The sequence below is a fragment of the Artemia sp. Qi Xiang Cuo genome, chromosome 2 (assembly GCF_049724085.1).
Source record: "Artemia sp. Qi Xiang Cuo chromosome 2, ASM4972408v1, whole genome shotgun sequence".
Taxonomy (NCBI): domain Eukaryota; kingdom Metazoa; phylum Arthropoda; class Branchiopoda; order Anostraca; family Artemiidae; genus Artemia; species Artemia sp. Qi Xiang Cuo.
The window spans coordinates 10,356,288-10,500,466 of record NC_142795.1 but is presented as its reverse complement, the minus strand read 5'-3'; the positions used below and the strand labels follow the sequence as shown (position 1 = coordinate 10,500,466).

Sequence of the window (144,179 nt, the reverse complement as noted above, 5' to 3'; positions counted from 1 at the left end):
AGCCATTTCATCCTAATATTGCTTATACTGATAACCATCATCATAAATCTTGTAATTGGAGACTATTTACCATTAGCTTAATTCGTTGGTCAGTTGGCCTATGAAATGATATTCTTGAGATCCAATAAATATTATATTTATACTAATTTTAGTTCAAACTCATTCAGTTCACAGAAAACTCATTCAATTCAAATAAAGATAATCTCAGTAACTTTCACGTGTTGTAAAAGAGTTTTTACACAAAGTTCACAAGTTTGTATTTGATAAAAATTTGTTCTTTCACCTTAAAGTTAGCAACCTAAATTAATTATAATATTTTAATTTATAATGGTGTCAGTTACGTGGAATTAAGCAAGTGTCGAAGAGGCCAATAATGTTCAGATATTGCTGGACATTTAATGTTTCTGTGCGGTACTGTGACTAGAACTTAAAATTAATTCATAAATAATTTCAATTATCAAAATAGTATGAAAAGTATACAAAATAATTCAAACAATAAGATTTTATATCCTGGATTGACAGAAATGCAACTAGACTTAAATAGTCGGGATTGTAGTGATACGGGTTGTGGTTTTCGGGACTAAAATTAAAATATTATCAAATTTAAAATTTGTTAGTCAATTTATAAGTTTGCTAATCTTTGTTTTAGACTTTGTAAATTGAATTTAAATCTGGGTTGATTTTTTTTTTTAACTGTCGAACACTATATACAACTGACTCTAATAATGTCAGAGTGTCAGTATGGCAGCAGTGCCAGGCACAAAATAATCTTGTGAAACCCACACAAGATCCGGGTCTAACACGGTATAGCCATGTGTTCAGATCCCACATTTGACAAAATTTTAATTTTTCTGTAGTGGCGTAGAGGGTTTGACGTTAGCTTGGCAATACGTGACCCAGAGATCGAATCTTGCTGTAACAAAACACTGCAGGTTCAATGCAGGGACCTTAGTAGTCAAAAAGCATCGTTAATCCGATTACTTACTTACTGAATATAATATATTTGTTTTGTTTTCTTCTTCCCAGCAGTCATTTAAACTATACATCCTGATGATTTCTAACTGGCATAAATCTAAGCTCTTACTGCCATGCTTCATTTTGAGTGTGATAGCGCCCGCACCTCGAAAATGCTGCGCTTGTGTGGGGACTGTTCATTCAGAAAACGGGCTACTTATATGGCGACATAGAATCTAGTCAGAAAAGATCAGCATCAACCCTAATGTGATGTACACAAGTAGATTATGTCTAAACAATGGAAAACCTGAGGCTTGAATCACTACAAGATAGACGTGACCACTTAATAATATCCTGGGACAACGTTACTTGCCACATCTTAGCAGAATAAAATCTTACTAAAAGATGCTGCAATGACGGTCCAAACCAGGTCATACTTGATATTCAAGACAATGAAGATGCTTAAAGATGCTGCAGTGAAGGTCCAAACCAATTCAAATATGAAATTCAAGAAAGTTAAGATGCTGCAGCGACTGTCAAAACCAGGTAAAATATAAAATTCAATACAGTTAAGATGATGAAGTATGCTGCAGTTATGGTACAGCAGCGTTAAACGATGAAAGTAAATACATTTACTATACTGTAATATGCTGCCCATAATAATTAAAAGAAAAAAAATGCGTTCTGAAAAAAACGTCCTCCATAGAAACATATTTACAATGGTTCAGGACTGGTAGATATTATTGACTTTCATATTAAGGTTAAAATCTTGTAAATAAAATAAATTTATTTTGATTTAAAAAAAATAGCCTGAAATCCATTAAACTGCCGTCAGACCGACACGAAAAGCAGATCATTGTTAATAGTATGGTCGAAAACCGTGAACTGTACATTACAGTCTCCCACCTGGAAGAACAAGGGGCTATTTAAGGGATCGCTTTAAAGGGTTTTGCTGCATTTCTTGAATTTTGTAATTAACAAAAACAATATTTAAGCACATTCATTTTTTAAGAATTTATTGTGTACAAAATACATGTGCATTTGGGTTTGCTCCATTCTCCAATAGATATCTAGTCAGCTCTGTTTGATTCCTAGCCACAGTGTAGGATAAGACTGTTCTATTCTCCAAATTTAAGCCATATATAGTGGCACATTTTGAAACTAGTTGTTGACAAATCTCTTAATTGCCTTTCCTAGCAGCACAATGTGAGAACTTTTAGTGGGCTAAATATTCTAATTAAATAAAAAAAAAAGTTTTTTCAACTAAAAGTAAAGAGAAACGTTAAAACTTAAAACTGACAGAAATTATTACATATATGAGTGAGTTAGCCCCCTCATTAATACCTCGCTCTTTACGCAAAAGTTTGAGTTTTATTATAATTCTTTAAAAATAACCCCTTAAACACACCGGCCTTTTAATTATAATAAATATCTATTTGTAAATTACTAAAAAAAAACTTTAGCGTAAAAAAAAACACGAGGAACGCGACTTTATCTATTTATTAATATAGTTGTATCGGGATCACCCTGAGTTATCCAAGGTTAAAAGTTAAAAGTAAAGACTGGTATAACCGATATAAAAAAAAGTGTGGCATTTGACAGAATATTGGGGGCGGTAAGTACATTGAAACCGGATTAAACAGTTTCCGAACTAAGAAATAAAGTTAATGTTTTAAGAACACATTTTAACTAGGAGTACAAGGCGATTGACAGAACCGCTTTGGTCGAGATTGAAGGGTTGATTGAAGCACACGTCTATCCATTGATGGAATTGCTTGATCAAAATGATTGACCGTCTAGGGCTTCCTTTAGGAGGGATATTGTAGGAAACTTTCTAAGAAGGAGGGTTAAGCATATTCTTTTAGGACACCGACATAGCTGTCATTATATAACATTTTTGAAGTGGCCATGTGGCAAAATTTGCCATGGAGTTTGTGAAGTGGAAATATTTGTTTATTTTTGATATTTATTTATTGTTGATATATTTTTTTTACATGTTATATTTTCTGATGTTTATTTATAAATGAAGTGAACCTACGTATATTATATCAACGTTGCTTTGCTTTTGTTCTAAGCCGTAATTGGAAATCTAGTTTTTTTTTAATTTAGTATATTCATAAAAGAAATTGTTAATATGTTTTTATGTACTTAGGATAGAATAGAAAAGAATTTATTGAAAAAAAAGCCGAAAGGGCCTTGGTCACAAAAACAAATACGCTTTCATACAAACGTACATTGGCGAAAAAGTATAATCCAGTCTAATGAACCATCACAGTCAGCCCTCATCTTCAAAAAAAATCTCTCTATGTGATATGAACACCGTCAGTACCCTTCCTAATCTCTTTATGACTCACCTATATGTAATTGCTCCTACATTTATTGTCGCATCTCTCCCCCTAACCTCAACCCCAAACACGTCTTTTCTTAAATCTATTAATTCACTACACTTCCACACAAAATGAACCAAATCTTCCTCTTTCCCTCACATGGGACAGAAGTAAGGACCATAAACATGCCTAACCCCTACCTGATACTTCCTTCTCTCACCTACTTGCAACCCATCTGACCTAACACAAATAATACAATTTAACTGCCTCTTTTGAAGCCCCGCCGTAAAATACTATTCCTTTCCCAACTGCTCCCTAGCCTTTGCATATAACTCCAGTGACCGGGTCTCATTCACTCGTGCATGCCACATCTGGATTTCATGGTCCCTTAACCTTTCCCTGACCCTACTTGCAACTTATCATTCCTTTAATCCAATCCCTAGCCCACCATTCCATAGCTCTGAAAATCCACAATCATCCAATATCATCTTTATTTCAGATGGTCACGTATCACTCTTTGGGATCCTCAGAGCTTCTAAATATGCTTTTTTTTTTATCATTAATCTGGACGTACTCAGTATTTTTTCACAGAATATTATAGTCACTATCACTCTCCTAAAACTTCTTAAAGAAATTAAACCTAGATCTCTTCTCAATACTAAACTATTTGTTGAAAAATGTAGACCTAAACTCTTTTAAAACACTGAAGCTGAATCTCCTCAGACCTCTCACCAGCTATGTATCCCCACACTTCAGATCCATGATGCATAGCTGATACAATCTTTACCTGAAATATCTGCTTATGCATCTTCAAGTTCAGTATGTTCGCCAGTTGGCTAGCAGTCACAGCATAGGCATAGGACTGTCTTTTAGCAAGAATTATCTTCAGTTGCTTTCCTAACTTAACATTTGACGAATTTTTACATCCTAAATAAGTAACTCCTTTCTACTTTCTAAATCGAGTCCCTCCCATTTTACTCTCTTCCTACTTGTAATCTTACAACCTTTTCTAAAAACGACCACGACCGACTAATGTACATTCTTGCTAAGTTTTTTAATATCTATATATTCCATAGTTCTATCCAACAATAACTGCAAATCCTCCCTAGAAACTTTGGATTTTTTTTTTTGGTCAATGCTTTAATTTTTATTTTGGTCTGTTAGGTCCTAAAAAGTGTTATTGAAAATCTATGCTGTTAATTTAACAATGCCATAGAACTGAGGTGTGTAAATTTTAATACATGACTAACTTGAGTGATTGAGCTGAGTTTTTATTATTAACATATGTGATTCGAGTGTTTATATCTTGAAAGTTACCTGTCTCTATTGTCTGACTTATATATTGAATATGTTCTAATAATTTCTTTGTGATAAGAGAAGCTTTTTTTTTTTAGAAATTTTTGTAGTTTTATATATTAAATAATATATTAATGTGAATAAATTTATTCATCTTTAATTTTATTATTAATTAATGGATAAACATAAAAAATCCTGTAGAGATATTAATAAAGCTTTTTGGCAGTATGAGCCGTGGGTACTTAACCACTCCGCTGGGCAATCTTCAGGTTAGGAGTCCCTCCTGCACACGGGTTTGACTAGAGGCAGTTATATTTATTAGATTGGCACCAACAGGGACAGAACCATTCCTCTGGAGAACTTTCTGTTTTGGGTCCTCGTCTCAAAACTCAACTTAAGAACAACCCTGGTCACAAGTGAGTTAAATTTCATCCAAAAGGACTGCTCATTCCTTCAGAAACGCAAAAATTCTTCCATTCAGTCATTTGCACTTAAAATATTTGACGCCAACACAGCTACGCACGCTCCTCCTCCACCCCACTCTATTCAAAACCTCCCTTTTTACACCCGCCCACGAAGTTCCCATGTCCTTTAAATCTTTCTTTATGACGTCCTCCCACCCCAGACGGGGACGACCTGCTGTCCGTTTAGCTCTAAATGGTTGGCCGAAAAGAACAATCTTCGGCAATCTGTCATCCTTCATCCGCACAACGTGCCCTAACCACCTCAACCTTTCTTTCATTATAGCCATAGAGAGCGGTATTGAACCACATTTTTCGTATAGCCTATTGTTTGAAATACGGTCAGTCAGCCGGGTACCCAGAACAATCCTTGAGCAATTTCTCTGGAAAACATCTAGAAAATAGTCATCAGCTTTTCGTAGCGTACATGCTTCAGATCAATATTTAAATTGGAGGTTTAAATTTGCAAAAAAATAGCTGGTATAAAATTATATTTCAATGTATGAATTAGGAGAGTATTCAGACAACTACCATATGGAAGTAAGATAGTTATGTCATGAGATTAAAATTATATATATCCATCTGAGGGGTATAGTCATATGGTACAATTCAGACTGGGGCAGTCCCCCACGCTGCAGGAAACCACGGAAATCCGCCCTGTGGAGAAGGGGGGGAGTGCGAAGGATTTGTTTAGCGGGGATGAAAAAAAAAACAATGGGCAACAGTATATTATTCCCCTAGCGACTCGATAGGGGCCCGTTAGACACGTCTAGGGGGGACGGGGAGGTGGCACAGTGGAATTTGTTGTTTATTAAAGAAAGGGTTTAAATAAGTAAAAAGTCTTCTGAAAACGTAGGGGGGTAAGCTGTAACGGACACAACCATTATAGTGGCTTGGGGTAAATACTGTTGAAGATCTGCATTATTTTTTATTCCGTCAATATCGTTGCCAAGTTTCTTCACCGAAGTCAAATAAGGAGGCGCTGCTGTGATGAGTGATTCCAATTCAGGGAATCTCTTTGCATACAGAACCCTACTGTAGAGGTTTCAAGCTCCTATCTACAAAAATGTGGAATTTTCAATTTTTTCCCAGAAGAAAGATCACGGATGAATGTTTATTTGTTTGTTGTTTGTTTTTTTTCCCCAGGGGTGATCGTATCGACCCAGTGGTCCTAGAATATCGTGGGAATGCTCATTGGAACGGAAATTAAAATGTGTTTGGGGGAATGATGGGCGGTGGGGGGGGGGGGGGGTTGTTGCCATCCAATCAAATTCGACTATTAAAAACACTAGCCCTTTGAATTTCCAACCGAATGAGCCTTTTTTTAAATTGTTTCTACGACAACGCCTTATATAAAAACATTAGATGCTCACAGGTCATAACTAAATACACTTGACCAGTCGGTTGTGGTGCAGAGTACACCTCAAAAATATATTTTCTACATGGAACTAAACACCGCTGAACAAAATGTATATATCAAAATTGTGAGGGAAGGTAGTTTGGGGAATGATGGGCGGAGGGGGGGTCTAGTTGCCCTACAAAAAATGTCTAATAGTACAAAGGGAACTAGTACTTTTAATTTCCAAACAAATTAGCCTTTTTTGAAGTTTCTACGACAACGCCTTCTATAAAAACCTTATATGCACTCAGGGCATAACTAAAAACCCTTGCCCTGTCAGTTGTGGGGGAGTGTCCTCCTCAGAAAGATATTTTCTATTTGGAAATCAACTGTGCTGAACAAAATGGCTATATCAAAATGGGGATTGACTGTCGGGCGGGACCTTATAGGCGGGGGGGGGGCTAGGGGTCCTCCAATCACTTTTGAATATTAAAAAGGGCCTTAGCCACTACAATGTCCAATCAATTGAGCCCGTTTTTAACTGTATACGACAACGCCGGCGATACGAAGGGCCCGGTGGTGGAGAAAAAAAAAACCAAAAACAACTTGTGCCCACAACGTTTTGGACTTAGGCTGGGCGCGCGCGATGCCTATGATAGATAGATCTTGTGAAAGTTATAATAAAACGTTAGTATAACGATTAAGGTCTTTACGGTCGAAGACGGATATGAGGGGGCAAACCCCCTCATGCCCGTAATTCGTTCTGTTCGAGTTCAGTGTAAATGTTGCTCCTTATTTTCAGTTGAAAAATCCTGCTTTTTATATTTAACTTCTGATCGTTTTTTAAATAATGCTGGGAAATCCGGCGACCCCTTCATGGACCTTTCCCTTCCTCCATGAAAACATAATAACCTAACCTAACCCAAACTTGATAACTTCAATTCAAAATCAAAGGACTCGGTCGAGGCCGTCGGCCACGCCCTCGGTACCTGGAAAGGTCCTCAAACCGAACCCGGATCAATCTTCTGGCAAAAAATACAAAATTCCACAATGTTTAAGATAGGACCTTGAAACCTCTACTGTAGGGTTTTCTAATACGCTGAATCTGATGGTGTTATTTTTTTCTAAAAATTAAAGAATACAATTATAAATAATTTTCTCAAGAGCTGCTCCCATAAAAGGATTCATCATTATATGTATCTAATAAGCAGTGGTGGAATACTGGGAGAGAGAGATGTTATAAAGACTAAGTTAAAGGACACTGAACTATATGGGAGGAGGTAAAGAGTGAATATTATAATAGATATGGGTGGAGGAAGAATTTGTGCAGGTGTTTTTGTCTCAGGCAGCGTGGTCTTACAGTGAGGTATTAGTATCAGTACCAGTAGAAACAAGATGATTGTCATTATCATTAGCAGCATCAACCATCATAGGTCCATGAGCTGCATTATGCATACCAGAGCTTTTAGCAGCACTTGCATTAAAATTTTGTAGAAGCAATAGTTAATCATATGGTACCACCAGAGGTGGTGGTAGGGGCAGGCACTAGTTCAACTCCTACTGTATCCTAGTCGTTGGTTTGGGATGGGGTCAGTGGCATGACTCTGTAAGCTCAGCCAGAGTTGACCCAGCTCTAAATGGGTACCTTGAGAAATATGAGGAAGGTAAGCAGAAAGAGTGTGTTAAAGCACAGGATGACTGGCCCCTATCCCCCCATTGCGCCTCCTAGCTGAAGGGCTGTGAGATGGAAATCAACACCAGTGGTTTGGACTTTAAGGGCCTAGTGCCATATCCTTTACATCCTTAGTACCTAAATTTAAAAATTTTTTATAAGTATAAAAATTGAATAATAATAATACATAAATAATCTAACTAACAGATGAAAAAAAATTATTGATTAATTACTAAAATTAAAATAATTTTGTTAATAAATGACTTTCTTTTACCACCCGATTTTTCTGGAGACAGTGGAGGGCTATAATCAAGATTTTTACTTGGGTGCCCGAGATGTTAGAACTGCCAATGGGTCCCACAGAGGCGAGCTTAGAGGACAGTAATGTTATAATTCATTGTTATTTTCATCTTTAGACTTGTTTGTCATAAGATATAAGGCAAGAGCCCGCTTCCCTCTTTCTATATTTATCATCGCCCTAAGAAGCAAAGGTGAGACAGGTAAGCTGTTGAGAACAAGGCCAACCTCTCCTCTTCTATGGGCTCTGCCAGAACAGAGTGGTGTCTGTCTTCCCCCCCGATAGTCGGACCTGCGTTCTATATTGGAACCGGCGGGTCTTTCTCCACGGTTCCCTTTATATATATTTTTTTTGTATTGTGATAAATTTAAATTTTAAAAAGGCTGGATCAGCATAAGTACAAGATATAAACATTGAGAAAAGATTGGTCATAAGTGTGCACAGGGGTCCCTCTTTAAGCAGACTTGGGTCCATAAATAATATTAGGTGGGATATCCATGTTTTTATTTCTTGTTCCACCTGTTGCAACAAGTTTCATGGGGGGGGGTAAGGCAGCAACCCCGAGCTCTTAGTCACTGGGGACCTGCTGGATACCTAGAGGTTCACGAAATCCAATATGCATGTTCTACAACATCATTGAAGCATAATTTAGACACACACAACGAATTATATCCTCAACGATTGTGATAGCTAGTTTTAAAAAAAAAGGATTTAAAATATTCTGGAGTCTAAGAGTTCGACAAAGAACATGACTTTGAAGATCCCAGGATGAAAAAGCGTGTGTGCAGCCCCAGCTCGGTCCATGCTGCATTGAGTTGCGAGTAATAAAAGTAGTAGGCTATAGTTACTTTGGCTAGTTTATTATATTTTCTTTAGTTATTATACTTCTAGATGGACATATAAATTCTATAAACAATATCTAGATTAATATCCAATGGTACTTGATTAATATCATATGACTGTATCTAATATCTAGGATAAACGATTTTTAGCTACAGTAATATTTATGTAGGTATTATTAGCATATTAGTGTGTTGTTAGTATTTATATTAATATCTAAATATAATATGAGGAGTATAGCTAAATGATTTTTTCTTACTTTTATGTTTATTTCAGGATTGACTTCTGCCACTGAGATTGCCAAAATTTATGGCTCACAGAGACTAAAAGGGATAATTGAAGATATTGAGCAATTCATTGGCAAGGACAGAAAAACTGAAGATATTTCTGGCCCTGTAGAAGCAGACCCTGAATATATGCTCATTGTGGATGCTAATGCACTCACTGTGGATATTGATAATGATCTTGGTTAGTTTTAACATTTTTTTTTATTGACATCAGTAATTTTTCTTTAAATAATGTTAGTTAAAAACAGAACAAATTAAGTCTACTATTAATATAAGTATTTCAACATAACATTAGCTTAAAAAACTGGTAAAATGATTTTTGACTGAATCCACGTCTTCAGGCCACTGTTTTTAATATGAAACTACGTATTTCTTTGTTCATTGATACCAATATTACACTTTCCTTTCAGCTTAAAGACAGTCAGTTGGTCTTAAGGACCACTGGACCGTGGCTGCTTATCTCTTCAGGCTGGAGTGGGCACGGGAGTGGCCTTTTTGTCTGATGGGACAGTAGATGCATATATATACAGGCAGGAGTTGGCAATTGAGTGTACTTTTGGTCTTGATTAAGTTTGGAAAGTGGATTCACATTTCTTAAGGAAGGAGTGTTGATGGGTGTGAACTAAAAAAATAGAGTTTTTACAAACAAATTTTAGATATATTATCATGTATGAATGCAAACATAATTTGTATTGAGGGAAGGAGAGGGCTCTAAACGTTCATGGTTTAATTTTTTTCTGGTGCTGTTTCTTATTTTGAAGTAATTTTTCTTACTTTTCTTTTCTTTTTTCTTTTTACTTCATTTTATATTTATTATTTTTATATAATGTTTCTTGATATATCATTCTTTTATACTTTTATCGAAAATAATTTATTTAATGATATATAATGATGACAGTCTATAACTGTCTGTTGTGTCTTCTATTGGATAAGATTCTATTTTTTTAAAATGTTTGTAGTTCTATTTATGCTTTGTGGTTTTAGTGACTACTATTAAAATTTAGAGAAAAAATTGAAACACCCTTCAGGAGTGTTTCAATATTGACAATTCATAACAATTTGGGATCGTCATCAGAACTAAGTAACATCATAGGAATTCAGGAACATCAGCAGAGAATTTGGACCAAAACGTGTGCTTATAGTGCGTGGTCGATACCATGAAATTTTGTCTCATGAGTCAGAACAGACATAAAGATCTTAAGAGTTGGTCGAGGGGGCATAGGCTCATCTGCAGCTTTAGATTTCTTGTCTCAGTTCTTTAATTAAGTACTATTTTGACCCTGCCTTTGGCTTGCATTATTAGTCTAACTCTAACAAGTTAGGTCTTCGTAGGTCCTCCTTATTCTCAGTTAACTTTAGTAGATGAGCCCGGGAGGCCTCGAAGCCTTCCACAACTTTATCCCAAAGAACTTCAATGCTATCTATAACTGTGTAGTCTTGAGAGTAAGCTCATAATGAGAAAGATGTCCAGGGAGAACCTGATACAATAAAAAGAAGGTCAGTAATTTTTGAGGTCATAAGAATGTTTTCCAAAAAATTGAAAAAAAAAGCTCTTTGATAAAGTCATTTTTATACTTTTATAAATATAAGTCTTCCTTTTTTTTATTTTCTTCAAAATTAAAAACTCAGCAAAGGTACTTCCTCTCATATAAAAATTCTATGAAGCTTTTGGAAATAAGTTATTTTTGCAATTGCTGTTGGATTAAAATATTCTTCTTAAATTAAAGATAGTTAATTTTTTAAAATTCAGTTTTTTGAAAATATTTTATAAGCAATAGTCGTAAACAAAAGTAAGTAGTGATTCGTGTCAATATTTGGCGTCTTAGCCACAATTTGGTAATCACAAAAGACACTAGATATTGCAGCTTCCTCTCGGTTTTTTTCCTTGGCCATTATTTTTTTTAAAAAAAAACAGAACGAAAAAAAAAACATTGGTAATTATTTTATAGAAAAACAACATGGGAAGTAATACTTTTATTGGACGTTTGTTTTCATTAGTTGCTTCAACCAAGTAAGAGACACACACGTCCATGGAACAAAAGTAACAGCCAATAACTCATAAAAATGGTGTAAGACAGCTATGTCGATGTTCTAAAAGAGAAAGTGTCCTACAATATTCCTCCTAAAGAGCCATTTCATCCTAATATTGCTTATACTGATAACCATCATCATAAATCTTGTAATTGGAGACTATTTACCATTAGCTTAATTCGTTGGTCAGTTGGCCTATGAAATAAGCTTCTTGGGATCCAAGAAATATTATGTTTATACGAATTTAAGTTCAAACTCATTCAGTTCACACAAAACTCATTCCATTCAAATAAAGGTAATCTCAGTAACTTTCAAGTGTTGCAAAAGAGTTTTGACACAAAGTTCACTAGTTTTTATTTGATAGAACTCTGTTCTTTCACCTTAAAATTAGCACCCTAAATTAATTAAAATATTTTAATTTGTCATGTTGTCAGTTACGTTGAATTAAGCAAGTGTCGAAGAGGCCAATGCTGTTCAGATATTGCTGGACATTTAATGGTTCTGTGAGGGCCTGTGACTAGAACTAAAAATTAATTCCGAAATAATTTCAAGTATCAAAATATTATGCCAAGTATACCAAATATTTCAAAAAATAAGATTTTATAAAATGGATGGACAGAAATGCAACGAGAATTAAATAGTCGGGAGGGTCGTGCTACGGGTGGTTGTTTTAGGGACTAAAAACCAAAGATTAACAAATTTAAAAGGTGTTATTCACCTTCTAAATTTGCTAATCTTTGTTTTAGACTTTGAATATTGAATTGAAATTTGTTTTGATTTTTTGTTTGAAATCTAGAACAATATTTACAACTGAATATAATAATGTCTGAGTGGCAGAATGGCAGCAGTGCCAGGCACAAAATAACCGTGTGAAACCCACACAATATCAGGGTCTAACAAGGTATAGCCATGTGTTCAGATCCCACATTTGACAAAATTTTAATTTTTCTGTAGTGGCGTAGAGGGTTTGACGTTAGCTTGGCAATACGTGACCCAGAGATCGAATCTTGCTGTAACAAAACACTGCAGGTTCAATGCAGGGACCTTAGTAGTCAAAAAGCATCGTTAATCAGATTACTTACTTACTGAATATAATATACTTGTTTTGTTTTCTTCTTCCCAGCAGTCATTTAAACTCTACATACTGATGATTTCTAACTGGCATCAATCTAAGCTCTTACTGCAATGCGTCAATTTGAGCGTGATAGCGCCCGCAACTCGAAAACGCTGTGCTTGTGTGGGGCCTGTTCATTCAGAAAACGGGCTACTTATATGGCGAAATAGAAGCTATTCAGAAAAGAGCAGCATCAACCATAATTGGAGGTAAAGAAGTAGATTATGTCTAAACAATTGAAAACCTGAGGCTTGAATCATTACAAGATAGACGTGACCACTTAATAATATCCTGGAAAAACGTTACTTGCCACATCTTAGCAGCATCAAATCTTACTAAAAGATGCTGCAATGTCTGTCCAAACCAGGTCAAATTTGAAATTCAAGAAACTTAATATGCTGAAAGATGCTGCAGTTAATTTCCAAACTAGGTCAAATATGAAATTCAAGACAGTTAAGATGATGCAGCGACTGTCCAAACCAAGTAAATTATAAAATTCAATAAAGTTAAGATTCTGAAGTATTCTGAAGTGAAGGTCCAAACTAGGTCAAAGCTGAAATTAAAGACATTGAAGATACTGTAATATGCTGGCCATAATAATTAAAAGAAAAAAAATGCGTTCTTAAAAAAACTGCCTCAAGAGAAAAAAATTGCCAGTTGACACTGGTTCAGGAATGGTATCTATTATTGCTGTTCATCTTAAGTTTAAAAGCTTATAACGAAACTAAATATATTGTGATTTAAAAAAATAGCCTGAAACCCATCAAAATGCCGTCAGACCGAAACGAAAAGCAGATCATTGGAAATATTATGGTCGAAAACCTTGAACAGGAAATTACAGTCTCCCAGCTTGAAGAACAAGGGGCTATTTAAGGTATCGCTTTATAGGGTTTTGCTTCATCTATTGCATTTTGTAATTAACAAAAACCATATTTAAGCACATTCATTTTTTACGAAAAGCTCCTTTTTTGTGTACAAAATACATTTGCATTCGGGTTTGCTCAATTCTCCACTATATATCTAGTCATCTCTGTTTGATTCCTAGCCACAGTGTAGGATAAGACTGTTCTATTCTCCAAATTTAAGCCATATATAGTGGCACATTTTGAAACTAGTTGTTGACAAATCTCTTAATTGCCTTTCCTAGCAGCACAATGTAAGACCTTTTAATGGTATAAATATTCTAATTAAATAAAAAAAACAGTTTTTTCAACTGAAATTGAAGAGAAACATTAGAAATTAAAACTTACAGAAATTATTACGTATATTAGTGGGTTATCACCCTCATTAATGCATCGCTATTTACTTAAATTTGTTATTTTTGTTATAATTAATTAAAAATAACACAATAAACAAACCGGCCTTTTATTTATAATAAATTTATATATGTAAAGTACTAAAAAAAACTTTAGCGTAAAAAAAAAACACTCGTACATCTACATTATATAATTATTAATATATTTGTCTAGTGATCAACCTTATTTATAAAAGTTTAAAATTTAAAATAAAATACTGGTATAACCGATATAAAAAAAAGTGTGTAATTTGACAGGATATTGGGGGGGGGGGGTAAGTACATTGAAACCGGATTAAACAGTTTCCGAACTAAGAAATAAAGTTAATGTTTTAAGAACACATTTTAACTAGGAGTACAAGGCGATTGACAGAACCGCGGTGGTCGAGATTGAAGGGTTGATTGAAGCACACCTCTATCCATACAGGGATATTGTAGGAAACTTTCTAAGAAGGAGGGTTAAACATATTCTTTTAGGACACCGAAATAGCTTTAATTATATAACATTTTTGAAGTGGCCATGTGGCAAAGTTTGCCATTGAGTTTGTGAAGTGTAAATATTTGTTTATTTTTGATATTTATTTATTGTTGATATTTTCTTTTTAAATTTTATATTTTCTGTTGTTTATTTATAAATGCAGTTAACCTACGTATATTATATCAACGTTGCTTAGCTTTTGTTCTAAGCTGTAATTGGAAATCTAGTTGTTTTTTTTAATTTAGTATATTCATACAATAAATTTGTAATATTTTTTAATTTAATTAGTATAGAATATAATATAATTTATTTACACAAAAGCCGAAAGGGCCGTGGTCACAAAAACAAAGACACTTTCATGCAAACGTAAATTGTCGAAAAAGTATAATCCAGTCTAACGAACCATCACAGTCAGCCCTAATCTTCAAAAAAAATCTCTCTATGTGCTATGAACACCGTCAGTACCCTTACTAATCTCTTTATGACTAACCTCTCTTTAATTGCTCCTACTTTTATTGAGGCATATCTCTCCCGCACCGCCCCCCCCAACACTTCGTTTCTTAAATCTATTAATTCACTACACTTCCACACAAACTGAACCAAATCGTAATCTTTCCCGCACATGGGACAGAAGTAATTACCATAAAATTGCCTAACCCCTACCTGATCGTTCCTTCTCTCACCTACTTGTAACCCATCTGACCTAACACAAATAATACACTTTAGCTGCCTCTTTTGAAGCCCCGCCTTAAAATACTATTCTTCTCCCCACTGCTCCTTAGCCTTTGCATATAACTCCAGTGACCGGGTCTCATTCACTCTCGCATGTCACATCTGGATCTCATGGTCACTTAACCTTTCCTGGACCCTACGTGCAACTTATCATTCCTTTAATCCAATCCCTAGCCCACCAGTCCATAGCTCTGAAAATCCTCCATCCTCCAATATCATATTTATTTCAAAGGATCACGTATCACTCTTTGGGATCCTCAGAGATTATAAATATTCTTTTTTTTTTATCCTTAATCTTGAATTAATCAGTATTTTTTCCCATAATATTATAGTACATATCACGATCCTATAAATTATTAAATAAATTAAATCTAGATATCATATAAATAATCATAAATTTTTTTAAAAATGTATACCTAAAATATTTTAAAAAACTAAAGCTGAATCTACGCAGACCTCTCACCAGCTATGTATCCCCACACTTCAGATCCATGATGCATAGCTAATACAATCTTTACCTGAAATTTCTGCTTATGCATCTTCAAGTTCAGTATGTTCGCCAGTTGGCTAGCAGTCACAGCATAGGCATAGGACTGTCTTTTAGCAAGACTTAGCTTCAGTTGCTTTCCTAACTTACCATTTGACGAATATTTACATCCTAAATACGTAACTCCTTTCTACTTTCTAAATCTATTCCCTCCCATTTTACTCTATTCCTACTTGTAATCTTACCCCCTTTTCTAAAAACTACAACTACCGACTTCTTTACATTCAGGCTAAGTTGTTTCATATCTATATATTCCATAGTTCTATCCAACAAGAACTGTAAATCCTCCCTAGAAACTTTGGATTTTTTTTTTTTTTGTTCTCAGTATATATATATATATATATATATATATATATATATATATATATATATATATATATATATATATATATATATATATATATATATATATATATATATATATATATATATATATATATATATATATATATATATATATATATATATATATATATATATATATATATATATATATATTATCGTGAATGTCCGGAAATTGACCAAAGTCGAAATTCACTCGGTGAATGTCCGAAACACCTTTTTTCTCCTTGGATTTAGTCAGCCTTGCCAGTCAGTTTTTTTTTTCAATTTATATATATATATATATATATATATATATATATATATATATATATATATATATATATATATATATATATATATATATATATATATATATATATATATATATTATCGTGAATGTCCGGAAATTGACTAAAGTCAAAATTCACCGGTGAATGTCCGAAACACCTTTTTTCTCCTTGGATTTAGTCAGCTCTTGCCAGTCATTTTTTTTTTCAATTTATTGCAAGGTTAGATGATGGCACATTAGGTTAGATTAAATTATGTTTGGTTAGCCAAGGTTAGGATGGTTTAGGTTAGCTTAAGTTAGGTTTGTAACCCATTTCTAATATTTAGAACCAAACTTAACCTAACTTAACATAATCTAACCTAACTTTAACTTTTACCATCATAGCTTGCATAAGACTAAAAAAGCTGACTCCCAAAGCTAATTACATCCAAGCAGAAAAAAAGGAATTTCGTACATTCACTAGATTTAGGACATTCACGGTAACATATATGTTACCCCTCATTGCACTTCCTGGCTGAGGGGCTTGCAACGAAGATCAGCACCGCCGTTTTGGACTTTGAGGGTCTAGCGCCGTATCCTTTACCTTTACCTACTTTATAAATCAGTTTTATCGCTCCTATAAACTTTGTGTTATTATAACGTCTCCTTCTTATTTTCAGATGCTAGTCTCACGGGATCCATTGACCCAGATAGACTTTTTTTGTCTTTTAAGAGACGCTTATGGCTGAACGATTGGAGAACACTTTTATACATAACATGAACACTAATTTCGCCGAGGGAATCAATGATTCCTCTGAATGTTCCTATATGAGTTATCGCAGCTAATGTCCTTCTAATGGGGTAATTAACAGTAGCAATGATGGGCTTGAGCCATTCACTATGTAACATATAGCTTCTAAGACAGTAGATAAAACATTGCAATAATTGATAATTGGGCGTGTCAGCCATTCAAATGACCTTTTCCAACAAAATATAGCAAAACAAATAAAAAAAATTAATTTCTGTTCAAAGACATAATTTCCAGAACTTTCTGATAGGCTGAACAATATGGCTGTATCAAAATTTTGATTGGAAGTGTTTGGGGAAATAGTAGGTGCGGGAGGGGGGACATTTGCCCTCTGATTACTTTCGAATAATAAAAAAGGCACTTGTGCTCCCCATTTCCAGTCGAATGAGCCCTTTTTGAAGCTTCTACGACAAAAATTTCAATAAAAGCGTTATACACTCCATCGACATGACTTAGGGCCCTCGTCTTGGGGGCTATTAAGGGAGGGTTTTCATCATTAAATACATTATTTCAGAACCTTTCAACTACGTTGAACAAAATTGCCATATCAAAATGTTGATCGGAAATGTTTGGAGAAATGATGGGCGGGGGGGGGGGGGCGATCCTCCCTCCAGTTACTTTTTACTATTAAAAAGGGCAATCGCCCTCACAGTTTCCAATCGAAAGAGCCCTTTATAAGTTTTTACGACAACACTTTCTATAAAAACATTATACACCCCCCCCCCCCCCGGGCATAACTTTTAACCTTCGCCCTGAGGGCTGTGAGGGGGTTGTCATACTCAAAAACATAACCCTTCAAAAACATTTCCGGACCCTTCAACTACGTTAAAAAAAATGGCTATCTCAAAATGTTGATCGGAAGTTTTCGGGGAAATGATGGGCGTGGGAGAGGGGGGTATTCAGCTTCCGATCGCTTTTGATTATTAATAAGGGCACTAGCCCTCTAAATTCCCAATTTAATGAGTGAACTTGAGTAAATATAATTAAAAAAAAAATAAAGAAGAGGATTAGTTGCTACAGTAGACAACTGGTAAGTTGGCTACTAGTTTCTGACTTGCTTGTACAATTTACAAGTAATATTTGACTGATCTTAACGAGAATAAGAGACTGCCGAAACCTCTAAAAAAAAGTACCAAGATCTCTACCTTTTGGATGGTATGGAAAAGAGGATTTTTAAACCTCTTGGGATAGCTATAAATATAGGCTATCTCAAAATTTTAATTGGATGTTTTTGAGGAAATGGTGGGCTCGAGAGGGAGGATTAGTTGCCCTCCAATCACTTTCGACTATTAAAAAGGGGCATTAAACCTTTCAATTTCGAATCGAATGAGCCCTTTTTGAAGTTTCTACGACAACAGTTTCTATAAAAACCTTATATGCCCCCAGGGTATAACTTACAACCCTTTCGCTTACGGCTGTACGGCTGTGCCAAACCAATAGGCGGTAGGTGACATTTTGTAAATTTTACAGGTGACGCAAAAAACGTTCTAAACAAATAACTCAATTTAAAACTAGGAAAATAAGTTGCTGGGAATCATTTCTGAACATGAACAGACGTAATTTTTCGTGCTGAATCCCGTGGTGCTTTCAAAAATCCAACTTTACATTTACTTTTGGCACTTTTGTCACTTATCTCCTTTTGTCGCGTTTTTCGGCAGACCAAAAGGAGGTATGTGCCATTTTGCCGTTTAAATTTAAATGCGAAAAAAATTGAACTTTTGACAATGTTTTCAGCTATTAAACTTTTTTACCGACATTTTTTTTCTTACTTGCTGAATAGATCATGTTCAAAACTACCCTCTCTGATGCCACCCACGCCTGTGAAACGCAGAAAGCAGGGGTCAAAATCGCGCAGAATGTATCGCATTCCCATGTATCGATACATCTTCTCCTATGTATCGCATTCTCAGAACCATAACTTCAACTATTTTAATGTAAAAGAACGTATAAACGGATTGTTCGGTTATTTGGAAACTGACCGGAAAACAGGAACAACATTCGACCTCAATTAAACTTTTAGGAACTCAAAAAAGCAAAGATCATTTATTATAGTCCATCTTGTTCTTCACATCCCTCAAAAGTGAGATCAGCTGATGCTTTGTCTTCCGTTGGTATCTTTTTCCAGAATTCTCTGGATCTCTAGTCTCTCATGTGTGGTACCAGCTTTGTCATGATCTCACCTTTTTTCGAGGCATTTATTCCCCTCGGTTGTTTCAGAAACTGTGGCAATCCTTTACCAAATTCTTTCTTCGCTGCAATTGTAAGGGAATCGTAAGAGACAAGCTCCTGATCAAAATTCCTCACGATAAAACATAGACGATTCACCTTTTTTGAACAGAACTTCAACTATTTTCTGTAGCAGCACTGCTTGTTTATCTTTCTTCTTTTTGGAGGACTTTTCGTTTTCCCACGAAAATCATAGTCTAGTTTTCTTCTTTTCTTCAGACAGTAAAGAAAGTGACGAAAAATCATGGCGTTGACGACCAAAAGTCGCTAAGTGACAACTTGTAAACTTGTTTTATTGGTATCCACGGCAGCCCAAAAGAAGATAAGTGCAGGACTTGCCTGTCGGTGAACTTAACTCCTATTGGCCTGCAAGACAGCCCAATAAATACAAATAACGCCTTTTTAACGGATCACAAAGCTTTGAATATCTTGGGAACGAAAGGAGATACGTATATTCTGAATAGATTCAATCGATCGAGCGTGTTCTGTTTGGTGGGGATAGGGATAAAACTCATTTTTCGAGAGCAAGTCACTTACCGCCTTCTGGTTTGCCACAGCCGTGTAGGGGGAGTGTCATCTTCAAAGACTTAATTTCCCGACTTTTCAACTACGTTGAACAAAATGGCTATCTCAAAATTTTAATTGAATGTGTTACGGGACATGGTGGGCGTGGGAGTGGTGTTAGTTTTCCACCGATCACTTTTAACTGTTAAAAATGGCATTAGCACTTTCAGTTTCCAATTGAAATGCCATAAGGGCATAAGTTACATTCCTTGCCCTGAGGGCTGTGGGGGTTTATCATCCTCAAAGACATAATATCCAGAACTTGAAGCTACGTTGAAAAAAATAGCTATCTCAAAATTGTGATTGGATGTGTTTGGGGAAATGGTGGGCGTGAGAGGGGGTTTAGTGCCCACAAATCAGTTACAACTAGCCTATTAAAAAGGGCACTAGTCCTTTCAATTTTCAATTGAATGAGTCCTTTTTGAACTTTCTACGTCAACATTTTCTATAAGAACCTTATATGCCCCCCAGGGCATAACCCAACCATTGCCTTGAAGGCTGTGGGGGAGGGGGTTGTCATCCTCAAATACCTGATTTCCAGAACTTTCAACTACGTTGAACAAAACGGCAATCTTAAAATTTTGATTGGATGTTTTTGGGGAAATGGTGGGCGTGAGAGGGGTTTAGTTGCCCTCCAATCACTTTCGACTATTATATAGGGCACTAGCCCTTTCATTTTCAAATCTAATGAGCCCTATTTAAAGTTTCTACAGAAAAGCTTTCTATAAAAACTTTATATATCCCCAGGACATAACTTACAACCCTTGCTCTGAGGGATTTGGGGGGTTTGTCATTCTTAAAGATATAATTTCCAGAACTTTCAACTACGTTGAAGAAAATGCCTATCTCAAAATTTTAATTGAATTTGTTTGGGGAACTGGTGGGCGTGAGAGGGGGGTTAGTTGCTCTCTAATCACTTTAGACTATTAAAAAGGGCACTAGCCCTTTCAATTTCCAGACAAATGAGCTTTTTTTGAAGTTTCTACGACAGAACTTTCTATAAAAATCGTATATGCCCCCAGGGCATAACTTACAACCCTTCCCCTAAGGGGGTTATCATCCTCAAAGACATCATTTCCAGAACTTTTAACGACGTTGAACAAAATAGATATCTCAAAATTTTTATTGCATGTGTTTGAAGAAATGTTGGGCGTGAGAAAGGGGTTAGTTGCCCTCCAATTACTTTCAACTATTAAAAAGGGCACTAGCCCTTTCAATTTCCAATCAATTTTGCCCTTTTTGTCGTTTCTGCGACAAAACCTTCGATAAAAGTTTCATATGCCCCCAGGGCTTTGTTAATTCTGTTTACCGAGGGATCTGTAGGGGGAGTGTTCTCCTCAATGACTCAATTTCGGGGGCTTTCAACTATGTTGAACAAAATGTCTATTTCAAAATTTTTATTGGATGTTTTCGGGGAAATGGTAGGCGTGAAAGGAGGTTAGTTGCCCTCCTATCACTTTTGACTATTAAAAAGGGCACTATCCCTTTCAATTTCAAATCGAATGAGCCCTATTTAAAGTTTCTACGAAAAACCTTTCTATAAAAACTTTAGATGCCCCCAGGGCATAACTTACAGCCCTTGCCCTGAGGGGTTTGGGGGATTTGTCATCCTCAAGGACATAATTTTCAGAACTTTCAACTACGTTGAAGAAAATGCCTATCTCAAAATTCTAATTGGATGTGTTTGGGGAAATGGTGGGTGTGAGAGGGGGGTTAGTTGCTCTCCAATCACTTTCGACTATTTAAAAGGGCTCTATCCCTTTCAATTTCCAAACAAATGAGCTTTTTTTGAAGTTTCTACGACATAACTTTCTATAAAAATCGTATATGCCCCTAGGGCATAACTTACGACCCTTGCCCTGAGGGGGTTATCATCCTCAAAGACCTCATTTCCAGAACTTTTAACGACGTTGAACAAAATGGATATCTCAAAATTTTTATTGCATGTGTTTGAAGAAATGTTGGGCGTGAGAGGAGGGTTAGTTGCCCTCCAATTACTTTCAACTATTAAAAAGGGCACTAGCCCTTTCAATGTCCAATCAAGTAAGCCCTTTTTGAAGTTTCTACGACAACGGTTTCTATAAAAACCTTATATGCCCCCAAGGCATACCTTATAACCCTTGCCCTGAGGGCTTTGGGGGAGTGTCATCCTCAAAGACATAATTTCCGGACCTTTCAACTACGTTGAACAAAATGTCTATTTCAAAATTTTGATTGGATGCGTTTGGGGAAATGGTGGGTGTTGAAGGAGGGTTAGTTGCCCTTCAATTGCTTTCACCTATTAAAAAGGCCACTAGCCTTTTGAATTTCCAATCGAATGAGCCCTTTTTGAAGTTTCTACGACAATGCTTTCTGTAAAAACCTTATTTGCCCCCAGGGCATAATTTATAACCCTTGCCCTGAGGACCGTGGGGGGGATGTCCTCCTCTAAAACATAATTTCCAGGTCTTTTAACTACGTTGAACCAAATGGCTATCTTAAAATTTTATTGGACGTGTTTGGGGAAATGGTGTGCGTGAGAGGGGGGTCAGTTGCCCTCCAATCAGTTTCGACACGGTACTAGCCATTTCAATTTCCAATGGAACGAGCCCTTTTTGAAGTTTCTACGACAACACTTCCTATGAAAACCTTTTATGACCCCAGGGCATAACTTATAACCCTTGCTTTGAGGGCTGTGGGGGGGGGGGGGTTTGTTATCCTCAAAGACCTAGTTTCCAGAATTACGTTGAACAAAATGGCTATCTTTATAGCATTTTGATTGGATGTGTTTGGGGAAATGGTGGGCGTGGAAGGGGTTTTAGTTGGCTTCCAATCACTTTCGACTATTAAAAAGGGCACTAGCCATTCCAATTTCCAATCGAATTAGCCCTTTTCGAAGTTTCTATGACAGCTCCTTCGATACGATGTGCCCTAGTATGGAAAAAAATAATACATTGTGCAAACATCGTTCTTTACTTAGGCAGCGCAATAGCGTTGCCTATGATATAACAAAACAAATCAAAAATGAAGTTCTGTTTTCTTTATTTTTCGTTACCGTGTCATCGTTTTTTCTGTCATCAAACAGTTCGTGGTAACGAACTGTAAGTAAGGAGCGACCCGGCTCAATAGTGACCGAAACTGTAAAACACGGAATTTTGATATCAATAGATACATCAAAAGAATTGGATTTTTATGTTGATTTCAAATATATAAGGTTTATCAAGTTTATTCTTATCCATCAAAGGTTACGAGTCTGAGAAAATTTGCCTTATTTTCAAAATAAGGGGGAAACATCCCTTAAAAGTCATAGAATCTTAACGAAAATCACACCATCAGATTCAGCGTATTAGAGAACTTTAATGTAGAAGTTGCAAGTTCCTATCTGCAAAAATGTGGAATTTTGTGTTTTTTGCCAGAAGAAAGATCATAGAAGAAAGGATGGGTGTTTATTTGTTTTTTTTTTTTCCTTTTCTCCAGGGGTGATCGTATCGACCCAGTGGTCATATAATATCGTGAAAGGGCTCATGCGAACGAAAATTAAAAGTTCTAGTGCCCTTTTAAGTGACCCAAAAAATATGGAGGGCAGCTAGGCCCCCTCCCACGCTCATTTTTCCCAAAGTCACCGATCGAAATTTTGAGATAGCCTTTTTGTTCAGCATAGTCAAAAAATCTAAAAACTATGTCTTTAAGGATGACTTAATCCACATTCCCCAGCGGAAGGGCTGCAAGTTTTGAACTTTGCCCAAATTGTTTAAATACAGTATAGGTATACAGACATTTATGGCGAAGTATACAGACATTTTCAGGGGGTTTTTGGCTGGGGGGAGGGGGGCTAGGGGAGATGTTTACATGGGATGATCTTTCCATGGAGGAATTTTTCATGGGGAAGGTAATTTTCCATGAATGGGGTGCCGGATTTCCCAGCATTATTTAAAAAACTATCAGAAATTAAATGTAAAAAAAAAAACAAATTTTTTCAACTGAAAGTAAGGAGCAACATTAAAACATAAAACGAACAGAAATTATTACGTATATTAGGGGGTTCGCCCTGTCGTCAATACCTCGCTCTTTACGCTAAAGTTTTTTTAGTACTTTTAAAAGAGCTTTTTATTCTAATTAAACAACCTTTATGACTTTAGCGTAAAGAGACGAGGGGGCAAACCCCCTCATATACGTATTAATTTCTGTTAATCACACCGAACAGAAATTATTCCGTCTATGAAGGGTTGCCTCCTTTTCAATACTTGGCTGTTTATGCTTTATTTTGACAGTTTTGCCCATTTTTTAAGAACGGCTACTGAAACACAACGGCTGTATAATTAGAATAGGAAGCCTGAATAAAAGTCCTAACAGCTATAGCTTAAAGAGTAAGGTATTGAGGAGAGGGCAACCCTTATTATACGGAATAATTTCCCCTCCTCAAAGTCAAGCTCTTTACGCTAATGTTTGTATTTTATCCCAATTTATTAAAAACAAATCCTAAAACACAAGGGTCATTAAATTACACTTTTAAGATTTTTTAAGTAATAAATAACAATTTAGAGTGAAAAGTGAGAGGAGGGGACAACACACTTCATAAACCAGAAAGGGCTATGAGTTTTGGAATTTGCCCGTATTGCTTACACGTAGCGTTAATATAATTAAGTATAATTACATTCTGTAACATTAGTATAAGTATATTCAGTACTTAAGTACTTTATTACGTATATGATTGGGTTCGGCCCCTAGTCATTACCTCACTCTTTACGCAAATTTTTCTTGTACTTTCATCAGAGCTATTTATTCTAATTAACGGCCTTTGTGATTAAGGGGTTTTTCTTACTGAATTAGAACACAATTTGAACTTTAGCTTAAAGAGCGAGGTATGACTAGGGGACGAATCCCCTAATATGCGTAATAAAAATTTACAAATATAGAAGTTCGTTACGTAAGTTAATTCGTAAGTTACGTCAGATCAAAATTTCGAGAAAGCCATTTAAAAAAAAGAAGGTAAAATTAATATGCAAGTTTCGTTTTAATTATTCATGTACGGTGAGCCAAAATCAAAGATGTATTAATTCAAAAAAGTTCAGAAATTAAATAAAAAAAAAACAAGTTTTTTTTTAACTGAAAGTAAGGAGCGACATTAAAACTTAAAATGACCGGAAATTATTCCGTATATGAAAGGGGCTGTCCCCTCCTCAACTCCTCGCTCTTTACGCTAAAGTTTCACTCTGTGTCACAACTTTATTTTTTAAAACAATAAAAAACTTTAGCGCAAAGAGCGATTCGTTGAGGAGGGGACGGCCCTTTTCATATACGGAATAATTTCTGTTCGTTTTAAGTTTTAGTGTCGCTCCTTACTTTCAGTTGAAAAAAAACTTGTTTTCTTTTTATTTAATCAGATAAAGCTTCCTTGTCTTTATTCATTATTGTCAAAAGTTCCGTCACTTTGATGTGTAATTGCCTTGTCGGTTGAGTTAAACTACACCCCCCTCCCCCCAGAAGATATGTAATTTAATATTGTCAATATTTAATTATAATCAGCGCTGTAATAACACGTGTGTTTAAAAAAAACCTAAGCCTAAAAAAACACTAAAAGGTAATAAAAAACAAAAAAACTGCGAAAAAACCTTAAATAGTTAATGTGCTTATAAATTTACAGCAAATAATTTCATTGTTAATTTATAATTTTGTTTTGAATAAAAGTAATTAATTGGTTTTAAAATGTATTTAAGGGTTTTCAGTTGTATAAATACATTTAACGGTAAGTTTTTACTCCTAGAACATAAAAAAGAACATTTTTTGCCCTCTTAACCCTTGTTAGGTCTATTCACATGGGAAAACCACAATTTTCCTTTCTGTTCTTGTAATACTACGAAGCTTTAGGGCAGTATCAGTGTTGCCAAGTTGAACTAAGGACATAAACAAGGAAAAATTTGATTAGCTAAATTCGAGAATGCATTTAGTCTGTAAAAATTCAAAGATTAATAATGTGTTAAAGTTGCCAAAAGGCAACTTTAAATGAAAAATATTTCTTCTTAAATTGTTCGGTACCATATGTTTTCAGCTTTCTTTTGCCGATTTCCGACACACATTTCCTTTCTTTTAATTTGGCACCCGCTACTATCAAAAATTTCATAACTGCGTATGAATTCTAGATGAATGATCAAAAAGCACAATCTTTGGCTATCTGTAATCCTTGATCCGTAAAACGTATAATATTATATTTATTTATATATTATTTTTTATTGTTATTAAAAAATAAAAAAAATATTGTTTTTATTAAAAACTATATGATTATTATTCATAATTATATAGCATTAATTATATATTACATTATTTTATTCAAAATTACATTTTTATTACTATTTTTATATTACATTTATTGTATTATTATTGTTTTTCATTAGGAATTGAATTCCCGATTTGCCCTGCTATAGTTAGATATGGCATTCTATTAGTGAGTCGACTTTTTTTTATGCACAGGAGAGATGAAAAAGAAAAAAAAATTCAAAAGGACTTCCAAGTCAGATCATGACAAAGTATGGATTTTAAGAACTATCTTTAGGCAAAATTTATCTGCTTTTTCAAGGAGTAAAGCCGTAATAATTAGGAATAGATGGGGCAGGAAGGATGGGGCATTGCCCTTTTTTAATGCACTTCTTCCTTACAAAGCTATTGCCATTTGTCCCTCGACAGAAAAGTATAGATTGAACAAAAAAAAGAAGAAAAATCCTGGTCAAAGTGTGAGTCTAGCTTAAAAAAGGAAATTATTAGGCATCCATTTTCTATTGCAAAATAATTTCAAATGTACAAAAGGTTAACTTTTTACACAGTTGTTTTCATGCACTTTTTACATCAGCCACCATACTATAAAATTAGTGTTTTCAAAGGCTTCCGGGGTAGAATTTTAAATATGTTTCTTGATTTTCTAGTGTAAAATAAAGTCAAATTTTGTGGCACCCATGTGGCACATAAATTTTTAATCATTTTGACAAGACTAAACTTTTACTTAAATCAATATAGATTTTGTTTGAAAGCTTGCATCAACAATTAAACGATGCTTTTTACGTTAATGTTGGTTGAAGTCGCAAGGCAGTTTGCCTCAAAAATATTTGATTTGGTTTTGACAGAAAAGTATTTCTTGTCATTAATTTTTCGGCCAACTCCAAAATAGAATTGCAAAAAAATGCCAGGCTTTTTTTCTGTCATTTCAAAGTGTCATCTTTTTCTTCTGTTCTCAAACAAAGCGCCATTGTCTTTATTATTACCTACCATAAAGAACACTCGTCATTTCATCGGATAGTTTTACTGCAAAAAGTGCCCTCTCTTGTATATGCAATCCTCTTGTCTGCTGAGGTCAAAACTAATGGTTTCAGGGAAAAGTGTAATAGTGGCGGGTTGGATGATTACAATCCTATAAAACTACAGAAACGCGAGGTTGCGCCTAAGAAAAATTACAGACTAAACAATTAAAGATAAAAACGACAACACCTCTTAATAATACATACAAAAAATAAAAATTTGTCTGAAAACCAAAAAATAGCCTTTTCTTTAGTGACAGAAGTTATAAGTCCTATCTATAATCAATCCCTGAATAATAATACCTAAGTTGACTTATATTATCCACAAGCCCCCCATCTCTGTTTCTTCTTGTTTTTCTTAGGAGTACCCCTTGTCATAATTATGTTCGGTGTTTTTCAGCTTTGATGAAGCTTAGTCCTAAATTCTGAAAATCCCTAATCCAAAAATTAGCTGAGATAAATAAGTTCCCCAAATCATTTATCCCTTTGAAATAACAGAATAAACAGGGATAGCAAAGAGTTGAGACACATTAATGCATCCAAATCCTTTCAAGGGGATCCCAAGGTGATTGAGAAAGGGTAAGATGCTGGGATAAGTTAAGTTCAATGCAGGAGAAATAAAGGAATCACACATCTTTCGATCAAAAGTCATGAACTCTCATTCCAACTTTAGATTAAAGAATAAAGCAAAGAAATTTGACGAACCTTGCCACCTGAGAATTTTAAATCTCAGTTGATTTTTCATGGAATCCCCGCCTCGTCCGGGTCTGATCCTTCTTTTTTCGAAGTTGGGAGCAATTCTTTTCTTGTGGTAGCCCACTTTACACTGGGCTTCCATATACTTGTCACGATTTCAAACGATACAGAATAGGGCAAGATCTAGCACTGCTAAGGAGCAACAGCAACCGGTTCCAGAAAATAAACTGTTTTTGGCTGGGAAAGCAAGGCCAACGGTATTTTAGGATAGTCATCTTGATCGACTATCTTTAAAGAGGAAAATCTCTAACATAGAATATACTAAGCATCATTACTTGATAAGCTTAAAGCAGAAATTGTAGAAAAACGGCTACGTTTGCAGACAAAAATTATATTTTACCAAGACGATCCACCGTCACACACACCTCAGCAGTTGCTTTGGCAGAGAATCCACAAATGAAACATTGAAATGACTGACACGCCCTCCCTAATCACAAGATTTAGCCTCAAGCAACTTATTTTCATTCCCTAATCAAAAATTGCGCTCAGAGGATAGATATGTTCGTCAAATGAGGCATCTGAGGTGTTTGGCCACACCATGCGGAGATCAGAAGAACATATTACCAAATAATGCCTCAAATGCCTTCCACTACCAGTATGGAAGAAGAAAGCTGGAAGACTGAAGGAAACATGGCTTACGAAAGTCGAGGCTAACTTAGAGCCTATTGTGGGTTGCCGAAAATTTGGGCGACACTTGGATCGTCACTGGCTTGAAATTATGGAGCCTATCACCCTCGAGCGAAATCTCTGGAAAGAAACTTGTCGTCGTCTACTGAGCGCCACGATGAGCCTGGATGCGGCTTGAACGTGCAACAAGTAAGTAGTAAGTAGCAATCAGGAGGACATCATCTTCGTAAATAATTATTTTGCAGAAAAAGAAGCCGCCTACTATTAGGAAGCGTTAGAGAGATGGGAGCCTTGCTCAAAGACCTAAAAGCAGATTTGTTAGAAAAATAGAAACAAATTTAAAGAAAAACACGTCTTGTTCTCTTTTTTAGCTAGGACATTTTCAGGCCATCCTCGTATTTTCAGGCCGGACTCTCAGACATATAAAATTTTCGCTTTGCTCTAGTATATATGCACTTAAACTGCGACGAAACCTCCCACCAACCTTGGCCATGTATGACTTCCGGGTACATTTTGTATATACCCGGGTAAATATTAGTCGATCATTCAAAAGATGTGGTTGGCCTTTTCCATTGCACTGAGCAACATAAAATCCTGCTTTCGAATCGACCGATATAATATTTCATTTTTAATTATACTGGTCACTTTCACAAACGTTGTAAATGCAAGAGCAAAACATTATAATTTTCTACAGTATATTGTGGAATCATTACAATTAAAAAATAGCAACATAAGTAAAAACAAATAAACTACTAATTTTAGCTTCATTCTTCCTTCATCTCCTCGGTTACCTCAGTTACGCCCTCGTGACTTCCTTGCGACTCTACGACCAAGTTAGAACTTGTCAATTCATCTGGTTCCATGCTCATTTCATGCTCAATCGGTTGATCTTGCGGAAGAATATTCTCCGGTTCAGGGATATTCTAAAAGTAAGCACTCTTTAAAAATAATAACAGATGGGTATATATTCACCTAAAAATGTAAGTTTTCCGAGAAATTTACTATACAACTTATTATGACTAAAATAATATAATTAAAAGGCTGGGAGTTCTAGAGGGAGCTTTAGAGCTAACAGTCATACAAAGAGACCCTGGCACTAAGTACATTTTCTGGTACAAAACTACAAGAGTAATTGCTACGAAAAAGCTATCTAATTAGTCGAAACCAAAAATGAATTAAAACAATTAAACTAATATCCACAACTATTTCAGAGGAGTCCAAGTTAGGGGTGGAAGAGATTAAAACCAACAACAAAACAACGATTATTTGCTTCTTAATTTGTATGAAAGGATATAAATTCTAGCACCAAAATGATATGACTCAATCAAGAAGTTGTACCAGAAAACTGGTATTTTATTTGAAGAATGACCAGGAAGGCCCAACCCCCTATGATTCAAATTCATAACATGCTTTCCTAAACAAGACACCTTTTCTAGGGAGGATACGAAATGGTTTTTTTTCCTCCGGCTACTACGAAAAATTGTCTCCGCGTGAGAAAGGGGGAAGGGAGGAATAGCAAAATAAGGTACATTATAAGAAGTGTGGAGAAAAACTCATCAATATTTTTAATAGAGGGCCCGAAGCCCCTAGAATTATCCGATAAAATTATCGCATTCAATATTTTTAATATCAAGTTCATTACACTGAATAACAATGGTTTCCTACAAAAAAAATCCACTTGATGATTACAACATTATACTCAAAACTAGATCTCTTTTTTGTAAATTTTCTCCGGTGTCTTATTTTTTTTTAAATACTATAGAAATACTATAGAAATCATCAGCTGCGAATCTGAGCCACTCATATACGAACATTTACAAGACGCCCTCTGTATACACAAACAGCCTAAAAAAACAAACTCATTTATCTAAGGGATCACTAACTCTAAACCAATTCCCTTGAAGACGCAACTACTTAACTCCTTGATATTTTCTTTTATATATTTACATCGATTGCATTCAATTAAAAACGGTGTTCTACCACCTGAAAAAAAACGACTAAAGCCATGGCAACGATCATTCATAATGGAAAACAAACATAGCAATGACACACAAGACTGCCTATTCCATTTAGTCTTAGGCGTAAAACATCGATGCAACAGATAAAGAGTAGTTCACTTTAAGAGCAAGACTAAAGCAATTCATTTATTCAAATGTCAAACACTAGTGAGGATTATTATAAAAAGCTAGTGTAAAGGTAAAAAGAAAAATGATAGAAGAAAGTCAATGGGACGGACACGAGGGAGATTTTAATAGCGTTTTAATATAGATTTACTTCTACTACTAATAGTTGTATTATTTGGTCAATCGTACTTCTGAAGTGACTGTATTCTGAATACGAGCGTGCTTTATACACATTTAAAAAAAAGTATTTAAAACAAGTTTGGTTTTACCAAATTTCTGCAAGCAATCTCCTAACTTTTTTTGAAATATATGAGCAGGAATGGGAATACGAAAGCTTTATCCAGTGATCTACAGACTCATGATTTAATCTCTCAGTAGAAATAATCATAGCAGAAATAAACAGGTCATTCTCTACCTTCAACTACTGACAGGTTCCTAATACCAGTCATTTCAAACAAACGTAAGACCATCTCCCTCCCCGCCCGTTTTTGTCACCATACATGTACTCAGAGATGGAGGCTTCAAATAATAACCCCTTCTTGGAATCTCGGGGTTTTAGAATTTCCATAATAACTTTCATACATTTCGTTTCAATTTTTAAGATTTTTCGGATTACATCAGTAACAGTTAAGTCGTTACTGAATCTTTGTATCAACAAATTATAGTATCACTGTCCCTTCTATTGCTGTTATAAAAAGGATACAAAAATTTAGACTTTGTTTGAATTTTTTATGACATTAAAATTATACAGTAAAACTGATTCATCTCATGGCCGGTAAAATACTATGGAAAGCTTTACTGAGAACTATAAATTAGTCTTTTATTTTCAGCAAGCTACTTAGGACTTTTATTGAATTGTGTTTATCTATTGCTTAAATATTCTATAACTATCTATCGTACCTTATATTTCGTCCCTTGCATACCTTATCGTCCCTTATATTTCGATAAATTGTTTTTCTATAGTATAAACATTCTATAATTATCTATTGTCCCTTATATACCCCTTATATACCTAATATCCCTTATATTTCGATAGTTTGTGTTTATCTATCGTATAATATTCTATAGTTATCTATCAACTCTTATATGCTTTATCGTCCATTCTATAATTATCAATCGTCCCTTATATTTCGTTCCTTACATACCCCGTATAACGTCTCTTATATACCTCATCGTCTCGTATATTTCGTCCTTTATCATCCCCTGTATACCTTATCGCCCCTCATATTTCGATAGATTGTGTTTATCCTATAAATATTCTATAATTTTCTAAAGTCGTTTATATATCCCTTATATCGTCCCTTAAATTTCGATAGGTTGTGAGTCCACAAATATTGATACCAACTGTGATACAACCACATATTGATAACACCTGTGCATAGTGAAGAACTTCTTTTTTTACTTCGATTGACGTTATACGCCGTCAAAAAGTATAAATATTGCAAGGCAAAATAAAGTAAATCCCGAGGCAATCTAAATTTAGAGCTCATAAATAACTGAACAAGCTACATCATAGGCTAAATCATGCTAATGCTGGGTGACTAAGGATACCTAATTCAGGACATTAATACTTATTGCATCAAATATACACACACACACACATATATATATATATATATATATATATATATATATATATATATATATATATATATATATATATATATATATATATATATATATATATATAAATAAAAATATATATATATATATGCAGTAGTCTGGCGTGTTGAACTTTACTTCAACTGATGCTACACTGGGCTTACTTGGGATGGTAAAAATCCAGCTTCGTATTTTTTATAGATCAATATTTCCAAGACGTCATGTTCTCGCTTCTTTAGACTTGGCAAGCATTATTTTGAAAAAAAAAACAACTTAGTACCCGATTTTTGGCTCTACTTTTAGAATTAGTGAAAAAAAACCTCCTCGTATTGCTGTATAGCCTGCTATAAGGTTAGACAATTTTGCTTTCTTTATAACCGCACATTCAGTTATCCTCGTAAACTTAGAGAGATCGCTATACACGTTCAAAAAGGAAGCCATAAATATATCATCAGCTATTTCACCCTATCAACAAAGTCGACTATTTTTTTGCTATGGATACACAAAACAAAAGATATGTGCATACGAATATTGCATGATACAAATCGATTCAGCAAGGAAATTGATATATGACAAAAATGCTCACTAATTGATACCTAAGGCATAAATATCGACACTATTAAATATCATCACACCAGTGAAAAAAGCCAAGTAAAGCATGAACGCAAAACGAAGAAAAAGAGAGAAATGAAGAATTAAGAGTACTAAGAGATGTCACTGATTATCCAACGGATTGCTGGAAAAAATCATGAACTCAAATATTTTACGATGCCTTGATCGATTTAAAGCATTTTAAGGTGCGCCATCATCTTTGATAAATTTTCTTAAATCATTTATATGCAAAGTACCGAGGACATCAAAACAATTTTTTTTTGTTCCTTAGGTCTAACTTAGGTCTATTGATACCAGAAAACCACAATATTCTTTAAATTGTATTGTCTTTACATTGTATGTCAGAAAACCGCAATATTCAAAAAATTGTCTTTATGTTGTGCCAAAATTATGACATTTTTAGGGCATAACCACGTTTTGTCAGTGTTGCCACGTTGAGCCGTGAAAGTAAGTAAAAAAAATGAATTATTTCAATTTGACAGCGCTTTCCGTCCGTAAAATTTCAAAAGTTGACATTCTATTGATTAAGAAAGACAAATACAACTTTAAACCAAAGCTACCTTCTTAAGCTATTTCGTGCCATACTTTTTTAGCTGTTTTCTTTTATTCCATATTTCTTTTTCTTTAGATTTGGCACTCGCTACTACTAAAGAATACATAACTGCATACGAAAGCCTTTTTCATAAAAATTTAATTTCTGATTTTTCCAATTTTTTAAGATATATAAAGTTGTGTAAGATTCCAATTAACCAGTCGAAATTTCATTTCATATTTCAATTTCATTTCACATTTCAAATGTCATTTCACATTTCAAACCAATCATATTTCATTCACTGTCCTCGGTGCTTAAAATATTATTTCTGGGTCATCCTAGATTTTATACTGAAGGTTCTATGCTATCCCTCCTTTACAAGAATGTGATTCGCTGAAAAAGAAACACCCACACACAGAGCCAATAAAATTGAACCATAATTTTATATTACATTTTGGACACATATTTGTTGCAATCTGCTAATACCTAAATGTAATTTTTCGCATTTCAATCTTACACCCCAATGGCTCTTCAATCTTCAACTATAAATTTTGCAACACTAGCTATTTTTGAGTCCACGTATCTTTTCAGAAAACAGCAAAGACCCAACATCCTGAGTTGAGAGAGGAGACCCTCTCCCAAAAACTTCCTATGATCTCGAGGACTAATCTTGTAGCGTATGACAAACAAGAAAAATGTATAAATAATATAAGCTAATATAATGGCCGAGAAAACGAGGGTATCTTGGTTAAACAAAATTACAATTGCAAGCAAGGCCTTCTTATGCAATACCTCCCCCATCTCAGGGGGAGATAGCATTACCTCCCTTGTGATAAAGAAGTTTGAGGCGCAACACAGTGAAAACAAATGCTTGATTTTCAACAAACTTCAAATTAAGACCATAGATGTGGTATTATCTGTCATAATCCAGTACAGTTTATGCTACCCCTCCCTTTTAAAATCTTATGCAAAAAATCAGCAAAAAACCACCTAAACAAGACTGTTCGAATATTAATGACTTTTCTAAAAATATCTAAATCATAGGGGTATAAATGTTTACCCTAACAAATGTTTACTACCAAATTTTCAATGAACTTCCCTTTTACTTACAAAACTTAATAACATTCTCATATATATTCTTGTATAAAATATTACCATTATAAAAAAAAACTTGATGAAATCTATTCTTTAGTTACAAAACCTAATATGTATCCTTATATTATAATAAGTTACAATATTATTGGCATGTATAATAGAAATTCCTAAATTTTATTGACTCTTTAAATTTTCATTGATATATAAACTTTTTTTTTATTTATTAAAATAATATATTTAAATCAGAGCTGCAAAAATGGAACAAAATATTATTTTTTACTTACAAATTAGAAGCTCAATAGTACGTACAATTGCTTACGTAATTTTTCCGGATTAAGTATTTAGCTTAGAATTTCCAAATAAGCCAAAAATACTGCCATAATAATTTATTCACGGCGTCTCTTATTTATTAATTTAGTGAAGAGATGTCTAATAGTAGAATTAAACAAAAAATGCACGAGTTTCACAAAGAGAGAAAATCAATCCGTGAAACTTTCATTGGGTGTTTCTCAAACAGCTGACAGACGAAAATAATGACAATTATTCTTTATCATGAATAATCCTTATACAATTAAATAAATTAATTATAATTCAATATTACGATAATAACAACATTGTCATCAAAATTATGATATAAGAGTATATTATTACGTTTCCACTGTATTATAATTAAATCATTATAACCTAATCCTTAACCTGACTACCAAGTGATTAAAAAAGCAAGTCAATAATACAATTTATCGAAGCAATACGTTAAAGCTGCTATCTCTGATTAATACAGAAGTTGTCAGTCAACTGGACCTATTTCACCATAGAAAAAAGCTTGGTTTATTAACCGCCCATTAGCTAAAACTCATGAAAACGGTGCGAATTGTTAATAAAGGCTTTATAAATAATACAGACTTGTATAGACTTAATACAGACTGGATATTATATATATATATATATATATATATATATATATATATATATATATATATATCCAGTCTGTATTAAGTCTATACAAGTCTGTATTATTTATAAAGCCTTTATTAACAATTCGCACCGTTTTCATGAGTTTTACAATTATTCTTTATCATGAATAATATTTATACAATTAAATAAATTAATTATAATTCAATATTACAATAATAACAACATTGTCATCAAAATTATGATATAAGAGTATATTATTACGTTTCCACTGTATTATAATTAAATCGTTATAATCTAATCCTTAACCTGACTACCAAGTGATTAAAAAATCAAGTCAATAATACAATTTATAGAAGCAATACGTTAAAACTGCTATCGGCACGAACTCAAGTTTTTTTGTGAGGGGGGGGGGGGGTGGCCAATAAAAAGAACATGAAATGTTATTGACAGTTTGAATAAAAACTGCCCAGAATTTCTGTATAATTTAGGATTTCAAGGGGGGCAGGGATTCTAATCTTTGTTCCTGTATTGGGAATATTAAACCAGGCAAAGTTGTACACCAGAAAGAACTTTATGAGTCAATTTTCTTCTTTAGATTTCAGCGTAATAGAAGGAAAAATTTCAGTTGAGGCTTTAGATTCCAATTTAAAATACTAACTATATTGCTATTATTATAAAATGTTTTATTAATATATCGACCCTTATCATGAAATGACATTACGGAGAGTCAGAAAAATTCGATATGTGAGAGGAGAGGGGCTCAAAAAATCTAAGGACTGTCACCCCCATCCCCTGTAAGTAGATTTGTTTGAGGAAATATTGAAACTCATCAATAAGTTCTATTCTGTCAATGTTGGCTAGTCAAAAAACAGGGCAACAACTTTATAATGGAGGGAATGCTCTGCAGAAATTGAAACTGACTATTATACATTAAAAAAGTGCGAGTTTGCTAGTAATTCCTGTGATTAAGAGAAGAGGAGGATACTCAGACCCAAGACCGTATCCAGGGGGGAGGGTCAGGGTGTTTGACCCCTCCCCACGAAATGTCTGGCCGACTCGTAAAAACGCAACAAAAGTGAATATAAACAAATTTTTGATTCGTTTTTAATGTTTTTTTTTGCGACCCCTCCCGAAAAAATCCTTTTGTACCCCCCCCCCTCCCCCCGAAAAAAATCCTGTATACAGCCCTGTTCACACCCCCTCCATTAAACCATGTACCTTCTACCCCAGCTGAGTACTTATATGGTGGTAATACATCAGCTCACCAAGAATACTATATTCAGCCCCCAACCTCCAATTTCAACATTTTAAATAGATTTCAATCGAATTTCTCACCAATAAAGTATTATATTTGCCTGTTTATGTGTAGGTTAGGTCAACAGGTGATAAAACAAGAAAACAACATTTCGATTACAACTAAAAAATAGTAGAGTACTGGCCATTTATATGCTGAAACAGTGCAACACAAAATTCTCGTGATTTCGAGGGGAGGAACGTATTCACACTCCCCTCCCTGCACTTCTTTAAACCAGTTCCCTTCTCCCCCTACTAGTATTTATATGGTGACCATATGCCACTCAAATTCAAATTTAAGTCCCCTCCCTGCTCTTCCTTAAACCAGTGCCCTTCTCCCCCTACTAGTATTTATATGGTGACCAAATGCCAATCAAATTCAAATTTCAGTCAGGAGCTCAAATTTAAACGACTTCCATATGCAATTATGCAGACAAATTTAAAAACAAGGATGAAAAAATTGGCCAAAAAATCAGCTAAAAACACAAGACACCAGAAGAAGGTGTAGCTGTGCTTTGAAGTGTAGTTGTCTCTGAGAACCAACAGGTCAATAATTTAAAGACAAAAAAGCGTTGTCAAATTTAAGTAATTAATTTTCAGAGTTCAACATGACAACACTGACCAAAATGTGGTGCTGCCCTAAAATATTCATAATTTCGATAAAAACGACGTCCAAAAGAAGTCGTGGTTTCCAGGCATGAATAAGCCTAAGATGGGTACAGGAGGGGGGGATGTTTATATTTTGATATTATATTTTACATTTTAATTTGACACGACCAAAAGAAGTCGTGGTTTTCAGGCATAAATAAGCCTAAGATGGGTGCAGGAGGGGGGGGGGGATGTTTATATTCTTATGTCCTTGATATTTCGCTGCCTACTAATGCGTATGTTAGCCCAAAAGGTAATAAAATAAATACGCACAAACGAAAAAAAAGAAGGAAAAATTACCACTGGTCTATCTTCAATTGCTTTGACTAAGGGTTGAGAAGCTTCTGGTTCTGGTTGTGTGTTCACCTCTGGTTCAAATATAGGCGGGGGAACAAAACTTTCAGTTATGTTTTCGACGGGCCTGGTGTCGACAGCAAGAGTATTAACGGAAATTTCAGCTGCTTCATGGCTTGTTGTATCAAGAGGCTGCACTGCGAGTTCTTCTAATGGTCTTGCTACAGGTTCCTCCGGCAACTGTCCAACAGATTCTATGACTGGCTGTGGCCCGACCTTTGAAATCTCTTGAACTTTTTCTGAAACTTCTTTATTTTCAAATTCGTTTATATTTTCTTCAACTCGTTGATCTGGGGCTCTACGTTCTTCCAAATTACGACTAAAAGGAAAAAAAAATTCACTGACTTTAAAAGACCATGCATCAAAAACATATACAAAATGGATGGACTCTCATGGTATTATTCCCCTTAAAACTTTGCATATACCTGGAAAATGTATGACTCAGTAGTCTCCTGGCTTTGCTGTTTCTCAATTAGTCAACAGCTATGTAATAATTAACAAGAAACTGTTAAGAAAGTAATCCATATCTCTAAAAATTATTTGTAACTCATTTAACAAAATTAATTTAATTATTTGAAATTACCGAAATAAAAAAAATACAGAAATACAAAATGCCTTTAACCACACCTAAATACACTTTTTTTTTTTTTTTTTTTTTGGAAAGCACCTTTCTATGGCACAGTTTTGCTATTCGCAGGATAAAGAGTTTTCTAGGGGAGGATTTCAATAAGAAAATATAAAAAAATGTTTTGTAAGCTTAAAGCGCTAAACTAAATTTGAAAAAAAATATTCTGAGTTATCATATTCAATATGAAACTAAGTTATTGTTAAAATGCTCTGGCCCAAGAGCGGAACAAAAGCCAAGTTCAGTTCAGTTCAGTTTTTTTCAGTTCAATATGGGTTTTAATTCAAAAAAAAAAAAAAAATGTAAAAATACACTAAACTTAGTTCCTTGTGCATTGATGCACGTTTGGGCCCGTAATAATTGCACACTCTAAATACAGCGTGGCCTCCTGTCCTCTCCAATTTCCACCCGGAACCGCCATCAAATAACAATAAATTTAACACAACTTCTCCTCCGCTCACACCCCTTGAAGTATCAAACTAAAATATGATAATTAATAATAATATCGAAAAATTCTAAACATAATAATAATAAAATAAATCTAGTAAATAAATATTTAATCTTTTAGATATTTTTTCACATTCTTTTTAAAGGAGCCGAGAGACCTATATGACTTCAGCTCTTGCGGAAGTGCATTCCACTCTCTAGCACACGCAATTCTAGGAGAAAATTCCGACCTAGCTGTCGGTGTCGGGGGTAAATTTCAAAAGTCAGAAAAAGGCGGTTATCCGAGCGCCGAGTTACCGAGCTCCGGTTTATATCAATGAATAAAAAAGGCACTCAAACGATGGCTACTCTCAAAGAGTAAAAGGGACAAACTTGATCTCATAAAAGTCCATAAAGACACAGTTCACACGATTCGGCAATCACGGGTTCAGTACAAAGAAAAATTCACTACCAAGCTCCAAAATGCCTCTGCTAAGGGCTGGTGGAAAATTGTCAAAGAGGAGAATTCTGCTTCCTGATCAAACTAATACTACCCTTGATCGTGTGAACTATTTCACTGCTGAAGTCCTTTGCATTCTGCAGAGTCTGTGCACGACCAAATCCCCGAATCCTGATAGTACACCTACTGCTGTCTTGAATTCCTGCAGTGCCAAATTGGCTGGACCTTCATCAATGCTTTTCCGGCTGTGTTTTCCTCCACAACGTTTCCACACATATGGAAACCTGACCATAACATTCCTATACCTAAGCCCGATTAGCTTCGGCTCACATAGACCTATTAGCCTCCTCTCCTGCATTGGTAATGTTTATGAAAGCGTTTCTAATTATTCACTTCATCAGTGTCAAATGACCTTTTAGGCAACCGTCAATATGGATTTTTTGCCGGGATAGCCTTTTTGTAGTAGATGTCGAACCAAGGTTTGTCCTTGCTGGACACCTGGATCTACTTCAAGGGAAGGTAACTTGCGACACAGTCGACTATGGCCTGCTGGCTCTTTTCTGCTGCTTTCTCGTGCCCTTCAAGGAGGAAGCCTCCTGTTACTGAGAAGCAAATTCGTTTCTTAAGTCATCCCAGTCTCCTCTTTTGTATCACCAGATTTGTCTCTAGTGCTTTATAGGGGGAGGAAAACAAAGATTAAAAAATGTCGGCAACGTGGTCACTTGTGAAAACATGAGCGTCAACTTCAAAGAAATCTGGGTGATCCGTAAGGGAGAGATGAAGACAAGATGATCCATTTTTGCCGTGGTAGGTATCAAATTCTACCAGTTGTTCAAGCCCATAAGAAAGATAAAGATCATACAGGTGTTTTTTTATCAGTATTTTCGCAACGGAGCCATATGCTATGATGGACATTGAAGTCTCCACAGAGGGTGGTGGCAGACTTAGCATATTTGCCCCGAAGGTGGGTTGGAGGTGGGCTACATTGCAGTTGGCTACCGTAAACAAGTCCGAAAAGATCGTCCGTGGGCGTGCCAAAGTCGTCGACGAGAGGTCAGTTTGATCCAAAGCTTGTTTTGATGAATTGTAACCAGGTAAGACACCTTCTCGCATATTTTGACTTTTGGCTTTTTGCTCTTCTTTTAATGGTACATTCTTATGGCGCCACCAGTTCTCAAATTCTTTTGGACTGTTTTTTTTTTTTTAATAAAATTTGTTTTGTAGCAACCAGGTCTAGCATTTTTTTTTTTTATTATTATTATTTTAAAATAAAATTTGTTTTGTCTCTTTTACTATTTTTTTGGGGTCTAATATTGGCAATTATTTTCTAGTAAATACTTACCCTCCTTTCTCTTCACTGATTGATAGTCTGGATCTCTCTTCTCTTGGTTCAAAACTGAGTCCTGGAGCTCTCCATTGATTATTCCCAAAACGTACACCAGGACCACCACGAGGTCGGAACTCAAATCTTTCCATTCGTGGCCGGAATCCCATAGGAGGCATACCAGGACCTCCAGGGCCACCCTTTCTCCTATATAACACAAAACATTAGTGGGGTATATGACTGCAAGAAACATATAACACTCGACTTAAAAACCTGTTTTTAAGTATTTTCCTCCGACATGTTATAAGCCTAACACCACTAGTACTAACAAATAACCTACGCCAACCTATCTACGCACACTGTTCCTCAGCCCCATGCTATTCAAACCCTTATGTTATAACCCCTTCGTATTTCTTATACCTTCTTCTCGCCTATTCGAGGATGTTTTACTTTTTCTTCAATAGGTTTGCCGTCCTATATTTAATCATAATATCTAATAGTATTTAATCATGATAATTTTTAATAATATTTCTACATAATATTTTTAATTTTTTATAATATTTTAATAATATTTTTAATAACTTTAGTAGAATCGACACGTATTTAGTAGTGTTTAAACTATATAAAAATGGGTAGGGATAAGAGACAAGTGCGTTTGGAACTATATCTCTTATGCTGAGGAACAAAAGAGATGAAGCTACCTCAGTAGCAGCCGCTTTAGGAACGAGGATCCACCTATATGAGAACATACAGGACAGTAGCTCCTCGACCAAGGAATAAGGGAGGATAAGACGAGGATACCCCAGGGAGGCCTGCTACAAGAGCGAGGGTCGTGCTTGATGAATAGATCTAAACGTGTAGCTTCCGGACCGAACAAAATCCTCGAACAGGGTGCACATCCTAGTGGTGATTTTTCCAGTGACAATCACTGACTTTCGCTTGCCTGCTTTAAGCAAAATGGGCTCTATGACTGCCCAGAGAAAACTCAAAATATCTTAAAACCATAGATTTAAAATCCAAGCGAAAGAAGATCCCACAAGCTGCAACCCGATAAACGCCATTTTTTAAAACAAATACAAAAAATTATGTTTAAACCAGTGAAAAATTTTGCATTAGGAAAGTTAGCATGCATCAAAACTTTGTTTACTAGTATTGCCAAATAGTTTCATTACTACTTAATAATCAAATTAAAATAAATAAAATAATAAATAATTAAAAAAATTTATTATAGATAAGTGATTAATCTTAGCACTAACTAAAGTACCCAGTATTATCGGAGACAATTAAATCAATGACAATTGAGACAATGATAATATCATAGGGTATTATCATTAACACCTGAAGCTCTAATGCCTTGAGCTGAACCCATAAAAACTCAATAGCAGATCCCATATTTTTTATTCGACGAAGGTGGGAGGGGGGGGTTTAATATTTCAACGACTTTTTTTTCTTCACGAATTCATACATATGTAAGTAAAAACTCAACAAACTTAAACATCACCCAAATAATAGGGGGAGGAGCCTGTCTAGCGAGCGACAGATTTGTATAAATGTGAGCATAAAATTGCACTAAATGAAATTATAGTGGGATTACTACAATTTACTGAAGTATAACCATATGACTAGTGGGATAACTCCCAGGATCTGGCATCGTACTATTTGTATTTAATCCTCGTCAGAAAAGTTACACAAACACACACGTCGTCGTGTTCAAATGAATTCGGCTGTATATTCTTAGCATAACCTTATCATGAAAACTTTAGAGAGTTATGAACTGAAAGGGGATAGAACGAGGGTAAGGCTTTGAATGTAAAAATTAATACCATTAAAAAAAAATCAAATATGCAAAATTGAAAATATACGAAAAATAAAAATATTCAAGAAAATTGATCAAAGACTTCAAAAAAAAGTAGAGAAGGAAGCAGGAAGGTGTTTGAAAACTGACTGTCGAGTCAAAGAGACTACTACAGACTATAAAATAAAGACCATTAAAGAGGTTATTACGCTTAAAGTGTGTTTGAGAGGACGAAGGTTTATATTCATGCCTGATCTCTGGATGTATAAATGAAAGTGTGCTGCCTTTAACGTTGATTGCAAAATACCGAACTATTTTTTTAGGTAATTGTTTAGGGTCTTTAGAATTTGATAAAGATAGGCTATTAAGTCTGATTGTGAGTGAATGTTACGATACTCCTAGGTGGCTGATAGGGATGTGAGCATGAGTAAATGGCAGATGTAAGTGGCTGGGAGATCACAAGGGTAAGTATGGGCCACACAGAAATTGTACAATGCCACAGGCTACCTTGTAATTCATTTACATTGTAGAGATTTTCCATGATTTGCTGATATTAAGGATTTAATATAATTTTTTTTGCTGTAGGCTTCGCTTGGGAGTGCTGCTTTGGGTGTTCCCTTTAGTGCCACCCGCTTTGATTGACAAACTCACCGAAAAAAGGCAAGTAAAATTTCACCGACTTCTCAGACAAGTTTCACTGTTAGATCACAAATTTTCGACGGCTTTTGGGGGTAGCTAGTCTGCCCTGACAGAATTCGCTAATGGATCATTTGTCTTTCGGACGATCAACCGATGGCTCACAAAATGATTTTTTATGTATTGCATCGCCTTAAACACCATTCAGGATGCAATAATTCGTGTCAAATGAAGCAGCATTTAAAGATACTTAAGATTTGTATTGGTCAATATCTCCCAGAATAGAAAACATATGAGGAGTCGAATCTATTTTACAAATGTACCAACACCCTTTTCTTATTAAACCGATTCCCGTACTATTTTCTTAAAAGACCAGATAAGATACCCAAAACCCCATAATAGCTCGTCACTCCAGAACTCTATAACCAAGATTATTTGAATTTAAAACACAAGTTCTTTTTTAAAAAAATGTAAGAATTTGCTTTGTTTGCTGCAGGATTAGCTTTATTGCCATGATCCCGTTCTTTTTGTAACAAATATTATATAACATGAGATATTAGATTTGTCAAGATATAGTTTTAGCTAGATATCAGAATCGTCTATCTAATTAGAAGGAGGTCGTAAGTTCAACTCCTACCAATGGTTTTTTGGGTAAATTTCTACTATTTGTGATTGTTACCTTAAGACATCCAACAGATAACGTTCTCGTTCATCGATTTCTGCCTGTCTTTCTCGTCTCTCTCTGTCCGGAAGACGAAGAGTAAAGAGTTCTCGTCTCAGCTCCCTTAACTCTTCCAACTCCCTCTCTATATTTTGGATCTCTCCATTCATGGGCATTCGGAATCTCTCAAACATTCCTTTAAAAAAAGTTAAATACAATTAGTAAAAACTAACAAACGGTTTTCACACTTTACTTTCATAGTATCAACCTGGTCACGGCTAGGCAGCGTATTAAAGATGGATGATGGGAGATTGGCAAAGACTATATGGCCATCTATCTGGTCAGCTTTTTGGCCATCTGTCTGGAGACAAACGAAGAGCAGATCGTCCACAATTGTGGTGAAGGTGGATTATGAGGTAGGCTTTAAAGGAAATGAGAACTTTGTGGGAGTGGGTAAATAGTGAAGTTTTACAGTGATTGGAATGGAGGAGCGTGCGCAAACGCGCTGGCCTTAGACGGTTTGGTGCTGTAATGCGTTATTAGTAGTAGTGGTAGAAATAATACCAACTTGAACTTTAACAGCTTCATTTTATTTACATTGAGAATTATGTTTTTCTTCTCGAACTAGAAGTTGCAAAAGACGACTGGGCGGGCACTTTTTTGTAATTTGAATTTTGGCAATTTAATAATTTTAGCAATTTCTTTTGATTTTCAAAAATATATTTATGATATTTAGTCGCTAATTATAGTATTAGTTCTAATTCCAGTTTTACTGTTTAAAATGCCGTTTATTACGATTTTTTGTTTTTAAAATGTTTGATTTTTACTATTGGCTGTAAAAAAGATTAATCTAAAATAGGTGACGTTTTCTTCACTCACGGCCATTAAGTTCAAATTCGTTTTACGGCTAAATTATAAATACAAATTGTACAAACAATGGATTCCACAGGGTCTTGAGGCCATTAAGCGAAATGTACAGATTACAAGATGAAAAACTGTAATACATTTATTTTTTCAACAACAAAGTGACCGATAATTATGCCACAACTAAAGATGAAGAGAAAAAAACATAAAGAAAAAATTACACATAAATTTAAATTGACAATTTTAGAGACAAAATTTTTTGGGGGATAAAAACTTAGTTTTCTCAGTGAGAACTTCAATAAACAGCACACTACCTTTCCATTGTTTGAACAATAGGGATTTTTTTTCCGTAAGATAGTGGGATTCCAAACTTTGAATGAATATTTCGACCCTACTGTATGTCCAAGGACCGTCCTCAGAATAGTACAGATGAAACATAAAAGAGAAACGTACATTGAATATGACCATTAAAACTAAAAAAAAAAAAAAAAAAAAAAAAAAAAAAAAAAAAAAAAAAAAAAAAAAAAAAAACAACCCTAACATCCTTACTACAACAAAGTTCAACCAGGACTCTAACTTCGATGAAGTAAGGATGCTTTTGCTGTAAAAAAAAAAAAAAAAAAACACAATTCCAGTTTTAATGGTCGTATTTTAAGTTTCTCTTCTATATTTTCATTTGCGTGCCGAGGACGGCCCTTGGACACAGGGTCGAAATATTCATTTAAAGTTTGGAATTCCACTGTCCTACGGAAAAAATTCCCTGTTGTTCTACTTGTTATTTTTGTTTACGGAAACTCCAATAATAAAAGAGAAAAAAACCAATACAAATCTAAGTACTTAGCATCAAAATTTTTTTTAAATAAATATGTCATGTTTAGCGTCAAAAGATCATTAGAAATGTACAAAATTTCGCAAAATCCATTTAAATAGCGCATTTTATCACGCACAATGTTAGATAGAGGACAGATGGCTCTTGAAACACTTATCAGCACCAAAAAGCGTAGGGGCATTCAACTAAATCTTCTAGGCTGCCCATGAACTTGCGAAGGCAAGTTGCCTTAAGGGCGTGCCAGGAATAAAAAAAAAATAATTTAATATTGGTTAAAAGCAAAATTTTTTACACCATAATTACTGGTAATAGAAAAAAAAACTTGCTGAGGTGCTGCTGGAGTCACCGTAACGACGAGAATAAAAAAAAATCTAAATTTTTTACACCATAATTACTGATAATAGAAAAAAAAACCTTGCTGAGGTGCTGCTGGAGTCACCGTAACGACGAGAATAAAAAAAAGCAATCCAAACAATCCATTATACTCTTTCATACACCTCAAACAACAATAGAAGGAAAACGAAAAAAAAAATAATAATACAAGTAAAAATGACAAATAATAACTTAAAACTCATAATTAGAATACATTTTTCCTTAGCTTGATTTCTGAATTCATCGAACCTTTCTTATGTCATTAATTGTATTACCATTACTATTCCCTAATTTTATTCCTCGATCAATAAAGGAGAGCTTGGACCTTGTAGTGATGGCAATTGGAGCAGATAACGCCTGTCTTGTTCGAGTATTATACTTGTGGCAAATATAATTGTGACCTAACCTGAAACATGCCTGTGAAGCATAAAGGCAAATTATTACCATTATTATACTTAAAAGTAAATAACAGGTGATAAAAATCACGAAAGCCAGCAGCTGGTAAAATTTTTGCCTTCCATACTCCAATATAACAGAATCATTACAAGATTTGTTGGTAAGTTAATTTTTTCATTTGTCAGTATTTCGGCAAGATAGAAATTAAAAATCTTAAAAATTATTTTTTCTATTGTAAAATTGCAAGACAGTATTACCTCCGTGGCTGCTTCACGCTAAGAAAAATTCAATTTCTCTTGAATTGTTCAATATGGCGGCAAAACTGTCTTCATATGAATTGTCTCAAATCAGATTATGCAAGCAACTCAATAAATTTAGCCAATTCTTGAACTTGAAAAAAGTTTTGACGGGTTTGGTATAACTAGACCCCGACGCCGCGCCGATAACGGAAGACTGGCGTTCGATCGATGCACCGGCGTGGCGCCGGGGTCTAGGTATAACAACGTCCAATTTTACAAAGTTATTAAATAGTCAGAGATCCCATTAAACAAACGTTATACAGTGGGTACCACAAACAGAAAATATTTTTTTCCTTTTAAAATCGGTTAGTTTATGATGGTTAGAAAAGAGTATATCTTTTTTAAGTAAAAAAACGTATAATAACGTTTTATACACAAGAAACGTATATAATAGGCTTTTTTGAAACGTAAAATATTGGCTATTACAGTATATGCCTTATTTATGTATCATAATTACGATTTTCCACTGTATTGGTTTCAATGTACTATTCAGAGTGAATTGATACCAATACCAAAAAAACTTTACAAAACGCAAAAAAAATGTTTACCTGTACTTTCGTAAAAAACGCAAATGAATTCGACAACGGGGGGGGGGGAGATCAAATCAGATACCTCCTTCTCCTCCTCTTCCCCCCCTCTGTACACGGCCCTCATATCGGCATATTACATTATTGTAACTTTATGGATGAGATTGTATGGATACAAGGAACAATAGTTTGAAAATATATATGTTTCAGTAATACAATAATTTATCAAAATATGTAAATCACCAAGGACATCAAAACGAAGACATTTTTAAATCTATAAAAATCATTCATACCTGAAAAAGGGGATTTTATACAATTTCTCTTTTGGTGGTTATACCCTTAATAAGACTTTTTCTTATTATGTAAATTCTATCCATTGTTATTGTCACAATTCAATCTCGAAAGAGGCAAGCGGAAACTTTTTTGTTTACAAACAAGCCCAACCAAGGTATGTAACAGCCACTTAATCTCCAGCTGATTGTCAAATAATACAACAATCAATATGGTACAGCCATTATGTTTAATCGGGTCATTGAACAAAGATAGGTTATTAGGAATAAGCAGAAGAAACCGATGAGTCTATTTGTATGCCAATAGTCACCTAAAGGGATAAACATAATAGAATAGCGCAATTGGTATTTCTAAAACAGAAGTTTTTGCAGGTCAATTAACTAATCATTTGAGGTTTTTAATCTTGAATCATATCCACATACATAACAATAAACATATCAACAAATAGCTTATATTTATGGCAGTGTTTGTCTTTTACTAATGCAATTAGGAGTTACACTTCTCGAGCTCCACGGTGATTAAAATTTTTGCTCATTTTCAGCGGATTTTTCACACTCGACGCCCTTTAAGAATAAAACTACGTATCTGCATATGAAGGTCTTCTTATAAAAATTGAGTCATTGAAGAAATTGGATCATTAACTGAACCAATGGGTCTCTTTGTAGAAATTGGCCTTTTTCATTAAAAATTGAGTCATTGAAGAAAATGGATCATTAATTGAACCGATTGATCTTTTTGGACCAACTGAACCAATTGGTCTTTTTGAAGAAATTGGTCTTTTTCATTAAAAATTAGATAATTGAAGAAATTGGATCACTAATTGAACCAATTGATCTTCTTAGACCAATTGAACCAATTGGTCTTTTTATAGAAAAATGGTCTCTTTTCATTAAAAATTGAGTCATTGAAGAAATTGAATCATTGATTGAACTAATTGGTCTTTTTCATTAAAAATTGAGTCACTGAAGAAATTTGATCATTAATTGAACCAATTGATCTTTTTGGGTCAATTGAACCAATTGATCTTTTTGAAGAAATTGGTCTTTTTCATTAAAAACTGAGTCATTGAAGAAATTAGATCATTAATTGAACCAATTGGTCGTGCCTCTGAACCCCCGTTCAACTGAGCCACTGTGCAACTGAACTCCGTGCAACTCAACCTCATTTAGCTGAACCTCCGTGCAACTGAACCACCGTGCAACTGAACCCCCGTGCAACTGAACCCTCATGTAACTGAAACCTCGTGCAACTTAACCACCGTAGTCAGTTTTTCAGTATTCTACAAATATGAGGCAATATCATTGGGTAAAAGACGAGCTAGAGTTTTTACATGTTGAACCCTGTTGGAATTGTTTGTTTTTTGAGTCACTTTTGACTTATAAAAAAAGGACTAGAACTCTCAATTTCTTATCGAATGAACATTCTCTGGAGCTCCTAAGACCGTGAGACAAAGGTGGGGACGAGGAAGAGGCAGTCCCCCTCCAATGCGAAATGAATTTTGCTCATTTTTGAGTTTAATATTGCTCTTTACTCGCATAATGACATCGCAGACCAGAAATATTCCCAAAAATTAAGAGGGATTAAATATCAATTTCACATTTTTGATTGTTTTTAAAGTTTATTTACCCCCCCCCCCCCCAACTTTCATTGAGCCTTCAGATTAATAAAGAAATAGTTCTAAGAAAGAGACAAGAGGAAGATGGAGATTGAAATTGATGAATAATCCACAGGGCCGTATTCATGACTTTTGTTTGGGAGGGGGGGGTTTCTCCGAGGGAAGGGGACAAAAACTGATGTTTAATCCCTCTTGATTTCTGGGAACATTTCTCGTCTACGCTGTTATTATGAAAGTAAAGAGCAACATTAAACCTCAAAATGAGCAGAATTCATTCTGTATAAGGTGGGGGACCGCCCTTTTCTCATCCCCACCTCCACCTCATGGTCGTAGAAACTTCGGAGGATGCTTGGTCAATTAGAAATTGAGGAGTTCTAGTCCTTTTTAAGTCAAAAGCGACTGGAAACCATCCATCCAGCTGCTGGGAGGGGGGGGTGTTTTCCGGGAGGGGGTAATTATCGGGGGGTGGGTAAACGCCTAGACCCGTATACAATTAAAGGGCAAAGGGAACCCCATTAACAGACAAAAAAAAGGAGAAATAAATATGGCTTTAATGGTTTAAGACGTCCGAATTTCTTTGTTTTTGTGACAACAAAACAGAGCTTTTTTATTAATCATCTTGACAGGCATTTATATTATGACATTAAAAAACTAACAATTCCAGCAAGGTTGAACATGTAAAGATTCTAACTTGTGTTTTACCCTCATGATATTGTCTCGTACTTGTAGATTTTTGAAAAACTGAGTACGGTGGTTCAACTGCACGAGGGTTCAGTTGCATGATGGTTCAGTTATACGGGGGTTCAGTAAACGGTGTCGAGTTGCATGAGGGTTCAGTCAAATGGGGTTCAGTTACAGGAGGGTTCAGATGCATGGTGGTTAATTTGCACGGTTGTTCAGTTACACGGGTATTCAGTTGCAAGATGGTTGACTTGCATGGGGGTTCAGTTGCAATGGATCCAAATGTTTCACTTTTAGCCTCATTAAAAAAGGAAAGGATATCTAGTTTTCCGAAGGCCCACTTTCATTTAAATTTACGTATGCAGAAAGCATTTCATCTTCAACTGATGGCTAAAGAAGGCCTGTTTCTGAAACTATCTCCTTTTTTACATCATTTATTAGTAATCTTTATAACTAAATATTGATGAAAACGCGAAAATATCCAAATGCCAAAAATTAGAAGAAAAAGAAGATACAAATAAGAAGACATAGTAAACATATTATTTTTGAAACTAGCCGGCTTGTCTAAACCGTTTACCAAGTAATTCTCTATGAATTACTAAATATCCGAAGGTCGTGAATTACTATAAATAAATATCCGAAGGTCGAAAAAAAAGTAAAAAGAACAACAAAAAAGGTAAGAAGATATAGAATGTAAAAAGAAACAGGGCTAATCAATAAAAAAAAACTCAAATTACCTCCCATTGGGCCTCTTGGAGGTGGAATTCCACCCATTGGTGGTCCTCTTGGAGTGAAGCCATGATGCATAGGACCTGGAAAAGCAATTCATGGATAACAATATCTAACTAGATGGTAATTCAGAAAATAAATGTGTGATTGAGATTACCCTTGCTCATTGTGCTTTCTGTACTTTCCATTGCTCAATGTCACCTACTTATTATTTAAAAAGGATCAAGATTTCTATTTTGAAAGAAGCCAGTACCAAATCTTATGCTTGATTTTACCGATTAAAATTATTCTCTCTTGATAATTTTTTTTTCAATTTAAAAAATAACAAATTTTCGCACTTTCTGAAGAATACTTTGTAGATACCGAATCTCTACATCACGATACTCCTTCTATTATATTTCTTTTTCTGTTTTTTTTTTAATCTAAAAAATTACAAATTTTCGTACTTTCATAAGAATGCTTTGTAGATGCCAAGTCTCTACATCATGATGCTCCTTCTATTTTTTTTTTCTTTTTTTATTAATCTACAAAATTTAAAATTTTTGTATTTTCTTAATCTATTTTTTAATACTTCATCTATTTTTATCTAAAATATTACAAAATTTCGCACTTTCTTAAGAACGATTTGTAGATACCGAATCTCTACATCACGATTCACGATGTTTCTTTTTCTTTTCTTTTCTTTTTTTTAATCTAAAAAATAACATATTTTCGTACTTTCTTAAGAATACTTTTGTAGATAGCGAATCTCTATATCACGATGCTCCTTCTTCTATTTTTTTGTTTTTTAATTTAAAAAATTACAAATTTTCGTACTTTCATAAGAATGCTTTGTAGATGCCAAGTCTCTACATCATGATGCTCCTTCTATTTTTTTTTCTTTTTTTATTAATCTACAAAATTTAAAATTTTTGTATTTTCTTAATCTATTTTTTAATACTTCATCTATTTTTATCTAAAATATTACAAAATTTCGCACTTTCTTAAGAACGATTTGTAGATACCGAATCTCTACATCACGATTCACGATGTTTCTTTTTCTTTTCTTTTTTTTAATCTAAAAAATAACATATTTTCGTACTTTCTTAAGAATACTTTTGTAGATAGCGAATCTCTATATCACGATACTCCTTCTATTTTTTTGTTTTTTAATTTAAAAAATTACAAATTTTCGTACTTTCTTGAGAATGCTTTGTAGATACCGAGTCTCTACATCACGATGCTCCTTCTTCTATTTTTTTTTAATCTAAAAAAATACGAATTTTCATACTTTCTCAAGAATGCTTTGTAGATACTGAATCTCTACATCACGATGCTCCGTCTATTTTTTTTCTTTTTTTTTAATCTTAAATTATAATCTTGAATTATAAAGAGAAGAAATTATCCAAATAAAAATCAAACTTATGGTCAACTTAAAGAAATATGAGCTTACCCATCATTCCAGGAAACTCCATTCCAGGACGTGGAGGTCCCATCATTCTCATTGGAGGTCCACGAGGGTCCACTATTGGTCCCATGGGCCCACCTGGTCCAGGCATAGGCGGAGGACCAAAACCACCGGGGCCCGGTGGGGGGACGAACTGACTAATACCATCAAGCAGACTAGGAAGTTTGGTTGCTCCACCATTCTCCCCTTCTTGAGACTCGAGATTGACCCTGTAAAGTACTTAAAAATAGAAACTAGCCAGAATTAGAAACTAGATTAAATTAGAAACTAGACGAGAGACAAAATTAGAAAAAAATCCTTAAAAAAGAAACTAGACAAAAGTAGAAACGAGACAAAATTAGAAATAAAATTAATTAAAAATAGAAACAAGACAAAATTAGACACTAGAAACGAGACAAAATTACTTAAAAATAGAAACTAGGCAAAATTAGAAACTAGAAACGAGACAAAATTGAAAACATAATTACTAAAAAAACAGAAACTAGACAAAATTAGAAACTAGAAACAAGAGAATAAAGCCTACACTAAATTAAATTAGAAACGGGAAACCAGACAAAATTAGGAAAAAAATTACTTAAAAATAGAAACTAGACAAGATAAACTTTCATAGCCAAAAACACAGGTCCAGAAACTATTTAGTTGACATTGCCCAGCCTTTTGGAGAAAAAATTGTTTGATAGCTTTATTGTCTTGTGCGTCTGTCATTGTCACTGTTTGTGTCTTGGCAGCCCAATCTGGGGAAAGCCCATAGTCAAAACAGTTTGATCTAATAGGACACTGGAAAGACATGCACACCAACTAAACATATATCTTTATAGTCTAGTTTTTTTTTCTAAAATTAACCGTGATAAATTATTATTGACATTTGAAGAAACATTAGTCCTTATTGTTTCCTTAGAGGCCCCAAAACCCCTCAGGACCCATTTTTAAAACTTACGATATACAGTTTCAAAATATCGCCACACTGCAAGCACTTTTGGTGACGATAGTAAGTCAAGTTACATGAATTGTTAGCAGACCACATTGACATTTTTTTTTTGGGGGGGGGGGCGTACTTAACAACTTGCGAGGAGTATTTTCCCACCACCCTATCGAATAAAACATAAGTTATATCAATTTGCATGTCTCTTTTCATTGTATATAGCTTCTTTTTTTTCTTACTTTGGGCTTTATGATGAAAGAATAATTTTTGCCATAGTGATGTGTTTACGTAAAAATTCTTTATTAGGCCAATGCTACGCATACTCAACTACTTTACAATAAATAACAAGTAGTTAGAGAGCAAAAGAATTAGACTTCTATTTGAAATCCAAATTTCAATTAAGAGCGAGTGGAATAAAATAAAGTTCTGAACTGTTATAGGTCTGCCAAGTAAAACGCACAGCACTTTCTGCCGACTGGAGCACATCTAGTCGGAGTGTCCCGAGTCCCACCATGCATTTCACATTCGTAACTCCTTTTAGATCTATGTTTAAGTGCCAAATATTCCTCTCTGACCAATTTCTCATGCTCTTTTCCGGTCAAATTAATCATTACTGAGCAAAATAAACATCAAAAATCAAACTAAGCATAAAAAAGAAAATAAATGTCCTCTTTTACAGGCTATAGAGCCTTTATCAGAGCATTACATTTGTTTGATTAGTTTTTCCTTTCCCTCTTTTTGAAAATAGAACTTATCTATATGCTGGATCGCTCAATACATCTTGTATACACTGGATCACTTTTTTTCGCAAAGGTTTGAACAAGTATTTCTGACGTTTGAAATTTTATTCTTACCAATTGAAAAATAAAGATAAAAATAAGGTAAAGCTTGCTGTGAAGTCACCACAGGGACGGGAAGCCAAGGATAGGGACTGCATCTAGGCGGCGAATCACGGATTTTTAAGACGATGAGGACATCCCACTGCTGGACTAACCCTTTTATTCTACATCATTTTTTTACAACGTCATTTAAACTGAATATAAAAAAAAAAATGAAGAGGGATATTAAGTTTCATTTTTAAAGCCATGATGGGGGGAGTGAGGAAGGGGTTGTCAAAAAGACGATATAGAACTAACATGTAACTTACTTAAATAGAGAAATATCTGCAATCAAAATGATTTCTTCCTTATAAAAGGGAAAGTAATAAAGAAAGGACTATACGTTGTCGTTTTTGCTCAAATTGTTTTGTGAAACCACCTGTGATAAATAATTAACTAAAAATTAACCAATCAACATCTCACATACTACATTATTCCAGGCCCCCTCCCTCTCCCTTAATTTTAGAATTGTTATAACTTTCCCCAAAGTATGCCTGTTTTTGAGCCCCCCCCCTTAATAACCCTGAGCATGTGCATACATTGGCACCCATAAGGGGGGGGGGCAGGGGGGTTGCCCGCCCTTCCCTGGCTGAATGATGCTGCCTTATTTTTATATTTTTGTTCTGAGATTTCTATTATATAGCATTAAAAGTGTCAATTAGACGAGGTTTGCCCCCCCCCCCCTAGAATTCAGCTTATGGGCGCCCATGTGTGCATGTTGTCCATACAACTAACGTTTGAAAACAATTAATACATAACCCAGATGCCTTTGGCAAACAGCGACAGCACAAGAAGCAAATACTTCTTAGGAAGAAGCTGGAGTTACTGAAGCATGCAACCTGAATACACTCCATCCCAACTATCAACAAAAGTCACAAGCATACTACGCAACCATAGACAATGGTTCTTTTTCCCCCAATTTTTCATTTACCATGTCTTTCTTTATTAAAAATAATACTTTGTATCTGCTATGTTTCAGCACATCATCGGATAGAATTTTGACTATGTTTTTTCTTTATTCTTACTTGACAATGTCACTACCCCCAGGCCGGGGAGGAGGGGGGGGAGTCCTTGGGTCCATTACTTTACGTTGATACCCTCGAGCTGAAACTCAACAAATACATACAACCTAATAACTGGGCAAAGGATAAGAGACACATGAAGCAGTTTCAAAATGCCTGGTGCCACAAGATACAAAGAAAAAGTCGTACCTCTTGGCTTCACCTTGGTCGCCATGATTCGGTGGTTGAATATTTTGATCGGCAGCCGCAGTCCATTCTTGCTCAGGTTGTTTTTCAGTCTCCTCTTCACGACCCCACCTTGAAGCTCCTCGGCGTCGTCTCTCAGGTTTTTCTTCAAAAGGTTTGCCTATTAATTCTGGTGCACCTGCAGGCGGCATAGAAGGTAGCGGGAAATTCAGAGCTCTGTAAGAGTCATACAACCTGAAGAATTCTATTCATAAATATATATATATAGATATGTGTTCGGTCAGCAAGTTAGTATTCCCTAAAAGACTATTTTCATAAAACGCAAGTAATTTCAAATGCGTATGCATCCTGCAATACCATAAAAAATAGGCCCGGCCAGATTGCTATTGTGGAAACTCCCGTTCCTTAACGTTTGAAGATATGGAGCTTACGAAATCGAGATTGGGCCCCAATCTTGGGCGAAAAAACACACGATACAAATGAAAAGGAAGTCCGTTGATTTCAACGAATCTATTGATTAATTATTCCATAGAGATTCAGAGCTCTGCAAGAATAATAACTTGTTATAAGAGTGCTATTCATCAAATGAAAAAAAAAAAACAGGTTCACATGTAACCATTCTCTTTTTCAATCTTCTTTATTCTCATTTTTTCATTGTTAAGTCGATGAAGTAAATAAATTATCTTCCGTTAGTTTATTAGCTCAAATTTGTGGTTAATTTTGATGGAAGCAGTGCATCCTTTCTAATGACTCTAGTATCTAATTGCCGAAAAACAAAAAATAACTGTTTCGTGATTTAACCTTCCTTTCATCCCGATGAAAAAATCTCAGACAGCTCAGAACTTAGACAATATAATTTAACCCTTACTCTGATCTTTGTATTTTCTGACACGTTCCTAAGTTCACTGAAAACATCTTACAATTTTGCGAATAACGAGAAACCAAAGAAAAGAAAACAAGAATGGAAAATTTATAAGACCAACTTTTATTATAAGACGAACATTTTTATGGTTCTTAGAGATTGATTTAGCTGGGTGAAGACTCGAGTTGCTGAAAAAATTCTCCTCTGAATTTCTGATGTGTATCCTCCTATTGGGTCTACCAGAGAGCCTAGGTACTTGAATTCAGGTATCTCGTCTATGGGCGACTGTTCTAGTAAAATTGAACGGTCTTTAGATGATATACCAGACACCGTGACTTTTGTCTTCGAGGAGCTTATCTTCAGGCCGACCAGCAGCTACCTTCGAAAGCATGGATTGGGCTTCTGAACGAGATTCTGCTAATAAGCAAATATCGTCGGCGTAGTCCAGATCGTTGATCACAAAATTGGGACTTATTTCAACGCCTGAAAAGGTCGTCTTTGCTCTGGTCATAATCCAGTCAATTACGAAATTAAACAAGAAGGGAGACAATACACATCCCTGTCGGACACCAATTTGGAACATCAAGGAGAGGTCCCCATCGATCTGAATTTGGGCTCGAAAACAATCGAACAAATTAAACGGATATTTCGAAAGGACAGCCGAGAATAAAAGGGAAGCATAAAGGGCTCATTTCTTCTGAAGAAGAAAGAAACCTCCCTTCTTCACACAGTAAGAGAAAGCCGGAAAGTAACACCTTTATGTTTTCAAACAGTTCGTGGTAACGAACTGTAAGTAAGGAGCGACCCGGCTCAATAGTAACCGAAACTCTAGAAAACGGGTTTTTGATACCAATATATACATCAAGAGAATAAGATTTCAATGCTGATTTCAAATATATAACTTTCATCAAGTTTAAAGTGACCCATCAGAAGTTAAGCGCCCGAGAAAATTTGGCTGGTTTTCGAAAAAAGGGGAATGACCCTCTAAAAGCTATATAACCTTAATGAAAATCACACCATCATATTCAGCGTATCAGAGAACCCTACTGTAGAGGTTTCAAGCTCCTATCTACAAAAATGTGGAATTTTACATTTTTTGCCAGAAGAAAGATCACGGATGCGTGTTTATTTGTTTTGTTGTTTTTTTATCCGTTTTTTCTCCAGGGGTGATCGTATCGACCCAGTGGTCCTAGAATGTCGGGAGAAGCCTCAATGGAATGGAAATTGAAAGTTCTAGTGGCCTTTTTAAGTGACCAAAAAAAATGGAGGGCAACTAGGCCCCCTCCCACGCTTATTTTTTTCCCAAAGTCACCCGATCAAAATTTTGAGATAGCCATTTTGTTCAGCATGGTCGAAAATATGATAAATATGTCTTTTAGGATGACTTGATCCCCCGAAGTTCCCAGAGGGAGGACTAAAAGTTATGAACTTTACCCAATGTTAACATATAGTATTGGTTATTGGTAAGTATACAAAAGTTTTCTGGAGGTTTTTTTTTTCTCGTTGTGGGTGGGAAGGGTGGGTCGGTGGTTATGTTGGAGGATCTGTTCATGAAGGAAGTTTTCATGGGGGAAGGGAAATTACCATGAAGGGGGCGCCAGACTTGCCAGCATTATTTATTGGTTATTGGGAAGTATACAACCATTTTCAGGAAGGATTTTTTCCGGCGGGAGGGGGGGAATGAGGAGGGGATTACTCTGGATAATCTTTCTGTTGAGGTTGTTTCTGTGTGGTAAGGGACATTTCTATGACGGGGGCACCGGATTTCCAATAATAATTTAAAAAACGATCAGAAATTAAATAAAAAAAAACAAGTTTTTTCAACTGAAATGTAAGAAGGAATATTAGAACTTAAAACGAACAGAAATTATAACGTATGTGAGGGGGTTCTCCCCAAGTCAATACCTCGCTCTTTACGCTACAGTTTTTTTTAGTGCTTTCAAAAGAGCTATCTATTCTAATTAAACGGTCTTTGTGATTCAGGGGTTTGTGAATCAAATTTTTTTTTAAATTTTAAGGTAAAGAGCATGGTATTGACTAAGGGGAGAACCCCCTCATATACGTAATAACATATACGTAATAAAAAAAAACAATAAAAAAACAAGCGATACGGCTCAATAGTAATCGAAACTTTTAAAAACGGAATTTTGATGTCACTAAATGTATAAAAAGAATGTGTTTATAATGCTGATTCTAAATATAGAATTTTTATTAAGTTTAGTATTACTCATCAAAGGCTAAGAGTCTGGGAAACTTTGCTCGATCTTTTAAAGAGGGGGGAAACATCCCCTACAAGTGAAAGAATTTTAATCAAAATCACGCCATCAGATTCAGCGTATCAGGAAACTATCGTACCTTGGTTTTAAGCTCATATCTGATAAAATCTGCAACTTTGTATTTCTTGCCAGAAGAAAAATAGACGAATATAGAAGTTAGTTACGTAAGTTGATTTGTAAAGACATCCATTTAGCAAAAGAAAAGTAAAATTTTTATGCAAATAAAAGCTGCATTAACTAAAAAACGATCAGAAATTAAATAAAAAAACAAAACAAGTTTTTTAAACTGAAAGTAAGGAGCGACATTAAAACTTAAAACGCACAGAAATTGTTCCGTATGTGACAGGAGCTGTCCCCTCCTCAACGCCTCGCTCTTTAATCTGAAGTTTGACTCTGTCTCACAAATTTAATTTTTTAACAATAAAAAAATTTAGCGTAAATAGCGAGGCGTTGAGGAGGGGACAACCCCTTTCATATACGGAATAATTTCTGTTCGTTTTAAGTTTTAATGTCGCTCCTTACTTTCAGTTTAAAAAACTTGTTTTTTTTTATTTAATCTGAACAAAAATCTGAACGAAAGGACGGATAAAAACAAACAACGCTGAAAACGAACAGAAAAAAAAATCCAAAACCGTAAGAATTAAAACCACACAACGCGGAGAATCATCAAAACTTACAAAGCGATAAAATCTAAAATTAAAAAAATTAAAAATTCCACGCCTGACCCTAGCCAATCTGTATCTCTAAACGCCTTTTTCTTCAATTTCATGAATATATGCATTTTTTGCTATAACTTTGCCATTTTTCAAACCATAAAACAAACGTACTAAAAGAAAATATTGGAAAGGGAAATCAATTAATTGAGGAGTTCCAGTAAAAAGGGTTAAGTTGTCGGCACGTTGTATGGGGTATGGGAGCCGGGTTGTTTGGGACTTAATAGGATAGACACTCCATCTATCTTTTTCAGCCATACTTTACGACTGTTTAATAGATACTTAAAAGCAAACTATAAAACCAATTGCAACTAATAAAAAAAACTAATATAATAAAAAAACTATGAACAATTCAAATTATTAGAATCTTACCTAAAAAGGACGGAAAGTAAAGTACAACCATAGTCAATTGAAAACAAACTTTATGATTACAGTATATACATCAAAAGAATCTGCAAAATTAGTACTGATTCCAAGTTTGAGAAATTAATTAGTTTTAAATTTATTCATAAAAAGAAAATTTGAATAATTTTAGAAAAGGGTATAAAAATCCGCAAAAAAAAGAGTGCGATCTCAATTTACAATTATACTATATTCACGACGGAATTATACCGTTTATCACAGAAATCAAACATGTCTGTGAGTACTGGAAAAGTTTTGAAATTCCTATCAGCAAAATACAAGTTTTGTAATTTCTCTTGGCTATAACGACCATGAACACTTTTTGGCATCTATTACTTGTTGTTGTTGTTTTTTTTTTTGTTTTTTTTTCAGAGATGATAGTATCGAGCCAGTGGTTATAAATCATTGGAAGAGGGCAAATTCAAATGGAAATTGAAGTAATTAGCTTTATTTAGTTACAAAATTAAGTAGCTATGGTAAGGAGATGGCGTAGGAAATTAGTCCAGGAATAGCCATAGAAAAGCACATGCTGACAGGAACTACATCTGAACATCCAACATTTTTAATCTTTTTTTTATTAGAACAAAACTGCGGTAAGCCAAAGGCTCGACGTAAAAAAAAAAAAAAAAATACTAGAAACGCAAAAATATACTAACCTACGAATACAAAATAGCGTGGAGACAAAGTAAAACACCGATTTCTGTTATTTTGTTCCAAAAACTACAATATTGGCCAAAATAGGATCGAAATATTACTGATAAAAATTCTGAAGTAGCCACTCGGCTCAGAACCATCGACAGGGAATTCAAATAACCTCTTAGATTCAAAGTAGTTAGCTTTCTAAAGATAGCTTCACTTACATGTGTAGAACTGTTAATAAAGATGGTGGATGTAGTGGAAATGTAATAAGTAAAACAGCCAAGGTCCAGGATATTTTTTTCCAGTTAAAAAAAGTTTAAAATAATAGGAAGACAAGTCTGCGAACCAAAATTAGAACATAAGAAGCAACAGTAATGACAAAAGTCAAGAATGGTTCTGAAATACGGGCGCTTTGAAAGGCAGAGGAAGATTTGTTAAATATTTTTCAGGGATATTACCTACGGATAATTTGAGGTACCAGTTAAACGGACCGTATGTCAAAGAACAATCTGCGGTTCTATCCCACTTTCTAGGGCTATAGTGAAAGAAAGGTGGATGTGGCTTGGAAACGTTCTACTGGATGAAGGATGACAGATTTCTAAAGATTTTGCTTTTTGGAATTCGGTCTCGAGCCAAAAGAAAAGAAGGCCGTCCCCGAATGGAGCGGAACAATTTCATAAGGATGACGTAGAAATTAGAACTTCAAGGAAGGGTGTAAAGCGCGAAGCTTCGAACATATTGGAATGAAGAAGGAGGGTGTGTAGCTGTGTTGGCCTCGTGCAGCTTACTGCTGCAGTTAGCTTTTAGCAATCACAATAGTGGTAGATTCAAAGGCCATTATATGTACCTTTGCGTTGCTCAAGCCTCAGCAAGTGTATTTTACGCCCCTATCCCCCCGCTTTCATAGAGATTTTCTGTAAATAAATATCGGAGGGAGGAGGGGGGGGGATTAACATCGGACCTATCTTCATTTGAAGGAATATATTTGGACTATGCGTGCTATATAAGCACTGAGGGGTGACGACTTCCCTCTTATTCCCGAAATAGTAGCTTTTAGTAGAAAACATTAGTTTCAAATACCAGAGCTGAACCTAAGCTTAAAGAGGCAGTATTTGATGGGGGCGATAGCCTTCCTTCCATTTAGGAAAATTGTATTTTATTTATAAATTGCATTTATTCAAGTAAATCGAAACAAGGGAGTCCCTTTCCTCGAGGAATCGTTTTATAAGATATTACGTACACATATATTAAGACGCTACTCAATCAACAGGCCCATTATACTTAATGCTAGTGACCTTGAGCATACCATGCAAACCGCTCTGCAGAGCAGCCACAGCAAGTGCAGCCTAGGAAAGTGTGATGGTACCTGGTAAAATACCAGGCTCGATTCATAGCGTAGGCAGTTATTTGGTCTTGGACGAGGATCAGTGGCGTGACTCTGTAAGCTCAGCCAAGTCTACCCAGCTCAAAATGGGCACCTGGAGAAATCTGGAGAAGGTAAGGAGGAAGGGTGTGGGAAAGCACAGGATTCCTGGCCCCCAATCCCCCATTACACTTCCTGGCTGAAGGGCAACGAAAACGTAATCAGCACCATCGGTTTTAACTATGAGGGTTTAGTGCCGTCTTACTTACTTGCTTACTTACCAGGTAAAAAATACGCCTGTTAAAACAAGCCAGAAACATACCCTTTATCAGCCTCATTTTCTTCGACGGGTTGACGATTATGCTCTTCATCTGAGTCCACTTCCATGTCATCTGAGGGTTGAATAGGTGGTTCCATTCGAGGCATCATTTGCATCATACCACCTGGCATGGGAAAGCCCGGAGGCATTGGAAATCTCGGCATGGGTCCTCCTGGGGGCCCTGGCATCATTTGTGGCATAGGCGGCATTCCTTAAAAGGAAAAAGAAATAAGTCATAACATTCCTTATTAGCAAAATAGAAGCAAATAATTATGTATTACTGACAGCATGAGGGGAAGACAGGGATGAAGAGAGTGCTAGAGAAAGAGAGAGGGAGGCGGGAAGAAACGGTTTGGGGATAGCTGATGGCACACATAAAATTAAAACAAGGGAAGTAATCGTAACCGAAATTAACCTTGGGTTGCAGTTCACCGAGGTTCATTGAAAAAAAAAATAACCTAAAAATATTACTTAGTTATTTCATTCCGAAAGAAACTACATAAAAATCGCTTAATTGTTAGGTGACATGAATTGGAAGGTGATCACGATTTTTAAATCGGATTGTTGAATAAGCATTATTATTACGACATGTCAGAAAATCATCAAAATTAATTTAAATCAAAATTCAGTAGCCTCAGAACGTTAAAATATCACATGAAATGTGTAGTATTGAAATTAGTTTTGCAACAAGGCTCCTCGCACAGTTCCTGCGTTGAAATTCCTCAAACTCGGCTTATAGCTATAGACTTCAAATGACAATACCCAAAAAAATAAACATTTGGAGTTCATAAAAAAAAGTTGGTTTTGTCTTAAAAAATAAAATAAAATAAAAACTCTTTTATGACAAGTGCTAAGCGTAACTTTATGACTTTGATCACTTAAATTTTAAGTGAACGATAGCGAGTTTTACAGGCCAAAAAATTTGATAGGTTTGAGACGAAAAAAGAGAAAACTTTCGGACAAAGGTTTCAAAACTCGAACTATCTTCTCAATTTTTCAACCTTCGAAGTAAGTAAACCCCTTTCAGAAGGGAACCAGTAGCAACTTCGAAATTTTAACTCGCATAAATATTACAGAATCTACGAGAAAATAAAGTGGGAATTATCTAAAACTTTCTTTGAAAACTAAAACTCTAAAAAAAAATTCAGCAGTTATTCAGAGAACGACTTCAGACGCAGGGAGAATCTGATAAGATCATAAGAATCTTTCCCAAAGCTGACAAATTGGCCAACTTCCCTGCAAAAGGACAAATGAGGACACGATATTAGTAGGCCTACTTAAATGGAGCAGGGAATCCAGTTTCTACCACCGAACCAGGTACTTAAACTCCTTAATCTGGCATAAATTTTTGTTCTTGCAATGTAGAATAAGCGATGAACTTAAGATGGAGATGCTCTTTGACTTGTCTACATTAATGGTCGGTTCCAATGTTCTCTGCATTATCTATGATTGCATCAAGTAGCTGCTGCCAATGTCTAGACTGTCTTAGCAAGACTACGTCATGAGAGAAGTCTAAGTCCCAAACCTGCTCAGTGCTTACTTTTACGTAATAATTAAGAAAGAGAAATAGCCAGTTTCGCTAAATTTCAATTGCGCTAAATGAAGGCTACTAGATTATCTAGCCTGATTGGTTTTTCCAAAACAGCTTTTAATAGTGATGAGCATTAAATTTAGGAAATTTAAAGACGCAAATAAAAGGTCAGAAGGATGCCCGTAACGCAATGTTAAAACATGTCCATTATTTTTGTGCAGTCTCAGCATCGCAAACCACCGAACAGGAGGATTCCTTTCTAGAGGGACAGCTGTGAAGGGCAGATGATCCAGTTCTACGGACAATATGGACAATGGCCTCTTCTAAGGGTAGAGAGGAGTGGCTTACAGCTACCCCCAAAAATTAGCAATGAAACTCCTTCTCTTATATATTAATGATGAAAATGGCGAATATAAAAGTAAGAATTCGTGCTACCGCGTCCGGGGTAACCGACGGTATGAGACCCAGAAATGCAAATTGGGAGAATTATATTGTTGATGATGATGATGATTTTGTTACCGCGTTCGGGGAGGCTGACGATCATTTATCCGTCTTGACGACTCTCGAGTCAGGGACGACTTCACCTATCCTAACCCCAAAAACATATCTCTCACTCGGAACGCTAAATGTACGCACACTAGCCAAACCAGGAAAAAGGGAACTAGTCCTAAACGAGATGAGCCGTTACCGCTGGGACATCTGAGACTCACCTTCCCTCCACAGGAAGAGAAAGAATAAACGAAGTCACCCTCATCAAGTCTGGAAGAAGTGGTGGAGTTCACCGCCAAGGTGTCGGTTTCCTTCTCTCTAAGCGAGCTAAACAGTCTCTTCTTGCCGTCCATCCTGTCTCTGAACGTATATCACCATTTGTCTGAAAGGATTCATTGCCAATATGACCATAATCCAAGTTTACGCCCCAAACTCGTCCCGGAGTGACCAAAAAGCCGAAGAATTCTACAGCCAACTCCAACACACCGTTGACATTGTTCCCAAGAAAGATGTTCTATTCGTGATAGGGGACTTCAACGCCACTGTCAGATACTCAAATGATGAACTTGAAGACGTCATGGGTAAGTTCTGGCATGGGCGGAAAAACCACAGGGGCAAAATGCTCATCGACTTTTGTCGGGATTATGAACTTTTTGTAACGAACAACATGTTACGCCATAGAGAACGAAGGTAAGTCACTTGGAGATCCCCCGACGGCTGCACTGCAAACATAATTGATTACATACTTATCCGCAAGCGATGGAAATCATCAGTACTGAACCCAGTTTCTATGGCCGTTGGCGAGTTCGACTCGGATCACGCTCTAGTCATATCAGAGCTTCGTTTGCACATTTGGAAGCCCCAACAGTCTAAGAAAAGCTTACCAAGATATGTTTTTCAGCGTGTCTGCTGAAAAACATAGAAACAAGAAACTGGTATAGAACAGCACTCTCAAACAAGTTGTCGAGCGTCCAGCCCATGCAAGCTCCAACAGCAGAAGAAATTGACCGATTGGTGGACGAAAGCGCATCCATCATCAGAGAAACTGCTAGTGAAATCCTGGGAATTCAAACCCATTCGGATAAACCGTGGATAGCCCCCGAAATTACTGATCTATGCGAGCAGAACCGCACCCATACTAACAAGGTAGACCGACAAAGCAAGGACGAGTACAAGAGACTGAAGCGCCTAGTAGAAAAGAAAATCCGGCAAGCTCTATGACACTACGTCAATGAAAAATGTCGTGAGTGCGAAGAATCCTTTCAAAAAGGTAACAACCACTTCATGTACAAGAAAGTCCGTGAACCGTCAAAAAAGAAGTCCTCGGCCGGTCCTATACTGTTAGAAAAACACGGGCCTCCCTATCACGGACTCCGAAGGAAGACGAAACCGAAGGAAGAACCATTTCTGCGGAAAACTTAACCCCAGAATAACTCCCGACCCAAACATCTTACTATCCTTCCCAAAACCGCAGTACCCAGTTGATCCAAGCCCTCCTCCACTAAGAGAGGAAGTACTCTCAGCAATAAAATCCCTAAAGACATATATAGTCGCAGGCCCGGATGGTTTTCAGTCAGAACTATTAAAAGCAGGCCCAGAAGAACTGGTCGATATCTATCACAAAGTCCTAACAAGTGTCTGGGAAACGGACCACTTCCCCAGATCTTGGGCGAAAGCCACCATCGTCCTCCTTTTTAAAAAAGGAGAAAAAGGCGACTGTAACAACTACACCAATAAGTTTAACTAGCCAACCGATGAAGATTCTTACAAAAATACTCCATGACCGTCTGAAATCTCTGACAAACTATATCTTAGAGGAATACCCAGTAGGCTTTCAAAAAGACCACTCTACCATAGACCAGATTTTCTCCACTTGGCAAATGATGGAGAAGTATATCGAGTTTGCGAAACAACTGTAACTACTCTTCATCGATTTCAAGCAGGCTTTCGACTTGATATGGCGCGATGGATTATGGCACATCCTGCTACACTATGGAGCCCCGAAAATATAGTAATTCTCATAAGAAATATGTATTCACACTTCGTCAGCCAGGTCCAAACGCCCGAGGGATTGACAGAGGAGTTTCTGACATCAGCGGGCGTTCTTCAAGGTTGCCTCTTGTCACCTATTCCTCAACGCAGCTCTATTATTTGCTAAAACTGTTGACCGTGCGGAGATTGGAGGGGAGCTTATCGATAAACTGGCAAACTCAACAGTCAAGAGCATCTACTCTAAGCTGACACTGACGAACTAGTGGCAGCAACCGAGGCTTTTGGGATGGTCGTTAATACAGCCAAAACCAAGGTTATGCGGGTGCCTGGAAACCCTGCTCCGAATTTGTGCAGCGAACAATAAAAGGAGAGCCAGTAAAAAATGTTGAATGCTTCATCTACCTAGGGAGCGTCCTAATCCCTTATAACGACTGCTCGAAATCGATCAAACGAGGACTTGCCCTGGAAAGCATCAGCTTCAAGAACCTCTTACCAATATGAAAAAACAAGACTCTGTCAACTTCTCTGAAGGTGCGACTCTTCAACTCCCTGATTGTCCCAATTGCTTTATAGTCAAGCGAAACTTGGGCAATAAAGGCTGAGGATGAGCGAAGAACCTCCGTACTTGAAACTAAATGCCTTAGACACATTGCGGGGATCACTTACATAGACCGAGTTTCAAATGAAGACCTCCGGAAAATACTCCGCTGGCCCCGCACCATCATGGACCGGGTCATAAGCCAACAACGTCGCTGGCTTGGCCATATCCAGCGAATGTCGGCCAACCAGCTTCCAAAAAGCACATTCGAAGGACAAGTTCACGGCACGCGCCTCCGAGGCTGACCTCGTAAGAGATGGACCGACAACTTCCCGGCCCATAACCTCCCCCAGCTAATTTGCCTAGCACCAGAAAGATCGGACTACCGTCGCCACATTCATGATTTTCTCAGAAGAGAAGAAGCCCCAATACAGCAACAAAGGCCGGACAGGACTTGAGCCAGAGTCACTCAAGGACTTGAGGTATACATTTTGGATTTTGCTTCTACGTCGCGACGGAAAAATCACACTCACCTGACTGCAACATCAAGGGCTATACCATCTCAGTAGATAAGCAGAAGTCGACAAAAATTATTAACACGTCCCATAATATTCGACACATTTCTTGCAACCAGATACTCTATTTAAAAGCTCTATGGTCGAAATCTATAATTGTTTCCCAGACCTATGAACTATTCCTTCCCCACCACAGCTCAATCAGGGGTTATCCACCAAGTGAGAGCCCCTCAGTGATCTCCCTAAAACCATTCCAACTTACTACACGCCTAACCTGTAAATTTACATTTAAAATGTAAACGTACAAGAATAGTTTTATTACCACCCTTTGTTTTCCTTTTAATCGTTAACTCAACTTTATACTGTTTTCACCGTCTTTTAACCCCACATACTCCCTTTTTGTTGATTTTTAACAATGAAAACTTTTATTATTAACAGATCTTTTTGTATTTCATTATAATTTTTCCCCGTTGATTTAACTGACAGACGCTTACTGTTATTTCAATTTGGATTTGTCCATTTTTTACACTTTTTGATTTTACTGCACTATTATTGCTGTTTTGTGACAAGAAATGTCACAAATGACGGCACTGTTTCCTTGTGAAATCCATTTCGATGATAGAATTTCATCGTATCTCTTATCTACGATTACAAAATATGGTCTCTATAAGCATGACAATATATTAGGTAATGGTTTATGGTTCAAATGTGGGCTAACGTTAATGCCCAAAAACTGACAAACCCAATTTCGATAGTTATTCAAAGTTAAGTGTATCAAAACATATTCTCTCATGTTTACTTTATATTGGCACCATCGAAGAGAATGTGTTCTCTTCGATGTAATTCAGTAATTCTATTTTTTGCTTATTTCTATTTAAGACAGAAAAAAATATCATGGGCCATGTATGCTGACGTACTTTGTCAATATTTAACAAGTGTATATATATTAAGGACGGGGGAGGCCTTGCCTAGCAGAATTTTCACGATATGAATCTAGGAAAAATTAGGACCCCCCCCCCCCAGAATCAAATTGCATAATACAAAAGTGCATGCCAATCTTATTTATGCTTCCGATAGCATCAGTCCCATTCCCAGCAAACAAAATTTACGATCCATCAATTTATATCTAAAATATAGCCCCGCCCCCTCCCCCCATTCACTCGCAGAAAAGCTTATTTTTTGGGGTAGGAGAGCGCTAACGTGAATCTCTCTTTTGCAAAAACAGGCAAATTATACGATAAATGCAAATAATCGTAAACGAATCGTAAAGAACGCATCGTAAAGTAATAGCTTAATTAATCTGTTCAAGTTCAGCTGAGCCTAACAAAAAAGGATAATTTATACAGATCAAAGCCTCATTCGACTTACTTTACTAGTTAACAAATGAGTACATTTTGCCGTTCTGTTTGGAATTCTTAGTTCATAGATATACACAAAGAATTTGTATAAAGAATTTCTGGCAAGAAATTCCAACTTGATAGCTCATGCTTTCGCCATGCAACATTTTGGCTAGTCACTGGGTGGAACACTCCAAGGTAAAAGGCTTGCCTCTTACAAAATATTATGATTCATTCAAGGGGGGTTTCCCCCTTGAATAATGCAGCTGTTTATTAAAATCGCTCACTCAGAGGCGGTATTTTTAATTTTAGAGTTCACTTTTTTTTTCTTGTAAAAGGAAACAAGAGGTGTAAAATTTTCACAAAATGATTGATTTCTTGTTAGGCTAGGTGATTTCGACCTACTTCATTGTTATGACTGTTTCAGGGCTTTACTTCCTGGACCTGATGGTCTGTTCCTAATTTCTTGTAGGCTCACATTATAGCAACTTCGAATTTCATACCAAACTTTCCGTTTTATTTGCAACAGCCTGGTGAACTTTCTCAGCTCAGTTTTTGGCAAATAAAACGCCAAAAGCGAAAAAAGTAGACTAGTTAGTTAACTAAATTTCCTTAGATCGGACGCAACTCAAATCACTCCGGGCTTTTAATGCAATTATTACTTTTTGGTATTTAGGCATGTGTGACATACGGCCGATAGCTTCAATTTGGTCTGTACGAATTACTTTTTTTCTTAGTCTTAGCCGAACCTGTACAGAGTAATAAAGCTAGAAATTTTTTATTATTGCTTCTATTTGTAGTTACCTCGTTTTGTCATAAGTTCTATTTTATTTCTGTTCTGCTTTTTGTTTAGCCGAGGACGGCTATTAGGTGCATTGCCGAGACACTCGGTAAGTCTTCCTTTCCCATTTACTGAATTTAAAAGTTTTCATTGCAATATCCTCTTTATTTTTTGGAAAAAAAGAAAATCTTGGGAAAAGAACAACAATAAATGGAGAGTAAAACATCAAACACGTAATAGTAGCTTCATACCGCCATTCGGTGACATAAGCTACTTAACGTTAGAATGTAGAAGGGCCTTTGTTTAGTTGTTTAAGAACAATCCACCAATCAAATTCTATGCTACATCAAGGAGTTCGTGATGTACTTACTGTAAGTAAGGAGCGACCCGGATCAATAGTAGCCAAAACTCTAAGAAACGGATCGAATTTTTATGTTGATTTCAAATATATAAGTTTCCTTAAGTTTAGTCTTATTCATCAAAAGTTACGAGCCTAAGAAAATTTGCCTAATTTTCAAAAAAAAAAGGAAAAACATCCCAAAAAGTCATAGAATCTTAGTGAAAATCACACCATCATATTTAGCGTATCAGAAAACCCTGTTGTAGAGGTTTCAAGCTTCTATCTGCAAAAATATGGAATTTTGTATTTTTTGCCAGAAGAAAGATCACGGATGCGTGTTTATTTGTTGTTGTTTTTTTTTCTATCGTATCGACCCAGTAGTCCTAGAATATCGTGAGAGGGCTCTTTCAAACTGAAATAAAAAATTTAGTGCCCTTTGTAAGTGACAAAAAAGATTGGAGGGCAACTAGGCTCCCTCCCTCATCCTTTTTTCCCCTAAAATCGTCCGATTAAAATTTTGAGCTGGCCATTTTGTTCAGCATAGTTGAAAGGCCAATGTATATGGCTTTGGATATAACATGACCCCCCCCCCCCACAGCCCCAGGGGAAAGGACTTCAGGTTATGAAAATTGTCCATTGTTTACGCATAGTATTTGTTATTGGAAAGCATGCATACATTTTAGGATGGGAAGACGAATTTCCTGCTCGGTTTTTTGCATGGGAGAACTTTCCATGGGGAGGGAAGTTTTCAGGGGGTGAACTTGTCGGAGGAAATTATACACTGGGGGACTTTGCCAGAATTCCTATACAAAATTATTTCTATATTTCTTGCTTTCTCTTTTCCGTCTCAATTTTATGCGTGTTGTTAAGGGCAATTGGCCTTGTGAAAATTTTCACCGGGATTGAATTGATAGGATATATCCGTGGGGAGGGTATTCCTCCGTGGAGGTAGGGCCAAATTTTCTGCGATTATTTAAAAAAAACAACCAGAAATTTAAAAAAAAAGTTTTTTCAACTGAAAGTAAAAGCAACATTAAAACTTTAAACGAACAGAAACTATTACGTATACGAAGGGGGTTGCCTCCTTCACAGTACCTCACTCTTTACGCTAAAGTTCGAATTTTGTCCCAATTCTTTAAGAACGACTCCTGACTCCTGGTCGTTTAATGGGAACAATAAGAAGCTTTTTTTCAAAAGTAATAAAAAACTCTAGCGTGAAGAGCGAGGTGTTGAGGACGAGGCAACCCCCTTCATTTACGTAATAATTTCTGTTTGTTTCAAGTTTTAATGTTGTTCCTTACTTTCAGTTGAAAAAACTTTTTTTATTATTTCATGATTAAAGAACCTATGAGCCATTGCGGCAGGCCTTCTTTAACCAATGTGAAACCGCCGCAACAGTGGTCACATACATTGCCACTTAACGCTAAGCAGCTTACCTAGCGAAGTGGGCGAAACGGTCTTTGATTGGTCAGTTAGAAATAATCCTTCCCCCCCCCCCAAAAAAAAAACAAAACACGCTTACATGATTACGGACTATAAATAAACCAGTGTGATAGACTTACTTAGTCAATGTGGAACCACTACAATACGATTATCTAAAGAAGATACTGAACGATGCTTACACATGGATAACACTAGTGGAACAAAGTTTAAATCTTTGTTGCTTCAGAACTAGAATGTGTGATTCTAATAGACTTCTAACGCTACTATTGTAATTTGAAATATAAAATTTGTCTATTAACAAACCTTTTGAGCGATATTTTTTAATTTTTCTTTTTTATAATTTAGTTTTCATTTCTATTATTATTGACTTTGATGATTAAAGAGTATTTCATATTGCAGCTTTGTCCGCAAAATTAAACAGATAATCACAATTATTTTCATAAGCTTTTTTTGCATTATAATTTTGTTTTCCTTTTTTTTGTCTATAATGCCAAAAATTTTAGCAAAACTTTTTTTTTGAAAACTACTATACAAAAATCATGTAAACTATGTATAACCGCTCATAACTTCAAAAGCTGTGGAAATAATTGTAATTTAGTTATAAAATATTATTGTACTAAGAGAATATTATTGCACTAAGCCGCATTACTGACAATAGCCTTGCTCGTGTAGGGCTGGCTAAGTTTACAAATATTTGATCTTTAGTCGGATAAATCGCGAGAAGGTTTTTAAAAATTAGTTTGAAATGATAAATACCAACATCAAATGATCCGTTACAGCGGACTCCAGCACAGCATAAGAAATAAAATTTCTACTGTTTAGATTTCTTATAAAAGAGCTTGACCCATAAAAAAGAAAGAAAAATGAATACAACGAAAAAAAGCAACACTTTGTACGAGTAAAGCTGGTATTAAGCAACAAATTTATGGCAACACTTTTACCGAGCATGGCGACCGGTGTTTCAAAGAGCTTTCTTCAATTAGGCAAACATTATAAGAGCAAGTCAGGAAAATAAAGTCACTGGAAAAAAAATTAAAAAAGATTACAAGCCAAAACGTACATTTTTCAGATATACGAGCGACACAACTATTTTTTCTATATGTTACTATATGTTACAGAAAGTTGATTCAGCTTTCACATAAATTGGCATCAATGCATTGTTCAAATTCGAGCTTTCAAATATGTTAATATTTCAAATACTTGTGTGCAATCAGTATTTTTCTTTTTTCTTTGTTAACGCCTACAGAGCTTAGAAAAATATATTTGTGCACATAAGATTTTGCAGAGGCATCACTAGCAAGCCTTTTTTTAGGGGGGGGGGGGGCTAATTTTTTAAATCGCAAGAAAATTACTTGGCATATAAATGTTTTATTTCATTTTTTATTAACAAATGACTGAATAAATTACCCCTACTCGACCCTCGCAAAAAACACCTCTGAATGCCACTATGCTAAAATGCTACTATTCTACCTAAGAAAATGATCAAAACGTTAAATCCGCACTAACCCGTGTTAAGAATTCCAGCAAGGATGTTTTCTTCCTTTTTAAATTGATACGTTTTGCTTTCTTTAAGGCATAACTGTTTTGTTTTTTCCCTAAAAGTTTAGAAGTAGATGATCAGAAAAAATAATGTTCCGGAGACATCAACAATGAAATTCGAGAGGACAAACACCTCATTCAAAATTTTTGAAAAAATTTTCTAAAATTTTTGGAAAAGTTTAGAAGTAGATGATCAGAAAAAATGATGTTCCGGAGACATCAACAATAATATTCGAGAGGAGAAACACCTCATTCAAAATTTTAGAAAAATTTTTCAAATATTTTTTGAAAAGTTTAGAAGTAGATGATCAGAAAAAATGATGTTCCGGAGACATCAACAATAATATTCGAGAGGACAAACACCTCATTCAAAATTCCAGTGATTTAAAATGCACTATGCAGTAAATACATGCTATTTTCAAATCAGGATCCAAAAACCTAATATTGCTGAATTCCGGTTAAAATGGTACTTTTTTCGGTCATCAAGTTGAGGAGCACAGAAGATGCAATCCTTTTTTCGATTTAATCAGTCATGAAACTGACAAAAAAGATCAGTAATAGTTTAGGAGTCTAGCAACTAAATTGAAAAATTAATTTAAAGTCTGTAATTAGTGAGCTGGCTAGTTAAGTCATCTTAGCTTTCCTGGTATTCGTGAACGAGTAGAAAACTGGGAGATGGGTATTTGTCTCTGCTTTCCCCCTCAGATTTACATTTGCTTTGCCTGTTTTTGCTATTTTGGAGAATTAAATACCTTCCCTTTGAAAGAAAGTACATATATGCCTACTATAGGCTACAATTTCACGTTTTTTTTTTTACAGAAAGCCTAAGAAGCAATTTTGAATAAGTTTGGAACCGCAATGGTCGTGTCATTGACATTCCTTTAGATATCTTCGATAACGAAAGCATTTTTTATGGATCCTTCTTCAACGAAAAAGTTGTTTCGTTCAATTTATATGATTTTTCAATTTTTATTTCGATTTTTATAAATTCAATTTTTGAAAAAAGATGTCATAAGGGATGCTGTTGACTTTGAAGAGTGACGCCAATTTCCTGGAAATAACCATCACGTCAATTAAAACTGGGTTTACAGGTACGACCCTAAATTATCTTCTCATTTCGAAACGCTACCTCTACAATACCGCCATGTAACACGTCCAGGGCGAAACAAATCAAGGCTAATTCACAGCAATGTCCATATTACGCTAACCTTCTTATGTAACTAAAGTGGCACTGATTATGACGAGTTCTCTCGCGCGGTTTAGCCGTGACCAAGGAATGCTAAGAAGAGATTTTACAAATTTTCGTACGGCAGTGAGGGTAGCTGGCAATTGTGAGTAACATGACATGAATTGTGAGTAACATAAGTCAGTCACCCGTCCATTCTTCAGATTTGATACAAAACATGGCTCCGTCAGGCTTTTCCTTCCGCTTCTGGCTTTTCCAACACTGCTTCTTCCGCTTCGATTCTTGGTTTTTCACCAAGCTGAGAATGGTCATGGAAGGGACCAGATTTCAGTCTTGAGATGACATGGAGAATACGACAGATCACTCAAGAGCCGTTCCAGCGCTGTTTTCAAAAGCGGTCGAACGGTTGGGGGGAAGCGCGTGGCAGCCTTTTGAACGAGATTGTTACCTCTGTTTGGAAGATATACTTTTGTAGATATATTTATTTATCCGTTTTATTAAAGATCTAAAGCCGAACTGGCCTACCATGACAAAAACAAAGAAAAGAATATTAAGACGACAAACGGTCTATGGCCATTAAATAAAGCGAGAAGAAACAACAAAAACCCAACGAATATTTCGCCCATATATAACAAGGCGTCTTCAGCGCAAAAAAAAGAACCTAAAACTAAAAAACATAACTAAAAAATATAAAAATAAATAAAATAGATAAAGATGAAATATATAATACATACAATTAACTTACATTTAGGATTTGCAGCTACCTCCATCAAATCACGAAAGTAACTGAGGCAGCTGCTTTCAGTTAATTTCGTGATTTGATGAAGGTAGCTGCAAATTGTAAATGTAAGTGAATTGTATATATTATATATTTTATCTTAATCTATTTTAATTATTTTTATATTTTTTAGTTTCTAGTTTGTTTTTTTTTATGCTGAAGACGCCTTGTTATAAACGGGCGAAATATTCGTTGGATTTTTATTTACTGTTTCTCTTCGTTTTATTTACTGGCCAAAGACCCGTTTGTCGTCTTTATATTCTTTTCTTTGTTTTTATTTGTTTTAGCCTTTTAGCTACTTTATTTTTATTTGCCAGGACTTAACAATCACGAAACAATAAACTATTCTTGAAGCCAGTTTGAATATTGTCGCTTTTTTGTTACTTTGCTGCTTTACAATGTTAGTTATTTGATAGCATCAACATTTAATCACCCAATATTTAATCTGCACCTAATGAATTTTACAGACATACAAATGTCTAGGTCTTATAAAATGCATGACTATTCCAGATCTAAAACATAAATTTAAAAAAATTCAAAATTTTCCTATATCAAAATTCAAAACTGAATATTAAGTAGCTGTCCTGAAATCATTACAACATTGAGCTTTCCATTCTAAATATTACAATATCGAAATTTAAAACTTGAAAAATTAAGTAGTTGCTCGCGACAAAGCAAGAGGACCCAAAATAGTATCCTATTTAACCACTAAATAATTCAAGCATTTTGAGTTCTTATGCAAAATTCGTACCAATAACTAGCGAATTGTATGGCTATTAAAAACGCTGAAAACATCTTTCAAAGTTTTTAACAAGACAACGAAGCTTGAAAGTAACTTGCAAGAAGATTATCAAAGCATCGAGGACATGAAGATTCATCCCTTGGTTGTTTCAAAATTGTTAAGTTTTTAGGGAGTAACACTTTTTCGTCAGTGTTGCCGGGTTGAAGCATGAAAACCAATTAGCAAAATTTATTATTTAAATTCGATAAATCTTTTCGTCAGTAAATTAAAGACCTATTGATTCCCAGAGAAAACTATATATCTTCAAAAGTAAGTTACCCCTTCTTAAGCTGTCTGGTGCCATATATCTAACTTATTTTTTTGCCGTCTTTTTAACCATGTTTCTTCTTTTTAAATTTTGCGCCTTTTACTTCCAAAACTACATAACTGCATACGACCAAATTATTAATACATATGTGGTTCTGCAGATTCCCACTTAACCTATTACAGCAATCAGATTTCATTTTCACTGTCCTTGGTACTTCAAGTGTCGTTTTTTACTCTTTACTTTTTTTTACTTCAGATTTGAATTTAAGAGTAGTTTGCTGAATTTAAAACTACAAAAGTACAGCCATATATTTCTAATAATAATTTTTTGCTATGATTGCAGTATTCGCCAAATGCATCAATAACCAATTTTAGCTGCCGTTATATCGACACACTATTTTCTCACTGTCCATTTTTTTTACTGCCTTATTGGCTTCTAAATTCAACAGCTAGTCATCATGGATGTTGCTGCTGTCTTTAAAAAAGATACTTTGATGTGCGATAAAATTTGTATACATCTAAATCTATTAATTGCTTGGTAAGGCACCTAAAGTTGCTAAGGTCAGCAAATGAATTGTCACCACAGAGGAGTAATAGCTAATGCATGAGCATGTACATGAGGCTAGGTGAAAAATCATGTGTCAGGTACATTATTTAACAAGAAGGAATATTTGAATTAAAAATGTAGACGCCTTATATTTATGAGAAAACATCTTGAATCTATAAGGCATATGCTTAACTGCTTAGCCAGGTGGCATGTTCTCTGAGCTACCATCAGATGTCAGCGACCAGCCACCGTCCATAAATACAGCAAGTCCTTCAAGTCCAATTGATGGGACATTTTTCATAGAAAATTTCCATTGTGATTCTTTCTCTTTGTTTCTCTCTTTCTTCTTTGTTTTGAGTTATGTGCAAGATGGACCAAAACCCTGTCGTCAGGTTTTCTTGTTTACCTATATAGACTTCTAAGTAAGTAACTTGGATTCTTTCCTCCAAACTAATACGTGGTTGCAGCTGAAATTTCGTTTGCCAAATTTGACAATGTATTTCCCGATAAAAATAATAACGAAAGTCTACGTTAGCAACAGAAACTGAACACATTTCATAAGTGTTCATGGATAATTATGGACACAGGAAAAAACCAAATTCATAACATTTGTCGCAAGGGCTGGTAACGACATTTCTAGTCCTGCATGCTCCTAATGACATTTCTCCTGTTGGTCGAGGCATTTCTAGTTACCGTGTAGGTAACGACAGTTCTAGTCCTTCCAATTAGCATATGTTCATATTGTGACAGCGCAAAGGATAAATCCATGTCTGTGACATGGAGACATGGAGTTCCCGCCTGTCACAAGGACTTCTCCCTCGAGAAGTGTCAACCCGAAGTAAATATGGAAAAGCAAATAATACCCCTTTGCGCTGTGTTGGACTCATGCAACTTTGCTCAGTAACGAATCGTTGGTATAGCAATAGTATTTATTTTGAGATTACTCATTTTTTCTTTAGTTGCAAATACTAAACTTCATCAGTTTCAGCTGAAACTGAAGTTTCAGCTGAAACATGAAGCTGAAACTGATGAAGATCAGTTTCAGCTTCAACGATCGTCACCTTAAGGAAGGTAATTCTTGTGACTCGATAAAAACTATTCTTATTATTTATAATTATTCATTCTTCTTAATTTTACGTCAAACGTTGCTTCGTAGTTTCATCATCGCACACCATCATAACGCACACAATTGAACTTTATGCATTTCTTATTAGTAGCTCTTATTAGCTTCAGTTGGTATTATTTTTCCCAGTTTATCATGTTTTATTCGCTACAGCTTAATTTTTAACACTACCTCATTTGTTTCCTTATTTTTCCGAATTCACGTCTAAAAACTTAGTAAGCACACTTAATTTATTCTTCTTTCTTTAATTTCACCTTATATTTATTGTATTTTTATTTTATTTTGTATGTTTTTTTGCTTCCCTTGATTTTGTGTCGTTTTTTCACATCAAAACAGACTGTTTAAATTCAAACTTTTTATTCGTCTTAAACGCAGTTCCAAAGAGTATGGGTGACTTATAAGAGTGGAAACTTGCACAGGTGTCGACAAAAGAAAATCTTGACGCCATCTAGCGTTTGGCGACACTGACATTTTTTTTAGTCATTGACATTTTTTTTCACTCTCATAAGTCACCCATACTCTGCGCAATTCATCATACTTTTTATTGGACAAAACATGGATATTTTCATTTCGCTGGATTTATCCTTCCAGTCTGAATTTTGATTCCTAGGTCAATCAGGATATTCTTGATACCGTTTTTCGTTGCTTGATATGTCCCCTCTCAACTATAAAATCATTAGCAATTTTGATAGTTAAATCGTTAAAGATTAACTGTATCCTGATTAACACATTCAAACTGTGTGTGACTCTAATCAATAAAGTGAGATGTCAAAGACCAGCAGTTCCTGAGCCTAGGAGACAGGCAAGTGGTTTTAGGGGAACTGCCAAAGTATTGCATAGTAATATTTTATGAAGTTTATAATAATCAGATAAATATATTTGATTTTTTATAATTGAATGTTAAAAGAAACTTTAATTTTAAATTTGATTTGAATTAGATTTTAAAAGACAAATTAAATTACCTTATTTTTGCATAAATTATTTTTATTTTCCCTTGCATTTTTTTTTAATTCCATTTTTTTTCAAAAAGATCATTATGTATTTCATAACTACAATTGTTTAAAATACATAATAATAAAACATTCTTAACAAACAATCGATAAATACATATTAGCCGTTTTTTTTCTGATCTCCAAATTCGCTCTTGAAAAAAAAAAACCTTATATATTATTGACAAATGTGCTCAGTTTATTATCTTATTTTTATTCTCAACTTGGTTTATGATTGAAGATAGTTTTCTTTTTCTTATTTCTTTTTCTTTTTCTTTTTTCTTCTTTTTTATAAATTTTCTTTTTCTTTTTCTTCTTCTTTTTATTTCTTCTCTTCTCTTCTCTTTTTATTTCTTCTTTTTATTTCTTCTTCTCTTATTTTAAGATAGTTTTCTTTTTCTTTTTCTTCTTCTTCTTCTGGTCGAAGAAGGTTATTTTTTCCATTTTGAGTACTCTTAAATTTAAGAGTCGTTTGGTTGACTTTTATCTTATTTACAATCCAAACACTTGTTTTAATAACGAATTTGCTTACTTTTTTGTCTCATTCGGTATTATTATTGTCTTTGGCGCCTTTATATCAAGTAATTTTGCTTCACTCTTGATCGATTCTCAACCTCTTTTTAATTACAGGACTTTTTTTTTGTCTACGTTATTTCTTGTCTTTAATATCCATAGCTTCTCGTCTGGTTTTTATTCTAATACTTTTTAGGTTTTTCTGTTTTCGTTCATAATTTAGTTGAATATGGAAGTTTTTCTTCACTTTTTTGTATATATTTTTTTTTACCCTATGCCTGGTAGCACATAAAGTGGCACACCCTTCGGTTTTTTTTTTTTGTGTTTTTTTTTCCTTGTCTTCCCTTGTCTTTTTTTCATTTAATTTTATTTTACCTTATTTTTCATTTGTTAATACCATACCTGGTGGTGCGTTAGGTGGAAGCTGCATGCCCATTGGTGGCATTCCAGGTGGCAGACCCATAGGATAACCTTGCATATGGGCTGGCATATTTGCTGAAAAAAAATAATAAAAAATTATAACAAAATATAAAAAAATAATACAGAATTAGGCAAAGCAATAAGACATAAAAGGAAATTGTTTAGATAAAAAGTAATGACTACCAAGATTTTACAATAGCAAAGAATTAGCAAAAGGACGTATCTAGAAATGGCAGACATGATCTGAAACTAAAACATGAGAACTAAATTAAATTTTCTAGATGAAATTTTGAACGACAAAGGAGAGTGTTAACTAAAGCAAATCTGCAGAACAAGGCCGTTTCTTTTTCGTCTTTTTTTCACGAAAAAAACTTTTTCTTCCTCTTTTTTTTTTCTTTTGCGCTTTTTTTTTACGAAAAAAAAATATCTAGAAATCAAGTTAATTAACTTTTATGTTGCATAGTGACCCTTCAAAGGCCTATCTGCAGATGCAGCATTCCATTTAACTATTTAAAATACTATTGCCCCTTAATAGGCTAAATTTTCTTCCTTAATATTATTTTCCCTTGAAGCGGCAAATTCACTAGGTTTACCCTACCTTGCCCTGCGAAGCTGCAGAGGATATTTTACCCTCTTCTGGATCACTTTCTAGTCACACTAATACCCCACACACTTAATATATTTCGGTGTTTTCACAGTCACTTAACATGGACCATCATCAAATTCTCTTGCCATAGCATAATTCGCGATAACAAAATTTGTTATGCTCTACTGGCAAATAATTATTTACATCTCATCGTTTTTGAATTCAGGATATATTCTTTCTATTTTAGACTAGTAATAATGTCATAAGCTTAATACTATTGCTTGTTATATGGATCATAGGTGCTAATTAACGAAAACAAATCGAGGACAGGCAAGAATTTTCCCAAATTTTTTAGTGAAGGTTCGAAAAAAAGGTATATTTAAAATCTAGGGGGCATCCCCGCCCAATCAATTGGCAACCCCTACGTGGAGTAGCGGTGGAGCAATCTGGAATGCAGATTTTTCAAAATATTTGCAGACCATCCATCGCAAGCCATGGAGACTCTTGTTTGCGAACTTTATATTATTGACTAGTAATGAAGGATAGTTATTGGCGCCAAGAAAAAAGAAGAGTTCGAGTGATTTAGTAGGGAGCAAGGAGTGAGTATATGATCTCAAAATATTTTGGTACTCTGTCTAAATTCAATGTCCTGGAAATCGACAGTCAGCAAAATGTGCTATGGAAATGTTGTCAATTCACCACCGTCGCTACTATAAATAGAATAATTTATAGATTTAGATATATTGGATATGGATATAAAATATTAGAATATATTATGAAAAGTTTGCTATCGTAAGCTTTTTTTCTTGTTTTTTTTCTTCGTTCACTTTTAAAGAACTACATCTATTAAAAATATTTTACACGTTTAAATTCAATACAGTAAATTTAAAGGGCTTAAAATTTAAAGCATAAATAGTTACAAAAATCGTTTTTTTTATTTTTAAAATTTAAATATCCAATATGATTTTTTTTTTTTTTTTTTTTTACTTTTCGCCAAATAATACCCTCCAATCACATATTTCAGGTTACAACTGCCCCGGAGGTTGATTTATGTTACACTCCCTTTCCTTCATCATTGGATAAGATTACTAGCCCCTGTATGGCCAACAAGGGATGAACCATAGTAGCACTATACACCATATATAGTAGCATTATACGAAGGGAGGGAACCTCATCCCCTCAATCCTTTTTTCCAAATTTCGGGCATTTATTAATCAAAATCGTCAACAAAATTTGTTATTTTATTATTGCCTGCCCCCCCCCCCTCCCCAAAAAAATCATATGTACGTTCTTGCCGCGACATATAAGTTTTTTTACATCATTTACGAAGAAATTGTTTTGAAATGTAAAATACATTATTCAAATATTCATGAGTTTTACTGTTATTTTCAGTTATCAATTGAAAAATAAAACAAAGAAATTATATTAATTTATCAATCAATAATACTTTACTCAGTCAAATAATCGAAATGTTGAACTGTTCAATTAAGCAATTAAACAAAAATAATAAAAAAGGATTTTTCACGGAAAAATCAATTCCAAGTGGTTACCAATTTACTTTCATGATGCACATTTGTTCTGTTATTATTGGAATTTTAAGAATCAGACTATCCAGACTCCTAATCAGTAAGAAAAAGAACACTCTTACGTGGCAACTGGAATGGAGGCATCGGACCAGGAGCTGGTGCTACAGGAGCTGGACCATTTCCACCATCAGGACCAGGGAACATAGATGGCAATCCAGGCGGAAGAGGTACTCCTTGAAGATTCATGGGTGGAGGAGGCAAGACAGGAGCACTATTGAGGGGCTCTGGTGCAACTGGTGGCGGTGGACGTTCAACCTCTAGTAGTAAAAAAAATCATTTGAGCCTTTAGATGGAAAAGTCTGTGCTCAAAACTGAGTCTTTCATAACAGGTCTGACATTGAAGTTTTCATAATAGGTATGACATTGACAAAAAAGGCTATTTTTACAGCTAGTGTTACGTTTTACAGATTTCAATACAACTTTCTAGAAAACCAATTTTAAATACAACAATAGTAATTTAAAAGAAGCATTTTTTTTCTAAATGTTTCCACGTGTTGTATTTCAACGCAAAAACACAATACGAAGAACCCACTGGATTCCTGAAACAAGAACACGAAAATTGTATAAGAAACTCAATGGTCACGGTAAAGAAATAAAGGAAGGAAAAAACTATTATAGTATTGGGTTTTACTTTTATTAAATATATACATTTTCCAGCTACCTTTTTGCACATTTATAGTAAGGGTCTGGGGACATTGAGGGGAAGGCCAGATGCCAAACTTAGCTGATTGAGGAGCCAGGAGAAGGACTATAATTTTTTTCATTGCTTCTCCCAGTCGTGGTACATTTTTCCAATGCGGTTCAATTTCTCGGGATGAGGAAGATGGTGGTTTCATAAAATAATTGGATTAGATCCTGTCATTACTTAGTAGCAATAGGAAACTTGGTATTATAGGGAAATATGCCAAATGTAGTGTAATTTCATTTTTAATTTATAGAGTGTAATTATATTTATATATGTAGATATAATATTACTTTTATTTATAGTTTGTGATTTATTTTTATCTTTTTTTCTAGATATAACTTTCTTGCAAGCACTGCAATGCATATTATTATTATTAATATATCTTCATACGAACTGATAGATTAATTAGGCAGCGTAAAACCTATTCAAGAAAACTCCCCTTGTCAATCTGTGCCCGACAATTATATAAGTTTGATTTAGTTTGGCATAAGCCAAATTAAATTAACTTAAGCAATTCAATAGTTTGATAAGCTTGATTAATTGACAAAACGATATGCTTGTTAATTGACTACAGGGGACTCAATTCACAAGAAATTCCGGATTAGGGGCCAAATGTGTCTTTCAAAATCTAGAGAGGATATTTTTTTTTCTTCAATGAAAATATAAGAAAAACGTATTTCCAATAAAAAAGCAGAAAAGGTATTTTTCAAAATCTAGGGGGGAACCTAAGGGAATTACCCCCGCCCCCCACACTTCAATTGACAAGCCTAGTTTATTTAGACTATTGAAGAGAATGCTCGGTTTGAAACTATTATAATAGGTTAACTTAAAAATCGAGAAACTTGGTAATTTCATTAAATCAAATAAAAAACACAGGGCAAAGAAAATAAGGGCAAAAGACACAGGGCAACAGGTCCACAGTAAATCAGAATGTTAACAGAAGGGAATCATTGGCGCTGTAACTTGCGGACAATAGATATTCAAACTGCTGCCACCACAAACAGTGAGATAATATCCAGCAGAATCAGAAAAAGTTTAGATTAGGTTTAATTCTAATTAGTTCAAGTCCAAAAGTATAAGCAAAAGAGGGAAACAAAGCTGAAGCAGAAAATAAGTATAATGCAACTAATACTTTTATTTGGGTGCATACTATCACCCAATAGCATACTAGCACCCAATTTGGGTGTATAAAATTTTGCTCACCAACACTTGAAGGCGTTGTTTTTTCTCGGGGAGACATTTGAGCTTCATCTTTTCGCGTTTTTTTTTTGTTTTTTTACTTTTTGACGGGGCTAAAAGAATTATTACAAATTTAGTCACTACCGTGTTGTTTGATCCCCTTTTTGTCATGCTTCCACTGAAATTCCATCATAGGACGGGACAAAGAACAAATTTATTCTTAATTTATCCTTTTTTAGCCTTTTCTGTACATTTGCTCGAAGATAAAACGAATAGCTTTGGTTAAAAGGGCCAGATGGTTTATTTGACTTAAATTCAAAATGAGTTTAAAAACAAAAGAATCTGCCATTTTTCCGAGACTTCAGGCAGAATCCAAATTAACTTGGATATTTAGTTAAAATCCCGCAAAATTAGAAAATAATTATTTAATGTAGATAACTTCATGTTAGCTCAGTAAGAGGGAGCGAAGAGTTGTAAATCTAGAACAGCGAGTAAATTTGTTAAGTTTTGCTACCATTCATCCTCAGAAAAAAAGAGTAAGTACTTCTAAGAAAGGTAATAACACAGTAAGTACTTCTACACAGCAAAACCAATTAGACTATGAAAGACTTTTTGTTCTTTCATAGTGAAAGAATATATTGGCTTGCATATTGACACACGAGGTTTTAAAAACCAATCTCTTATAAAAGACTGTGTCATTTCCAGAAATAGTGAATAGCGTGGATGGCTTAAAAAAAAGCACGACACAAATAAGGATCAATGAGATTAAAGCACACTTTTTAGCGTGGAATTACACGAAAGTAGTTTCTCTTTTTCTGGTTGATTCCTCGACTATGAACAACACGAAATATTATGACGAAACACAATTTCGTCATAAAACAGATATAGCAGCTAACTTCATAAGCTACAGAACTGCGTTTTGAACTTTTTGTTTTATTTGCTGCAATGGATCAATTACCCACAGGTGCGATTTGCTATATCCATGATATGGAGGCTATGGAGGCTAAGGAAGCTAACCCCTCTCCCCTCCAGAGACTCACATTGCAAAGGTGTCACAAAAAAAGGTGTCACAAAGGCTACACAAAAATTGATATTTTTTAACTTGCAACACTCCATTTTTTATTGTTGACTACAAATTTTGTAACTTCTACTTGTTTATGTTTTTACATGACAATAACTGAAAACTACAGAAAATGCCCCACAACCAAAACTTTCGAACAGGCTTTATCCTCCTAATCATACCGACTTTTTGGCTGCGATTCTATAAAAGTTAATTTTTCAAATTACATCAATTCAAGGCCGTATCCAGGCGGGGGTTACCCGGTTTGAACCCCCCCCCCCCCCCGAAATTTTTGACCGAGTCGAAAATAAGTCGAAAATTAGTAAAACCTAGGTAAAAATCAGTAAAATTAGTCGAAAACTGAGTCAAAAATTAGTAACCCCCCAAAAAAAAGTCAAAAATTAGTAAACCCCCCCCCCGAGAAAAAATCCTGGATCCGCCCTTGCATCAATTAAACTAACGAACAAAAATGAAAATTAAGGAAACAGCTAATTATAGGGTCATGAGATACGTCACAGATTTTCCAATACCTCCCCCTCTTTTTTTTCCTTATAATGAAGTAGGTAAAGTGTTAACGCCGTTTGATCACAGCTCGACCTACCTTTATATTGTGGAGGAACAGTTTCTTCGTCTAAATAGCCTCCCTCTTCAAGTTCTCTAAGCTGCTCTGAAGATACAATTCTGTTCAAAGGAATGTAGGAAACACCTTGTTCCACTTCCCAGTAGTCCTTGAAGTCCTTTCCTTTAAGACCGCGTCCAGGGGCCCAGGCCAGCTATTTAGAAGTAAGAAAAAGTTTTGTAACAATTATCCAAGTTCATTCCCTGAATCAAGGGGCTGCGATACGCAATGACTGCTTCAAACCGTTATGGCCCGGACGTCAATTATCATTTATGACCATTAATTATGTGTCGATATTTTTTTTATCTAAGTAGGATTGTTAACTATAAACTGCCAAAACAGAATATGTAAAAAAAAACGCCATTGTAAAAGCGGATTTAAAATAGAATGTATGCTCTTTTTAAAAAAAACGCTGCAATTTACGATAAGTGATAGTGATTGTAGGGTCCCAATGATTTGATGTGATGCATTTACTTTTTAAAATAATTTCTCCACAAAAACTATTTTTATGTCTTTACCGTAAAATTTGTATTCCTATAACTGTTTCTTTACTGTATGAAGCGATCGAAATACCAAAACAACAGCATATTTCCCACCTCTATTACAACCCTCTGTGTGAAATATTTTGGCACCTCTATACTTCATTATGAGTGAAGAATTGCTTAAATTCAATTTTCAATATTTTTGGACAAAAACAGATAATAAATGATCATTAATGATAATTAAAATATTAAAGACACCCTTGGGTTATTTTTCTTCCAAAATAGAGATAAAAAAAAACAAATCCTAGCAGTTGAAGTAAAAAATATGATTTACTTGTTTAATGGAAATTTCATATTGCCAATTAAGGATTAAGTCAACTATACCTATATAGACCGTACAGTGTAAGTCCTTTAGTGGCAATATGAAACGACATAAGAAATAAAGAAAATACAGAAGAAAAAAAAATCATAACCAAAACGAAAGTCTTTGAAACACCGGCTGCGTTTTGTTGCCAAACGTTGTTTAATTAATACCGAACTATAGTTATCCGAATTGTAGTTATCCTTTAGCGAGTCCTCTTTGTCACCAAAATGAATAACAACATCCCAAGCATCGTTCAGTAGCAACTTAATTTAGGACCAAATATAGTCTGAGCACTGGGAGATAAGACTTATTACTTACCCTACACACAGACTTGGAGCTGACTTTCGGTTCGCATCGTAGCACTTGGCAACACTTACCTTGTCCAAGTGTGCTAAACTAGCAAATACGGAAAATAAACTGACAAAGCAAACTGATATCTTAAGGAAAATTAAAGGGATGGCTGTTAAATTAATTAAATTACTTTAAATTAAATCAATGGTCTTTGTTAAAAGCAATAAATCTAAATCCTCAAACAGCAGTACAAATTACTAAATTTAGAGACATTGTAGGACTTTCAGAAATCTTGGAGAACGATTTGTACTGAACTGTGGCTTGTAATGTTATATTTAAGCAGATTAGGTAATAACCAAATATACTAATAATAATTGGCTATTTTAAATAAGGATTGTTTTTACTAATTTTTTTTTCTTTTTGACTGATGCTATTTAACAACTTTTTTTAATCACGCGTTTTACTCATCTCAGTATACTTATCACATTATTTTCAAAAACTTATACTAAACATTATAACATTCCAGCTTAGACTAAGAAATATTACTAGTTTCGAACAAAAATCGGCAAAAAGTTTGATCTATAAAATCATGCTCAAAACCAAACGGGATTACTCCTTATGTCTATGATTTTTTTTTGTCCTGGGGCAACTCCGTAAATTCTTCTTTCCAGTTACTCACTTCTTTTACAAAATGACGTAGAATTAAATGAGGAAAATTTTCAGAAACGTTACATTTGATGCGTCAAACAGAGAAAAGAACAAATAAATGGTAGATATTTTAATTTGCCAAAAATATTCGAGGCTGTTATGTTATCATTCAAGAAATGTGATGGAGGGTATCATCGAGCATAAATTCACGAGCGGAGAGGGGGTCAGAGCACTTCACCAATACTATGGCATAGAAGCATGGGCCTAGGAGAAGCGTGTACACGATTAGAACTCGAACGGACATAGGTAAACAATTATATATGTACTAGCTAAAGATTCAATTTTGAGTTTATCTTGGTTTTACAAAACTGTCAAAATAACAATTTACAGCCTTTAAAGGCGCCCACATTATTCAGAATTAATACCCAGAATCAAGTTTTCTCCCGGAAGGATAATAACTGAAAGTGAGGAAGGGATCTAAACTTGGAATTATTGGACTAATAATTAGCTTAATGATTTTAAAAAGGTTATCCGTAGTAAGAAATAACTTTGGAAAATAAATCTGCAAAAAAAAAAGATTCATAAGGTAATATTTTTTAGTTTTGAGGAGAGGTACCCCCCTTGGATCCGTAGTATACCAAAATATATCTGTGCTCTAAAGTTTATCAATTAACATGTCTCTGTAAACTTATCCAGTGAATTGATGCAAACTCGACTTATCTCTAGATTACAAGGTTACAACTCAAATTTAGGAGCTTTAGATGCACCGTTTGGGTTTTGGCATGATGATACATGAATTCGGGTAACACAATTGTCTTAAGAACATCAAATGAATTTGAAGTTTACCACCCACAAAGAAATGAATTGTAAGCAAATAAACAAAAATTAATTTAGGTGACTGGGAAGCCTGGTGGAGTACTAATACAATACAGTTAATTTTGAAATAAGCTAAATAAACAGAAAAAAATATGCATCAATTTGAATGGGAATTTCTCTTTCATTGACCCAAGTATCAACATTAGTTCAGAAACAAATATAAAATAAGAAAAAACCACTCCATAGAAATTAAGAACAATCACTTAAGCATGGCCAGCAAAAAACAAAACATAAGCAATTAAGTAGTTTTAACACTTTCTTTTTATTCTGTGAGGAAGAATCAAAACAAAAGAAGCAAATAATGTATGGAACACAGCATGACTTAAATTTGGAGAAGGGTATATTTAAAAAAATAAACAATATGCCATATAGCTCACAGAAAAAAAAGAAGACAAAAAAATGGGCTAATTTACAAGAAACAGGCGAAGGGGAGGGGGTGTCAAACTAGAAAATGTGTAGGAAAAGATAGAAACTAACAGAAATTCTCTTAAGACTTGGATATATATTGTACTTTTGCACTGAATTTAAATTCTACTTTCCTCTTCTTTCTCTTTTCATACTTTGTTTTTTTTAAATATAATTTTAACAAAAGAACAAAAGTTCAAATTATAGTGAATGCAGTAAAAACCCCAACTAATACTTACATCAATTAGGTTTGATGCCATATACTGTACTAAATATGCAATTGTCACTCGAATCTTTAGTTAGGCTTATTAGGAGCCACCACATTAAAAAAAAAAAAGTTTAACTTTGAGAATATTAATCTTTATTGTAAAAAAAAAGTTGGATTACAAAATTCATTACAAAAGAGCATCAAAACGCAAAATGATAAAAATTAATAAAAATTAATATTAGACAAGGAATATATATATATATATATATATATATATATATATATATATATATATATATATATATATATATATATATATATATATATATATATATATATATATATATATATATATATATATATATATATATATATATATATATATATATATATATATATATATATATATATATATATATATGCCACCTGCAGGTTCACCAGAATTAATAGTTTTCATTTCCATTCATGTTAAATAATTACAAAACATTAGGTAAAAAAAAAAAAAAAAAAAAAAAAAGCAAAAAGCAAAGCTCAATCACAAACACGATTGAAACGTCCAAGCACAAATGAACAAATGCCCATGAGAAGTCCCAATAACGAGACTATCTTGTACACGACTCTAAATATTAAATTTGAGACCTCCAGAACTCGGGCAAAATTTTATTAGACGTAGCATGTGCTACGTCTGTTTGTTTCACAAAAGCTGTGGCGTAGGAGCCCCCTTGAGTCTTTCAAAAGTAATTCAAAGAACCTCCCTTCGGGATTGAAATTGCATCCACGTTCCGTGCAAATTCAGACACAATACGTTTGGCAACTCTGATTGCCTCTGATAGACAGTATTCATTTGATGATAGACAGTATTCATCTGATAGACAGTATATATTTATTTTTGTAATTTTTTCCTTAATCTTGCATTTTAAATCTGTTGGATATTCAGGAGAAGGATATTTCATATTTAATTATAGCAACGATTAAAATCTCATTTTCTATAAACCTCAAATTTTAAAACAGAAATTGGGAAAAAAACATCCTCTGACATTAGAGTAGGATTAAATCAACTAAAGTATCTTAAAATGGATTGATAAAGGAGGAGAATAAGGAAAAGAATGGTTCTGAAAGTCTGCAACCAACAAACATTGAATAACATCTTTTCTTCACTCTAGACCGTTTTACATGAAGAATAGTATATATGTTCATTTATTGTCTTGCCATAAGCAGATGTAAAGGCGCAAACATTTCTTTTGAAAATTATTCAAATGAAAGATCAAAAACTCGTCTTGGTGTAGCTCCATTATCTCAAACAATAGAGTTTTCTCTACTTATTTTGAGCTGCAAAAGTTTCAACCCCCCCCCCCGCACCAAAAAAGAAATCATTTGTGCTTAAAACGCTACCAAATGTCCTTAAATATGAAAATCTTACTTGAATAACTTTTCCCTGAAGCTTGTAACCGGACAACTTGGTCAAAGCTTTGTAAGCATCCTGGCGCCTACTCATGCATATGTAGGCACACCCACGGGGAGGGATTAAATCAATTGAGACGATCTCCCCATACGGACTGAATGTGTCAGACAAGTCCTCCTCTCTCACGAGTTTGGACAAGTGCCCGACCCATAAAGTTGTGCTGCACACTGGAAAAAAGGAAAAATTTAAGGAAGAATTTTGACTTACACAAACCTAAACTACCCGTGTTGCTCCGGAATCTTTAAAATGGTTTATTTATACGTTTGGTATCACATGTCCCACTTTTCACGGCTTCCGTATATTATTCTACTGTCAACTACCCCTCTCTTCGAAAAACTACCCTTTTGACCTCCTTTTTCCCTATATTTCCTGTCGATTCAAATATTTGGGCCAAGAGGACCCCAACATACAAAAATGAGTTGAAACTGATTTGCCTGACAACGGGGCCAAAAACGTTTTTCTGAACAGCTTGGAACTCTCATTTGTAAACTCCTAGGCCGAAGTGACTGGATTACAAAATAAAATAGACAGGGGACAAAGCGCCCCTGAAGGAAGGTCTGAAAAGAAAATTTTGATCGACACGAAATCAAAAATTTTAAGCCTTTAGGCCAAGGAGCCCCAAGACACAAAAAAAAAGATATTGGCCCGAAAAGGAAAAAAAAACATGTTGAAAGAGATTGACAAAATCAAACGATTCTTTAATCCTTGGAATGACCAGCTTCCTTTTGTCCGTCTAAAAAGATGCTAACTAACACCGGGCCTTCAGTAAACGAGTTGGACTAAAACTCCTACAGATTAAAACTAGAGATATGAGTTTATTAATTTTCAGGACCTAAGCATCTAAGATAGGGAGAGCGGCTTGTTTATTCCAGTACCATTTGAATCTAATTTTGTTTAATTCTGATGACTTTATATTTATGATTTTCGGGGAGGGGAGGTTAATACACCAAAAGATAATTATGCTCTTTTTACTTTCATAAATACTATCACCTCCTATCTTCTTAGCGTATCTTCATTTCAGAAATTACCAAGCTGCTGCTCTTCCTTTGATCCCAGGAAATTCCTTTGATCCAAAGGAGAATTATGCCCTTTTTTTCATAAATACTATTGCCTCCTATTTTCTTAGCGGATCTTCATTTCAGAAATTACCAATATGCTGCTCTTCCTTTGATCCAAAGAAATTCCTTTGATCCAAAAGAGAATTATGCCCTTTTTTTCATAAATACTATTGCCTCCTATTTTCTTAGCGGATCTTCATTTCAAAAATTACCAATATGCTGCTCTTCCTTTGATCCAAATGAGAATTATGCCCTTTTTTTCATAAATACTATTGCCTCCTATTTTCTTAGCGGATCTTCATTTCAAAAATTACCAATATGCTGCTCTTCCTTTGATCCAAAGGAGAATTATGCCCTTTTTTTCATAAATACTATTGCCTCCTATTTTCTTAGCGTATCTTCATTTCAAAAATTACCAATATGCTGCTCTTCCTTTGATCCAAACAAATTCCTTTGATCCAAAGGAGAATTATGCTCTTTTTACTTTCATCGATACTATCGCCTCCTATTTTCCTATCGTATCTTCATTTTAGAAATTACCAAACTGCTGCTCTTCCTTAGATCCAAAGAGATTCGACTCGGGTATCGAGTCGAATTTAAAGCGATTTTAGTTCTGCCGGAATGGTTGCAAGCAGAACTAAAACCAATTTTAGTTCTGCCGGGTGGATTCCAAACTTGGGCAAAAAGTTTTGGCTCCAATTCTTTTTCAATCCAGACCAGATGAAGCCACCATTTTAAATCGAACCGTTTTTGACTGTATCAAGAGCAGGAGGCGGCTAAGGCCATTCATTTCCTCTTTTCCCCAGAGCATACATACTAAAACTAGAAACAATTCAATGAGACTGAACAAGAATAGTTAATACAAAAACAATTGAGTAGCAAACAGCAATGATTGAACATAACACATAATGAAACAGTAAAAAAAAGATGGGAACTAGACTAAAAGTCCCAAGTAGGAATGAGCACGGATTAAGGTCCTTAAGGGGCTCGAACACAAAGATTTACAGTGGTCTCCCTTTACACAATTGGAAATATACACTATAAAAAGCCGTAATGTGACTTTGAGTTTTCAAAATTTAACGTACATACGGTAACAATTTTTAAAACCATCACTATTATCTCGAAACCGTTTTTTCATTTAATTCTAGCATACAGCTTATTTTCTTTTGGTTTGTTTTTCCATAACACCCTTTTTGCTATGTGTTTATTTACGTTATTTGCCGTGTTAAACCATGCCCTCTCTATAAAGTGGTGAACTAAAGTAAAAAAAAAATGCTTCTCATATATAAAACAGGCTATAAAAACTTATATAGTATCCCTCCCCCTTAAAAAGTTTCTACACATAATTACTGAGATTACACCTCCCTCCCTCCCGCCTCTAAATAGTATCCCTCCCCTTAAAAATTTCTACACATAATTACTGAGATCACATCTCCCTCCCTTCCGCCTCTAAATAGTATCCCTCCCCTTAAAAAGTTTCTACACATAATTACTGAGATTACACCTGCCTCCCTCCCGCCTATAAATAGTATCCCTCCCCTTAAAGTTTCTATAATTAATTACTGAGATTACACCTCCCTACCTCCCGCCTCTAAATATTATCCCTTCCCTTAAGAAGTTTCTACGTATAATTACTGAGATTACACCTCCCCCCCCCTCCCGCCTCTAAATATTATCCCCCCCTTAAAAATGTCTACACATAATTACTCAGATTATACATCCCTCCCTCCCGCCACTAAATAGTATCCCTCCCCTTAAAATGTTTCTACACATAATTACTGAGATTACACCTCCCTCCCTCCCGCCTCTAAATAGTATCCCTCCCCTAAAAGATTATACACATAATTACTGAGATTACACCTCCCTCTTTCCCGCCTCTAAATAGTATCCCTCCCCTTAAAAAGTTTCTACACACAATTACTGAGATTACACCTCCCTCCCTCCCGCCTCTAAGTAGTATCCCTCCCCTTAAAAAGTTTCTACAATTAATTACTGAGATTACACCTCCCTCCCTTCCGCCTCTAAATAGTATCCCTCCCCTTAAAAAGTTTCTACAATTAGTTACTGAGATACGCTTTTACAAAACAGACAAAATTTCGGGGAGGGGGACTGAGGGCAGCTGAGCAGGGGTCTCAACTGAAATATTCGTATTTTCTCTTTTTCACCGGCTGTGATTTACCTCATTTTTCTTCGTTGTTCTACGTTTTCCCGTTTTCTAACATTTTTATTCCACTTAACGTTAATGTCCAGCACTAAATAAGTAAATACTCACCACTTAGATGATCTTTTTTCAGAGGTGGGAGTCCTCTTTTCTTTCTTTCACGCTCCTTCTCTCGCTCTTTTTCTCTGGATTCGTCACTCTCCCTCTCCCTATCTCGAGACGACCTGGAAAGCACATTACGAATTAGGAAACAATATTATCAGGTTTTATTTTTAAATATATTATACTGTTGCCCACCACTAATGGTTCAGGGTTTGACTCCAGACTATATACATAAGCTTGCTGCTTTGTGCGTTGTTTTGCTTTACTTGGAATTATAAACAAACTGTTGATGAGCAATTAGCCAAAAATAATAATAACAAACCCGAAAAATCAGCTAGATATTGTTTATAGTTTAGGGCCGAATTCGAAGAGATATACCATTTGATCCCCCATTGAATAATATTTGACTAATTTTGCTCCATTCAAATTTGAAATATATATGGACAGAAATCAAATAGAAACATGGCATTTGATTTCCCGTTCAATGCTCTTTAAAGCCATGGTAATTTCTACCATTATAATTACTCTACCCCCTTTCCAACCCCCCGAACCCCTATGAGTAAAATATGACCAGAGACTATCAACATAAGTTCGCCTTTTTAAATCGACATTTTTATTTGGGATTATTATCCAACTGTTGATGAGAGATAAGCCAAAAAGGAATGGCGAACCCACAGAATCAGCTAACATTTGTTTATAGACTAGGATCAAATAAACACGTTTTTCTAACACATAGGCAAGGAGCGACCCGGCTCAATAGTAACCGAAAGTCTAGAAAACAGAATTTTGATACCAATAGATATATAAAAAAAGAATCAGATTTTTATGCTGATTTTAAATATACAAGTTTAATTAAGTTTAATGTTGCCCATCAAAGGTTACGAGTCTGCAAAAATTTGCATGAGTTTCGAAAAAAGGAGGAAACATCCCCTAAAAGTCATAGAATCTAAATGAAAATCTCCCCATCAGATTCAGCGTACCAGAGAACCCTACTGTAGAGGTTTCAAGCTCTTATCTGCAAAAATGTGGAATTTTGTATTTTTTGTCAGAAGAAAGATCACGGATGCGTGTTTATTTTTTTTTTTTTTATTTTTTTTTTTTTAGTAGTAGTGATCGTATCAACCAAGTGGGCCTAAAACTTCAGGAGAGGGCTCATTCTAACGGAAATGAAAAGTTCTAGTGCCCTTTATAAGTGACCAAAAAAATTAGAGGGCAACAATGACCCCTCCCACGCCATTTTTTTTCAAAATCGTCCGACCAAAATTTTTAGATAGCTATTTTGTTCAGCATATTTGAAGGCATATTTGAATAGCTATGTCCTTGGAGATAGCAGGAGCCCCACAGCCCCTGGGGAAAGGTCTTTAAGTTATAAAATTTGCCCATTGTTACGTATAGTATTTGTTATTGAGAAGTATGCATACTTTTTTCGGGTAGGGAGCGGAGGACGAATTTTCGGCTGGGGGGATTTTGCACGAGGAGAATTTTCTATGGAGACAGAAGTTTCCAGGAGATGAACTTTTCGGGGGAAATTTTATTCTGGGATAATTTGCCATAATTCACATACGAAATTTTTTTTATGTCTTACTTCCTCTTTACCGACTCAATTTTACGCGAGGAAATGTTAGGAGATGTTAAGGGTAATTGTCCGGGGTAAATTTTCACCGGGATTGAATTTTCCAGAGAATATTTCCGTGGGAGGTGAATTTTTACGGGGAGGTGGAGCCAAATATCCTGATTTAATAAACGATCAGAAATTCAGAGCGAACGATCAGAAACGATCAGAGCATTATTTAATAAACGATCAGAAACTAACTAAAAAAAACAAGTTTTTTCAGCTACAAGTAAGAAGCAAAATTAATACTTAAAACGAACAGAAATAGTTACGTATATGTGGGGGATTCCTCCTCAACACCTCGCTCTTTACGCTAAAGTTTAAATTTTTTCCAATTCTTTAAAACGACAACTGGAACGCAAGGGTCGTTTAATTAGAACAATAAGTAACTTTTAAGTAACAAAAGTGCCAAAAAACTTTAGCGTGAAGAGCGGGGTGTTGAGGAGGGAGCAACCCCCCACATATACGTAATAATTTCAGTTCGGTTTAAGTTTTAATGTTTCTTCTTACTTTAAGTTGAAAAAACTTGTTTTTTTTATTTATAGACTAAGGCCAAATAAACATATTTTTCTAACACATACTAATTCTAGCCAAAGCTAAAGCCACATTTGAAACTTGGAATGCATTGAATAGGAAGGCATAAGTATCTATCAGCGGAAGAGAATAATTTGGTAGATCATATAGGCTTGCCATAAAAAAAAAAGAAAAAGAAAATAGGAAATGAGGTATTAAAGCCCAAGAAAAATACTCTACGAACCCAAATCAGAAGGATTAACATGAAACAAAGCGGCGTTTTTTTTTAAAAAAAACAAAAAAAAAACCAAAAAAAAACAAAGAAAAGTAAATAGGAAATGAGGTATTATAAGGCCAAGGAAAATACTCTACGAATCCCTTCTTCAGTGTTATTAAATAAAAAAAACAAGTTTTTTAAACTGAAAGTAAGGGGCGACATTAAAACTCAAAACGAACAGAAATTATTCCGTATATGAAAGGGGCTGTCCCCTCCTCAACGCCTCGCTCTTTACGCTAAAGTTTTTTATTGTTTTAAAAAATAAAGTTGTGAGACAGAGTCAAACTTTAGCGTAAAGAGCGAGGCGTTGAGGAGGGGACAGCCCCTTTCATATACGGAATAATTTCTGTTCGTTTTGAGTTTTAATGTCGCTCCTTACTTTCAGTTTAAAAAACTTGTTTTTTTTATTTAATTTCTGATCGTTTTTTAGTTAATGCAGCTTTTATTTTGGCTCGCCGTCATTGAATAAGTAAACAAAATTTGCATAAAAATTTTACTTTTCTTGTGCTAAATGGCTGTCTCTAAATTTGGTTCTGACGTAATTTACAAATTAACTTACGTAACGAACTTCTATTTTCGTATATTTTTCTTCTGAAAAAAAATACAAAGTTGCAAATTTTTGCAGATATGAGCTTGAAACCTATGTTATAGGGTTTTCTGATACACTGAATCTGACAGTGATTTTCATTAAAAATTTTTCACTTTTAGGGGAGGTTTCCCCCCTCTTTAAAAAATCAGGTAAGTTTTTCTCTGGCTCGTAGCCTTTGATGAGTAATATTAAACTTAAAAAAATTTATATATTGAGAATCAGCATTATAAGCCCATTCTTTTCATATATTTATTGACATCAATGGTCCTTTTTTAAAAGTTTAAATTACTATTGAGCCGCATCGCTTGTTTTTTATTATTGTTTTTTTTTATTAAGTATTTTTTATTACGTATATGATTGGGCTCTCCCCTTATTCAATAACACACTCTTTAAGTTAAAAGTTAAAAAAATTTAATTCACACACCCCTGAATCACAAAGGCCGTTTAATTAGAATAGATAGCTCTTTTGAAAGCACTAAAAAAAACTGTAGCGTAAAGAGCGAGGTATTGACTTGGGGGAGAACCCCCTCATATACGTAATAGTTTCTGTTCATTTTAATTTCTGATGTTGCTTCTTACTTTCAGTTGAAAAAACTTGTTTTTTTAAATTTAATTTCTGATCGTTTTTTAAATAATGCTTGGAAATCCGGCACCCCCTTCATAGAAATGTCCCTTACCCCAAAGAAACATCCTCCACGGAAAGATTATCCCGAGTAACCCCCGCCTCCAGCCCCCCAACCCCCCCCCCCCACACCAAAAAAAAATTCTTCCTGAAAATGTCTGTATACTTCCCAATAACCAATACAATATGCAAGCAATGGGCAAAGTTCATAACTTGCAGCCCTTCCCCTGAGAACTTTGGGGGATTAAGTCATCGTAAAAGACATATTTATTAGATTTTTGACTATGCTAAACAAAATGGCTATCTCAAAATTTTAATTGGGTGACTTTGAGAAAAAAATGAGCGTGGGAGGGGGCCTAGTTGCCCTCCATTTTTTTTGGTCACTTAAAAAGGGCACTAGAACTTTTAATTTCCGTTCCAATGAGCCCTATTACGATATTCTAGCACCACTGGGTCAATAGGATTACCCCTGGGGAAAAAAAAACAAAAAACAAATAAACACGCACCCGTGATCTTTCTTCTGGCAAAAAATGCAAAATTCCCCATTTTTGTAGATAGGAGCTTGAAACCTCTACAGTAGGACTCTCTACTATGCTGAATATGTTGGTGTGAATTTCATTAAGGTTCTATAACATTTAGGGGGTATTTCCCCCTTTTTCCGAAAATCAGCCAAATTTTCTCAGGCGCGTACCTTTTGATGGGTATGATTAAACTTGATGAAATTTATATATTTGAAATCAAAATTAAAATCTGATTCTTTTGATGTATCTATTGGTACCGAAATTCCGGTTTTTAGAGTTTCGGTTACCATTGAGCCGGGTTGCTCCTTACTTACAGTTCGTTACCACGAACTGTTTGATATGAGAAAGTTTCAAGGAACCATGTTCGCATTTTTCGAACACAAATGCGAACGAAACAAAAAAGGATAAAAATAAAATGATAAAACAAAGAACGCAGAAAGCAAAAAGAAATGAAAACCCAAATCAGAAGGATTAAAATGAAACAAAGCGGCGTTTTATTTGAAACAAAACAAAAAAAGTAATAGGAAAATAGGTATTATAAGGCCAACGAAAATACTCTACGAATCCCTTCTTCAGTGTTATATGACAAAGTTTCAAGGAATCATGTTCACATTTTTTGAACGTAAATACGAACGAAACAAAAAAGGATAAAATAAAATGACAAGCAAAAAGACAAGCAGAAAGCAAAAAGAAATGAACCCCAAATCAGAAGGATTAAAACGAAGCAAAGTGGGAAAAAACAATAAAAGATAAAAATCAGAATTAACAAAATTAAAAATTTTAAAAAGCCAAAAAACCTAACTCAAAAGCAAACCACTCACAAATACTCAGAACTAACAATAAACAATGTTCTTATCAGATACTACACTTGAATACCTGTCTAAAATAAAGAAACACAAATACGAAAAGCATGAAAGATATTTTATGAAAAGTTAAAGATAGAAGAAAGGAAAGGAAGAGATGCTAAAACTGATTTGATGAATCTCTTCAATATGTTGGTGTATCTGAGGGTCTCCTTGGAGCAGCAAAGCGAGATACCTACCTAACGCACGGATTTTTTTTCACAAGAGGATAAGTTTGGTGCTAAAGATTATGGAAATGAGATGACACTGAAGCCAGATCCTAAAACTCGTCCTTTCTTTGTCGAGTATTTCTCTCCAGTGTACGAACGCGCCCAGGAATTGTTGGTTACCGTTGCCAAACCAATTTCACGACTTCGGTATATACAAGAGTATAAGTTGACTCCATACTCGCTTAAGTTGGAGTACGCGCTGGAGTTGACTCCATACTCGCTGTATACAGCCGCCACTGTTGGACAAGAGACTAAAGACATAATTAAAAATATTTGAGTAGACTGAGTAAGACTACATCCTCTGGCTCCATCTTAGGTCTATTTATTCCTGAAAACCAGAATTGTGTATGATTTTTATTTTGGTTATGAAATGGTATTTCAACTGTCAAGATACCATTGATATTTCAATACTCTACTAAAGAGCTAAATAAAACAAAATAGGATAGCCTAATTGGTCTTTCTAAAAAATATTCTCCAGTAGTTCTCACACTTTGCTACAGCTATCAGAAAAGTTGAACTTTTTAGATCTATATTATGCATTTTATCGCTCATTTTATTTGTAAGCTTGGTATCTGATAAGTCAAAAAACCGCATATTTGCCTAAAAGAATTGAAGAGGTTATTGTCCTATGTACTTTGTCCTACAGCAAAGTCAAATTAGCACTTACGCAAAATCGTTAGTTTGTGGAATCTCAGTATATTGATGTCATTCAGAAGCCGTTCAAAGGTCCAAAAATACAAGAAACCCAAGCACCTCCTATTGTCTCACCATATTGTCTCACGGTGCTAGGAAAAGGTTAGTCGAAGTTACAGCCGTATGTACAGTTCCGAAAAAGGCTCTCGTGTCGTGTAATTTAATTGTTTTGGTTGAGCACTAGATGGCCCAATCTAAAATGCAGAATACTGCCACTGACAGCATAATCTACCCGAATTATGTCAAATACCAAGGAAAATCCAAGAAACACCAGTGACTATTACGTATCACATTAAAACATTCACATAAACACAATCCGATGTAGGAGAACATACAATTAAATGGCTTCAAGATCAACATTAGGGCATAATGGCTTTACGAAGTTCATACATTCCAGCCATATCTTTGTTATGTGTCAACAAATCGTCCAGGCTCGGGTTAACAGCCACTTTGTTGTTACTGACCTTAAGTTTTTTATTAGGATCAAAATGTATGAAGCGAATTGGCTTGAACTTCAACAAAAAGCCTACATAGCCAAAATTCAATATGCTGAATAATATGACAAATTCAACAAGGAATATCTATCTGCCAATGCTCCTAAGAAAAAATTATTGTATACGATAAGTTCCAAATTTGTAAGTTTCTGATCAAATACCATGATATTGCTCTTGGAAAATACTTTCTCTGTGGCACTACTTCACGAGATACACGACTTGCAATTCTTAAAGGGTTCGAGGGCAATTCAGAGGGAAATACCATTTTCGTAAGCAAACATACTAAAACCTCTTTCGATTTGCCAGATGACGCCAAGAGGCTCAGATGGTAGGAAGAAATTTAGAGCGAAAAAGGGTACCATATCAGAAGAGTACGGCGCGTTTTTTTTTCACCTTAGTATCCCATGACACGACTGAAATGGATATTTTCAGAAACGTCAACGATTGTTGGTTAATTCAGTGCACTTCAAGACAATAATATAATTCACAGAGCTCTCGTTCTCTATTGGAAGATACTTATCGATCGCTGTTCAACACAGGCCAAGCACGAATGTAACCTACTTTTCAAGTTAGTTTCACAGACCCATAATAACGCCCCCTTGCTACCCCCCTCTGATCTTAATGACGAAGAGTAATACGTCTATTTTGAATTCAAGTTTTGGTCTCCAGATTTCCGTATTCAGGACCTGTATGATAGGAGCATGGATACCTTCGTAGCTTCTTCTCCAACAAAGCATTATATAGTGCAATGTATACAGGCTTACCATTGGAGCCAATCTAAGCCTGTATAACAATGCATACAGGCTTAGATTGCAGGAGGGAGGCTACCAATGCCTCCTCCAATCTTCATTTTTGACATTCGAATTTAATACAGTATTTGTATAACAATGCATCCTGAATGATAACAATCTCTAAAAAAATACACACCTTCGAATATTTCTCAAAGAGGTAAAGGGTCTGAAATGTTAAAAAAGAATCGTAGGGTTATCACAAATATTCTTTTACAGGGTTTCCACCGTAGAAGGCGGCAGGAGGGGGTGGGGTATTTCAAGAGGTCAATGCCCTCTTTCGCCATTGGGAAAGCAGAAGTTAATAAGAATATTTAACTTAGTAATATGAGTAACCCGGAAGCACTCATAATATCACCCTGTCTCTCTCCCTTTAAGAAGGTAAGCATAAAAATGTAATCTATGATGTCATATTTGAAATATTTCTGCAGCAAGATCAAATTTGCATTAGATCAAATGGTTCGTAAAAGAAACTGTCAAGGAATAATGACCCTCGTCAATAGAAACCAAAAGTCTACAAGAGTTTTGATTACCAATCTACAAAGAGACACATAATGAACTGGGATACAATCAACCTGTTTTTTTGAAATCTTGAAAAGTGTCGACTGAATTGATTTTTGAAGTCTGAAAGAATTGCAATATGTTCTTGTCGTTGTAGGAAGGCTGCCAAGGACCTTACTTGTCACAGGGTGAGTTTCAAACAGGCAAAGTGTTTGTATTTACCCGGGTTAAGATCTCAATTTCATTAAAATTCGGGATCACACGGGATCACACTGTGACAGGAAGTCACAGAATTTTAATTTAATTACAACATATCAATGGTTACAGGGTCCTTAAAAGAGTAGGAAATCAGGAAAACTAATTTTTTAACATTTACTCGTAATAAGCCAAGCTTTCTCGTCGTTTATTTGAACAATAACATCAATCCAAAATATATATAAAACACAAAAGAAATGAAATTACGACGACAAATACTTAAAAATTTGTTTAGTGGAGGGGAGTTTACAAAAAAAAAACGGGAAAAATAGGCAACTGATATGGAAATGCATAATAAAAAATAAATTGCAGTAAGGACTGTAAGACCTGTATTATGAGAGTATCCCTGGATACATGCCTTCACCATGAGTACTGAATAGAAATACAGGCGTTAATATGAGACTTACCGTCTTCTTCTGTTCAGGGAACGAGATCGGGTTCTTCTGCGTCGATCCCTTGACCTTGATCGGCGTCGTTTACGATCACGTGAAATAGAACGCGATCGGCGTCTCCGGCGGTCATCACGGCCCGTGCTTACACTCCTAGAAAGTGAGAATTGAACAAAAACTGAAAAATAGAACTATACAAAAACACAAAAGCCTACCAACAGAAACACAGAGAAATAGAAGGAATAAACAGAGATAACTGAAAAACAAAGCTCCTATTTTTACCAATATACACATATAGTAAACAATAAAAACATAATTCTCTCCTTATAGTAATGATACTAGCATGGTGAACACTAAGTTGTAATCTACAAAGAACCTTGCATTACTGTAGATTCAGAGTTTCTACATTTAATTTTGTAACCAATCTACATGGTCTGTCAGAACTATAGACTATGAAGGTAACAACTATATAACAATAACTATAACATTGTTTTTATAATTGTAACATTGAAAACAAAAAATGATCTATAAACAAAACCTTGAATCTTATATTGTTATAAATACGTTCTAATAGTAAGACGACACTGGCTACACTTGGCGATTGATAAAAATCAAAATTTTTCTCGTTTAATTTTTGAAATGTCATTCATTTGTTCTGGCTTGGTTTTTTGTTTGTTGTCTTATTTTTCTTCAGCTTTCTTACCTTTCACTTCAAAAGTTTAGTTTTTTGTATTCACAAAAAACGCAATAGACTTTAGAAGGTTTACGGTTAGGGGGTTGGGAGGGGGGAGTAGCCAAAAAACACATACATAAAAAATACGTTCAAAATACATATGTGTTTACAAATAATGCAATAAACTTTATAAGGTTTACGGTTAGGGAGGAGGGGAGGAGAGCTAAACTCTTATCTTTATAAATTTATGTCCGTTTTAAGTAGGACTTGGACTTCTTCATTTTTGCTCGTTTTAGAATATACTTAACCATGTATATCAGTATTTATTATCCTTATGTTTGATGTGATTATTTATTTTAATTTCTGTTTGGTCTGGGTTCCATTTATTCTTTGATAGTAATTTCTAATGGTTCAAACTTTTAATTAATATAGAACTTTATTTCTGCTTGTCTTATCTTTTAATATAGCTCTTTCCTTTTCTTTAAAAAGCTCCTTATTTGGAATTTTATTTTTAAATTAATTAAATAGGCTAAGGGAGTCTTTCTCACTGAGGTAGATTATTCGAACGTGTGAGACCTTAAACTAAAAACAATATTTTAATACAAATAAAAGACAGTTCAACAACATTAAGCGTAATATTGGACGCCTTTTTAAGATTTTCTTCAAAGATCCCAATATTCTTGGTTCATCAATCAAAATTACTAAAATTGACGCCATTTTAAGAATTGACGCCTTTTGGACGCCTTTTTAAGATTTGACTATTGGACGCCTTTTTAAGATTTGACTATTGGACAGCCTTTTTAAGATTTTCTTCAAAGATCCCAATATTCTTGGTGCATCAATCAAAATTACTAAAATTGACGCCTTTTTAAGATTTGACGCCTTTTGGACGCCTTTTTAAGATTTGACTATTGGACGCCTTTTTAAGATTTGACTATTGGACGCCTTTTTAAGATTTTCTTCAAAGATCCCAATATTCTTGGTGCATCAATCAAAATTACTAAAATTGACGCCTTTTTAAGATTTGACGCCTTTTGGACGCCTTTTTAAGATTTGACTATTGGACGCCTTTTTAAGATTTGACTATTGGACAGCCTTTTTAAGATTTTCTTCAAAGATCCCAATATTCTTGGTGCATCAATCAAAATTACTAAAATTGACGCCATTTTAAGATTTGACGCCTTTTGGACGCCTTTTTAAGATTTGACTATTGGACGCCTTTTTAAGATTTGACTATTGGACGCCTTTTTAAGATTTTCTTCAAAGATCCCAATAATCTTGGTGCATCAATCAAAATTACTAAAATATCAAAGAATTAATAGAGGACTTTGATAAGTATAGAAACAGAAATTGAGAATAAAAGCAAGTACAATACATATCCCTTTCATTCTTGAAAGATCAGCGGCTCTAGCACACTATTTTGGATCAATTCCCCAGTCACTATTCCTGCTTTGAATCTCAAAGACCCACTGAGACTAAAGCATAAACTAAATACAATTGTATCACATAAAGTAAACAATATTAAATGAAAATGTTAATAAAATAAACAAATAAAATAAATATTTAATATTGCAGAAAAAAAGGACCAACTAAGTACAAAAAAACCGGTAACCTAGGAAACCAAGAATGGAGAATAAAGGATTAAAATGAACTAAGTCAAAGAAAAAAAAGTACCAACTAAGTAGAAAAAAAAACCCGGTAACCTAGGAAACCAAGAATGGAGAATAAAGGATTAAAATGAACTGTCAAAGAAAAAAAAGGACCAACTAAAAAAATAAAGGTTTTTTGTGGCTCAAGATCTGATATCGGGAACTGGAGGCCAATGTCCATCCTTCCCCTTTTCTCTAAAATACTTGAAAAATTTGTTCATTGACAACTCTACCAGTAGCCTACCTTACACATCATGGTATACTTAATGATACTCAGTTTGGCTTCCGCAAAAGTCACTCAATTACACATGCGGTGCAATAACTATGTGATTTTGTGAATCAGTGTCTTGATAGTGGAAAAATACCTCTAATTGTTTTGATAGTCTTGATAGTGGAAAAATACCGTTAATTGTTTTTATAGATTTTAAAAAGACTTTTGATACGGTTGATTTTAGTATTTTATTAAACAGACTAAAGCTTTTAGGGGTTAAAGGGGCTTGCTTGAATCGGTTTGATTCTTTTTGAAAGGGGAGTTCAATAAAGGCTGTAATTGATAGTGTAACTTCTAGTCCATATCTTGTGAATTGTGGTGTTCCGCATGATTATGTGCTAGGTCCACTTTTATATTTGGTTTATGTAAATACTATGAAATTTTACCTTCGTGATTCGTGTCTTAGCCTACATTTTTCGCAGATGACACATCTATTTCTTTTCGTGGTGCTTCTGTGGATGAGTTAGTAAATAAAGTAAATATGGTATTAAATGATTTAAGTGTGTTTACGTCTTTAAGTGTGTTGCCGGTTAATGTAAAAAAGACAAATTTTATGGTTTTTAGTCGAATTGGTAAGCCCACAGATCTCGTTGGGCGAATATTATTTTCTGGCAATTCTCTAGAACAGGTTAATTTAATGAGGTATCTAAGTTTTTACCTAGATTGCAATACGTCATGGAAACGTCACAGTGATCTTGTGGCATCAAAAGTTGCAAGAGGCCTTGGAATTATATGTCAACTGAAGCACTTCATACCAGGTCGGGTGATGTTGCTCTTTATCATGCGATTTTTAGCCCCTATATATCGGACGACTGTGTGTTATGGGCTAGCAATTTTTTGGTAATTTTTGGCGTGTAGAGGTATTACAGAATAAGGCAGTCAGTTTGATAGGGGGCTACGTTAAAAAAACTAACAATACAGTAGCATGTTTTAGGAAATTAAAGGTGATGGATGTGGGACAAATTCGTGACTACCAGGCTGCGGTTTTTACTTACCAATGTTTGCATGAAGTGTGTCCATCGGTGTTTTTAGATTTCTCTCGACAGAATAATGATTTGCATAATTATTATACAAGGAAGGCTAATAATCTGGTGACGGAGTAAAGGAGTGGAAGTCGAACTGGATTTCAAATGAAACATCTGGGCCAGGGGGCATGGAATTCCTTCCCAGATAGTGTTAAGGCGGCTGGACATCAGCATTTGTTTAAAAAAACAGTAAAACAATTTTTGTTAGGGGGGTGAGGAGCCATGATTCAGAGATTGAAGATCTTTGTTATCATTTATTTTCTTTGTCATTATCTTCTTCTTCTTTTTTTTCTGTTTTTCTTGTGTTTTATGAGAATGTTCATTAAAGTAATTTAAGTAAAGTTCATTTAAGTAAGTTGAAATAGTTTGTGGTAACCACTTAGTGCCAGTGCATTTACGTCTTCCCATGGGCGGCTCCCTAATTGATCATGTTTAACAAAGTCGTTTGGAAATTATCTTCTTCTTCTTTTTTTTTTCTGTTTTTTCCTGTGTTTTATGTGAAAGTTCATTATTTCGTGTTAAAAAGAATTTTAAAAATTATCTAGAAATTTAAAAGATATTTTTTAAGTAAGTTGAAATAGTTTTTGGTAACCACTTAGTGCCAATGCATTTACGTCTTCCCATGGACGGCTTCCTAATTGATCAGGTTTAACAGTCTTTTGGTCATTATCTTCTTCTTCTTTTTTTCTGTTTTTTCCTGTGTTTTATGTGAAAGTTCATTATTTCGTGTTCTGTTTTTTCCTGTGTTTTATGAGAAAGTTCATTATTTCGTGTTAAAAAGAATTTTAAAATTTATCTAGAAATTTAAAAGCTATTTTTTAAGTAAGTTGAAATAGTTTGTGGTAACCACTTAGTGCCAGTGCATTTACGTCTTCCCGTGGGCGGCTTCCTAATTGATCATGTTTAACAGTCGTTTGGAAATTATCTTTTTCTTTTTTTCTGTTTTTTCCTGTGTTTTATGTGAAAGTTCATTATTTCGTGTTAAAAAGAATTTTAAAATTTATCTAGAAATTTAAAAGCTATTTTTTAAGTAAGTTGAAATAGTTTGTGGTAACCACTTAGTGCCAGTGCATTTACGTCTTCCCATGGACGGCTTCCTAATTGATCATGTTTAACAAAGTCGTTTGGAAATTATCTTCTTCTTCTTTTTTTCTGTTTTTTTCCTGTGTTTTATGTGAAAGTTAATTATTTAGTGTTAAAAAGAATTAAAAAAATTATATATAAATTTAAAATCTATTTTTTAAGTAAGTTGAAATAGTTTTTGGTAACCACTTAGTGCCAGTGCATTTACGTCTTCCCATGGGCGGCTTCCTAATTGATCATGTTTAACAAAGTCGTTTGGAAATTATCGTCTTCTTCTTCTTTTCTGTTTTTTCCTGTGTTTTATGAGAAAGTTCATTATTTAGTGTTAAAAAGAATTTAAAAATTTATCTAGAAAATTAAAAGCTATTTTTTAAGTAAGTTGAAATAGTTTGTTGTAACCACTTAGTGCCAGTGCATTTACGTCTTCCCATGGGCGGCTTCCTAATTGATCATGTTTAACAAAGTCGTTTGGAAATTATCTTCTTCTTCTTTTTTTCTGTTTTTTCCTGTTTTTTATGATAAAGTTAATTATATCGTTTTAAAAATAATTTAAATATTTATCTAGAATTTTATAAGCTATTTTTTAAGTAAGTTGAAATAGTTTGTGGTAACCACTTAGTGCCAATGCATTTACGTCTTCCCGTGGACGGCTTCCTAGTTGATCATGTTTAACAAAGTCGTTTGGAAATTATCTTATTCTTCTTTTTTTATTTTTTTTCCTGTGTTTTATGAGAAATTTCATTATTTCGTGTTAAAGAGAATTTTAAAATTTATCTAGAAATTTAAAAGCTATTTTTTAAGTAAGTTGAAATAGTTTGTGTTAACCACTTAGTGCCAGTGCATTTACGTCTTCCCGTGGGCGGCTTCCTAATTGATCATGTTTAACAAAGTCGTTTGGAAATTATCTTCTTCTTCTTTTTTTCTGTTTTTTCCTGTGTTTTATGTGAAAGTTCATTATTTCGTGTTAAAAATAATTAAAAAATTTATATATAAATTTAAAATCTATTTTTTAATTAAGTTGAAATATTTTGTGGTAACCACTTAGTGCCAGTGCATTTACGTCTTCCCCTGGGCGGCTTCCTAATTGATCATGTTTAACAAAGTCGTTTTGAAATTATCTTCTTCTTCTTTTTTTCTGTTTTTTCCTGTGTTTTATGAGAAAGTTCATTATTTCGTGTTAAAAATAATTTTAAAATTTATCTATAAATTTAAAATCTATTTTTTAAGTAAGTTGAAATAGTTTGTGGTAACCACTTAGTGCCAGTGCATTTACGTCTTCCCCTGGACGGCTTCCTAATTGATCATGTTTAACAAAGTCATTTGGAAATTATCTTCTTCTTCTTCTTTTCTGTTTTTTCCTGTTTTTTATGAGAAAGTTCATTATTTCGTGTTAAAAAGAATTTAAAAATTTATCTAGAAATTTAAAATCTATTTTTTAATTAATTTGAAATATTTTTTGGTAACCACTTAGTGCCAGTGCATTTACGTCTTCCCATGGGCGGCTTCCTAATTGATCATGTTTAACAAAGTCGTTTGGAAATTATCTTCTTCTTCTTTTTTTCTGTTTTTTCCTGTGTTTTATGTGAAATTTAATTATTTCGTTTTAAAAAGAATTTAAAAATTTATATAGAAATTTAAAATCTATTTTTTAAGTAAGTTGAAATAGTTTGTGGTAACCACTTAGTGCCAGTGCATTTACGTCTTCCCGTGGACGGCTTCCTAATTGATCATGTTTAACAAAGTCGTTTGGAAATTATCTTCTTCTTCTTTTTTTCTGTTTTTTACTGTGTTTTATGAGAAAGTTCATTATTTCGTGTTAAAGAGAATTTTAAAATTTATCTATAAATTTAAAAGCTATTTTTTAAGTAAGTTGAAAGAGTTTGTGGTAACCACTTAGTGCCAGTGCATTTACGTCTTCCCATGGGCGGCTTCCTAATTGATCATGTTTAACAAAGTCGTTTGGAAATTATCTTCTTCTTATTTTTTTCTGTTTTTTCCTGTGTTTTATGGGAAAGTTCATTATTTCGTGTTAAAAATAATTTTAAAATTTATATAGAAATTTAAAAGCTATTTTTTAAGTAAGTTGAAATAGTTTGTGGTAACCACTTAGTGCCAGTGCATTTACGTCTTCCCATGGGCGGCTTCCTAATTGATCATGTTTAACAAAGTCGTTTGGAAATTATCTTCTTCTTCTTTTTTTCTGTTTTTTCCTGTGTTTTATGAGAAAGTTCATTATTTCGTGTTAAAAAGAATTTTAAAATTTATCTAGAAATTTAAAAGCTATTTTTTAAGTAAGTTGAAATAGTTTGTGGTAACCACTTAGTGCCAGTGCATTTATGTCTTCCCATGGGCGGCTTCCTAATTGATCATGTTTAACTAATTGGTCGTTTGGAAATAGATTAACCTAAAAAATTAATCTAATGTGGTCAATTGTTGCCCTGAAAGAAATTCAGATGTTTTCAAAACACCCTTTCTCTGTGTAGATTCTAATTTCAAACTCTAACTACACGAGAAAGAATTTGCCCAGAAATACACACAAAAATGTTCGATTTCGACTATGTTCTTCAATTTCTATTTCAATGTTATTATAAATTTTTGACAATAAAATATATTCATATTTAGCCATTTCAGCTACGTTCTTCTGCCCATTTGATCTGTAAAAGACTTCAAGAGAGCCACATTCTTAACATTTTTTATGTCACCCTAATATTAAGGCTAGACAGCCTTTTCTAAAGTAACATTTCTTGTTTTTTTTTAAATTCCGATTTGATTTTTGTCCTGTTTTTATTTCAATAAAATCCTTCGTCTAAAAAAAAAAAAAAAAAGAAAGAAAAAAAAAACTTCCAGAAATATTTCTTTCCTTATCTAAATACTGCAGATTTATTGTAAAAAAGAGAATACCTTCTTTTTTCATGTTCAATGATAATTTCCGGTTCTTCTTCGGCAAGAGCAGCAGGTGCTTCTGTCTCTATCGGTGATGGCTGCACCAGGTTAGTTACGGGAGAGACTTGATGGGGCTGCATTGGCTGTGGTGTTGAAGTGCATTGGCAATGTGGTGGCTGCTGTACATTGGGGGAGGCCTGAATCAGAGGGGTTCCTTGTAATTGGGTAGGGGCTATATTATGTTGTTCATTGTTTGACTGAGGAGGTAGCTGTCCTAAAAGCTGTTGCAGCGCCTGGGGCATATTATTTTGACCACCAGGAGGAGGAAATGGAGGAAACCCAAGGAATGGGTTTGGCATCCCAGGAAAGTTGGGTAAATTTGCTAGAGCTGCCAAATTAATATTTGGCAAATTGGGAAGATTTGGAAAATTTGGAAAGTTATGCAAATTTGGCATAGGGAAATGGGGAGGTAAAAAAGGTAGCCCAGGTGGTGGTGGCCCATGCATGAATGGAATACCCATAGCTTCTGATTTAGGTGGTTCCAAACGCGAATGGTCTTGATTTTGTTGCTCAACTGTCTAACCAAATCAGGGTTTGAAAGGATGCTAAAAGAAAAAGAAAAATACAATTCACAATGACAATAAAACCAAAAATATTTTTACTATGACAACCCTTACATTACCATAATCAAATTTGCTGCATAGCCCGCAAGAAGTATTTGTTCTAATATGGCCGTTGTCATACCTGAACGTTGATGGAACATGGAACAATTTCATATTCGTGATATAGTGTTTTCGCTATGCTGTTCTTAAAGGAAGCATCAACAACGCAAGATATATTCTACTGCGTCTTAAGCCTCTTTATTTCTACTTTATTCTGCTTTGATCTACTTTTTTCTGCTGATCCTCCCTATGAGAATAGCTAAGCAAACAGTTTTTGGAAATCACCCCAGAAGCATAAAATTTTAAACATTTAAAACGTGGATGAAAGTAATTTATATGTACGAGAATCAGGATATTTATCTAATAAATAAGGCTGTCAAATCAACACCTCACTCTTAAGTTAAATGGCCGCCAAAACGCCCCATTAGTCAGCATCTTTCAAGACAAAAGAAAAGCACAAAACACCAACTTCATAATCTCCAACAATCTTCTAGTTTTCTATTTCTAGCCAATGTCCACTGCAGCTACTAAATGGAAATGAAAAGAGAAATTGCGCTCAACAATAAAGTATATTCTTTCATGTGAACTTATGAGAAAAAAGGCCATGTTTAGTCAAAGGAAGTCCCCTTTTTAAAGATTTATACATTACCTCTTGTCAATATAAAAAAAAACAAGTTTTTTCAGCTGAAAGTGAGGAGCAACATTAAAACTTAAAACGAAAGAAAAAAATTTCTGTATATTAGGGGAGTTATTGCTACTTCGTGAGCCCTTGCTCTTTACGCTAAAATCTTAAAGTTCTTTAAGAATACTTCTCACTCAAATTCCAGATCACTTGTATTTGAGCACTCTTTCGTAAAGAATTGTGACAAAAAGACAAACTTGTAGCATATTGTTTTTGCACAGCAGCGTATAGTTCCACGTCAGCTATTAAAGGGAAAGTCAGTGGATGTTCCTGTGTGTGGAATAATCAAGAGTTGGACGCCTCAAAAAGGGCAACCATAAGGTGAAAAAAGAAATACATCCGATAAGACCAAGAGCTGTTCAAAGAAACTACCTTAAATAGAGTACACAATACGACCCTAAAATCCATTTTTGACATATCGGACATCAAGAAACTTAATGATATTTGGCATAAAGGACCTCTAACACCTTTGATTTCCAGAGCCAAATTGCTAATTTCCCCTATGGAGGCCTATTTTAAAAGGATCTATGGACCTTCCTTGCAGTCCATTTAATATAATATAAACAGTTTCCGTCAACTCAATAATAAACATAACACAATTCTTACCTTCCCAAATCAAAGTTCGGCATGCCCAAGTTTGGCCCAGGTGGCATCATCGGTGCTGACTGTGATGTCATAGCCTGGGTAGCTAGAGCTTTCTGCTGTTCGTCAGCAAACTGTCGTGCTTCTTCTGCATTCTCAGCCTCTATCTTGTTTTCGGATTTCGCTCCCTGAACAACACTTGCCTGGAATATTCAACATATTTACTATCCTAAAGTCTTTAGTGATTAAATGAAAAAAAAAACAAGTTTTTTTAACTGAAAGTAGGGAACGACGTTAAAACTTGAAACGAACAGAAATTATTCCGTATATGAAAGGGGCTGTCCCCTCCTCAACGCCTCGCTCTTTACGCTAAAGTTTTTTATTGTTTAAAAAAAATAAGTTTTGAGAAACTCAAACTTTAGTGTAAAGAGCGAGGCGTTGAGGAGGGGACAGCCCCTTTCATATACGGAATAATTTCTGTTCGTTTTAAGTTTTAACGTCGTTCCTTACTTTCAGTTAAAAAAACTTGTTTTTTTATTTAATTTTTGAACGAAATTGAATTGATGCAGGTTTTGATTTTGGCTCACCGTACATGAATAATTAAAACAAAATTTGCATATTAATTTTATTTTTATTTGGTTAAATGGCTTTCTCGAAACTTGTTTAATTTTATTTACGAACGTTTTTATTATTAATAAATATACGCTTCTTACGAATTAACTTACGTAACGAACTTCTATATTCATATATTTTTAATACGTAAATTAGGGGGCTCGCCTACTAGTTAATACCAAGCTCTTTAAGCTAAAGTTCGAATTTTGTTCCAATTCTTTAAAAATGACCTCTTAATGACAAAGGCCGTTATTTAGAATAAATAGCTCTTATGAAAGTACTAAAAAATCTTTGGCTTAAAGAGCGAGGTACTGACTAGGGAGTGAACCCAATCACACACGTAATATTTTCTGTTCTTTTAAAGTTTTGATGCTACTCCTTATTTTCAGTTGGAAAAATTGTTTTTTTTTTATATTTAATTTCTGATTTTTTTTTTAAATAATGCTGGTAAATCTAGCGCCTTCTTCATAGCAACATCTATTCCATCATAAAAACTTCCTCCGCGGAAACATTCAACCCCGTAACCCCCAACCCACCCACTCCCTTATTACCAGGAAAAAATCCCTCCTGAAAACTTCTGTATGCTTCCCAAAAACCAATACTATATGTTAAGATTGGGCAAAGTTCATAACTTTCAACCCTCCCCCCGGGGACTTCGAGGGATTAAGTCATGCTAAAGAACATATTTATCATATTTTCAACCATGCTGAACAAAATGGCTATATCAAAATTTTGATCAGGTGACTTTGGGAAGAAAATGAGCGTGGGAGGGGGCCTAGTTGCCCTCCATTTTTTTGGTCACTTAAAAAGGGCACTAGAACTTTTAATTTCCAATCCAATGAGTCCTCCCGCGATATTCTAGGACCACTGGGTCGATACGATGACCCCTGGAAAAAGAAAAAGAAATAAATAAAATAAACACGCATCCATGATCTTTCTTCTGGCAAAAAATGCAAAATTCCACATTTTTTGTGGATAGGAGCTTGAAACCTCTACAGTAGGGTTCTCTGATACGCTAAATATGATGGTGTGATTTTCATCAAGGTTCTATAACTTTTAAGGGGTATTTCCCCTTTTTTTCGAAAATCAGCCAAATTTTCTCAGGCGCTTAACTTTTGATGGGTAGGACTAAACTTGATGAAAAATATATATTTGAAATCAGCATTGAAATCTGATTCTTTTGATGTATCTATTGGTATCAAAAACCCGGTTTCTAGAGTTTCGGTTACCCATTGAGACGGGTCGCTCCTTACTTACAGTTCGTTACCACGAACAGTTTGATAAATATGTAAATGTTATTTTGCTCTTTGTTTTTTATTAACATAGGTTTTGAGTTTCTTAAACCCGTAATAAGTCCAGTTCTTAGTGTTTGAATCCATGAGTCAAAACGTCGATATAATAATTATTTATTAACGCTGTGATATTCCAAGTTGCAATTTTCATATGATTTAAATCATTGAAATTATTGCAGGATGGGGACTAGCGTATATTCTCAAGTCTATAGGAAGCGCTTATATATTCGCGCTCCAATATATAGCAATATATAGCGCTCCTATATATTCCAGATGTTTTTTCTTAGCGGTGCTCAAGTAGGAAAGGAAAGGCTCTTTACCTGTCAGATTTATTTGTATATTCTATTCGTAAGGATCTTTCTCGAAATGGAGGAGTTTACAAGTCACTGCTTAAATAAATTTCTGTCTCGAGAAAAACAATTGGTTATCTGGGGTCGTTTACCACGCTCCAAATGACTATTCCAAAACTTTCTTACAGAACATTATTGAAACTATGAATTTGGTACAAAACCAGCCATGTGATAGGGTTGCCATGGGTAATTCCAATTTAAATGTTTTGGATGATTGTTCCGCGTGATCGGACTCTCTCGCTGGAATCCTTTGATTTTGTACGCTGCCGACGACGTTTGTACATAACAGGGTTGCTGAGACAACATATACTCTCATCAAGAACCATTCAAGAAAGGGGCTTAGGTAATACTTTTGTTTAAGGTGGTTCAAGAACCCAAAAGAACTTTAAAGGTCTCAGGTAACATTTTTTTAAGGTGGTTCAAGATCAATTTAAGATGGCAGAAGGGACTCGGGTAATACTTTTCTTAAGAAAATTAATTAAGGTGGTTCCCAGAAGCGCTTAAAAGGGCCTAGTTAATACTTTTTTTTAAGATGGTTCAAGAAGCACCCAGTCAGTCTACAGACAAATCTATTTTTTGTCAGTCTTAAGCAAGATTTTTGAATACACCATCCTACCAAGACTCACAGACTTTCTTTAAACAGAACTTCGACTACAGTTTGGGTTTTACTCCCAGTCCCGGGGACTGGGGGTAATTAAGTCATCCTCAAAGACATATCTATTAAATTTTTGACTATGCTGAACAAAATAGCTATCTCAAAATTTTGATCCGGTGACATTGGGAAAAAAATGAGCGTGGGAGGGGGCTAGTTGCCCTTCAGTCTTTTTGGTTACTTAAAAGGGCATTAGAACTCTTAATTTCCATTCGAATGAGCCCTATCGCAAAATTCTAGGACCACTGGGTCGATAAGACCACCCATGAAAAAAAAAAAAAAAAAAAAAAAAATAATAATAATAAACAATAAAGACGCATCCGTTACAGAAATTATCCCGTATATGAAAGGGACTGTCCCCTCCTCAACGCCTCGCTCTTTACGTTAAAGTTTGACTTTCTCACAACTCTATTTTTTTATCAATAAAAAACTTTAGCGTAAAGAGCGAGGCGTTGAGGAGGGGACAGCCCCTTTCACATACGGAATAATTTCTGTTCGCTTTAAGTTTTAACGTCGTTCCTTACTTTCTGTTAAAAAAACTTGTTTTTTTTTTATTTAATATCAATTAAGGATTCGAATTCTACCTTTTCTCCTTGAGCATTGAAGTCCCTATTGTCAAAAAAAATAAAAAATAAAAATCAAGTTTTTAATTTTTATCAAAGGTTCTTCTCCTTAATTGACATTATTAATATATTTTCTTTTGCTTTGTTGATGGTGCTGTTCCTAGGATTTGTGGTGCCCGGGGAAAAATTAATTACAGCGCCCCTCCCGACTCAAATTTGAGCAAAAAAAAAAAAAACGTGAAAATTCTGATCAATGTGGGCAACACCACAGCCACAATGCTCCCCAAGCTGCGGCACCCGGGGCAGCTGACCCAGTTGCCCCCCCCCCTCCCCCTTTGAACGGCTTTGGGTGTAACTACAATTTTGGGAGCCTAACATACAGTTTAACAGTGAAGGCCCACCAAAAAGGAAAACAAAAATCCTGAGCTTTAAAAGTACCTTAGGTTCGAATTCGTGACAAACTTCCGGTATGTTATTCCTTAGCAGTCTCTGGAAATACCAACTCTATAGTAAATCGAGAGACGTTTTACGCAATTGTATCTAACTAAAGTCACATGGAAATTGGAACTTAGAGTTCTTTCAGCATTAGATTGAACATATAATACTGTGTACCAGCACATAGAGAAGGTTTGATTTGGATAAAAACCTCCTCTTAATTTGGTCAAGACCCCCCCCCTCCCAAAAAAATCTTTGAACATTTTAACATCTTGGTTCTCAGACATCTTAAATGTGGGATTCCCTACCATCCTTCCTGTGTGTCCGTATGAGCTTGATATACGCACTATAATACTCTTACCACTTGTAGTTCAGCAGGCTTGGCTTCAGGTGGCACTTCTGCTCCAAAAATATGAGATAGCTGCTGAATCCTAGAATTTAAGTCTTTACTACCTACAACAGCAGAACTTGCTGGACCAGCAGAAGCAACGGGTTTTTGCACTGGTGCGGGAGCTACACTATCAGCTTGAACTGTTTCTACTGCCTTTTTCTCAGCAGGAGGTGGCTTGGCAGCAAGTCTTGCAGCAACAATAGCGGCAACCTCTTTAAACTTTGGGTGGTTAGGATCTGCCATATCAAACACAGGGTCAAGGGTTTCATGATCAAAAATGTTGTTCTTCTGCCATAAATTGAGAACTCTAATAACTTTGCTCTGAAAAAAGAGAAACATAAATATTTCCATTAGAAGATATCAGCAAGATGATACAGCTTCTAAAATATAAAAAGGAAGGAGAAAATTACAGTTACATAAATAGCAACTAGAACAATTTGGGAAAAACATACAGTTGTTACCTTAGATATTCTTAGTAGAAGAGTCATCTTCTTAGTAAAAAAAAAGAGCCTCTATTTTATACAAAGAATGAAAAAATGGCTTTCCTAATGAGTAGGTCTGGAATTTCTTTCAAAAAAAAAAAAAAAAAAATACCAAGCTCAATTATCATTAACAAAAAATCAATCCCTCTTGGTTATTTTTGGTCTTCTATGGCTGAATGATCGAAAAACAATCTTTTTTCTTTCAACAGAAAAATTACCCCATCTTTGGGCGAGCCCTAGTAAGCTCATTAATGGGCAATTCACATTCCCTAAAAAAAAAAACTAAATAATCGAAAAAAGAATGTATGGGTTCCAACTCAAAATATAACATAAATGCTTTGCTGGCGTTTCCATTCTTTATGTTTCAATAAAAGGACAGTGTACCCTAGTGCCCTTAGTGGGGATCGCCGTCTCCCGTTTTATGTAGAGGTTTCCCGTTTTATGTTTTTTTTTATGCTAGAAACCAATTTTGAAGCATATTATTCAGGAAAAACAATTATTTCGAATCACACAAAAGAAAAAAAATTAACTAGAACTGCAACTTAGAATCATAGCAGAATCAGAATCATAGCAGAATCAACATATTAGTTGACAACGTGCATGTGCGCCGTGTATGCGTACCCAAAAATGTATAATACAGGTTACCTGACGGAAGATCTGGAGGTAATCCAAAATCGGAGAATCAAGATTATACCGAAACAGAAGTAAAGTCCCAGCCCTATGCAAAAGACGTTTCAAATCATTGCGCAACTTCAGAGAGTCCTGCACCCGTTGCACCCCACCTACGCCAGTCAGTGACAACACTAGGCGTGCAAAAAGAGGGGTAGCCTGGTGACCATGTTACTCGGCAGTTTTCATGGCTTAATGAATTCTGTCCGCAGATTTTGTCAGAAAATGCCAGTGCCGAGCCTATCCCCGAAAATCTCTATGTCCGAAAAAAATTGGTTCCCTAAATCTCCAAAAATCACCTTTCGCCTAGAGTTACCACCCTTAGTGATTATCACTTTTACTTTACTCGACATATCTTTCACTCATTTCCAAGATTTTTTCTCTTTATTATTTACTACCCATGGAAAACCAGAGAGGCATCACTGAAATAAAGACCTTTCTTCTTGTGTTAATAAGAATCATGGGCGCCCATAAGCTGAATTCCAGGGGGGGGCAAACTTCGTCTAATTGCTACTTTTAATACTATATAATAGAAATCTCAGAACAAAAATATAAAAATAAGGCAGCATCATTCAGCCAGGGGGGGACAAGAGCCCCCCCCTGCCCCCCCATATGGGCGCCCATGATAAGAATGTGTTCATAAGATCATAGCATCTCATCAATTGTTATAAGATTCTCTTGTGAGTCATAGTAAAGAATCTTATTTGAACAGGTTTTTTGCTGTGTTGAATTTTGAACATCAATAGAAATAGGGTTATTTTTACAGCTAGATTGTGAGTTTATTAGCTCCGAAAAACCCCGTGTTCCAGTTGCTTTATCAATACCATTATGTCCTATATTCGCATTAAACTATTATGCAATCCTGATCTTTAATGTTTCAAGACAAAGATATTGGTAATCCTGGAAATTGGAAGACCTAATGCATCACCTTCAGCTCATGATTTTTCGCACTTAGTGCCTTTTGATTTAGTTTAAGATACCACTAAACATTTTTCGCACTTAGTGCCTTTTGATTTAGTTTAAGATACCACTAAACATTTTTCGCACTTAGTGCCTTTTGATTTAGTTTAAGATACCACTAAACATTCTCCAAACTTTCACCCTAATACCCTTGGCCTTTTTGGATACACCCAGAATCAAAACTTTCCCAATTTCCTAATGATAGATCCTGCATGTAAACAATTTATAAATCGCATAATTTACAATCCTTGCCCTTGGGCTGTAGGGGGTATAAAATCCCTGGAGGCATAGCTATTACAACTTCTGACTAATTTGAACAAAATAATAGTTACAAAATTTGAACCATTTTTTAAGAGAGGGACACATAAAAAGGGCAAGGAGGGGGGGGGGGGGCTGGTTGTCCTCCCATTTCTGTTCAACATCCCCTGAAAATGCCATGAAAGTTTCAACCTAATACCCTCAGCTGTTCCTTAGATGTTGCTGATATTCCCTTTTCACAGCCAGCAAGGACAAAGTGTTTTGCATCAGTCTCAACATTTCCTTAAAGTCTCATCATCTGAGTTTTTTTGGAGATCCAGGATCAAAACACCCTCCTTTCTTCATAAAACATATGTTAACAATGGCCAGCTTGCATAACTTACAGCCCTTGTACCAGAGGCTGGGGGATGTAATTCCCAGAGGCATAACTTGAACATTTTGGACAATTTGATATTTTGAAAAAAAAAATCTATCCCAAATTTTGATTGGACACATTTGGGGGAAAACGGCGTGGGGTTAGTTGCCCTCCAATCAATTTTGATTCTTAAAAAGGAAACTAGGACTTTCCATTTTTAAACCAAATGAGCCTCCTCCAAATTTTATACGACCATCTCTTCCATAAAAATCTTGTATGTTAACAGCTTGCAACTTACATAGCTTACAGCCCTTGTCCCATGGGTTGTGGGGATTCTGTTAACCTTGGAGGCATAGCTTTTAGCTTTTGGACTATTTTGAACAAAATGGATACTGCAAAATTTTGATTGGATGCATTTGGGGAAAAATTAGGGTGGGAGGGTGACAAGTTGACCACAAACAATCTTCTATCAAAACACCAACATGGATTCCAACCAGGTAGATCAGTTGAAAAAAAAACCTGATTGGCTCATATAATTACATAACTGAGCTCCTTGATCAAAGTCTCCCAGTTGATATGGTTCTGCTACACTTTGCTAAAGCCTTTGATAAAGTCTGTCATCAAAGGCTTCAGTTGAAACTGAAGACAATAGATATTGAAGAGGGTGTGGTGGACTAGATTATGTCCTTCTTGAAGGGAAGAAAGCAGCAGGTCAGAGTTTTTGGTGAAGGTTGTACAGCTTTCTATTCTGAAAGCTCTTAAGTGGAAGTCAATAGCAGAGGTCTTAAGTGGGGTGCCTCAAGGAACTATTTTGGGACCTATACTTTTCAATATCTACATTGATGATGCTCCAAAAAACGTGACTAATAAACTAAGCCTATATGCTGATGACTCGAAACTTATTAGTCCTGTTGACACACAGTAGGGTGTAGCCTCAATAATGCCACACCTAGATTGCTGTTGCAAATGGGCCAATATATGGAGACTCAGGTTTAATGTTGAAAAGTTCAAGGTTCTCCTTTTTGGAAGAAATAACCCACAATGGCAATATTCAATGTTATCAAATTCTGGTCTGACAAAACTGATTTCCAAGAGTACCTCAGAAAGAGATTTGGGGGTTATTATGGATGAAGACCTCAAATTCAACTGCCACACCCATGCTGCAGTAGCAGGGGCTAACCAGACTCTTACCTTACCTTAAATTACCTTAAATCGCACTTGCTAGCGATAGGACGAATCCTGTGTCCACCAGCTTCAGTGATGATAGTTATTCATTATTTGTGGCGTCCCAAATGGTGCACCACGGTTTGTTGAGCCGCTCTCTATCCACTGATGACTTGAACGCATCCACGCTGGTAGAGGTTACTGTTTTTTCACTAAGGGAGTTCCACAAGCTGACAACTCTATTTGAGAAGAACTTGTTCCTTAGTCTGGTGTTGGCTCGTTTTCGGAATTGCTTTTGAGAATGACCACGAGTTCTGTTTGAATTGTCCGGTTGAAAAAGGCCAGGAATGGTATCCTCAGCATTTAGGAGCTTGTATGCTGTTATCACATCGCCTCGTTTGCGACGATATGTAAGAGATGGTATTCTAAGCTTACGGAGACGGGATGGATAAGGGACATCATAGAAGTCTCTAATATATTTCGTTGCCCTCTTCTGGACTGATTCTAGAGCTGCTTGGTCTGTCTTATTGATTGGGCATGCGATACATATTCCAAACTCTAGCCTTGGTCGAACTAGACTCTTGTATAGCTTGGTCATAACAGTTGGAGATCTGCTAGTGAACGTTCTTTTGATTAAGCCAAGAGTCTGATTAGCCTTCGCAATAGTTGCTTGTGCATGAATATGAAATTTCAATGGTATCATGGTATCATTAAATGAACAATCACTAGTAGATCCCCAGCAATAGTGACTAAACTCTTTAAAAACCTAGTAAAATCTAGATTAGAGTATGGAATGTGTGTTGCCACGCCAATTAATAAAACAGACCAGATGGCTCTCAAATCCGTTCAAAGACAGGTGACAAAAATGTGTAAAGGGTCTAAAAGATAAAAAGTACAGATATCAACTGCAGAGCCTGAAGCTACCACTATGACATACAATCAATGCAGAGGCAATATGATAATGACCTATAAGTTGCTCAGGTCTGACAACAAAGATATGTTTGAACCTACCGAGTCATCAAGTACCAGAGGTCATTCAGCAAAGCTGTTCTACAAGCATGCCAAGACAAGAAAAGAAACAATTTCTTCTACAATCGAATTGTAGATCTGTGGAACAGTCTAACCGAGAGGATGGTGGAATCTACAACAATTCATAGCTTCAAGTCAAATCTCAACAAGCACTGGGCAACAAAACCATGGCTCACTCAATGGGATGCAGCAGATGTCCCACAGTCCCATCATCACTAACTGACATACACTGGATTTGTCCATATCGCTAGCAAGTGTAATTTAAGGTAATAGTTATACTGCCTATAGGCTATTTGGAACAAAATTGCTATTTCAAAGCTTTGATCAGATCCATTTGCAGAAAAGGGATGTGGAAGACTGGTTGCCCTCCAATCACTTTTGTCTCTTAAAATAAACTTTCAAATTGGGATAAATCCATTTATTTAGACAGTGAAAAAACAGGTACAAAAGTCCAGATATTTCAGTCACATACACAGCAACCGTCTTCAGTAGAAATAATAAAATAATAAAATTGAAACTAGCATGAAACTTATATATTTGAAACCAAAATTAAAATCTGATTCACGAAAATCTGAAACAAAATAAATAACTTTTTGGGTCATTCACGAAATAATGATCTTCCAGATTAATCACTGGATTATTTTCAGAGAGAGTTCATTGACAAAGTTCATTCAAAGTTCTTGATGTAAATTTTCTTCTTTAATCTTGCCCAAATGTAACACAAATTTCCAATGAAAGTGGTAAAGCCTTCCGTGTCTGCAAACCAAATGTTGAGTTTATAGATGTTTACTGGGTTGGTCTCATTTCCCCATATATACAACGTAGTTTTGATTTTGTAGAAAACTAAAAGTTTTGATTTCCAATCAAATGAGCCTCCTGCTAAGTTTGTAAGAGCACCCCTCCCATAAAAACATTGTGGGCAACTTGCATTATTGACAACCCTTGCCCCTGGGCTATGGGGGGTATTATCAACCCTGGACCATTGTTATTTGACTTTTGGACTATTTTGGACAAATTGGCCATCTCAAAATTTTAATAGAATGCATCTGAGGAAAATAGGACATGAGGGGGGGGGCTAGTTACCCTCTGGTCACTTTTGACTTTTAAAAAATGCCCTAGAACATCCAATTTTCAATCAAATGAGCCCTGTGCAAAGGATATACAATCATCCCTTCCATATGAAGTACATCTGAGAAAAAAATATAATAATAAAACATCAAAGCCACATGGCTCTTTACTATAGGCAATGCTATAGTGTTGCCTCTGATTGGCTTTCTCAGCCAATTGACCATTAGCCTTTTTGTGAACCAAAAATGTTGTTTTCTAACACAAAATGATAGAAATTGTACTTTGCTGCCACAAAATAGTAAGTAAGTAAAGTAAGTATGACAGCTCTAGACCCTTAAGGTCCAAACCGGCAGTGCTGATCTCTGTTTTGTGGCCCTTCAGCCAGGAAGTACAATGAGGGGCTGGGGGCCAGCCATCCTGTGCTTTTGCACACCCTTCCTGCTTACCTTTCCCAGATTCCTCCAGGTACCCATTTAGGGCTGGGTCAACTCTGGCTAAGCTTACAGAGTCACACCACTGACTGGCATCCCAAACCCAAATAACTGGCCATGCCAGGGATCAAACCCATGCCCCTTGGATAAAGAATTCTCAACCCAGTGCACGTCCACTTAGCCAGGACGGCTGGCTAAGTAAAAAGAGAAAAAGAACAGGCATATAAAATGTACAATGGAAAGTATAAAATATATTTTAAAATGTATAAAATAATGTATAAAATAAAATGTATAAAATACAATAAAAATGTACAATAAAATTTAAAACTTTGTCATTGTTTTACTTTTTAAATTTTGAAATTGTTTTACTTTCAAAAGGATTCAGGAGTAGTCTTTAAATGGTGGAATAAGACTCTGAGAGTTGAACCTAAATTCTAGTCACAAGAAGACATTTCAATTTGAACTAAAGCAAGGCTGTACCCAGGATTTTTTTTCAGAGGGAGTTTTACTCAGATTTTTTTTAGAAGGGGGGTTTACACAAGAAAACCTCAAAAAACGCACACAAAATTTGTTTATATCCATTTTTGTTACATTTTTACAAGTCAAAAAAACATTTCGGGGGGGACGGGTCAAACCCCCCTAGCCCCCCCCCTCTGGATAAAGCATTGAACTAAAATAAGGCCAAGTCTTAATAAACCCTGACAAAAACCCCTCTATATAGAAGTGTTATATTATGTAATATTTGAAAAAATAACACAGTACAAGGTGTTTTTTTCCATACCTTACCCCTCTCCCCTCTAATTTTAAAGTAGTTCTTTTTTGGGTACTTTTAAGCATTTGACATTCAAGGCAGTCTTACACAAGAGCAGAAAATTAAATTATTTTTAGACTGATATTGTGCATTGTTTAAGCTGTAAAAAAGGATTGAAAAAAAAAACTGATTGAATCAGTTTGGAAATTCCAGTTTCTCACACAAGACTGTCATCCAACTGCGCACCAAGGAATTTAGCTGTAGCTAACAATTTAAGCTGCAGCAACAAATGTTCAGTAAAGGAGAGTTAATTTTAATTTTGTATTAATGAACTTGCAGTGCAGTAAGGGAACATTGATATTTGGCAAAAATTAATACAGTCAAAAGGTCAGCATACATATAGTACAGTCAACTTTAATGTATCTATTAAGAGAGTCAGTTAGAATATCAATAAATTTTTCCTTGAATGGTCCAAAATAATATGAGGAATATCATATTCCAATAGACAGGAAGGAATAAATATAGTTAATAATAAAAGTATATTATATAAATAATTAATATATTATAATAAAATTTATTATAAGTATATAATAAATAAATAAATAAAAGTAAATAGCTTACCTTGTCTTCAGGGTTGCATTGGTAAATAAAATAAAAGGTCACTAATAGATTTTTTGCAAATCTTGGTCCAAATACATCTTTGTCTTGGCCAAATTGGTGTCTTGACTGTCTCACTATTGAATCAATCACATAAAGACCTGGTATTTTGTATTCTACCTTACACTTTTGAAGAAATTTTTCAACACTTTGTACTAAATGTTTGTAAAACTTTACTCCTTTCATTGCACACTTAGTAATAGCTTGCATTTTAGCTTTTGATATTGGTGGTTTCATCTCATATAATGACTGGAGCTACAAGCAAACAAAAACAATTATATTAAGAAATTATACAAGTTGGATTAAAACAATACAAGAAATTAAAAGAACAATTAAAGAATAAAAGAATAAAGGAAAATAAAATTAAAGAAGAATAAAAAGAAAATAAAATATATACAAGATCTCCCCAAAATGAAATAAAATCTATTCAGATCTTTCCAATGACATCTTCTCTAAAAATTACACTTGAAGAATTTCATGACATAATTTTATTTATTTTAGGTAAAAAAAAAGAGTTCAATGGATGGCCTAAACTTTTTGTCGTTGACCAAAAGCATAGATGCCTATGTCAACCTGTGGATAACATTACAGATTGCTTCCACCATATCTGTGTTGGTTGCCTCTGCTGAATGAAGCTCTTCAAAGGTGAAGTAGATAAAAACTTACCTTGGGCCAACACTGTCTCAAGAAAAACTTAATAGGCTTTCAATTTTATTAATTGGAAACAAGCTGTCTTAATCAATTGACAAAATTGGACACAGTTTACTTATTGTCCAACATGAAAGTAAAAATTAATTTGCATAAGTGTGTAATAAAAGAGATTATGGGTACTGTTCTAAAATCTGGGAAACATGCAATAAGTGAAGTTTGGTTAATGCTAATGAAATAAAACAAAATAGGATAAAAATATAATATAGGATAAAAATATGCAGTTTTGTTCCCAGCTGAACCTTCACATCCTGTTTTGACCAGGGGATATTAGCAATATTAGAATTATGTGTTTCCAATATTGCAAGTTCTTATTGTATCTGCCTTGCAGATACAGTAATAGAAAGATGATGTGGATTTTTTGGTGCTCCAGATATTGTAAATTGTTTTGTCAGACAAAGTAGCTGTCTTCAAGAGAACATTTATGCTACTTTGGGTGTTAACCGCCCACTTATCTGGGTAGCCACAGCACATTGAGTGTAATATTTAATTATTGTGTTGTTGTTTAATGTATTTTTGCATGTGTTTTTTTTTCTTTTCTTGTGTTACACCACTTCATTTTCTGTATAGTGGGTCAAAAATAAATTATTATTATAATAGTTTAGAAACAAATTTCAGCTATATATTTGCACATTAGGGGGGGGAGGTGAAGCATAACATATATTAAATATTTAACCTAACCTTTACCCCCAACCTAGGTACCTTTTAGTCCCCCTAAACCCCCAAAAATAAACTTTAAATATAGTTCCCAGAGTGAGAAACACTTTGTAATGCCTATCTATACAGCATCTCATATATGTACCGGGTATTGGCTATCTGAGCTTTACTTTTCTTGATGCATGTTTCCCATATTTTAGAACAGTACCAGATTATGTATATATCATAATTGTTAATAGACTCTTGATGTGTGCATGCCATTAATAAACTTTGCAATTACTGGTTCATTAGGTCTTAGATTTGGAAAGAGTGTTAAATGGGGATCTGAAGAGCATAGTACTATTCTTTTATGACTATGAAGTTTAGTTCAGAACAGGCCACAATAAATATTGAACAGTAAGCACTTCTGACCAACAAATAGAGTGAACATGCCACTTGATGCCTTTTTTTAACATCTTTCTGAATATAGGCTAGTAAGCAAATTCAATTTTAAGCCCTTTACAAACCCTCAAAGATGATATCTTTTTCTCTTATTTTAGATATGGTTGATATACCTTTGTTAACATTACTCTTGTTAAAACCAGTTTACCAACAAATTTAATTGATGGTGACAAAATCAAGAATAAAAAAATTCAGGAAATGTAGAATATGGGCTGTATATTTGGGTAAGGTTAGAAAGATTAGGTCAAGTTACATAAGGTTAAAATTGAATTTGAAACAAAAGTAATTATTATGCTTGGAAAGAGCATTAACAGGCATCAAGTGGTATGGGTAAATTTGCAGTAGGCCTTATAATTCAGCTAAGATGAAAGTGAAAACCTTATTTGATGTCTTTTTTATGCTCTTTCATAATTCAAGAATTGCTTCTGGGGCTAGTTGCATTTTGAGCCCTTAAAGAGGCCCCAAAGGTCTTTTATATGAATAATGAAAGAGCATAAAAAAGCATCAAATGATGTCTTCACCTTCATCCTAGCTACTTTATATAGCCCATTACAAATTTACCATGAAATTTACCCACCCCCACCCCTAATGTGTAAATATAAACCCTGAATTGGCTAAAATTCCATTTTAGCTACTTTTGGTTATCTTGGAAAGGGGTTAGGTTAGGAAAATGAAACTTTCAGGGATGGGTCTACAACTAAAGTATGTCCAGGGAGGGTATTTTCAAGTACCTACCTCTACTCCTTCTCCCTCTAGAGAGTCCTGCAATTTGTCTACATAACAGGTTGAAATTTTGACAAAACAACATTTTACCTTAATTTTCAGTTTTCTTTTCTCTGGCTTTAGGGTAAATTTTTTTGCAGTTCATATTATTGACTTACAAATAAAGTAAACATACCACTTGATGCCTTTTTTATGCTCTTTCTAAATATAATAATCATTTTTGAATAAATAAATTTTAACCCCCACCCCTATATATACTAATTCAGGGTATATATTTGCACATTGGGGGGGGGGTAAAGTTTAAGCTTATTTCTCATTTAAATCAGAAATAAATTTTACCCCAGCCCCTAATGTGCAAATATATACCCTAAATTGGTAATAGGGTATAGCAAAAATGAACTGCCAAAAATTACTGGCTTTAGTTCTGAAAATACAATTCCTGTTATTTGAGTAAAATTTTAAGCCATATCAATGTTTGTTTTTCAAAATTTAGGCAATGTATTTGCATATCTTTAAAACATTATAAATTTGGATTGAGCAAAGCTGTGAAGCTGAAAACAATTTTGGGTAAATATATGTCAAATCATATTATTGATTTAGGACTAAAGTGAATACACCATTCGAGGCCTTTTTTATGCTGATCACAGATATAATAATCATTTTTATTGGAAATGAATTTCAGCCCCCCCCCCCTAGATATGTCCAATCAGGGTTAGGTATAGCCTATATAGGGGGGCGGAAATTCATTTCCGATAGAACTGCTTATTATGTTCATAATCAGCATAAAAAAAGGCATCAAATGGTGCATTCACTTTAGTCCTAACTCAATAATATGATTTTGTATATATTGACCCAATTTTGTTGTAGGCCTACTTCATTTAAGCAGAAGATCTGTTTTGTAGGTTTCACTTTTATAGCACACAAATTTTTAAAGGTCATCAAAGGTCAGGGCCCTCTAGAGGGAGAAGGAGTGGAGGTAGATACTTCAAAATACCTTCCCAGGACATAATTTAGCCTAGCCTGTAGACCCATCCCTGAAAGTTTCATTTTCCTAACCTAACCCCTTTCCAAGATAGCCAAAAGTAGCTAAAGTAGAATTTTACCAAATTATGAAAGATCATAGCCTAAAAAAAGGAATCAAATGATGTTTTCACTTTCATCTTAGCTAAATTACAAGGCCCACTAGAAATTTACTATGGTACGTTTACTTTATTTGTAGGTCAGAAATGTGGACTGCTCAACATTTACCGAGGCCACACACAAAACTATTACCATTTACCTAATAAAAAACATTTTCAAACTGACATTTCCATGAGCCTAGGCTAGTTATCTGGACATTACACATGTCTGAAAGCAATCACTTTCCTTCCTGCTCACTATTTTGAGAGAAAATCTGAGATAGCCTAAGATTAAGGACGTTTCGACCATCTTACTTCATTATTAAAAGCATTCACTGGCTCCATTGTGGTCGAGTCAGCCATGAGCTCTACTTCCAACTATTTTCAATTGCAACTTTCGTCTTTTCATATAAAGAACATGAAAATGCTGAGATTGCTGAGGCGCTTGGCTCATGGATGGTCCGTTCAGAAGGAAAACCGATCGGTGCAAGGGGGAAAATGTTCAAAGGATAGGTGCAAATTTTCATAAAAAGTACAGAATAGGAGCTTTTAGTTTTGCTAATCACCACTTTACTATGACTCCTTGCCTTACCAGATGACTTTGTTTACGCTGAAAGTTTATGCCTGTTTAAGGGAAGTATTGTAGGTACCAACCACGGATCCAGAGCCTTAATTTGGGAGGGATGGCAATGCCAAAAGGAGAAAGTGTAACATGCCCCCCCCCCCCCTACAATTTTGTTTAAAATAATTGAATCAAGGCCGGGTTTGCTATCGACGTAACGTAACGCAAGGAGAGATCAACTGGCTCACTTTGCCGCATGCGCAAGGCATTGGAAAACTTCGTCGAGGACGTGATTGCCACTAAACGTCGATATAGGTGACCCCAGTCAAAGGGAAGGTTACGCACTCGTTGCCTGTTGCATTTGGTGAGTTCTAATATTTTTGATTGCTCTTTGATACCATCACGGTGTTGTTAGTTTTCAACGTAAGATGAATGGATAACGTAAGATGAAAGCGTCTGGACACCAACATGAAAGTATCCTTTAGAAATAGAAGAAAAAAATATAGAAAAATCCACTCCCAAAATACAATGTTCGAGAACGCACCCATTGTTTAAATGACAATGTTTGAGGATGAGGGGATCATTTTTAATGTTGTTACTGTTACTTTTGGCAAAGGTACTCAAAAGCAAAGAGAAAGGCAAAGGAATAAGAAAAAGCCTAGTCAGTTGGCTAAGGAAAAAGATAAGATTCGATAAGGCTGCAAAACTTATCCCAATCAAGGTGAAAAGCAGACGTGGCAAAAGATTGGCAGATGATAAGCAATGCGTTTTGATGCAGTGGACAACAAACTCTTGAGCCGGTTTGATTTTTTGTTCAAAATTTTTCTCTATGATATTAAAAGAGAACTAAGTCAGGTTCAGAATTTGATGTCAAGAAAAGGAGTACAAATGGGAGAAGGGGAAGATAAATGGTGCTAGTATACCTAGCCCTAGCAGCAGGAAATGCATCTTCCAAAGAATATTACTGCTCAAAGGACCTCGTTGAGGTACCCCAGAAGGGATAATTGGCCTTATGGTGCCCTACAATGGGTACCACGTATGAGAGAAAAAGCATAACCAGGTCTCATGTCAAGGGAGATGTGAAATATACTCACTTAACTATTGACATAGACTTGGCGGAACAAATTGAGAAGTGAAATTTCCGCCTCTCGATCGGTATGAGGTGACACATGACTCTTAAATCTCTTTACAGTAGGATGCAAAGCCACTCGGCATAAAGAAAGATACAACCTTGACCCTTGTAATAAGTTACAAGCTGGTATCTTCATGACAACTCTAAGCTAATTCAATGTCACCAAATGAGGCAGCCTTTAGATAGCTGGCGGATGAATTGGCACCATCGTCAGGGTACTTCATAAAATGTTGTGTGGCTGCTAGCAATGAGGCAAACATTTATAGCGTTTGTGAAGGAGTCTTGATTTTTTCAAGCTCAGTTATGGAAATAAAATTATTCAATTTGGACATATGTATTACGTACACTTGATCTGGGGAGCAGTGATAAGTGATGCCAACCTATGCACGCTTATACAGGCCATAGCACTGTCACTGTCCAACCTTCTTGTCTTAGATCTGCACTCTCTGGGGCTCTACCTAACAGCACAGAAATGTTTATGTCTTGCGTTTATAATACATACCGTCTTTGAACAATTTTATTGCGTTGATATGTTTCATTGTTTTTATTTCAGAAAACGATCGATTTTTCAGTCCTTATTTTTCGTATATAGTGCTCAGTAGTATTGATTCTTTACGGATTTTGTCAAAACCCTATGCGTCTCCACTCAGCATAAAACCATATCTTCGAGAAATGACATCAACTGGGGGGCGTGGGGCTGCACTCTCTCCCTCTATTTTTTGAAAAACACCTTTTTTTGGTATTTTTATAAAGAAATGATTTTTTTTGTATTGTCATTGACAGACTAAAAAAAAAGAAGACAACTTCCCCCTCTTCGATTTCAAAATTTTTTTTGTCCCCCCCCCTTCCTAATTTTCATAAATTGATGTCATTGTTTTGAAGCTATTAAGGATCATTTTTTATTCTGTAGACTTAAACCGTATTGATGAGTGATAAAAATTTGGAACTTCTGACTTATTGCTATTGCTTGCTGCGCTATTTCAGATTTAAGTGAATCACTCAAGATTTTCCTATTCAAATTTGAATATCTTAGTAGACTACTCCTTATCTAAATGTCTTATTTGACATTTGAAAAGACGGTACAGTGATAATATTTTCCGGCATCTTATTCCTTAAGTTAATAATTCTGACTCTAAAAGAATATTTTGGGCTCTTGAGCCGTAATGTGGCTCAAAGAATGACACAGCATGCCCCCTAATCTGTTTTTTACTATTCAGTAATTATTTTTTGTGCCTTAATAAAACTCTACCTTTAATAGGGTTTTTCAGGCGAAGTTGGTCGATTCAAAATGGCTAATTGACGGATTTGACTTTTTCTGAAGCTCAAGAACCTTAAAATAAGTACCTTATTAAGATCAAGAATCTTATTAAGCCTTCAGGCTTAATAAGTACCAATGAAGATTGGATCTTCCAGAAAAGTTAAGTAGAACTGCTGAATTGGCCTCTAAAACCGATTTTAATAATACTAATAATAATACTTTTATTTTCTCTCAGGATACACTATGAGGAGTTCATTCAATAAATATAAAATATAAAGACACAACTTACAATTAACAAAACCAGAACTACCGATTAATACAACCATCTACGTCAATCGGTTAACATCGGTTAGATGTTTTCAAAAAACGGGAATAAATTTTTATATTCCAGAGAATTTCGATCCTTTTGAACTAAAAGCTCACACTTCATCTTTAATACATCAATCGGGTCCTTTATTCCATGCATATATTTTAAGGAAGTGTTACGAGCACTTATTGGAGAACCTAGTAGAAGTTTAAGGTATCTAAAATCCGCAACTAAAATATGAGATGAAGTCGAAGATGGAAAAGTTTTCAAAATCACCGCTGCAAATCTAATGAAAGGTTGAACCAATGACTGATACTGTTTACCTAATATATCCCTTCTCATATTGCCCCGCTTATGAACGAGGAAACGGAACGTCTTTCTTATCTGAACTCTCTGATGGCTTATTATTAAAGAGTCGAGAGTACTTTTACAAAAGAAACTGGGACACCTAAGTAGATCACCGAGTCCAAAGCATGAAGAATCCGACCATAACCCCAATCAGGTGAAGGAGAGCCAAGAGGGTCATTAATCACAATATACGGGCATTTCGGCAGGTTATTTTCTCGACATTTTTTGTTCAACTCATTAGCTAAAATCTTAAAATTTTCAATCAACACAGTCTTTGACCGACTAAGTAAAATAATGTCATCAGCATAAGCCAAATAACTAATTTCAACTGCTAAATAAATAAGAGAGGTTTTTAATGAAGCAAAACAATCTTTTAGACACAAATTGAAAATAGAGATGATAATATCCCCCCCCTCCTAACTACTACTTCATCAGCAGAAATTACAGATCCCGAGGCAATGCGAACTTTAAGTCCAGAATACCACGAACGAAAGCATTAACCAGGTTATGTGGTAAACCATATTTTAGTAAGCTAAGTAGAGCAGATGCACGAGAAAGATTATCGAAAGCTCCTTTAATATCTATTAATAAACAATGTAACGGGTCTCCTTTAAGCCATGAAGAATTCAAAATTTGAAAAAAGTAGTATGGGCGTGTTCATCAAGCTCCTTTAATATCTATTAATAAACAATATAACGGGTCTCCTTTAAGCCATGAAGAATTTGAAATTTGAAAAAAGTAGTATGTGTATGATCACAACCCGTACCCCTAGTGAACCCCAATTGATTTGAACCGAAATCAAGCGAAACAAAAAGAAATTTAATACTAAACTCAAATATCTTACTTAATTGAGAGCTCTTGGTAATAGGCCGAAAAGAATCGCATGTCTGGTACTTGCAATTTCCATGCTTTGGAACAGGCGTAATTATCCCTGTTTTAAAAGAAGTTGGCACCTGCCCAGACAAAAGAATCAGATTAAAAAAAAACAACAGCTTAGCAAAAAATGAAGCCGGGGCAAGTTTCAGATGATTGGAAAAAATTTCTATCATGTTCCGGAGCACTTTTATTTTTAAGACTCGTCATAGCTACACTCAGATCATAACTAGTAAGAAAAAACTAAGGATCTTGACGAAAAAGAAGTTCATCAAGCTCTCGGACCTCTTCAGGATTATCATTACATAAAGACATTACATTCAAAAAACGGTCAACCCACATTTTCTCTGTTGGGGCTTTATGAGAGATTTTATTTGAACCATCTCTTTTCCTATTTTTTAAAGTTCTCCACAATGACTGCTGATCATCATCAACTTTGTCTGAAGCAAGTTTTATCAGATTATCTTTATGCCGCGGGAATTCTCTTTGGAATGCCGCCTTACTTGCTTTCATCTCAAAAACGAAGGGTGATCTGGGGGCTTACCAATGTCTCGCCAACGGAGATAATTAATCTTAGCTAAATTGTTCCCCGCTACCAAATCTGCGTTATTAAACCAAAAGGCACCTCAGTTCCTACTTTATATCTTTTCTTCTCAAAAACTAGATCTGCACTAAATTTAAGGCAATGGACAAGCTGGTGAAATGTACAATCTATATCTAATAATGTAGACTCTGCGGGTTAAAGACTGGGAATAATCAGGTACAATAACTTTCGAAAGTTCAGAATCTACAGAGACCCTATAACAATCAACGAGATTTTGATCCCAAATCAACTTAGTTCTCTAAGGTTGATTTGTTCTTTCATTTCTTTGCTGAGGAATTCCTACAAGTGAAAGCGAAAACTTTAAAGGTCTATGATCACTAACCGGGAAATCTACAACCACTTCAGTCGAACCAGAAACCGAGCTAGAAGTAAGGACAAGAACGTGATCAAAATTAGTAGTTGACCCGGAATTATGAAAATAAGTACAATTGTCCGTTTTATTTACGATTGACAGATTTGGTAGTGAAGAAAGGAAAAGAGAAGAACGCACAAAACTTGAACTGAGCAGACCGCAGTTCAGCTCAACCGCTATGGAAATATCATAATTAGCTGAGTACTTTTGTACAAAAGCGCTCAGTTTACCACACGCATCTTGGAATAAATAATCAGACAGGTCATTCCGGTAATCTGTTGGAAAATAATAATTAATCAAAATACATTCAGAAATACGGCATGCAAGAAAATAATTATTATAAAATATCAGACGAAAATCAAATGTATCGGGTATAAAAGTAACTAACCCTCCCGACAGGCGTCCCCTAGTAGTTATAGCAGGAACAGAATAATGTTTATAACCAGGAAGAGACGTACCAAAAAACGGCAAAGCAAAATCAAGAAGGTGATGTTTCTGTAAACATAGTATTACATTAGAGGCAAAAGCAGCCTTAACACTTCAATTTTACCAAAAACTGCCCTCGAATTAAACGACACTACGGGAACAAGCAATTGATCAGGTAAATTGTTACTTTGCATTTATAAGCTTACGAATCTGAGTATAACGAAAACTGAAGGAGGGATGGTCTTTTGAACCACAATTCGCACACTGAACCGGAAGAGAGCAAGGTTTGTCTCTGGAGTGTTCGTGGTCACCCGAACAGCGCGCGTATCTCATAGCACTTGATTTACACTTCTTAGTATCATGGGACATACTGTGTTAACACTGACACCTCCTCGGGAGCTTCCTGTTAGCAGCAATCCGAAAATACTCATAATCTATGTTTAAATCATGGCCAAATAATACTACATGAAAGATTCTGAATCAAAAGTTATTTTCACCACAGAAGATTGTCCAAGCCGCTTGAAATCACAAATCCCCGAATATTTTCCTTCTAGGGCTTCCAAATCACAATCTTTCTCAATCCCATGCATGATACCCGCAAACTCATGTTTTCTAGATTTGATGCAGCAATCCGGATAACTATTTTTTATCAAGCTCGATAGGGGTCCCAACTTATCCACTTAAACTTTGAATGTAACAGAGCCTCTATTGCGTCTGACGTCTTAAACGTCATTCACTCCTAGTTGATCTAAATTTGCTCCCCGCTTTAGCAGATCTGACCAGTTATTGGGAAATGAACTGATTTTCAGAAGTTCAAATTTTTCGCTTGGTGACGGTAAATTTGGCCATTCAGTGGGGATTTCACTAAGGGGTGGAGGCCTATCGGTGAATATTGCCTGTAGATGCAGGGTATCTTTAGAAATGTTTGTTAACTTCTGTTCACACTAGGACACTAAGTGGTCAAGTCTAACTGATGATTCACTTTTCAGGACTAGAATTTAACGCATATTCTTTGGCACAATAATATGCCACACGAAACCGGCCGAATCGTATTCAGCCATGCGATCTAGAATGTCATTTAGCGTATTAGTGGCAGCAGCTTTACCCCTCCTCTCGATAGGCCTTATACGACATTTTGTCATGTATCATACCAGCGTCTTTAGAGAGACGAGATTTTCCAAGCTTATGAAAGAAGAGGCAGCCTCAACAATTGCTTTTCGATCTATTCCACTAGAAAAGGCATCTAGTAGAAAAAACAGTCCTGAATTGACGACCACCTTTGATATTCCATTTTCCGTGATATAAGTACCTTGGAAATCATCCGTCATTCTTGATGGTAAAAAAAAAACACTGCTCATAAGTTAAAAAAAAACAGTACGATAATACAGCACCTGAATAAGTTAAAATATCCAATGGTGAATGCCCGTAAATATCAATTTAATATTTCACTTATCGCAAAAGTGTCCACTGTAATTTATTCCAAATTTAATCTGGCTTAAAAACAAAACAGATGTTTACAGGTCAGATGCCAAACAAGAGCTGAAGACAAGGCATAACATTACCTCGCTTATGGCAGTTTAGTGTAAGTCGGAGTTGTCATTCTAAGTGCTAATAATCTCTCAAGTTGCACCCAGAGTCTCAAAATTTGTATCAGTTATGTAGCACAACGTTGAAATATTTTTTAGCACTGTCTTGTGCATCTTGACTTCAGGTGCGGTTAAAATACGACTGCGACGACTTGCTACTCTGCATTTTTGCGACTACTTGTTGCAGTGACTGAAACTATGACTACTTCCGACTGAGACTACTAGTGACTATGACTACTCACGACTGCGACTATTTATTACTGCAACTAGAATTACTTGCGACTGTGACTATTTGCAGCTACGATTACTTGTAACTGTGAATGAGACTACTTGCGACTGCGACTACTTGTAACTGCAAATTCTTGTGACTACAACTGCTGCAACTTTCTACTAGGATTACTTGTGAAAATAAGTGCGATTGCGACTACTTCCGACTGCTACTACTTACGATTGTGGCTTCTTGCGACTGCGAAAACTTTCAGTGGTGACTACTTGCGACTGTGACAACTTTCGACTGTGACTTTTAATACTTTTGACTACGACTGCAACTATTTGCCACTGCAACTACATGCCATTATGACTATTTTTACGGTGACTGTGACTACTCACGACTGGAGTTTATTGGGACAACGACTGCAACACTTGCTATTACGAGTACTTGCTGTTACTTGCGACGGATACTGAGTCTGCAACTACTTCTGACTAGCACCACTTGCGACTGCGACTACTTGTGACTATGAAAACTTTTGCATCCGAATATTACTATTTGTAGATGCAACTACTTGCGACTGTGACTGCAACTATTAGCAAATGTATTACTTGTTGCTGCGTCTGGAATTCTTTGCTACTACGACTAATTGCGCATGCGAATGCGATTATATGTGACTGCGACTATTTGACATTGCGACTACTTGTGACTTCGACTGCAACGTCTTTCGAATCTAACTACTTGCGACTATGATTATTTGTCACCGCATCTCCAATTATTTGCGACTGTGATTGCGACTACTGCTGCTAATAGCAATTGCGACTTTGACTTCAACTGCGATTGCGACTTTGACTGTATACTTTAGATATTACTACTACACAGTAGTACTATTACTACATATGCTATGCTACTCAGGGGCATTACTGGCCAAAATGTGTGGGGGGGGGGAGGAATAGATTTTACCGACTGGCTGGTCATTTTTACCGACTTATTTTATTTTGTTAATACTTAGAAAAAAAAACTTGAGTTTAACTTCTTGTGCTTTGTGTTAATACCGAATCGTTATCATAGGAACTCCAACGATTTTCCTGAAATAATTGTGCCCAATCCGCCCCGAGAGGCACATCTTTAATAGGATACACTATATTCTGATATAGCGAAGGATTTTGCTCTTTTCTTGTGGAATAAATCAATTGATGAGGAGAGGTATGATGATATTATGATTTATATAAGCCAAAGTAAGAAATTTAGAATTTCAATTAGTTTATATAAAAAGAGTCAAACTGAAAAAAACTAACTTGAATTAAAAGGCCAACCATCTTGGCACGGGAGGCAACCAGACTTCTAGCAATTTGTCAAGTTTCAGCTCGTCAGCAACGTCAGTCTCGCAGTAAATCATGAGGAGATGATCCAAACGGTCGTGATCCATTGTTGCACGTAAACGTTTAATAACCAATTTCAATTTGCTGAAACTTTTTTCTGTAGTTGCTCCAGTTGGTGTCGCTGTTGTGATCCATTGGTAAACTGACCAGAGAGTTCGGAATATTGTCGTGACAGCATAAATTTCTTTGAATAGAGCCTCGAAAACGTCCGATCAATGGCTTTACTGCTTTCGAACTCAGTCTTGGTAAAAAAGCATTTGAAGGCCTTAAGCTCTAACACGAGTTCCATGGGATCTAGGCCTCTTCCCGGAAACAGCTTTGCTACTTCCGAAAGGCTTTCATAGCTGTCATCCATTTTGCCCAATAGACACTGGTACGCTGGCTCTAGAAAAGAGAAGTTGTCACGGATTGCATCGTCCAAGCCGTTCACAAGGATTCTGAGGATACTGCAGAGCTCCTTAACATAAAACGATTTCCAGTTATCCGACATGTCAGCTCCAGAATTAGGAATCACCTCTGAATAACGAGAAGGACGTCAATGACGGTGCTTAAGTCGGAACTCGTCTTTGGCTACTGAACAAAATTTTTCTGCTGCTGCTTTTGATGCCTCAATTTGCTTCTCTAACTGAGCCGTATCTTGGAGGAGAGCATCTAAGATGTGACGTGTTGACCAGAGTTTTGTACTTGCAGTCATCAGATCGAGCTGTTCATCCTGCAGCTTTTCTGAAAGAACCTTCATCCTGAACATGACTTGGCGCATGAAGATAAGTGTAATAATAAAATCGAAGCAAGTAATGTGGTGATGCAGAGCTCGAGGTTTTTCATTTATTATTTTGTCCTAATCTTGTTCTATTAGCTCTTCAAGGACTTCAACAATGGTGTCAAAGCTGGCCCACAACGCTGTCAAGCTCTCGGACCTGGACGTTCATCTTGTCATTGACAGATTTCTTATCTTGAGCATCGACTCAGCTCTCAAGTGCTCGTTTGTAAGCTATAACTCGTTTCGTTCCACCAGTAAAGAAGACATAGAGCTCCTGCAAGATTTCAAACATTTGTCGAACTACGGAACTGCTACTGCAGGCGTGTTCCAAAATAAGATTTTCTCTATGAGCCATGCAGCGAACATAGCGAATTTCCCTTCCCACTTCGGCTGATATATGTGCCTGGACCCCCTGACGAACACCAGACATGTTGCTCGCATAATCATAACTTTGGTACATGAGCGCCTATTTGCTTACTCCTTCCTTTTCTAAGACTTCTAGGATTTTATCGGCAGTTTCTTTCCCTTTTTTCGATTCAACTGGTACTATGGCTAAAAGTCTTTCTTGGATTGTGCCAGCAGAACCAACAAACCTGATGCAAATCACAAGTCTTTCTTCGTGCGCGCAGTCCGGCGTGGTATCTGCGATAATTGAATATGCGCCACTAGTATTCACAGCGGTTACAATCATGCGCTTAATTTCGTTACCCAGTACCTCAAGGAATTGGTTTTGCGAGACACCGCTAAGGTAGTTTACCGTGTTCTTCTTCATTGTTCTTTCACGCAACGAATTACTGAAATGTGGATCACAGCGAGCAACTAGGTTTACAATTTGACGAAAATTTCCATCACTGTCATCAGCCGCACCACGAAGGGCCATCTGTTGTTTTCCCAGTGTCTTTACTATGTCCATTTGGACCTTCACCCCTCGTCGGTTTTCAATTGCTTCCTTTTATTGTTGCCTTTTCAAGGCCTTAGTCTGTTCATCATTTTTGATTCTGACGAGGTTCCTGCTCATGAGCATTTTAAAAAGAATAAGTTAATGGATGTATCCCAAATTCGAGATTACCAAGTCGCGATTTTCTCGTATAAATATTTGAATCAGCTGTTCATCCCTGCTTTTGAAAATTTTTTACTTTAAATAGAGACCGTCATGATCATAATACAAGAAAAGCTGATAACTTAACTCATGAGTTTAGGAGCACCACTCGGTCATCTTTTGTGATTCGCCATTATGGTCCCCATGTTTGGAATATATTGCCCGAGTGTGTGAAAAATGTGCCTAGTCTTCCGGCTTTCAAGTCACGGGCAAAGAAGTTTCTTTTATCTCGTGAGTGAATTTGGTGTCAAGGCCACTCATGGTTGTCATTCTATTTAATGTATTTCCCCGATTTACTTTGCTTTTTTTCTATCTACTTCTTGTCTTTTCCTCTTTCTCTCTTTTTTTCCCTTATTCCTTCATCAGACAAGTTTCTTGTGTGTTGAGTAGCAAGGTATGAATGTTGTTTTAATTAGCCTGAGAGTGATAACCTCGCTTGCCCTTTCAAACTTATTGCCTTTCTTGGCAGGCGAAAGGCGAATAGTGTTTGTTTTCTTTTTTAATAAATGTATATATATATATATATATATATATATATATATATATATATATATATATATATATATATATATATATATATATATATATATATATATATATATATATATATATATATATATATATATATCTCAAAAATTTTTTCAATGCCAAATTCTGGAAGCCCGGCAGCAGGGGCGTAATTTCATAAAAATCCTGGGGGGAGGACAAACTTCAAAAATTTTTGCCACGTCATTGCGGAAAATTATGCAAATTCTCCACAAAAAAATGAATTTTCTATTATATTTACAACTTGGAAACAGTGGCAGATCCAGGATTTCAGGTGGGGGGGGGATTGAGAGATCGGTTGCCAAATAAAATTATACTCTTGTCTAAAATACTTCTAGTTGTAGCCAAGGCCAGGCGCCTTGCTAGCAATTTTCCTTTAGGGGTGGGGACGACGAAAGTGTGCCGACAAAAGTCGACATTGCACCGACGAATTTCTAAAAAAAAAAGGCATGGATCATTTAACGTTTCTCTTTAATGATGGCAAGCAAATGGTATGAAAACAAAGATTTCTGCTGCGAAATGGCGAAAACTTCGATAATATAACTGTAATAGTTTGCCACAAAGGGTCAACGTTTTTATAAATTCAGTTCAAGAATATTGTCATTTTGTTTTATTGCTTATTTGCCAATAGGCAAAATAATTGGATGGTCTGAAGCAGCATTTTCAGGGGCTTCGGGCTTTGCCCGACAAACGGCCTTTCTCAGGACCTTTAGGGGGAAGTCCCTCCTTAGGAACACCCCTGGCCCAGGCTGTCACTAGCCCTTTTCCATTGGGAACGGTCAACGAAGTGTGCTTCAAAATTCGTAAACATGCTGATTACACTCTGTCTAAAAAGGATTTCGTCTTCTAATCTTATCATAAAGGCAAAGGTATGCTAAAGAAAACCGATCTGTTTCTGTGGATGCTTGAATTCTGAAGGCCTATCTTAGTTTCAACGAGAGTTTCGAAGACGCAAAATTCCAGATGGGGGGGGGGCAAACATCAATCTGGGGGGGGGGGCAGTTGCTTCCCCTCCCTGCCCTATAGCAAATTACGCCCCTGACCGGCATTAACCTTTTAATGTAAATCACTGCGCTAGTCAAGTGGAATCGTGTAGGCTATATGCACAGCAGGGCCATATCCAGGATTTTTGTTCGGGGGAGGGGGAGGGAGGGGGTTACCCGATTTTTTCCCGTGGACTTTGTCTAACATCCTCGAGCAACATTACGTTAGGTCGAGACCGTTAGTCCGCCCCTTGCGAACGAGGACGCGTCCACTAGGCATACTTTCGTATCCATAAGGGGTATTTTTTTTTTTTAGTAACGCAAAAACAAGACAAGTATTTACATACAGTTAAATACTACAAGTTTTTTTTTTTTGCGCAAAAAGAAGCCAAATAGTAGGCTAGAAGTTGTCTATATATTTTTTAGTTTTTTTTTTTTTAGCTAAAAGTAAGAGTGAATATCTATAAAACGAAATCCAGGCGACGATTTTTCTTCCGTGCAAAAATGTCGATGACCTTGTCAGGGCAGATGTCAACGTCCCTATGGACTGCAAGGAGGGCTAAGCCACTCAATCGTTCTTCTCCTGTTGAATTTCTCAGCCAGGTTTTGAGCCTTCTGAGCGTTGAGAAACTTCTTTCCGGAGTCGCAAAAATGTCGATGACCTTGTCAGGGCAGATGTCAACGTCCCTATGGACTGCAAGGAGGGCTAAGCCACTCAATCGTTCTTCTCCTGTTGAATTTCCCAGCCAGGTTTTGAGCCTTCTGAGCGTTGAGAAACTTCTTTCCGGAGTAGCAGTGCTAACAGGTAACGTCGCAAGAACAGCCAGAAGAAGAAAAACATTTGGACAAAAGGTAGCGTCGCATGCCTGAAGCGAAGACACAGTACAAGTAGGCCTCTCTGATACCGTAACATTCGCCCACTTTATGCGCAATAGCTAATTTTCTTGCTTCATACAGTAGGGCTGGGTAAGAATATCGCAATAAAATCCACCCCATGACTCCAGGTTTAATGCCTTCAGATCAACAAAAAACAATTTTGGCAGGAGAAAGGACGCTGAGATTTGACAGCAGGTTCTGGTGAAGCACAAATCATTGTTTCAGCTCGGAAGTGAAGTGGTCCAGGATAGGAATAAAGAGCGAGGTTCTATAGTGGTTGAGAAGGTCTGGATCTTTGCCAAGTCTCTTAGCCCAGTCCGAAATTGAACTGAACTGACAATCTTGCACTCTCTTATACCATACTTCGAGCTCCCATTAATCCTAATTTACTATGCAAGGTCAGGTGAACATGGGGTTACCTAATTGCGTAAGCTGATCAGAGCGCATATTCTTAACCCTAATTTACTATGCAAGGTCAGGTGAACATGGGGTTACCTAATTGCGTAGGCTGATCAGAGCACATATTATTAACCCTAATTTACTATGCAAGGTCAGGTGAACATGGGGTTACCTACGGTTACCTAATTGCGTAAGCTGATCAGAACCGTTAACCCACAAAATGCAATAGGAATTAGTGTGCGAGCATATTTTTTTTCTGGCAAGGTTTTGTCTTTAATGGTATTTTTTAGACTAATTTTAGACTCGTTCAAAAATTTCGGGGGGGGGGGTTCAAACCGGGTACCCCCCCCTGGATACGGCCTTGATGCACATCCTACCCACTGGTCGATTCGCAGTGAACAATTTATTTGTATAGGATATGTCTTACCTTTTCCTCCGTTGGAATGAACTGCCAATTTCATTTTCTTAGGAGCTGATGCAGCAAATGGGTCAGTCACTACCTGCTCGGTCGCTAGGATCCATTTTGGTTCAGGTTCATTTTTATGAAAACTGGCATTATGACGCTTACGGTAATTCTTATCGAAAATATTCTTACACGCCAAGCACTTTATTTTCACCCGATTTGTCCTTAAACTTGACATATTTTTTTTTATTGTTAATATGTTCTTCGCAATTGAAATCAATCGTGAAACTGAACTGAATCCCGATGTGGCGATGATTCACAAGCCGGAAGTTCTCAACAAGTTGCTACCGAATCAATTTTCATTGAGTCATCCAATGTTTCTGGTCGATTTTGCCGCTCCAATTACCGAATGAGATCGAGATAGCAGCCCCTTTCAATCAAATCTAAAAATTGGGTCGGTAAAATCATCTCATCTACCGACTGACACCGAGGTTTTCCAGACTTGGGGAGGATCTAGATTCCAGTGGATGTCACGCCAGTGTTTTCATCTTCTTTCAGTAATTTCATTCATCTCATTTATTTATTTCAAAAATTGAGTCCGTAAAACCGCAGTCTTCGCGCCGCGGTTTTACCGAATCAATTTTTTTTACCAAGTCACCGAAAATATTGGGGGGGGGGGTGTCCCCCCTCCCCCCCCATACGTGACGCCCCTGATGCTACTATTATTATTACTACTACTACTGGTGACTACTATTATCACTAAATGTGACTAATTCTGCTACTATTTGGGACTAGTACTACTACTCGGAAATACTAATACTACTTGCCACTACTGCTAGTAATTACTAGCAGTAATTACAGTAATTACTTGTCATTACTGCTACTTGCGACAACTACGAATACTTGCAACTATTGCTACTGTTTGGGACTACTGCTGCTAATTATGACTAACACAACTACTTGCCGCTACTACTACCTACTTACAATTAGTACTACTACTTGCCACTATAACAACTACTTGCGGCGACTATTACTACTGCTATTAGGACATATTGAACTAAAAGAAAGGAGTAGAAGCACATCCTGGTGTATAAAATGGTAAAGATGAAATATCATAGGCAGCGCAATCGCACTGCCTAAGTAAAGAACGATTTTGGCACTATATATTATTCATCTTTTTTTTTGTCTTAGACCCGGGCACTTCGTATCGAAGGAGTTGACGTAGAAACTTCGAAAAGGGCTCATTCGATTGGAAATCGGAGTGGCTAGTGCCCTTTTTAAAAACCGAAAGTGATTGGAAGGCAACTAACACCCCTTCCACGCCCAACATTTCCGCAAACACATCCAATCAAAATTTTGAGACAGCCATTTTGTTCAGCGTTTTTGATTTCCAGATAGAAATTATATTTTTGAGGAGGAAACTCCCCCAGAGCCCTCAGGGTAATGGTTGTAAGTTATGCCTTTGGGGCATTTAAGATTTTTATAGAAAGCGTTGTCGTAGAAACTTCAAAAAAGGATCATTCGATTGGAAATTCAAAGGGCTAGTACCCTTTTTAATAGTACCCTTTTTAAAACTAACCCCCCTCTCACGCCCACCTTTTCCCCAAACACATCCAATCAAAATTTTGTGATAGCAATTTTATTCAACTTAGTTGAAAGCTCTTAAAAATTAGGTCTTTGAGGATGACACCCCCCCCCCCAAAGCCCTCAGGGCAAGGGTTATAAGTTAAGCCCTAGGGGCATGTAAGGTTTTCATAGAAAGTTTTGTCATAGAAACTTCAAAAGGGGCTCACTGGAATGGAAATTAAAATGGGTAGTGCCCTTTTTAATAGCCGAAAGTGATTTGAAAGCAACTAGCACCCCTTCCACGCCCACCATTAATCCAAATACATCCAATCAAAATTTTAAGATGACCATTTTGTTCAACGTAGTTGAAAGTTCTGGAAATTAGGTCTTTGAGAGTGATTACGCCCTCAGAGCACTCAGGGCAAGGGTTATAAGTTATGCCCTGGGGGCATATATGGTTTTTATTGAAAGCTTTGTCGTGGAAACTTGAAAAAGGGCGCATTCAATTGGAAATTCAAAGGGCTAGTGTCCATTTTAATAGTCGAAAGTTATTGAAGGGTAACTAACCCCCTCTCACGCCCACCTTTTCCCCAAACCCATACAATTACATTTTTAGATAGCCGTTTAGTTCAACGTAGTTGAAAGTTTTGGAAGTTAGGTCTTTAAGGATTACCCCCCCCATAGCCCTCAGGGCAAGGGTTGTAAGTTATGCCCTGGGGGCATATAAGGTTTTTATAGAAAGTGTTTTCGTAGAAACTTCAAAAAGGGCTCATTCCATTGGAATTTGAAATGCCTAGTGGCCTTTTTAATAGTCAAAAGTAATTGAAGGGCAACTAACCCCGCTCTCACGCCCACAATTTCCCCAAACACATACAATCAAATTTTGAGATAGCCGTTTTTCGCAACGTAGTTAAAAGTTCTGGAAATTATGTCTTTGAGGATGACAACCCCCCGCAGCCCACAGGGCAAGGGTTGTCATAAAGAAAGAAAAACGAGCAAAATGTGGTTTTATAAATTATCTTTGGCAAGGGTTGTAAGTTATGCCCTCGGGGCATATCAGGTTTTTATAGAAAGCATTGTCGTAAAATTTCAAAAAGGGCTCATTCGATTAAAAACTGAAAGGGCTAGTGCCCTTTTGAATAGTTGAAATTAATTGGAGGGCAACTAACCCCCTCTCACGCCCACCATTTTCCCAAACACATCCAATCAAAATTTTGAGACATTCAGTTTGTTCACGTAGTTAAAAGTTCTGAAAATTAGGTTTTTTAGGATGACAACCCCCTCAGAACGCTCAGGGTAAGGGTTGTAAGTTATACCCTGGGGCCATAAAAGGTTTTTATAGAATGGGTTGTCGTAAAAACTTCAAAAAGGACTCATTTGATTGGAAATTGTTACTAGTCAAAAGTGAATGGAGAGCAACTAACCCCCCGCTCAGGCCCACCATTTTCCCAAACATATTCAATTAAAGTTTTGAGATAGCTATTTTGTTCAACGTAGTTGAAAGTTCAGGAAAATATGATTTTGAGGATGACAAACCCCTCAACCCCTCAGGGCAGGGGTTGTAAGTTTTGCCCTGGGGCCATAAAAGGTTTTTATAGAAAGCGTTTTCGTCGAGACTTCAAAAAGTGCTCATTCGATTGGAAATGGAAAGGGCTAGCGCCCTTTTTAATAGTCGAGAGTCGTTGAAGGACAACTGACCCCCCTCTCAAGCTCACTATTTCCCCAAACACATCCAATCAAAATTTTCGAGATTCCAATCAACATTTTTGAGATATCTATTTTGTTCAACGTAGATAAAAAATCTAGAGATTAGGTCTTTGAGGATGATACTCCCCCCAGAGCCCTCAGGGCTAAGGTTGTAAGTTATAGCCTGAGGGCATATAAGGATTCTTATAGAAAATGTTTTTGTAGAAGCTTCAAAAAAGGTTCATTCAATTGGAAATTGAAATGCTAGTGCCCCTTTTTAATAGGCTAGTCAAAACTGATGGGAGGGCAAATAACCCTCTCATGCCCACCATTTCCCTAAACACCTCCATCACAACAAATCCATCTCCATCAAAATTTTAAGATAGATATATTTTTAACATAGTTGAAAGTTCTGGATATTATGTCTTTGAGGATTGTAAGAGTTTTAAGTTATATCCTGGGGCATATAAGGTTTTTATAGTGCGTTGTAATAGAAACTTCGAAAACTTCGAAGTGTTAGTATTCTTTTTAATAGTCAAAAGCGATTGGAGGAAAACTAACACCCCACCCACGCCCACCATTTCTCCAAAAACTCAGAATAAAAATTTTGAGATAGCCATTTTGTTCGACGTAGCTGAAAAGTCCAGAAATTATGTTTTTAAGGATGACACTCCCCCCACAGCCCTCAATGCAAGGGTTGTAAGTTATGCCCTTGGGGCTTATAAGGTTTTATAGAAAGTGTTGTCGTAGAAACTTCAAAAAGGGCTAATTCGATTGGAAATTGAAAGCGCTAGTGCCCTCTTTAACAGTTGAAAGTGATTCGACGGCAGCTAACGCCCTGTCACGCCCACCATTTCCCCAAAAATATCCACTCCAAAATTTAGGATATACATTTCGTTCAATTTCGTTAAAAATTTTAAATGTCGGGTACTTGCCAGCGTCTCCATGGAAGCTGCAAAAGGGGCTAGTTGAATTCTGAATTGAGAGGGCTAGTGCTCTGCGTAATAGTCTAAAGCGATCAGAGGGTAGATACCCCCCATACCCATCATTTCCTCAAACACTGCCGATCAAAGTTTTGATAAAGCAATTTTGTTGAATG

The 144,179-nt window shown here is 35.5% G+C and overlaps 2 protein-coding genes across 3 annotated transcripts; both read right to left on the bottom strand.

Annotated features, from left to right (window-relative positions):
- Positions 1 to 29,192: 29,192 nt before the first annotated feature.
- LOC148954896 (uncharacterized) lies at positions 29,193 to 108,595 on the bottom strand. Of its 2 annotated transcripts, none has more exons than XM_089099078.1 (15): positions 108,051 to 108,595; positions 100,467 to 100,601; positions 92,132 to 92,244; positions 88,760 to 88,968; positions 84,048 to 84,219; positions 80,585 to 80,779; positions 78,333 to 78,425; positions 61,245 to 61,452; positions 54,671 to 54,901; positions 51,645 to 51,868; positions 50,221 to 50,295; positions 43,628 to 43,805; positions 40,536 to 40,724; positions 37,629 to 38,001; positions 29,193 to 29,431 (listed from the first exon to the last, which is right to left on the bottom strand). In XM_089099078.1, exons 1-15 carry the CDS (start codon positions 108,551 to 108,553, stop codon positions 29,273 to 29,275), a joined length of 3,057 nt encoding a protein of 1,018 aa, XP_088955204.1. In that variant the 5' UTR covers positions 108,554 to 108,595; the 3' UTR covers positions 29,193 to 29,272. The 2 variants fall into 2 exon arrangements, with proteins under 2 accessions (XP_088955204.1, XP_088955208.1); XM_089099082.1 differs by having other exon boundaries at positions 54,671 to 54,883.
- On the bottom strand, positions 108,556 to 126,145 carry LOC148954895 (uncharacterized; the record flags this gene model as incomplete). Its single annotated transcript, XM_089105522.1, has 5 exons — positions 126,040 to 126,145; positions 122,042 to 122,332; positions 114,224 to 114,574; positions 109,983 to 110,161; positions 108,556 to 108,637 (listed from the first exon to the last, which is right to left on the bottom strand). Coding segments are annotated over exons 1-5 (951 nt in total), but the record flags the coding sequence as incomplete, so codon positions are not given.
- Positions 126,146 to 144,179: the final 18,034 nt, after the last annotated feature.

Bases quoted from the DNA above. Each gene is read 5' to 3' on its own strand.
- LOC148954896 (XM_089099078.1), bottom strand. From the start codon at position 108,553: ATGGGTATTCCATTCATGCATGGGCCACCACCACCTGGGCTACCTTTT. The intron at 43,806-50,220 runs GTAATTTGAGTT...CTTTTTTTAAAG, and splicing joins TCCAAGAGGCCCAATGGGAG to GAATGTTTGAGAGATTCCGA. The intron at 38,002-40,535 runs GTAAGTATTTAC...TTTTCCTTTTAG, and splicing joins ATCAGTGAAGAGAAAGGAGG to TCGTAATTTGGAAGAACGTA.